This window comes from Pongo pygmaeus, chromosome 9, assembly GCF_028885625.2.
Source record: "Pongo pygmaeus isolate AG05252 chromosome 9, NHGRI_mPonPyg2-v2.0_pri, whole genome shotgun sequence".
Taxonomy (NCBI): Eukaryota; Metazoa; Chordata; class Mammalia; order Primates; family Hominidae; genus Pongo; species Pongo pygmaeus.
In genome coordinates, this window is record NC_072382.2 from 7,946,237 (window position 1) to 8,068,132 (window position 121,896).

A 121,896-nucleotide genomic window follows, 5' to 3' on the forward strand; every position below is an offset into this window, starting at 1 on the left:
GGCAAGCCACCTTTCTGACCTTTACTTGTGTAGCACGCTTGTTTACAATTTCAAGTCATAGACTCAGGTGAGGAAATATGTCATTTTCTTTATTTCTCAACTTAGTTCGTCAGCTCTCATTTCTACTGAAAGCTAAAAAAGAATTAACTTCACCAATCAAGATAACGCAATCTGACATTTTGAGCTGGATGATTAAAAAAAATAAATAATGCAATCGTTGCAAGTTTGGTTTTTTGTTTTTGTTTGTTTGTTTGAGACAGGGTCTCACTCTGTTGCTCAGACTGGAGTGCAGTGGCATGGTCATGGCTCACTGCAGCCTCGACCTCCCAGGCTCAAGCAATTCTCCCACCTCTGCCGCCCAAGTATCTGGGACCATAGGCATATACCGCCATGCCCAGATAATTTTTAAAGTTTTTGTAAAGATGGGGATCTCACTATTATTGCACAAGCTGGTCTTGAACTCCTGGCCTTAAGTAATCCTCTTGCCTCAGCCTCCCAAAGTGGTAGGGCTACAGGCGTGAGCCACCATGCCCAGCTGTCAATCGTTGCAAGTTTTAAACTCAGTCTCTCAGTCTCTTAGGATGCTCCTCCCAGCCCCCTTCTCCTGATTTTTTTTTTTTTTTTTTTTTTTGAGACAGAGTCTTGCTCTGTCACCCAGGATGGACTGTACTGGCGCGATCTCAGCTCACTGCAACTTCTGCCTCCCGGGTTCAAGCAATTCTCCTGCCTCAGCCTCCCAAGTAGCTGGAACTACAAGCATGCACCACCACACCTGGCTAATTTTTGTATTTTTAGTAGAGACAGGGTTTCACCATGTTGGCCAGGCTGGTCTCCCACTCCCGACCTCAGGTGATCCACCCGCTTCAGCCTCCCAAATTACTGGGATTGCAGGTGTGAGCCACTGCGCCCAGCTCTCTGCTATAGATTTTAAAGGGTCTAGTTAAGGGTTCCAAAGCGAAGAATTTAACTTTGATCTCTCTGTGTCATCCCTATGCAGAGGTCAGTGCATCTACAAAGCACTTGCTGTTGCCGTTGCTGCTGCTGCTGCTGCTGCTTAAGTGATGGAGATAGATTAGGAATAAAAGAAATGGGAAATACATCATTTGATATGAAAACATTTCGTTTCATCTACTTACAATAAGGACTCATCTTCTCTCCCAAGGTCTTTTCTTCCATTCATTAGTTTACTGCACAGATATCTATGTTTGCTCTGCTGGGGATACAACTGTGAAATAATTGTGTTCTCTTCCCTCATGGTGCTCATGCTCTAAGAGAGAACACAACCAATGGGCAGTGACAATCCAGTATGGAGTGCTCTCAGAATGCCCCTGTCCCAGACTTGGAGCTCAAGGAAGGCTTTCCAGAGGAAGTAACATCTAAATTGATACCTGAAGGATGAGTAAACATTGGGTGAATGGAAGAGGAAGAGTGATTCCAGCCAGAAGGAAGAGCATGCTCAAAATCCCATAAACATTGGGGAAACTCCAAGAGGTTCCTTATGGTGAGGACACAGAGTGCCAAGTGCAGAGTGGTGACAGACCAGGCTGGAGAGGTAAGCAGGGTGTGCAAACTTTGTTAAGAACTTTGGACTTTGTCCCAAGGGCAGTGGGGAGCCACTGAAGGGTTTCCAGAAGAGGAATGATCCGTCTGATGTATTAAAGAGACTACTCTAGCCCCACAGTAAATAAGATGGCCCAGGAAGAGTGCAGAGAATAAGAAAAGGCCTAGACAAAACACAACCATCAACAACAAAATTAAGCGACAAGCAGAAAAGGAACTCACAAAAGAAACAGAGAAGGGACCACAGGGGTTGAAGGAAAACCAAGAGAATGGCAACCCCATACCAAAAGAAGAAAATTTCAAGAAGCAGGGCATAATTAGAGTCAATTGCTGCCAAGAGGAGAAGTGAGACAGCAATTGGAAACTAACAGCTGGATTTTGCAATAGGATTATTGATAACCTTGTTGAAAGCAGCTTTAGAGTGGAAGTTCTATTGCATTGGATTAAGTCAATTGTATCAATGCTCATCTATCCCCTTCAATTACCATCTATTTCTACACTGGTGTATTCCAAATGGGTATCTTAAGTCCAGACCTCCCCTTTAAAGTCCACGCCAATATACAATTGACTACTCAATATCTCCACTTGATTGATTCAAAGATACCTCAAACCTAGATTCCAAAACCAACAATCTCTCCACCCAAACCTGGTTTTCCTGGAGTATTCCTCATCTCAGCAAATAGTAGCTCCATTATTCCAGTTGCACAACCCATCCTTGACTAACCCTTTTTCCTCACCACCACCCCTATATCTATCCCATCACCACATCTGGTCAATTCTTTCAACCTGTGCACTCCATCTCCACTGCCAGCAACTGAGTTCAAGCTACCATCTCCTCTGTCACCGTACCCACAGTGGTAGCCTCCTAACTGGTTTCTCACACCAGTCTTTGCACCCCCCCATAGCAGCTAGAGTAACCTATTCCCCCCATAGCAGCTACAGTAACCTTTTTAAAATACAAAGTTGATCCTATCACTTCCTTATTTCAACCTTTCAATAGTCTCTCAGGGCTCTAAAGGTGAAAATCAAAATTCTTTAAATAATGACATAAAAAGCTCTGCATGATCTAGCCCTTGCCTATCTCCCCAGTCACAATTCTCTACACATTCCCTCTTCCCCTCTGTTTTCCCTGCACCCTGGTCTTTTCTCCATTTCCTTTGTATTTTTTTTTTTTTTTTGGTTGGTTGTTTTGAAAAAGAGTCTCACTCTGTCCCCCAGGCTGGAGTGCAGTGGCAGAATCTCAGCTCACTGTAGCCTCCGTCTCCCAGGCTCAAGAGATTCTCCTGCCTCAGCCTCCCGAGTAGCTGGGATTACAGGCACTTGCCACCACGCCCGGCTAATTCTTGTATTTTTAGTAGAGATGAGGTTTCACCATGTTGGCCAGGCTAGTCTCGAACACCTGACCTCAGGTGATCCACCCGCCTCAGCCTCCCAAAATGCTGGGATTACAGGCGTGAGCCACCGCGCCCGGCCTCTTTTCTCCATTTTTTTTTTTTTTTTTTTTTTTTTTTTGAGAGACAGAGTCTTGCTCTGTCGCCCAGGCTGGAGTGCAGTGGAATGATCTCAGCTCACTGCAACCTCTGCCTCCCGGGTTCAAGCAATTCTCCTGCCTCAGCCTCCCGAGTAGCTGGGATTACAGGCGCGTGCCACCACACCCAGCTAATTTTTTTGTATTTTTAGTAGAAACGGGGTTTCACTGTGTTAGCCAGGATGGTCTCGATCTCCTGACCTTGTGATCTGCCTACTTCGGCCTCCCAAAGTGCTGGGATTACAAAGTCGTGAACCACTGCACCTGGCCTCTTTTCTCCATTTCCTATGTACACCATGTGTCCTGCAACATCAGGCCTGTTAGCCATACACTCTGTGGCTAAGAACATGGGTTCAAGGGTCAGACTGAGTTAAAATCCCAGCTCTACCCTTGCCTGGTTTGACGACCCTGAGTAAGATACTTAATCTCTCAGTGTCTCCATTTCATCATCTGTGAAATGGGGTTAATACTTACCTCTCAGAGTTGTTATAAAGGATTAAATGAAATGTTATGTGTAAAGTATTAGAAATACAGTTCCACGTTAATGTTAGTAACAGCTATTATTATTCCCCACTCTGTCTAGTTAATGTTTCTCATATTTCAGATCTCAGCTCAGGTGATCTGAGGTTATGAGTCTGTTCAGTTCTCTCTTAACATCCTGAACTTTTCATTCATAACACTCATTATACTTTGTGGTTATATATCTGATGGGTTATTTTATTAATGTCTGTCAATCCCACCACAGGCTCTTCCAAGAGAAAACAGACAGTATCCATTTTACTCATCATTATATCCCCAGATCCCAGCACAGTGCCTGGCATATAATTAGCCATATAGTTTTTGCATAAATATTTGATTGAACAGGGGAGAGGAAGTGAAGCCAATGAGTGCAAATGACTCAGGAAGACTGTGAACATAAAGAGCAAGGGGAATGCATGGAGGGAGATCAGGGCTTCTTGATTACTTTTTAAGCTGGCAAATGCTTGAGCATGTTTAAATGCTGATGGAAAGGAGCCAGCAGAGAGAGGAGTGAGGGCCGTGAGGCTGCAGAAGGGGCTGAGACTTAGCATAGGAGCCAGAAGAATCCGTCTTAGGTGGAAGGAGGGACACCTCTTCCCTGGTATTGAAACAAGAACTGAGAATTCAGCAATGTATGTATGTTTGGTGGGCAGAGCCAAGACCTTCCCATGAATCTTGGTAATGTAAGCAGCAAATGTGGATTCACTGAGAAGCTCAACAAACTTGGTGGACATCATTCCATTCGCTTTTGCAACTCAAATAAGAAGGAACCAGATGTTTTCTTCATCATTGACTGTACTGGTTCACTACAGAGCAAAATAACAAGTTTCCAAAGCAACCCTGTCACAGAGCTGAGATAGGCGATCTCAGTGTTCTCTTTATTCAACGTGCTTCCTCTCCAAATCGGGAAACAGTATGGGAAATAATATGGTAAAATCATAACGGCTGATACTGATTAAGTGCTTACTATGTGCTGGGCACTGTTCTCTTACTTTACCTGCAATAATTCATTTGATGTTCCCTACATTATGGTGCCGTTTTACATGTAAATAAACTGAATCCTAGGGAGGTAACTTGCCCAAGATTACACAGTGAGTGGGTGGCAGAACTACGTTTTAAAACCAAGGAGTCTGACTCCAAAATCAATGCTTTTAACCATTCTGCTATACTCCTTGTCTAGCAGAGAGGAAAGAACATATTAGGATTCAGAAGACCTGGAGTTTCTACCATGAACTAATTCTGTGAATTTGTACATTCACTTAGGTGTCTGAACATCAGTCTGTTCATCAATAGAATAAGAATGAGAATGTTTATCTTACAAGGTTTCTTGAAGGATTATGAAATGCTGAAAATAGGAAACAACTCTACAAAAGATATTATTTTGCTAATCATAAGACTTAATACCCTTGACTTCTAATTGGGTCACAATATTATAGGCTGTCATTGAGACCCTCAGTTCCCATAACCAGTACAGCAGCAGCAGCTTGGTGGTTCCAGTTCCTTTGGCAGGGCAGCTGATTCTCTATTTTTTTCTTTTTTTTTTTGGAGATGGAGTCTCGTTCTTGTTGCCCAGGCTGAAGTGCAGTGGCACAATCTCAGCTCACTGCAACCTCTGCCTCCCGGGTTCAAGCGATTCTCTTGCCTCAGCCTCCTGAGTAGCTGGGATTACATGCCCACCACCACGCGTGGCTAATTTCTGTATTTTTAGTAGAGAAGGGGTTTCACCATGTTGGCCAGGCTGGTCTCGAACTCCTGACCTCGTGATCCACTGCCTCGGCCTCCCAAAGTGCTGGGATTACAAGGGTGAGCCACTGCGCCTGGCCATGGGCAGCTGATTCTCATCCCATCGGCTTTAATGTCCCTGACCAAGTGTCCCTGATGACCGTCATGCACAGGTTGGTGCCTCCTTCCCCCGAACCAACCAACACATACTCCTACCTCTGGGAAGAGTTGCAGTTTATGCCCTTGTTTCTTTAATGCCATTGCCCGAAAGAGTGGCTATTAAAAATAATAATAATAAATAGCCTCAGGCCCGGCACAGCAGCTCACGTCTGTAATCCCAGCACTTTGGGAGGCTGAGGCAGGAAGATCACCTGAGGTCAGGAGTTCAAGCACAGCCTGGCCAACATGGCAAAACTCTGACTCTATTAAAGATACAAAAATTAGTCGGGCATGGTGGCATGCACCTATAATCCCAGCTACTCGGGAGGCTGAGGCAGGAAAATTGCTTGAACCCTGGAGGAGGAGGTTGCAGTGAGCCGAGATCATGCCGCTGCACTCCAGCCTGGGTGACAGAGCAAGACTCCATCTCAAAATAATAATAATAATAAATAGCCTCAAATGCAGCTAACTGTGAGGTACACACCAGAAAGCCAGTTCCAGTTTCACGGTAGAAGCACAGATATCAGAGGTAGGAGAGAATTTCAAAGTAATCTTTCAGTGGAACTCCCCAACCCTCCTCCCAGCCCATTTTATAGACTAGGAAAACCAAGGCGAGGTAGATGACACCACTAGTTAGGGCTGTCAAAACCATATCTGGAAAGTACTTCAATTGCACATATTTGTTTCAGTATGCATACCTTTTCAGAAAGGAGCAAAATCCTAAATTACCCATAAATCTATTATAAAACCTTAAATCCAATAATTCACTCAAAGCCCATTCTTTGAGTGCCCTTACTTGGCCATTTCAGGCATTCCCTGGATAGAAATGGGCCCGCATCTTCAGGGGCAGTACATAACCTAACGGCTCTGTACAAAACTCACCCTGTTACCACTGGTTCATCTCTGAGCTGAGTTTTCTAATCTGGAAGAACAGCACCTACTTCTCAGAGCTGGAGTGGGGGTGGGAGTGTCACATGAGATGATGCGCTTTTAGCACCCACCTGGCACTCTGTGAGTTTGTCATGATTTGGGCATAATTCCTTCTTCTCCTAAGCAGGCAGCAGTTCACCTTGGTTAAGGACCTTAGACCTCAGACCACTCAGACGCTAACAAACCAAGGAGAAACCCAGCCGTGTCAGGCCTAGAAATGTCTGCCCCCACCCCCACCCCCCTCAAGACGGTGACTAGGCCGGAATTCTCCTGGTTGATAAATGAGAGGAGCTGAGAAGCGCTGAGATGCCTGTTCCGAGCATCTGATCTGTAGAAGGCGAATCTTCACTGTGCCATGGAGATGTTCTGGGAGGGAGAGCCGGCCCAGCTGCCTGAAGGAGGACGCGAGAGCGAGGGGACGGGTGAGAGGAATGCTTAGCGGAGACGGCCTGGAGGTGCCCGGAGAGGAAAGGGGAACGGAGGCTGGATCTCGGGAAACCTCGTCGGCAGTGTCATTAGAGGAAGGATCGCGTGTCTCGGGGATACGGATTTTGGAGGAAAAGCAGAATAGGGACAAAGGTGAGGTGTCCGAACCGGGGAGATCAAGACCTGTAAGCTGTGGGGGACCCGGGGGCCAGCGAGGACGGGAAGGCGGGGTTTTGGGGGGAACCCGTACGGAAGGTGGCTGGGGGTCGGCAGCTGGCCTAGGAGCTGCCGCCGCGTTCGCCCCGGGGCAGGTCAACGACCCCGGGCGGGGAGCGGCGGGGAGCACCGAGAGGGGCCACGGTTGCCATGGCGCTGGGCGGGGAAGGGGCGACTTGGGCCCCGCCCCGAGCCCCGCGGGGCCGCCGGCTCCAGATGGTCCCGGGCCTCCCGCGGGAGCCGGCGGCCTGCGGCAGGGGGAGGCTATTGTCCTCCTTCCGCGGCGCCGCAGTCCCGCCGCTCGCGCCCGCGCGCCGCCGCCACGCGCCCCGCCGCCGCCCGCCCCGCGCGCCCCCCGCGCCGCCTGCGCCCCGTGACAGCGCCCGCCCGCCGCCCGCCGCCCGCCGCCCGCCGCGCGCCCGGCCGCTGCCTGCAACCGCCCGTCGCGGCCGGGCTGCGGGCGCGGCAACTACCGGTGCGCCCCCGCCCGCCGCGCCCCCGCCCGCCCGGCCGCCGCTCCGCGCCGAGGTAGGTGCCGGCGCCCCGCCCGCTTTGTCCGGGCCCGCGGGGCGGCGCGCTTTGTGCGGCCGCGTGCGGTCGGCGGGGTCGGGGTCGGGGTCGGGGTCGGGGTCGGGTCCCGGCGGCCGGGGTGAGCCGGGGCGGGAGCAGGCGGGGACGGGACGGAGAAGGTCCCGTGCCAGCCACACAGGTACCGGGATGAGGGCGGTGGGGGCCAAGGCCGGGGGGGGACTCGGGCCTCTCTGGAGCCGGGAGAAGAGTCTGGAACAGTTAGGGCTGACGGACACGTTCGCGGCGAGGCTGGGAGCGGGTCTGACAGCGCCGGCCCCTCGCGTCGCCGGGGCTGCGGGGCGGACGGGCCGGCGCCGGGCCAGGTGCTGGGGGCGCGCTCGGCCGCCTCTGCCCGGCGGACTGCGGGAGCCCGGCTCCCTCCTCCCGGGAGCCGCGTGGGCTCCTCCTCGCCTCTTTGGCAGCTGGCTCCACGCGCTCCCTTCTGTTCCCCCACAGTGTGTGGGAGAGGGGCACGCGGTTGGCTATGGTGGCCGGAACTGGCCCGGGGAGAACGCAGACGCTTCGGGCGGCGGGGAAGCGGCCGCGTGCGGCGTTTCTGTGGCCGGGACGCTGATAGGGCTGTGCGGTCCGCCCCGCACGGAACTACCCAGCAAGGCCTGCTCGCGGGGGTGTTCCAGCTCCGGGGCCACAGTCGTGATTTACCTTCCACTCGCTTGGAACTTTACCCCATTGGCCCCAGGACATTGCATGCTTGTGTGAGGTGCAGGTTTGCCCTGGTCTTAACCTGCTACACGTCGTCTGCCCTCCCCCTCTCGGAGCAGCCACAGTTCCAACGTTGGAGAGCCCCGGGGTTTCAGGCATGGGCAGAGGTAGCCACAAACCAGTTTTCCTTGAAGGTGAAGAGGGCAGAGTGAGTTCCAAATATGTGTCTTAGCTTGAGGTGTGGGGCAACCTCTTGGCTTATTCAGAAAGGCAAAGGATTGGCCGAGGAGAAGGTAGGATGGAGTTTACATTCTTCCCTTAGAGAAATTGATGTGACCCCTGGTTGGGGAAGGGAGGTAGCAAGGGAGTGAAGAAGCTGAGTATTTGAATAAATCTGCCATAACTGGAGGACTCTAGAAGACAAAATAAAATTTCAGTCCCCCTCTTCAGCCCAGTTCCTAACTTCCTCCGAGGGAATTGATCAGGAACACAGTCTGAGAGGTGGGTTGGGGTTTTGCTGTTCCTTCCTTCTGCCCTGGGCCCATCTTTCTCTTACCTTCCTGGGGGCTCTGAGCTGATTTGTGACTTCTTTTTCGTTTTATCTCTCTGCAGTCCACCCATTTATACTTAGAAGCAAATAAAATTTGAACTTTGCCAAAGTCCCCATTTCTTCTAATCTATTATTCATCTCACTGTCATTTGTTCAACTCTGCCTTCCCATGACTTCTCTAGCTCTGCCGTTCTCCTCCCGCATATCTGCGGTTCGCTGTTGGGGCGTCGGCACTGTTTCTTTCATTACCTCTGGTACCTACTCCATCTTCATCTTCCTCTCATCGCCTAAGCTCCTGAGGGGGAGTGATATTTGAGTTTAGTGTGGGGTAGGGCCTGAGCAGACCTAGAAGCCAACCCTGGGTCACACTCACCCCTGAAACTTTGTGTCTTCTCAGCACTCATGGCTCCTCTAACCAATTGCAGCTGCTTCTCATCTTTGGACAAGGGTGGCCCTCAAAGTGTGGTCCCCAGACCAGTAGCTTCAATATCACCTGGGAACAGGTTAGAAATGCACATTCCCAGGTACCACCCCAGAAGTACTGAATCAGAAACTGGGGGATGGGGGGAGTGACCTGTGATTTAACAGTCCTCCAGGTGGTTGCTGGGATTCATGGAAGTTTGAGAATCTCCAGTCCTGAGTTGTTGAGCTCAACCCTGAAAGTATTCCAGCCCAGGAGCAGGTCTTCTCCAATCCCATGTTCATTCTTTCCTTGAGCTTCTCTCTAGTCCTAAGAAAGACATTAATTCGATGGCCAAGAAAATGAATTATAGTCAAGTCATTCAATATCTCTTTATTAAATATCTATTGTACTGAGTCTGGAAAAAACACCAAAACAAGTAAGACAGCGCTTGTCCTCAATGAGTTAAATGTAGAGCAGGCAGAGAGACACATAAACAACTAACCGTAATGCGATGTGATAAGTACAATACTAGCTGCATGCCGAAGTGCCCTGGAAGCACAGAGGAGGGAATGATCAACTCTGAGGGAGGGAAAGAATTCATCAGGAGCAGGATGTGGTGAGAGGAAGAATTAGGGTACAAGGCAGCCTCTAGCCCAGGGTATAGGATTTCTACCTTAACATGTCAGCTGAAAGAGAGGAAAACTGCCCTGGAGGATCGGCACGGTGAGCCTAGTCTGCCTCCAGCAGTGCCTGGAGTACATTCCGGCAGGACACCAAGCCTGCAGCCGGCGGGGGTTGGCATTCTTCTAGCACTAACAGTGTAAGCTACTTGGGCCTGGCCTTGAGGTCAATTGCTAAGAATAAGGTATGATGAGACTGTAATCTGGATTAGCTACCGCACCACCCTATTGCCAGACTTCAGGAATCCGTGGAAGAGAGGACGATTGAGGATTCTCCGGCTTCAAGAGAGACGGGGTCATGAAGCCGGGGGGCTGCTGGCTGACTGAGGAAGTGTGAGCATGGTGACCCGGGTCATAGGTGAGGAATGATCTACGCAGTGGCAAGAAACCAGCGCTGGATATGTGTAGGAGAAAAGCAAATAGAAATCAGTGGGAATCTAAAGATGGCAGCAGTGGACACAAGCTGAGAAGACAGCATATTGTCCAAAAGGCCAGGGAGCTGCAGAGCTAGAATGCTTGGAAACCAAGACCTAGTGACACAAAGGTAGCGAGCCTCAGAGCCACATGCTGAACAATGCCAGAGAGCACCATTCACCTGGAAGGCTGTGGAGTTGCAACATGGTGGCCCTGTGGGGGTCTGTGATCTAAGGACACCAGTGCCAGCTTGGTTCCTTATCCATATCACAGCATTTCTGGAAACTCAGGACACACAGCATGCATGCTTCAAATTCAATTTGGGGAGAGGAGCATTTAAGTGGCTGAGGTTTTATTTGAGGGAAGAGGAGGTTCTAGCTCCATACTTTCTCCTGGTAATGGTAGGAATCCGCAGAGACCTTCTAACAGTTGGACTTCCCTGGAGGGTCTGGCTCCCGATTGGGCCCCTTTGTAACTTTAACAAAACCCCCAATTCTGCATTTCTCCTGAGCCCTACTTTCTGGGACCAGGGCTGTGGTCTTGGCAGTCTCTGGTTCTGGAAAGGAAGGAGGTCTGGAGAAGAGAGAAGTGATGGGTGGTGAGACTCGGGTAGGTAGGGAGGTGTGTGCCCATGGACACACAAAGGCAGAACCTGGCTTTCATCATTAACTGGTTCCATGAAGCTGAACCTGACCTGCTTGAAGGTTGCCTGCCCCTCCCCTTGGGAGGACCAAATTGGATCCCCAAAAATAAGCCAAAGCAGTCCATGTTTAGGTTCTGTGCAGCTTACGGGGGCCTCAGAGATACTGGAGTTTGGAGACAGGGTCAGATGGTTAGCTTCTTGGAGTTTCTGCTCTTTGTGGAGTGCAAAGATATGAGGCAGGGTTTGTAAACCTCAGCAGTTGGGGCCAGGCAGGTAACGTAGATATGTGAAGTGGCTGGGCCTGTAGACCCATCTAAAGGAATCCAAATCAGTCTTTTTTTTTTTTTTTTTTTGAGACAAATTTCACTCTGTCATCCAGGCTGGAGTGCAATGGCGCAATCGCGGCTCACTGCAACCTCCGCCTCCTGGGTTCAAGCAATTTGACAGCCTCAGCCTCCCGAGTAGCTGGAACTACAGGCACCTGCCACCACGCCCAGCTGATTTGTTGTATTTTTAGTAGAGATGGGGTTTCGCCTTGTTGGCCAGGCTGATGTCGAACTCCTGACCTCAGGTGATCCGCCCGCCTTGGCCTCCCAAAGTGCTGGGATTACAGGCGTGAGCCTCTGCACCCGGCCAAAAAATCAGTCATTTAAAAATAGCTTATTGGCCCAGCAAAACACTCCTGGGGGCTAGCCTTGGTAAGTTTGTGACTGCTATAAGGGGTCATGGAAACCGAAGCGGGGACAGGGTGGAACTTGGGTGTAGGCGTTTTTGTGGGCAGGTCTGTGCAGAGAGAGTTTGAGTGCTGGAGATGTCCATCCCAGAGCTGAGCTTAAGTGTGGCTGCTGGTTAGGAAGCCATAATCTGAGGGGCCGAGAGAAATGGAATTACACTTGGTCCTGAGGTGTGGACTACTTTCCTGTCTAGAAGCTGAGAGTATTAGGTGACGCTAGTTCAGGTCATGCCTTGCCCACAGCACTCTTTGCTCAGGGTGATTCAACTCTGCCCTAGAATATATTTTTATATAAATATTTACAGAAAAAAAATCTAGAGAATCTGTGGGGAGAAATGGTGGATTTTGAATGAGAAGAGTCCTAGGCCTAGTAGAAATTAAGCTCCCTTTCCTTCTACAGGGAATTAAAGCCCAAATCTACAAGCCTTAGACCTTAGCTCTCTTGCATGTCATTAATGCTCCTCCCAAGAAAAATCCTTGTGCACGTTTTCTCTTTAGGAGAAAGGGGAGGGGCAGACAACCCTGGCCTTCAAGTAGGTCAGGTTCAGCTTCATGGAATCAGTTAATGATGGAAGCCAGGTTCTGCCTTTGTGTGCCCATGAGTCTCACCACCTACCCGAGTCTCACCACCCAGCACTTCTCTCTTCTCCAGACCTCCTTCCTTCCAGAACCCGAGACTACCAAGACCACAGCCCTGGTCCTAGGAAGTAGGGCTAGGAGAAATGCAAAATCGGAGGTTTTGTTAAAGTTACAGACCCAGTCCCCTCCCCTCTCTCTTGAATGGCTGCTGAATGCTGAATTACACAAGAACTTTGGACAGTAGAGGTTTTTTTTTTTTTTATCCCCAGCAGATATTCTGAACCTCATTTGTTTGTTTTGAGGACAGAATGTGTTTGCGTAAGTTAGAGCCGTAAGTAGTGCTGGTGAGCAGACATGGTCCACATTTCCCCAGCTTGGGCCCTAGGCAGGAGCCACGGCTGCTCATCCCTCTGGGATGAGCCTCACAGGACGGTTAAGGAACCTGTGTATGTTCTATGTTCAAGAGGCTGCGATTAAGAGCGTGTCCCCCAGAGTCAGAAAGAACTTTTCAAAACCCAGCACTGTTTTTTCCAGCTGCGTGACCTTGAACCAGTAACTTAATGTCTTTTTTTTTTTTTTTTTTTTTTTTGAGGCGGAATCTCACTCTGTCTCGCCCAGGCTGGAGTGCAGTGGTGCAATCTCAGCTCACTGCAGCCTCCGCCTCCTGGTTTCAAGTGATTGTCCTGTCTCAGCCTCCCCAGTAGCTAGGACTACAGGCGCGTGCTACCACGCCCAGCTAATTTTGTATTTTTAGTAGAGATGGAGTTTTACCATGTTGGCCAGGCTAGTCTCAAACTCCTGACCTCAGGTGAGCCACCCGCCTTGGCCTCCCAAAAGTTCTGGGATTACAGGTGTGAGCTAATGCCCCCAGCCGACTTAATGTCTTTTTTTTTTTTTGAGACAGAGTCTTGTTCTGCCGCCCAGGCTGGAATGCAGTGGCGTGATCTCGGCTCACTGCAAGCTCTGTCTCCTGGGTTCACGCCATTCTCCTGCCTCAGCCTCCCGAGTAGCTGGGACTACAGGCGCCCACCACCACACCCAGCTAATTTTTTGTATTTTTTAGTAGAGATGGGGTTTCACCGTGTTAGCCAGGGATAGTCTCGATCTCCTGACCTTGTGATCCGCCCGCCTTGGCCTCCCAAAGTGCTGGGATTACAGGCGTGAGACACCGTGCCTGGCCAACTTAATATCTTTTGTGCAGCTTCCTCATCTATGAAATGGGGGCAACAGTGGGCCCTCACCCCACAGGGAGTTATGGTAAGGTGATGCATGTCAATGGCAGGGACATGTCACAGCCGACATTTATTGAGTACTTACTAACTTTCTCTGTGGCAAACCAAAGGAAACAAAGCGGAGAGAACCATACTGTATCCTCCTTTGAACTCCTGGGCACTTGCCAAACAGCGTATCAATCTTCCTGGTGTATCATAGCTTTTTCTTAGCTCAAGAGCAGAATCTAGGTCTTTTTTTTTTTTTTTTTTTTTTTTTTTTTTTTTTTTTTTTTTTGTACAAGTCTCGCTCTAAGGTGCGCCCAGGTTCAAGCAATAATCCTGCCTCAGCCTCCTGAGTAGCTGGGATTACAGGCGCGTGCCACTATGCCTAGCTAATTTTTTGTATTTTTAGTAGAGACAGGGTTTCACCATGTTGGTCAGGCTGGTCTTGAACTTCTGACCTCAGGTGATCCACCCACCTCGGCCTCCCAAAGTGCTGTGATTACAGGCGTGAGCCACCGCGCCCAACGAATCTGGGTCTTTTTCTCTCAACTTGCCTACAGGGTATAGGAGGCCATCTTGGGTTGATCATGGGCTCAAAACAGTTTGTAGAAGGAAAGAATGCCACTTTCTAGTCATTATTGCCCACGGGGCCCCATATGTGCTGTATGTGCTGCCTGCATTACCCTGGGCTGCACACTGCTGTCTGAAGCACTGAAGCCCATCACCCCTTTCCTTACCCCCTAAATCCGTCCCTCTCTGGCCCTAAGCCGTTGGAGCCTTTCCTGACCACCGCATTGCTCTGAGCTGCTGCTGCCTTCCTGCTTCATTTTCTGTGCTTCTGATGCATTCCCGTCCCCAGGCTTCCCAGGTGGCTTCCCCTCTCCCCCTGGGGGCTGATTTCCACTCAGCAGCCAACCGCAGCCTCTGGCCACAAGGAGAGCGGAGCACAGGTAGGGCGAGAAGACAGAAGGCCCTGGTGGTGAGTGGAGGGCTTGGTGGTCCCTGAACGCCCCTTACTGGCCACATTCTCCTTGCAGGAGCAGGAAGCCGCCTACCACCATGAGCAGCACTCTGTCACCCACAGACTTTGACAGCTTGGAGATCCAGGGCCAGTACAGTGACATCAACAACCGCTGGGACCTTCCTGACTCGGACTGGGACAATGACAGCAGCTCAGCCCGCCTCTTTGAGAGGTCTCGCATTAAGGCTCTGGCAGGTGAGGTCAGGGGAGGGTCGAGGTGGGGGGATGCTGGAGGAGGCTTTGTCAGCTGGTCATGAAGAGCCCTTTAACTTTATGGGAAGACTGACTTTTCTTTCTAAGTGGGAGACCCAGAGCACCCTGTCAATTCCCTGGTCCCCACATCCAGCCTCAAGAATAGGCTCCAGGCCATTCAGAACTTTCCCCAGCTCCTCCCCCCAAGCATAGCGACGCTTCACTGGCCCCTGGACTGGCTGAGCTGACTAAAACAGCTTCCCTCTCTGGCCTCAGCCCCAGGGTCATGTCCCTTCATCCTTCAGAGTTCTCGCTCTTGCCACTCCTGTCTCCGCCCACCTCTCCCTTACCTGTTGCCCTTGTTGTGTCTTCTTTGATTTCCACTGTCATTTCCCACACCTGTTCCCAGTCTATTATTCCCCTCTGCTCCCTCCCCACCTGTTCCTTCCACCTGCCGCCTGTTACTCCCATTATCTCATCTGCCTGTTCCCTGAAGCAGATTCCCTCCACCCGCTGCTGCTGGTTTCTGCAGCCGCCCATTCTCCCAGCTGTGCTCTCTGCCTGCCTTGGCCCCTACCCTTCCCTACGGCCCAGGGCCTGGGCTCTCCGCTCTGAGCGGAAACTCGTCCAACGGCCTCCCTGTCTTCCGGGGGAGGAGTTGTCATGGCAACAAGAGTGCGGCTGCCACCTGACACCACCAGTGGCTGGCATGGGGCTGACTCACCCACACACCCCAAGGCCACCCACCCCGTCTGGCTTCCTCCTCCATCCCACCCTTGTCATTGCCATTGACCTGCCGGCTGCCCAGCCCAGCCCAACCCAACCCAGTCTGAGAGGCCCCAGCTACTCTCACCAAGAGGTGGTGCTCCCAGTGGGGGTGGAGGTTGGCCCCTAGAAGAAGAGAGACTCCAAGGGGGAGGTTCCCAAACCTGGCCACATGTTTTACAGGATCACCCAGGGATGTTTTTTACAAATACAGGTTTCCAAGCCCCTCCCTAGACACAATAAGTTAGAATCTTGGTCCAGAACTCAGGATTTTTCAAAAGCTCCCCAAGTGATTCTTTTGAGCCAGCTCAGCACCAGTCTGAGGACCCCCTTGTGGCAGCCATGGCTTCCCAGGACTCCTTCTCATTTTCTCCTGGGCCTCTCTGTCCTTCTGGTTGGGTCTTCAGGCCGGCTGTGAAACACTCCTACCAGTGCGTCTATACATCAGAGAAGACAGAAGGTGTGGGTTATGGAGAATGTCATGTTTGGGGAAAATGTTCCTGGCACTCTGGTTTTGGATTCATGTAGCCTCTAGAACTGTCATGATGTCTATGTGTGTACAACATGTGACACCCACCATGTTTGCGCACATGACAAGTGCCATCCAGGACTGTCACCATGCCTGTGTACATAGGACACATGCCTCCCAGGACTGTCACCATGCCTGTGTACATAGGACACATGCCACCCAGGACTGTCACCATGTCTGGCTGCACATAACTCGGGCCACCCAGCACTGTCACCATGTCTGTGCACACATCTGTGCGACCTTGTGCTGTCATTGGGTGTTTATCTCCACCACTAAACTGGGCTCTCCTGAAGAGGCAGCTCTGCATGGGATTTGCCTAGCACTGTGTCTCCAGCCAGCAGGTGTCAAATAAACACTGAATGAATAAAGATGGGGAAGGGCAAGTGTAGGCTGCACGTGACAAACGCTGAAGCCCAGAGGAAGGGCGCCTGGTATATGTGCCCAGCAGCGGGGTGTCTGGGTGCAGGGATGGCCTGGTGGAGGACGGCCCTGGTGGGCCAGAGGGCAGGGAAGGGGCTGGCACTGGAGGTGGTGATAAGCAAGTGGAAAGGATGGTAACAGCCCCCGTTTCACAGATGAAGGAGTGAAGGAAAATGCCTCGCACAGCGCCTGGCTTTTCCTCTTCCAGGATTTCCTCGTTTCCAGATTTCTCTTTGTCTGTTTCTGAGCTGGGGCTCAAAGCCCACACGTCCTGGAGAAGGACCTCCCAGAGTCACCCAGAGAGGGGTCACCCTCGCTGTTCCTGCAAACTTCTGGGAAACAGGAGTTTGCATTGGGGGCCCCTCTCGTGGGTCCTGTGCATTGTTAGGTAACTTGGGGCCTGATGGGCGGGTCTCGAAGGCGCTGGCAGTGCCCTCCTCTGGCCCTGCCCCCGCCGGCCACACTCCGCCTCTCTCCCCTCCCCAACACTGTCCAACCTGTTTGTCTGGAGCCGCCTGTCTCCTCTCACCGCAGCCAGGCGTGCCCCCACTCTCTGTCTCAGGAGCTCGGGACACCTCGTAACTCTTTTTGCCACTCCTTGAAATTCCCACCATTCTTGAATCCCCCGACCCTGGACTCCAGCCTGAGGTTCCACTGGTGAACAGAAACTGGCCCCCTGCCGGCGGGGAGCATGGACTCTGGGCCCTGGGCACTGTAGCTAGCAGCTGGCAGCATGAGTGGGAACGGAGTGAGCAGGGTGCACGGGAACGGCCTGCACGAGGCTGGTGAGTTTTACTATGAGGCTGTGGAAGGGGCCCACAACCCTGGGGGCCTCCTGCTCTCACCAGCTGCCTTCATCAACCCTGCTCAGTATGCCAGCGTGCTGGAAGGACGGTTCAAACAGCTGCAAGGTGAGGCCCGGGGGCGCCCTGTGGGGACGACTACGCCTGGGCGAGAGGGACCTGGGTGTGGGGAGAGTGGCCGGAGCCGAGGACCTGGCACGGGACACGGTGTGACTCCAGTGTTTGTGTTGGGAGACAACGTGATGCAGCTTAGAGGGGATAATTATAAGAGGCTGGAAAATACACAGATGTCAACGGAATGGGGAAAGGCTTGGACCCGCTGGCAGGGACCATGTATGATGGCATGGGTGGGTGTGACTGCCGGGCCTCGGGGTGCTGCATGGAGCAAAGGCAACCAGCCACAGAGGGCGTGGGGGTGCCAGCACCTGGGGAGGCACCAGCAGTGCCTCTGAGGCGGATCCGGATCTGGCAGTGGAGCGCTCGCCAGGACAGTTAGGGGAGGCGGAGGGGTGAGCCAGGCCCAGGGACCTGGAGATTGTGTTTTCCGGGCCTCTGAGCGTGTGTCTGAATGTGTGCAAGGGGGCAGTGTGTGTGGAAGCAAAGGGAGTGTCTCAAAGGAGAGGATCTGTGCAAACAGGCCCAGGTAGATGTCTGCGCAGGTGTGTGTTCACTCTGGCACAAGTGCTTAGGTGTGTTTCTGGGAATCACTGTTGTATGTGTGTGTAAGGATCTAGGGATGCTGTGGGTGTCTTGTGACGTGACACTTGGTTTCTGGTGCTTGGCTTTGTCCATTTTCCTCCTAGTTGCCACTAATTCTGTGTCTTCTGCCTGTGTGCCAAAATGGCCTCACCCCAGGGTGCCCAGCAGTAGGGCAGTGCCCCTGGATCCAGCAATGGCCTGAGACCCAGGCTCCTTCTGGCTCAGATGGGGCCTGTAGACCTGCCGGGAGGTCCCAAGGCACCCTTGGTTTCACGGGTGCTGGAGAGCATGGGGCCGTCCTATGTTGTTATTAGGACCCAGGTTTGGTGCCGGTATAGTGGCTGGAGGTAAGAGATAGGGAGCAACGTGGGTGTGTTGCTGTGTCCTATGGGTGAGGTGCTTAGGAATGTGAGATTAAGGGATGAGTCTTTCCGGTTTCTGAGATGCTGGTGCTGAGACGGAAGCAAAAGTGACTCTTTAGACCCCAGCCACTTGGGTTGGGTCCTTGCACAGGGCTCTCTGTGGGGAAGTGGCAGAAATCCTTATCACCAGAGCAGTTTCTGATGCTTTCACTTTGTCACTTAGAACATTCTTAATTTTTATTTTCCTATGGAACCTAGTACTTACTTCCCCTCTTCAGTAGCTCCCCTCCCCTGTGGGCTGGGCAGCAGGACATTGCCTAACTTTTTTTTGAGATTGGTACCTAACTCTGCCTGGCTTTTTTTCCCCCCGTGTTTCCTGGCCTCACTGTTTTCCCAGTTCCCAACTCTCAACATCTTGTTCTTCTGAGCAATGGGGTGTTTATGTCCTGGAACTGGATCCCCTTGCAGCCAGCTGAATGTACCGTCCCCAACCCCCAGAAGCAGAGGAGCCTGCCTTTTCTTTAAGTTATCTAAGGACAGTAAGCTGACTCAGGAGGCCTGCAGCCTCTATACCATCAAGTCCTAATGAGCGCTTGGAAGAGCCGCTGCTATAATTTTAGCCCACACCCTCTCCTTTGTCCGTAACCGAAAGAGAACAGCCATACCTCCCACCGGCCTGGGCAGCTCTTGCTCTCCTTTAGGTCAGATCACACCACATTATAACAGCAGCTCACCAAGGAGCCATTTTGTGCCAGGCACCAACTAGTTGTTTTATATACTTTATCTCATTGAATCAACACAATGACCTGTTGAAGTAGAAAGTGATGTTCCCATTTTACAGATGAGACATTGGGGCTCTGATGAATGAAATCATTTGACCAGCATTCCACCGCTTCCACGACTGCCCCATCCCAGCCCCTACCTGCATGTCCCATGGTTTCCGAGGTCTTCATCCTTTCTTCTGAAAGCCTATTTTCTTTTCTTTTCTTTTTTTTTTTTTTTTTTTGAGACGGAGTCTCGCTCTGTCGCCCAGGCTGGAGTGCAGTGGCATGATCTCGGCTCACTGCAAGCTTCGCCTCCTGGGTTCACGCTACTCTCCTGCCTCAGCCTCCTGAGTAGCTGGGACTACAGGCGCCCGCCACCACACCTGGTTAATTTTTTGTAATTTTAGTAGAGACGGGGTTTCACCGTGTTAGCCAGGATGGTCTCGATCTCCTGACCTTGTTTTCTGCCCACCTCGGCCTCCCAAAGTGCTGGGATTACAGGCATGAGCCACCACACCCAGCCTTCAAAGCCTATTTTCTGTCTTTCATCCTTCTTCTTTACCTTGTTTATGAGCTCATTGCAAGTTACGGGCTTTCCTCCCGGTCATCTTCCTTCCCTTCCTCCTCCTTAAAGGACCCCGCTTCCCATCTCTCAGGCTCCTCCATCCCCCACCCCTGCCAACTGGTGTTTAGAAGCAGGCATACTGAACTCGAGGGACAGAAATAACCCCATGTTGCCTCCACAGATGAACGAGAAGCCGTGCAGAAGAAAACCTTCACCAAGTGGGTAAACTCGCACCTGGCCCGGGTCACGTGCCGGGTGGGGGACCTGTACAGCGACCTCCGGGACGGACGCAACCTGCTGAGGCTCCTCGAGGTGCTCTCGGGAGAGATACTGGTGAGCTGCGGATATGAAGGGAAGGTGGGGGCCTCAGAAAAGTGTCCCAGGGGACCAGCTGGAAGAACAGCCCTCAGAGAGAGTGACGGCACAGGGCGGGAAGCAGTGGCTCCCTCTGCTCAGAGGATGGGTTCATTTCGAGCGCCTTTGCCACTTGGATTACATAGGAGCATTGCTTCATGGAGACAGGAACAGTGGCCCCATTGAAAACATTTCTTTTCCCACCTACTCTGGGTGCAATTAATTCCCTTGGGAATCTTAATCTGCCCAAGCCTCATCTGTAACCTCAGCTTTGGCTCCAGCCCTGGGGCTGTGCCTGTGTTCCTGAGGTAGGTCATGGGGAAGGTGTGCAAAGCCGGGCCCTGCGAAGGCTGGGGAAGAAGGTGGAAGCCCACAGTCCCGTGCCATTTTGCCCCCGTCCCTCCACAGCCAAAGCCCACAAAGGGCCGCATGCGGATCCACTGCCTGGAGAATGTGGACAAGGCACTGCAGTTCCTCAAGGAGCAGAAAGTGCACTTGGAAAACATGGGCTCCCATGACATTGTGGACGGAAACCACCGACTGACCCTTGGGCTGGTCTGGACCATCATCCTTCGATTCCAGGTACCCCAGCACACTGTCACACAGGGTATGGTTCCTGCCCTGGCTCTGCACCGCAAACTGTTCCTGCTGGCCCATGACACGACAAACACAAAGATGGAGGATCTAGAACCTTATGTAGCAGTTGCCATGGAGGCGCTATCCAAGCACCAGATCAGTGGACTCCCCTCCTTCAGCAGGGTAGAAACCAGCTTGCCTGAATGTCAAACCCCTGTGGCAAGTTCCCTGTGTGCTGGTCTGTGTATTGGTCATGTGCAATAGGACCAGAACTACAGGTTGGTCCACAAGGGACTAGAAGTTTTACCAACTGGTCCTTCACCACAAGGGGTTTGGGAACTTCTAGAGGGTCTGGTCACTGGCACCAATCCCCTGCCATAAACTCTGCCTGCCTCCCCCAGTGGAACGTCACCCTCCTTCTTCCCATGCCCCAGTGTCCTCATGCCATCACAGCGTTCCTGATCACCCCCTTCCTTCTCGGGTTCTGTCGGCTTCACCTTGGAGAGCCAGCTTTTAGAGACCTTGGAGAGCCAGCTCTCAGAAAATGTTCACTCTTCCGCCTGCAGTTCCCCACCTGGAGGGACCAGCACCCTCCACTCAGAGACACACCCATTCTTCAGCATCCTACCCTAATCTGCTGCCTCAAATCCCTTGCACCCAGTGTTTTGTGGTCCCTGGCCTAGGTTGAAAGGACCTCAGGCTGTGCCTGTCCACCCCATTACCACAGTCTAAAGAGCGGTTTCCTGCCATTTATCTGAGCATCTCTGATAACACCAGGAGTTCCTGACCAGGGAGTGAGGGCCTTGCTTGCTTCCTTCCTAGATCCAAGACATCAGTGTGGAGACAGAAGACAACAAGGAGAAGAAGTCAGCCAAGGATGCCTTGCTTCTGTGGTGCCAGATGAAGACTGCAGGGTGAGGACACCCTGGGCGTGTGGCACTGGAGGGTCAGTGACCCCCAGGCTGTGCTGGGCTCCAGGAACCATGAGCTGGTGACTGCCCTGGAGTCATAGACCAGGGCTCAGCCCTACTCACCATTTTCTGAATCTCTGTTTATAGTTATCCCAATGTCAATGTACACAACTTCACCACCAGCTGGAGAGATGGACTAGCCTTCAACGCCATCGTGCATAAACACCGGTGAGAAGATGGGGTTAGCATGCAGCAGAGCTGCTGGGTCGGCTAATGACCTGGGGTGCACATGTGGAGACAGAGATGAGATGAGCTGCACAGCAGTCAGAAGGAAGGAATAGCACTCGGAGCAGAACCAGAACATGGGGGTGCAGGGCTGCACAGAGCACTTGTGATGGGAAGCAGGGGAGGCAGTATGGGGAGGGGCTGTGAGCAGCAGTGTGGGTTTGGGATGCCTACTTCTGGACAAAATTGGGTCGGTGACTTAGGGATAAAGATTGGTGTGGGTTTCCTCTTCCTCTTTAAGATCTCACATGTTTCTGATCCCTTCTGTCTTTCCTCCCCACCCAGGCCAGACCTGCTGGATTTTGAGTCTCTGAAGAAGTGTAATGCACACTATAATCTGCAGAATGCATTCAATCTGGCTGAAAAGGAACTGGGACTTACCAAGCTGCTGGATCCCGAAGGTGGGGCCAGAGCTATGTGAAAAAGAGGTGGTAGGGCAGAGACAGGAGGTGGACCAGTGGTTGCCGGGGGCTGCGGAGAGGGAAGACATGGAGTAACCACCAACCGATATAGGGGCTTCTTTGGTGGGGGAAGAGAATGTTCTGGAATTAGAAAGTGGTGATGGTTACACAACCTTGTAAATATACTGAAAAACGCGTGGTTGCTCACACCCAGCACTTTGGGAGGCCAAGGCAGGAGGATCACTTGAGCCTAGGAGTTTGGTACCAGCCTGGGCAACATAGTGAGACCCCATGACTACCCCTCCCCCCAAAAAAAATATATATCTTTACACTGAAAACCACAGAATTATATACATTAAAAGGGTGAATTTTATGGTATGACAATTATTTCTCAGTTTTTTTTTTTTTTAACAAAAGACTGTAGGTAGGAAGAAAGGCAGCCCAGTGACAGAAAGAGCCATGGGCTGTGGGTTATGTCCCAGACAGAGCACAGAGGAGCTCTGTGTCATACAGCCAGTGGCTGGCCTCTCTGTGGCTCAGTTTCCTCATGTCTTAAAAGAGAGAATTGGTCTCTAAGGGCCCTTCTAAAATTCTAGGATTCTAAATTAAGCTACATGTTGCTGGCCACGGTGGTACCTGCCTATAGTCCTAGCTGCTAGGGAGGCTGTGGTGAGAGGATCACTTGAGCCCAGGAGTTCTAGGCTGCAGTGGATTATGCTGATCGGGTATCCACACTAAGTTCAGCACTGGTGACCTCCTGGGAGCAGGGGACCACCAGGTTACCTAAGGAGGACTGAACCGGCCCAGGTCAGAATGGAGCAGGTCAAAACTCCCACACTGATCAGTAGTGGGATCACACCTGTCAGTAGCCACTGTACTCCAGCCTGGGCAACAGCGAGACCCGTCTCTATTTTTTTAAAACAAATTTTTAAGAAAAAAAATTAAGCTGCATGACCTTCCACTCTCACCCAGAACTGGCCTGTGGTCAGCTGACCTTGCTGATTGGTTCCTGTGGTTCTGGTCATAATGCCGATGAGATTGATGAGATCGATGAGATCAGTAACAGCGATTGGGCTCTTTTTTTTTTTTTTTTTTTTTTTTGAGACGGAGTCTCGCTCTGTTGCCCAGACTGGAGTGCAATGGCGCGATATCGGCTCACTGCAACCTCCGCCTCCTGGGTTCAAGCAATTCTCCTGCCTCAGCCTCCTGAGTAGCTGAGATTACAGGCGCATCCCACCATGCCTGGCTAATTTTTGTATTTTTAGTAGAGACGGGGTTTCACCATGTTGGTCAGGCTGGTCTCTAACTCCTGACCTTGTGATCCGCCCACCTTGGCCTCCCAATGCCCTGTGATAACAGGTGTGAGCCCCCGTGCCTGACTGCGATTGGGCTCTTATTTGGTACCTGGTTCTGCGCTTGACATGCTTTATCTTCACAACACCCCTTTGAAATCAGTACTGTTGTTATCCTCAGTTTATGGAAGGGAAGATGGGGGCCTATAATGGGTAAGCAACTTGCCCAGGTCCTCCGGCAGATGGAGCTGACATTGGCGTTCAGGCAGCCTGGCTCCAGAGCCTGTTTCCTCCGCTGCCTCTGGGAAAGTGGAGACCAATCTTGGTGCAGCCAGAACAGGGAGGAGAGAAAGGCTCCCCTGCTGGAGGTGCTCCTTAAGTTCACCGGGTGGATGTTGACTGGTCTTGGCCATTTTCTCCCTGTTTTCCATTCTACCTGTAGCCCTATCACCTGGGCCCTTTTACTGCAGAATGACAAGTGTCAGCGAGCTAGCAGCAGACATAGGCTTCATGCAGTGCTCCTTGGAGAGCCTCTGGGCAGCATGGCTGTAATTCAGAACCTGGAAATAAAGCTAAGCATTCTGTAACTTTCCGAGATGACTTCAGTGGCTCCTGCCTGCCCATGTGTTTCCAGAAATAGGCAAGAGGCTGCTTCTGGTCTCATAGTCTTACCTTTAGGATAAAATCTGGCCTATTTAAGAGAACCCACAGATTTCAAGTTATGGTCAGCCTCAGTTGTGCGCTGGAAGCCAATTCGGCTTGAAAGATACTCCCCTCCTTGGGCCCACAGCTGAGCTTTAGGATTGAGGTTAGAAACGGCGTGATCACACCTGGAGATGGTGCTGAGAGCTGGCCTCTGTCCCCAGTGAGCTGCAGGGATCACAGGGCCCATCGCTCTGAGCATCCTAGGTTCAGGAGGCTTAGTTCATACCTTCCATCCCGCTGCCCCTCAATCCATTGACTTCTTAAACATTATTCCAGCCTAAAAGTCCACGATCCATCCCCACATAGCAATGCTATTTCTTTTCTTGCTTTTCTTCCCCAAACAGCTGATTTTGGTTTCCACAGGGAACTCTGGGTAAAAGCCTCCTTGTGCTTCTGGGGTTTGTGCTCTGCTCGGAGGGCCCTTCTTGTTTCCAGGAGGAAGGGAAAAAAAGATGAGCTTTTTGGTGCCCTTTTCATTTGAATGGCTGAGTTGTCATTTTGCTCTAAAAGGAGATGGAGAGATGTCAGCCTTGGAGGACTGGGCAGGCCCAGGGTTTGGGGTAAGTGATGCAAGTTATGGATGAACTTCTGGGAGGCCTGACCCAAATGGTCCTCTCTTGCAGATGTGAATGTGGACCAGCCAGATGAGAAGTCAATCATTACCTATGTGGCTACTTACTACCATTACTTCTCCAAGATGAAGGCCCTGGCCGTGGAAGGCAAGAGAATTGGCAAGGTACTGTCCGTGGGCGGTAGGCATGAAGGCCAGAGGAGGCCCGGCTGAGGGGTCTTACTCCCCCAGTACAAGGGCAGGGTGGAGCTGCAGGACTGGGCCAGGGACCCTGTGGCTGGGACTGTCATGTCCCTGTCTTCTGCCTCCCAGGTGCTGGACCATGCCATGGAGGCAGAGCGCCTGGTGGAGAAGTACGAGTCCCTGGCCTCAGAGCTGCTGCAATGGATTGAGCAAACGATCGTGACCCTCAATGACCGGCAGTTGGCCAACTCCCTGAGTGGGGTCCAGAACCAGCTGCAGTCCTTCAACTCCTATCGCACCGTGGAGAAGCCGCCCAAGTAGGTGTCCCTGGGGCCCCACCCTTCCCTGAGCCGTGCTCCCACCAGAGGAAGCCTAAATTAGCACAGCCTTCAGGGAGGGAAATTTGGCAGTACATAAATGCAGTGGAGATTTCCCGCACCAGAAGCATCCAAACAACATAGTTGATACAAAATAAATTTTTTTAATGATTAGCCATTTTTAAAAATCATGCTGTGGGCCGGGCATGGTGGCTCACACCTGTAATCCCAGCACTTTGGGAGGCCAAGGTGGGCAGATCACTGAGACCAGTCTGGCCAACATGGTGAAACCCCATCTCTACTGAGGTCGGAAGTTTGAGACCAGCCTGGCCAACGGGGTGAAACCCTGTCTCTACTAAAAATACAAAAAAATTAGCTGGGCATGGTGGCACATGCCTGTCATCCCAGCTACTTGGGAGGCTGAGGCAGGAGAACCACCTGAACCCGGGAGGCAGAGGTTGCAGTGAGCCGAGATCACGCCACTGCACTCCAGGCTGGGTGACAGAGCAAGACTCCATCTCAAAAAACAAACAAACAAACAAACAAACATGCTGTGGAAACGATTGCTATGATGTGTTGAGTCAGTACAATCCATCAGATAAGATTACTGATCAGGTGTCATGGCAACCCAATCCCAGCATAGGATAGAGGGGACTGGACCTGACAGGCAGGTCACAACCGGCAACGTGGGTGTGGCTGGTAATGTGAGAATTGCAGAGGTCCTTATCATTTCAATATTTTAGCAATTAACTGTTCCAAGTATGTGATTGCTGTTAGGCAGTTCTGTTCAGTACCTGCCAAAACGTCTGTGTTTATGCTGTCGTGGAGTTCTTTTGGAGTTAATATATATCAGCTCTGAAACTAATATTAGTCCAGAAAACAATTGTTTCTATACATTCCAGGGAATGATTTAAGGTGTACCCTTTAACCTAGGAGGTCGTCTTCTGGACATTAAACAAAGATGTAGCTTCAAGGATGTTCATCAACACAACCACTAGAAAAGAAAAATAAGTCATGGGCAGCCATTGAAAATAATGTTAAAGAAATGCACTTATTGACATGGAAAGAAGTTCATGAAAAATAAGCGGGGAAATAGGTTATAAAAAAATTATTTCGGCTGAGCACGGTGGCTCACGCCTGTAATGCCAGCACTTTGGGAGGCTGAGGCAGGTGGGTCACTTGAGGTCAGGAGTTTGAGACCAGCCTGGCCAGCATGGTGAAACCCCGTCTCTACTAAAAATACATAAATTAGCCAGGTACGGTGGTGCACGCCTGTAATCCCAGCTACTCAGGAGGTTGAGGCAAGAGATTGGCTTGAACTCAGGAGGCAGAGGTTGCAGTGAGCCCAGATCGCACCACTGCACTCCAGCCTGGGTGACAAAGCAAGACTCTGTCTCAAAATAAAATAAAATGATGTTCTTTTGGTTAGCCCGTATTTTCTGGCTTCCACATAAAGAGTTTATATTGCTTTTGTAAGAAGAAAAGCAACACAGGACACCCATTTGGAAGAGTAAAGAGTCCTTGTGACCCTCGTGGGCTTTAATTCTGACCCCAACCCGGCCTCCTGCCTCAGGTTTACCGAGAAAGGGAACTTGGAAGTGCTGCTCTTCACCATCCAGAGCAAGCTTCGGGCCAACAACCAGAAGGTCTACACGCCCCGCGAGGGCCGGCTCATCTCAGACATCAACAAGGTCCGTGGCTGCCCATAGGCCACCCACCCTCAGGGCAGCCCCTGGCCCAGATGCCTTGCACACATCCCCAAACCCGGGGCCATCTCGACCTTCACCAAGTTCTACTATCTGCTGCCCCAACTTGAAACTCGAGCACTCTGCCCAGCTGCCCACACTGTGCCAGATGTGATTCTCCCATCCTCTCAGGCACACGGCTCCCTGTCCCTTTGTCTGACTTTCCATACGAGGTCACGTAAAGAAATTATGCCCCAAGTCCCTCAGCTTATTAAACCTGTCCCCGACTCACTATCCCTTCCTTTATTTTTTTCACAATATTGTAAGATTACTAAAAGTAAAAATAAGGTTCGCACACAGTCCTGCCAACACAAAGGAATCAGATGGTTTCCACTGTTCCTGCTCCCTCCAGTCCTTTTCCAGAAGCTTCTACATGGCTTCACAGACTCCCAGCGCTGCCCTGTTTCCTGTTTCCACGCCCAGGCGTCTCACCCACTGCATTCCACGGATCCACCAGACCGAGCTTCCATGGGACTTACCATGTGCCTCCAGCCCCACTGAGCCCTCCTCGCCCTGTCCCTTCCACTAACCCTGTCCCCAACCCATAGGCTTGGGAGCGGCTGGAGAAGGCAGAGCACGAGCGTGAGCTGGCCCTGCGCACCGAGCTCATCCGCCAGGAGAAGCTGGAGCAGCTGGCCGCCCGCTTCGACCGCAAGGCCGCTATGCGGGAGACCTGGCTCAGCGAGAACCAGCGCCTCGTGTCCCAGGTAGGACTTGAGGCTCCTAGGATGCTTAGACTGGTCAGAACTGGGAGAGAGACAGGGTGGATAAGAAGCCCCGCAGGGTGGAGAGACAATGAAACACAAAATCCGTCACCTGGGTAAAAAGGCCTAGAGGTCCAGGAGCCAGGGGCCAGAGGCTGGGACAGGAGACAGGGTTGGTGAGACAGGATGGGGGTGGAATAGAGAGGGAACTTAGAGCCACCGCATGGAGCTGGGATCTTGCAGGCCAAGTGCCCTGCAGGACAGAGGAGCAGGCAGAGGCATTGTCCCTTGGTCCCCACACCTCCTCTCCCTGCCCCCGACACAGGACAACTTTGGGCTGGAGCTGGCAGCTGTCGAGGCAGCAGTACGGAAGCACGAAGCCATTGAGACGGACATCGTGGCCTACAGCGGCCGGGTGCAGGCGGTGGATGCCGTGGCTGCGGAGCTGGCCGCCGAGCGCTACCACGACATCAAGCGCATTGCCGCTCGGCAGCACAACGTGGCACGGCTCTGGGACTTCTTGCGGCAGATGGTGGCCGCCCGGCGGGAGCGGCTCCTCCTCAACCTGGAGCTGCAGAAGGTGTTCCAGGACCTGCTCTACCTCATGGACTGGATGGAAGAGATGAAGGTACCAGTGAGGCGTGCTGGGTGGGGTAAGAGTGATCAAGAGTCAAGGGGGCCCCACAGTGGGTGCGTCTGCCCGTCTGCTCGGCCGATCTCTATGGAGTGTGAACCAGCACAGGGCCCTGTCCCCAGTTGCAGGGAACAAAGAAAACGGCCCTGTCCACATGGGGGTCGTGTTCTAGATGGAGAAGGCTGATGACAAAACCCACGGACCTTTCCGTAAACAAAAGAGCAGAGACCATAAAACCACTGATGAAACTGGAACAGGGTGGTGTGAGGGGCTGGTCAGACAAGGCCTTTGAGAAAATGCCATTTCAGCCGAGACCAGAATAGTGCCAAGAGCCAGCACAGAGAGCTCTCAGGAGAGAACTTTCGGGCAGAAGGAACAGCCGGCATAGGCCCTCGGCCTGGATCAGCATGGTGTGTTCAGGATCAGAAGGAAGGCCGGTGGGCTGTGAGCATGAGGAGTGGGGGCCGTGGACTGAGATTTGGGAGGGCACGGCCAGCCCACTAGGGCCTCACAGGCCTGGTCAGGGAGTTTGGATTTTATTCAAAGTAACAGGGATCCTTTAAAGTGATTTGAAGGGGCCAGGCGCAGTGGCTCACGCCTGTAATCCCAGCTCTTTGGGAGGCCAAGGCGGGCGAATCACTTGAGGTCAGGAGTTCAAGACCAGCCTGGCCAACATGGTGAAACCCCGTATCTATAAAAATAACCAGATGCAGTGGTGGGCACCTGTAGTCCCAGCTACGCAGGAGGCTGAGACAGCAGAATCGCTTGAACCCAGGAGGCGGAGGTTGCAGTGAGCCAAGATTGCACCACTGCACTCCAGCCTAGGTGATAGAGCAAGACTCAGTCAAAAAAAAAAAAAAAAAAAAGCAGCTAGGCAAGGTGGCTCATGCCTGTAATCCTAAGACTTTGGGAGGCCGAGGTGGGTGGATCACCTGAGGTCAGGAGTCCGAGACCAGCCTGGCCAACATGGCGAAACCCCATCTCTACTAAAAATACAAAAATTAGCTGCGCGTGGTGGCACACGCCTGTAATCCCAGCTACTCAGGAGGCTAAGGAAGGAGAATCACTTGGACCCGGAAGGTGGAGGTTGCAGTGAGCTGAGATTGTGCTACTGCACTCCAGCCTGCACTACAGGAGCGAGACTCCATCTCAAAATAAATAAATAAATAAATAAAGTGATTGGAATGTTTTGAGAGGGGGAGAGATTTGATTGTACCTTACGTTTGTAAAAAAGTCACTTTGGCTACTCTGAAGAAGGCCTGTGGGCAGGCAGCATGACAGCAAGACCTGTTAGAGGTTGCTGCCATCTTCCAGGCGGGCAGCAGCCAGGAGAGTGGACTGGGGAGAGATGTGGAAGGAAGGCTGCTGGGTGCTGGGGCGGAGCGGTGGCGGCAGGAGGGTGTCGATGATTCTGAGGCTGAGAAGATTAGTCACAGCAAAGCTTCCAAGAGCAGGAGTTAGTTAGAACACTGTTCCACAGCAGGGGAGTTCAGGACAAGGAGGTCGGGGTGCCAGGGCAGAACTGGGGTATCTCAGTGTGTGTGAGCAAGCAGGTTTCTCACCTGGGTGCAACACCTGGGGCCATGGAGAAGTTGGAAGGAAAACGCAGCCAGGTTAGCGCGTGCGTGCTCAGGCAGGCATCCGCGCTCCATGTGTGCCTGGCAGGGCCGGCTGCAGTCTCAGGACCTGGGCAAGCACCTAGCGGGAGTGGAGGACCTGCTGCAGCTGCACGAGCTGGTGGAGGCAGACATCGCCGTGCAGGCCGAGAGGGTGCGGGCCGTCAGCGCCTCTGCCCTGCGCTTCTGCAACCCAGGGAAAGGTGAAAAGTCAGCGAAGTCACTGGAGAGGGAGGGGCTGGGAAGGAAGGATTGGGAAACCTGGGGACGGGAAAGATGGTGGCCAAACAATGGTGACTGAGCTAAAGCCAGGGAGGGAAGTCCAAGAGAGTGTGGTGGCAGGGAGCAGCCGGAGGGCTGGGTTAAGGCTCTGACCCTCTCCTGTGACTTTCTCAGAGTATAGACCTTGCGACCCCCAGCTGGTGTCGGAGCGGGTGGCCAAGCTAGAGCAGAGCTACGAGGCGCTGTGCGAGTTGGCAGCGGCGCGGCGGGCCCGGCTGGAGGAATCACGGCGGCTCTGGCGTTTCCTCTGGGAGGTGGGCGAAGCTGAGGCCTGGGTGCGGGAGCAGCAGCACCTCCTGGCCTCAGCCGACACGGGCCGGGACCTGACTGGTGCCCTCCGCCTGCTCAACAAGCACACAGCCCTGCGCGGCGAGATGAGTGGCCGGCTGGGGCCCCTGAAGCTCACTCTGGAGCAGGGCCAGCAGTTGGTGGCCGAGGGTCACCCTGGGGCAAGCCAGGCCTCTGCCCGTGCAGCTGAGCTCCAAGCCCAGTGGGAGCGGCTAGAGGCCCTGGCCGAGGAGCGTGCCCAGCGGCTGGCCCAAGCCGCCAGCCTTTACCAGTTCCAGGCCGATGCAAACGACATGGAGGCCTGGTTGGTTGACGCACTGCGCCTGGTGTCCAGCCCCGAGCTGGGGCACGACGAGTTCTCCACGCAGGCTCTAGCCAGGCAGCATCGGGCCCTGGAGGAGGAGATCCGAAGCCACCGGCCAACCCTGGACGCCTTGAGGGAACAGGCAGCAGCCCTGCCCCCCGCACTGAGCCGCACGCCCGAGGTGCAGGGCCGGGTGCCCACCCTGGAGCGGCACTATGAGGAGCTGCAGGCCCGGGCAGGCGAGCGAGCGCGGGCCTTGGGGGCAGCCCTGGCGCTGTACACCATGCTCAGCGAGGCCGGGGCCTGCGGGCTCTGGGTGGAGGAGAAGGAGCAGTGGCTCAACGGCTTGGCCCTGCCTGAGCGCCTGGAGGACCTGGAGGTCGTGCAGCAGAGGTAGGCCCCTCAGGCTCCCAGTGGGACCAGCCTTGGGAGGCGGGGAGGTGGGGGGGCCAGGATGTGGGTGGTGAGTCCCTCCATAAACTGCCTGCCTCACCCCTTTGAGTCTTAATTGTTGTCCATTTCTAGTTTTAACAAAAAATGTTAACCATACTCACAAGTAGAGACATTTCACCACAAACCCCTCTGCACCCATCACCCCGATTCAGTCATTGCCAATATCTTGCTCTATTTGATTCTCTGCCCTTTTAAAAAGCAAATCCCCAAGATTAGCACGTCCCTCCTACCTTCTTCAGGGTGTGCCCTTTAAGAAATACGAGGAAGCGGCCAGGCGTGGTGGCTCACGCCTGTAATCCCAGCACTTTGGGAGGCCGAGGCGGGCGGATCACGAGGTCAGGAGATCGAGACCATCCTGGCTAACATGGTGAAACTCTGTCTCAACTAAAAATACAAAAAATTAGCCGGGCACGGTCGGGGGGCACCTGTAGTCCCAGCTACTTGGGAGGCTGAGGCAGGAGACTGGCGTGAACCTGGGAGGCGGAGCTTGCAGTGCGCCGACATTGCGCCACTGCACTCCAGCCTTGGCGACAGAGCAAGACTGTCTCAAAGAAAAAGAAAAGAAATACGAGGAAGCATTCTTACCTACAATATATTATTTTTAAATTGTCTGTGTGGACTTAAAATAGCTGAGGCTTTGAAGTTATAAACGTTTTAGACAGAGAAACTAAAATAGTTTTATTTACAGAATAAGTCTTCAAATCATTTATTCAGTAATAAATCTTAAAAAAATTTTTTATAGAATCACAATACCATTATCACATAGAACAAAATTAGGAATTTCTTTTTTTTTTTTTTTTTTGAGATGGAGTCTTGCTCTGTCACCCAGGCTGGAGTGCAGTGGTGCGATCTCAGCTCACTGCACGCTCTGCCTCCCGGGTTCCAGTGATTCTCCTGCCTCAGCCTCCCAAGTAGCTGGGACTACAGGCACCCACCACCACGCCCAGCTAATTTTTTGTATTTTTTTTTTTAGTAGAGACGGAGTTTCACCGTGTTAGCTGGGATGGTCTTGATCTCATGACCTCATGATCCACCCGTCTCGGCCTCCCAAAGTGCTGGGATTACAGGTGTGAGCCACTGCGCCGGGTCAGGAATTTCTTGATATGATCTATGATCAATGTGTAATCAAATTTCCTGGTGTTTAAAAAAATGTAATTAGGTCAGGCCTGGTGGCTCACACCTGTAATCCCAGGACTTTGGGAGGCCAAGGCAGGAGGATCACTTGAGTCCAAGAGTTCATAACCAGCCTGGGCAACATAGTGAGACTCCACCTCTACAAAATTTTTTTTTAATTAGCCAGGCATGGTGGCAGGCGCCTGTAGTCCCAGCTACTGGGGAGGCTGAGGCAGGAGGATTGCTTGAGCCCAGAGGTCGAGGCTGCAGTGAGCTGAGATCGTGCCACTGCATTCCAACCTGGGTGAAAGAGTAAGACCCTGTCTCAAAAAAATAAATAAATAAAAATTAAAATGTAATTAAAGATTTTTTTTAGTTTTCAAGGTATCCTAATGTAGAGGTTAACAAACTGCAACCCTTGGGCCAAATCCAGCCTGCTGCCTGTTTCTGTAAATAAAGTTTATTTGTTTGTTTTTTATTTTTTATTTTTTATTTTTTATTTTTTTTGAGACGGAGTCTTGCTCTTTCCCCCAGGCTGGAGTGCAGTGGCACGATCTTGGCTCACTGCAAGCTCTGCCTCCTGGGTTCACGCCATTCTCCTGCCTCAGCCTCCCGAGTAGCTGGGACTACAGGCGCCCGCCACCACGCCCGGCTAATTTTTTGTATTTTTAGTAGAGACAGGGTTTCACCGTGTTAGCCAGAATGGTCTCGATCTCCTGACCTCATGATCCACCCGTCTCGGCCTCCCAAAGTGTTGGGATTACAGGTGTGAGCCACTGCGCCCGGTCTGTAAATAAAGTTTTATTGGAACAGAGCTACACTCACCCTTTTGCGTATTGCCCATGGCTGCTTTCAGGCTACAGCAGCAGGGCTGAATAGTTGCGGCAGCAGCTGCATGGCTCACGAAGCCTATAATATTTACCATCAAGCCCTTCACAGAAAACATTTGCAGACCCTGCCCTATTAGAATATAAAATGTCGGCCAGGCGAGGTGGCTCACGCCTGTAATCCCAGCACTTTAGGAGGCCAAGGCGGATGGATCATGAGGTCAGGAGTTCAAGACCAGCCTGGCCAAGATAGTGAAACACCCATCTCTACTAAAAATACAAAAATTAGCTAGGCTTGGTGGCGGGCGCCTGTAATCCCAGTTACTTGGGAAGCTGAGGCAGAGAATTGCTTGAACCCAGGAGGCGGAGGTTGCAGTGAGTCAAGATCACACCACTACACTCCAGCCTGGGTGACAGAGTGAGAGTCCATCTCAAAAACAAAAGCAAAACATAAAATGTCCCTGGAAGAAGTTATCCTTCACATTTTCATCACCCAGACAAATAATTTTGGTTATTACTTCATTTTCTAACACATATTAGTGGGATGAGACCCAGATAGGCAACTAAGGGGGAAGTCCCAGGAGGCTGAGAGGATCTGATAAAGGGTTGGCCCCATGCCAGGGTCTAGTTTGACTTGTGTGTCTGTTCCTGACATTTACCTTTCACCATCTTTTGAGCATTTCTAGCAATGACAGGTATTCTGCTTGTTTTGGGGGAGTTGTGGGTTCCTCCCTTGACACACAGATACTATGAACCTCATAGGCTGAGAGGCAGAGAGACTCCTGCAGATAAGCCTCCTGGTGAAGGAGACACCCTCCTGGGTGTTTTAAGAGAGGTGGACTTAGGTGGACTGGGCACATCGCTGCCTCCCACAGTTCACGCCTGGCTCTTCCACACTCTCAGGTTCGAGACCCTGGAGCCTGAAATGAACACCCTTGCAGCACAAATCACCGCGGTGAATGACATTGCCGAGCAGTTACTGAAGGCCAACCCCCCAGGCAAGGACCGCATTGTCAACACCCAGGAGCAGCTCAACCACAGGTGGGTTTGGGAGGGCAGGACTGGGAAACTGACAGAAAAATGAAGCAATGGGGATGGCAGTGAGAGGCAGGTTTTGTAGGGCCTGGAAGGGTGGCTGCAAAGGAGGAAGCAAACCAGTCTGGAATATGTTGGGGAAGGAAAAAGGATGAAAGAGATGAGAGAGGGGGTCAAGGTAGTCTGAAGCGGTTGCTGGCCAGAAAGGGAGGAGTGAAGGGGAGCTACCAAGAGAGAGAAGCAGGGAAGAAGCTTCCAAACAGGCCTGGCCAGGGCAGGAAGCTGAACCTTCCCCCTGCTCTCAGGTGGCAGCAGTTTCGGTCCCTGGCAGACGGCAAGAAGGCAGCTCTCACCTCAGCCCTGAGCATCCAGAACTACCACTTAGAGTGCACGGAGACCCAGGCCTGGATGAGAGAGAAGACCAAAGTCATCGAGTCCACCCAGGGCCTAGGCAACGATCTGGCTGGGGTGCTGGCCCTGCAGCGCAAGCTGGCCGGCACGGAACGGGACCTGGAGGCCATCGCTGCCCGGGTAGGCGAACTGACTCGAGAGGCAAATGCCCTGGCTGCCGGCCATCCCGCCCAGGCAGCGGCCATCAACGCCCGGCTGAGAGAGGTGCAGACCGGCTGGGAGGACCTCAGGGCCACCATGCGGCGTCGAGAAGAGTCGCTGGGGGAGGCGCGGCGGCTGCAGGACTTCTTGCGCAGCTTGGATGACTTCCAGGCCTGGCTAGGCCGCACTCAGACTGCTGTGGCCTCTGAAGAAGGGCCGGCCACCCTGCCTGAGGCAGAGGCCCTCCTGGCCCAACACGCAGCCCTGAGGGGAGAGGTGGAGCGGGCCCAGAGCGAGTACAGCCGGCTGCGAGCCCTGGGCGAGGAGGTGACCCGGGACCAGGCTGACCCCCAGTGCCTCTTCCTACGACAGCGACTGGAGGCCCTGGGAACTGGCTGGGAGGAGCTGGGCCGAATGTGGGAGAGCCGGCAAGGTCGCCTGGCCCAGGCCCACGGCTTCCAGGGATTCCTGCGGGATGCTCGTCAGGCTGAGGGAGTGCTCAGCAGCCAGGTGAAAGTCCAGGGCAAAGTCCCAACCCAGAGGAAGAGCAAAGTAGGGACCCGGGGAAATGTGAAGGAGCAGGATAGGCAGGAAGGACATGTTAGCAAAACGGGGCCATGCAGTGGTTCACGCCTGAAATCCCAGCACTTTGGGAGGCCAAAGTGGGAGGATCACTTGAGGCTGAGAATATCCAGACCAACCTGGGCAACATGGCAAGAGCTTGTCTCTACATAAAAATTTTTTTAAGAAAATAGAAGAATTTTTTAAAAAGAAAAATGGGAGCCAGACAGGATGGCTCACACTTGTAATCCCAGTACTTTGGGAGGCTGTGGCAGGAGAATAACTTGAGCTCAGGAGTTTGAGACCAGCCTGGGCAACATAGTGAGACCCCCATCTCTACAAAAAAAAAAAATTAGCTGTGCATGGTGGTGTGTGCCTGTAGTCCCAGCTACTGGGGACACTGAGGCTGGTGGATCAGTTGAGCCAGGAGTTTGAGGGTGCAGTGAGCTATGATCATGCCACTGCACTCCAACCTGGGCCACGGAATGAGACCCTGTCTCAAAAAAAGAAAAGAAAAAAAGAAAAAAGAAAGAAAAATGAGAATGAAAAAAATGTGAATATAATTTACTAAAACTGACTTTAGAAGAAATAGAAAACCCAGTTTGTCATGTAACTGTTAAATGGAATCAGGAGCTAGAAGTGAGGTAGAACAGGATTTGGGCTGGGGAATGGAAGGACCTTCCCACCCAGCTTCCCTGTGACTTTCTGAGACTCCCACGCTGGCTGGCAGCCTCCCTGTCTTCAGAGCTCTTTGGGCTACCCTCCCTGTCCGCAGGGTGGCCCCTACCTCTCAGATTTGCCCCTGGGTGGGTCCCTCCTAAGAGGGTGAATCGTGCTGGGGAAAATGAGCTGAATGTCACCCCTCCCACACAGGAATATGTTCTGTCTCACACGGAGATGCCAGGGACACTCCAGGCTGCCGATGCTGCCATTAAAAAACTGGAAGACTTCATGAGCACCATGGACGCCAATGGGGAACGGATCCGCGGGCTCCTGGAGGCTGGGCGCCAGCTGGTATCTGAAGGCAACATCCACGCCGACAAGATTCGGGAAAAGGCAGACTCCATCGAGAGGAGGTCTGATGAGGACAGTCCATGAATTAGGGTTCCCAGGGGGGAATTGGAGAAACAGGGTGACCTCAAAGATAAATGTGGCACAGGAAACCCACAGATGGGGCAGGAGCTTGACAGAGAAGTAGAGGGGAAGAACCAAGTGGTTGGAGAGGGCTGGGAGGTTCCACCCCCAACCAGGGCCAAAAGGAAGTCAGGATTCCTGGGTAGCCTCATTGTGCTCCCGGAAGGCGTTATTCCCCTAGAAGAAATAGAGGCCCCTAGGTTAGCCAAAGGGTCACAATCCTTTCACAGCAAAGTCCAGAGTTTCACAAGAGGGTGTCGTTCCAGGCACAAGAAGAATCAAGACGCAGCGCAGCAGTTTCTGGGCCGTCTTCGGGACAACCGGGAGCAGCAGCATTTCCTGCAGGATTGTCACGAGGTGAGGCTCCCTGGGGCCCCGGGATATTCCCTAGCCATCCCTTTCTCACCTTGAGCCTAGAATAAGTCCAGCACAAGGTACCGGAGACCGTGAGCCCCTTCATGGCTTCTTCCCAAGGCACCCACTTCTCCTGGCTCACTGTGGCCCTGCTTTTATGCCCCCCTCTCCCCTCCCTTGGAAATGTCCCCTCTCCTTTGTCCCTGTTTTATGTTTGGTCCAGCTGAAGCTCTGGATCGACGAGAAGATGCTGACAGCTCAGGACGTGTCCTATGACGAGGCCCGCAACCTGCATACCAAGTGGCAGAAGCACCAGGCGTTCATGGCCGAGCTGGCTGCCAACAAAGACTGGCTGGACAAGGTGGACAAGGTGAGCAGTGCTGTGGGGGCTGCCTCTGGGCAGAGTCCCCCATGGTGCGGGGGAGGGCCTGGCTCCAGGACGTGGTTTTTGTCATGCTTAGAGATTGTGGGGCTTCTGGTGCCACAGCTCCACGGTGGAAAGTTATGGCCTCTGGGAAACAAATGTCTTTGTTGGAGACAAAGAGTGGGACAGTGAGTCCAGAACCTTGATAAAGTACAAATTAGTAGGTAGCCAAACTGCAGCTTGGATTTAACACCATAACTGTTCCTGAGTTCAAAGCAGGATGACGCTCTTCAGCAGGCTTTGCATACCTTGTCTGGAAAGGGCTTGGGCCGGATGGTCAATATTTGAGGCTTTGCAGTCCAAACAGTTTCTACTACAACTACTCATCTCTGTCGTTGTAGTGCAAAAGCAGCCTCAGAGAATAAGTGAATGAATGAACATGGCTATTTCCCAATAAAACTTTATTTGTAAAAACAGGCAGTGGGCCAGATTACCTCATGGGCTGTATGTAGTCTGCCAATCCTTATTTTCGAGTCTTGCCGTCCCTGGTTCTTGGTCTCCCACCCAGCTGTTCCTCAAGAGTCAAGGACAGATAAAGCTTTATATCTGCTCAGCAAGTATCCCTACAGAACATGGTATATGCTCAACAGTCTGCGAGGCACTGCAAGGTCTATGAAAAGACACTTTCCTTCCCTCAAGGGCATGATGGTTGGGACAAAAGGAGACCAGTGTGCTTTCAAGTGTTTCCATTCGTTCAGCAAATATTTACTTGGTGCTACTATATCCAAAGCATTGTATTAGGCCCTGCGTGGGGTCCGAAAGGGATCCCATGGTAGGCTCCACCCTGAAGGAACAACACTGTAGCCAGGATATGAGGCATATATGCAGGTAGCTAAATTGAATCCAGAGCAGAATCTGATGAGTGCTGTGAGAGTGGCCCCGCTGAAGCCTGGGGAATAAGGAGAGAGGAGATACGGAAATTCTAGAAGTAGCAACATCCAGGGAAGTCCATGGAGGATGAGTAGAATTTGGACAAGTAGAGATATTGAGGAAAAGATGTTTCCAGGTAGAGAAAACCAAACAAAACCAGTGGTAGGCAGTGCCTATTTGGGAGCAAGGGGGTGAGTGAGTCCAGCAGCAGCACACAGTGTATGTAGGGCCCCATGGAAGAAGAGGTGGGAGAGAAGCCCCGGAAAGCCCTTACCACCACATGCGTGTGCTTCCAAGTGTGGATTGTACTCAAGGTTGTGAAGCTACCCAGCCAGTGCTAGCCTTTGATGCTCTCCATCCTGACAGCCATAGCCACCTGCAAAAGGGCCTGAAGGCAGTGTCTGGGTTTGTGTTCCCCTAGAAGCAGACCCTGAAACAGTGATTCTAGGGAGGTGACCCCGGGAAGCATCAGTAGGGGGGTGGAGTCATGAAAGGGAACAGAAGTCATGCCAGTTACCCCCATGGGCAGCAGGAGCCCAACCCTCATGGGGCATTCTGCGGGGGTGTAGATGGAACACAGAACACAGCACTCTCACAGCCATGGCACAAGGATGCTGTGTATTTATCCATCAGCTCCCTGTCTGTCACTGGTTGAGGGCTGCTTCTGGGCTGGTTAACTCTCTGGCTTTTCCAGTTTGCCTTCCACACAGTTCAAGAGAGCACACTTCCCTCACCACACCAGACACAGAAATCCTCAAGCAGAAAAGCTGGAAGTGGGGAAACCAGGTGGGACTCACTTGCTATCACTGAAGTGAAGAGTAATGAGTTGAGAAATACAAAATGATGGCAAATAACTCAAGTCAATGTGCAGTGTGGCGCCAGAAACCACAGGCACCAAGGAACCCAAACTCAAGAGAGTGCAAGGGCTTCCTCATTGAAATGCTGTTTGAGCTGGGTCTTGAAGCGGGAGTGGGGTTCATCAGCAGTGAGGGAACAGAAGTTTAAAAGGGATTTTAAACCTCTGCGAAGAGTGTGTCATAAGAACACACAAGGACTTGGAATTATTGCCCACACTTCAGGTCTCTACTGCCCATAAGGCCCCTGGTCTGCTCGCAGCCTCTAAAGTTCAGGCTAATTTGGGCACTTTGACATTCTCTGTCCTGCCTTCCAGGAAGGGCGAGAGCTCACCCTTGAGAAGCCAGAGCTGAAAGCCCTGGTGTCGGAGAAGCTGGGGGACCTGCACAGGCGCTGGGACGAGCTGGAGACCACCACCCAAGCCAAGGCCCGCAGCCTCTTTGATGCCAACCGAGCTGAGCTGTTTGCCCAGAGCTGCTGTGCCCTGGAGAGCTGGCTGGAGAGCCTGCAGGCCCAGCTGCACTCAGATGACTACGGCAAGGACCTCACCAGCGTCAACATCCTGCTCAAGAAGCAGCAGGTGTGCTGTGGGCCTTTGATGGGGATGGTGAACAGCAGAAGAAAGGAGGGGGTCTACAGCTTTCAAGATTTGGGAGGCCAGCTGAGGCCTGGCAGATAACACTTTCACTAGCATTTCCCAGAGTCATTTCTCTGGGCAGCCAGTATCAGAATCTCTAGGGATATGTCGCAGTCAGGGTTAGAGTTAGGAGACAGACCCCCTAATAATTTGAAGATGAGAACTTCAGTAAAAAGAAATATTAATTAGGCCAGGCATGGTGGCTCACTCGTGTAATCTCAGCACTTTGGAGGCCAAGGCAGGCAGGTCACTTGAGGTCAGGAGTTCAAGACCAGCCTGGTCAACATGGTGAAACCCTGTCTCTACTAAAAATACAAAAATTAGCCAGGCGTGGTGGCGCACGCCTGTTATCCCAGCTACTTGGGAGGCTGAGGGCTGAGGCAGGAGAATGGCTTGAACCCAGGAGGCAGAGGTTGCAGTGAGCCATGATCATGCCATTGCACTCCAGCCTGGGCAATAGAGCAAGACTCTGTCTCAAAAAAAAAAAAAGAAGTATAAATTAGTAAAAGGTGGTAAAGAGAACTCTACAGCAGGGGTCAGAAAACTTTTTTCAGTAAAGCGCCAGATAGTAAATATTTGGGGCTTCATGGGTCATAAGGTCTATGTCACAGCCCTTCAACTCTGCCCTTGTAAGGTAAAAGCAGCTGCAGATTATATGTAAAATAAGGGGTATGGCCAGGTGTGGTGGCTCACACTTGTAATCCCAACACTTTGGGAGGCCGAGGTGGGCGGATCACTTGAGTCCAGGAGTTTGAGACCTGCCTGGGCAACATGGCAAAACCCCATCTCTACAAAAAAAATACAAAAATTAGCTGGGCGTGGTGGTGGTGTGTGCGTGTAGTCCCAGCTACTCAGGAGGCTGAAGTGAGAAGATTGTTTGAGCCTGGAAAGTCGAGGCTGCGGTGGGCTGTGATCGTGCCACTGCACTCCGGCCTGGGTGGCAGAGCGAGACTCGCCTCAAACATTTTTTTAAAAAGGGGTGCGGCTGTGGTCCAATAAAAACTTTATAAGGCTAGGCGGTGGGCTGGACTTGCTGGTCCCGCTCTAAAGAATGCAGAATGGGAAGTGTAGGGAGCAGCTGACACCTCTGGGGTCGAGGAGTCCCCCAGGCAGGAGCAAGATGGCTGAGTCTCAGACCTCCTTGGAGAGGGCACAGGCCCACTGAATGGCCTGGAAATTTGCTGGGGTATCACAGGCCAGAGCATGTCTGAAGCCAGCAAGCCAAGGCTGGCCAGCAGGAAGTGGCCACTGGAGTGCAGCAAAACTTGCCAGAGAGTAAGAGCCACCGGATCTCTTGCGCACTGTGGACAGTTTTGCTGTAGGAGGAGGAAAAGCACCTTGGAACCGTGGAATGCCCCTCATCTGCTAGGCATTGTGGTGTCCCTCCAGCGCCCTCTGCTGACAAGGCCTAGATTGTGCCCGGTGGCAAAGGAGGAATGTTTCCAGGGGCCAGTTCCAGTGTCTCGAAGCAGGGCCACGATGGATTGGGGATGGAGAGACAATGAATTGATAATGGGCACAGTTATCACACTACCCTGGATTTTTTAATTTCAATCTTTTAGATTCGCGGATGTGGGTGCAGGTTGGTTATAAGGTTATATTGTGTGATGCTGAAGTTTGGCGTATAATTGAACCCATCACCCATGTAGTGAGCACAGTACCCAATAGGGATTTTTTCAACCCCTGCCCTTGGATTCTTGTGCATATAAATTTCGAGATCCACTGATCCAGCCCGTGAGGGGATGCTCTCCCCGGGTGAGCTGTGGTGATGAGCAGCCACAGTGGGCTGGATAGAGACTGGTTGGTGTCTCTGCTGGGCGTGAAGGCGGAAATGCAGAGCTAACATGTCCTTCCTCCTGGCGGTTTGCAGATGCTGGAATGGGAGATGGCTGTGAGAGAGAAGGAGGTGGAGGCAATCCAGGCCCAGGCCAAAGCGCTGGCCCAGGAGGACCAGGGTGCAGGGGAGGTGGAGAGAACCTCGAGGGCTGTGGAGGAGAAGTTCAGGGCCTTGTGCCAGCCCATGCGGGAACGCTGCCGGCGCCTGCAGGCTTCTCGCGAGCAGCACCAGTTCCACCGGGATGTGGAAGATGAGATTGTGAGTCACTGGGGCCAAGGAGGGCAAGCTGCCCCCAACCACGTGGCTCTCCAGCCTCCCTCCTGGATGCCAGGGAGATGCCAGCAGGGCTCTGTTCCCTCTTCTCTTTGGCATTGACCATCTCCCCTATAGGGAGACTTGGAGATGCCTCCCAGAACCAGAGATGACCGTTCCCCACACACAAGGCAGTAGCCCCAGGTGTCCCCACTCCCAGTAATCAGTCCCTGGTGCTCGCCTTGCCCTCTGGGCCTCCACTGACCCCCTCTTCCTCTTCCAGTTGTGGGTGACAGAGCGGCTGCCCGTGGCCAGCTCCATGGAGCATGGCAAGGACCTGCCCAGTGTCCAGCTTCTCATGAAGAAAAACCAGGTGAGGCAGAGGCTGAAGGCAAAAGAGAAGTTCCCAGGAGGCTCCCCAGACTTGGACGTGTTTTTTCTTAAGACCAGGCCCCCCTCGATGTTGAGTGTAACCCTGGACTTCAGTGGCTGTCTTTCCTCACCTCGGGAGGGTGGGTCCTCTCAGTGGGAGATAGTGGGGGCTGGGGGGCTGACGGGTGTTACCATCGCACCCCCAGGCTAGGAGAGGGAGCAGAGGGCCCAGGAAGGAGAGAGGCACAGGGGTGAAGGGTGGTCTCCGGGAGCACGTGGGGCTGGGGCAGGCCTTTCAGCATTTGCTCTTCTGTGCTGTGGGCAGACCCTGCAGAAGGAGATTCAGGGCCATGAGCCCCGGATCGCGGACCTGAGGGAGCGGCAGCGTGCTCTAGGTGCAGCAGCAGCAGGCCCAGAGCTGGCTGAGCTGCAGGAAATGTGGAAACGCCTGGGCCATGAGCTGGAACTTCGAGGGAAGCGACTGGAGGAGGCCCTGCGAGCCCAGCAGTTCTACCGCGATGCCGCCGAAGCGGAGGCTTGGATGGGGGAGCAGGAGTTACACATGATGGGCCAGGAGAAGGCCAAGGTGAGGGCCGGGACAGAGCCCAGTGTATGTGGCCAGTTCTGCCTTCCCCCGACCTGCTGCTTGATGCCACTGTCCCCTCCCACCGTCCCTTCCCCCAGGATGAGCTGAGTGCCCAGGCAGAGGTGAAGAAGCACCAGGTGCTGGAGCAAGCCCTGGCCGACTACGCGCAGACCATCCACCAGCTGGCGGCCAGCAGCCAGGACATGATCGACCACGAGCACCCAGAGAGGTGGGTGCAGCGGCAGCCCGGCTCAGCCTGGGGGAGGAGCCGGCTGCAGGAACAGGAAGGTGCAGGGAATGTGGAGCCTTCAGTGCTGTGTGCACGGAGCCTTCTAGAAAGCTGGAACGCAGGGTGGGCAAGCTGTTGGGAGACTCAGAGGGACAGGGCTCCACAGAACAGGCCAGAGGTCAGAGCTACACCCCTAAGTCCCACAGTGCCTCCCCCACTCTTCCTGCAGCACTCGGATATCCATCCGCCAAGCCCAGGTGGACAAGCTGTATGCCGGCCTGAAGGAGCTGGCGGGAGAGCGGCGGGAGCGCCTGCAGGAGCACCTCCGGCTGTGCCAGCTCCGCCGCGAGCTGGATGACCTGGAGCAGTGGATCCAGGAGCGTGAGGTGGTGGCGGCCTCCCATGAGCTGGGCCAGGACTACGAGCATGTGACTGTGAGTGTAGGGAGGGCACCCAGCTCAGATCAGCCGTGGGAAGAGTGGAGGACCCACAGGGAGACTAGGACCTCGTCCCAGGCAGAGCACTGGGGAGCCAAGGGGCAAGACCAGGCTGAGCAGGCACCGTCCTCCTGGTTTTGAGGTATATGATTTGAAGAGGCCGGGCATAGGCTGACACCTGTAATCCTAGCACCTTGGGAGGTTGAGATGGGAAGATTGCTTGAGTCCAGGAGTTCAAGACCAGCCTGGGTGACATAGTGAGACCCTCATCTCTACAAAAAAAAATCTTTTATTTTATTAGCCAGGCACGGCAGTGCATGCCTGTAGGCCCAACTACTCAGGAGGCTGAGGTGGGAGGATCTCTTGAGCCTGGGAGGTCGACACTGCAGTGATTGCGCCAGTGCACTCCAGAGCAAGACCCCATCATCTCTAAATATATACACACACACACAATTTGAAGAATTGTGCAGAAAGGGGACATGACGCTGAGCTGAGACAAGGGCAAATAGGAAATTATCACTCATACTTTTCAACAGAATTCAACAAAATGGAGTATGATCCCCTCCACAGTTTGGGGGCTTGGACCCTCAGTTGTACAGAAATATGGACCATAGTTAGGGTATCCTTGCCTGAGGTCTAAGGGTCCCAAGCACCTCAAAATGCCTTTGCTGGGGGTGGAGGGAGTCTGTCAAATACAGGGTCAGTGGGAAGCGGCTGCACCTGCTCCTTAACCACGGGGAAGAAACCTGTCCCGGCCCCCATGGCCAGAGGGGAGAGGTGGGTTCTGAGTTTGGAGTGGAGGACTCACTCCATCAGGCAGGGACCACATCCCCCAGCGTCACGGCATGGTCTGTCCATCTGCTTCCTCTACCAGATGCTCCGAGACAAATTCCGAGAGTTCTCCCGGGACACAAGCACCATCGGTCAGGAGCGCGTAGATAGCGCCAACGTGCTGGCCAATGGGCTCATTGCTGGGGGCCATGCCGCACGGGCCACCGTGGCCGAGTGGAAGGACAGTCTCAACGAGGCCTGGGCTGACCTGCTTGAGCTGCTGGACACACGGGGTCAGGTGCTGGCCGCGGCGTACGAGCTGCAGCGCTTCCTGCACGGGGCACGCCAAGCCCTGGCACGGGTGCAGCACAAGCAGCAGCAGCTTCCAGACGGGACTGGCCGCGACCTCAACGCTGCCGAGGCCCTGCAGCGCCGACACTGTGCCTACGAGCACGACATTCAGGCCCTCAGCCCCCAGGTCTGACCCAAGCATCAGGAGGTGGGGGAGGCTCAGAGGAGGCTATGGGGGAAATGCCGGGGAGAGTTCCCAGGAGCTAGGGCAGAGCTCAGAAATGCTGGGAGGATGGCACCCTTTGGAGGGCCATTTCAAGATGAGAAAATTGCTCCAAGAAAACATCTCTGTTTGGCCGGGCGCAGTGGCTCTCGCCTATAATCCCAGCACTTTGGGAGGCTGAGGAGGGCAGATCACCTGAGATTGGAAGTTCAAGACCAGCCTGACCAACATGGAGAAACCTCTTCTCTACTAAAAATACAAAATTAGCCAGGTGTGGTGGCGCATGCCTGTAATCCTAGCTACTCAGGAGGCTGAGGCAGGAGAATCACTTGAACCCGGGAGCTGGAGGTTGCAGTGAGCTGAGATCATACCACTGCACTCCAGCCTGGGCAACAAGAGCGAAACTCCGTCTCAAAAAGAAAGAAAACATCTCTGGCAGGGGACATCTAGCCACTGCATTCACACTTTTGATGACAAGCCCCCTTGAGAGCCCATGATGTCTTCAGGGGTTCCCAGTGGCCAGGAGACTCTTCATGCTGAGCTAAATCTGCCTGTTGGTGCTTCCCAGGCTTGAGCTCTAGGCCCACACTCAATAAGCATGGATCCTTCCTTCAACCACTAAAACCCATCAGCCCCTGCCTGAATCCCCTTTTCAGGCTAAGTATCTCGTTCTAGCAATCTCCAAGGTCTATCACATCCTAGACAGGCCTCTCTGAAAGTTCAACTGGCCAATGGCTCTTTTCCACATCCTCCCCCAGTTAAGCCCAGGTGTCCAGATGAGACCCAACAGGGCAGAGTGTGGCCAGGTCCCTGCCTTCATCTTTCCCAGCACCCCGACTCCCTGGCTCCTCCCCCTGCTTCTTTGGCTGTGAGACAGGCAGGAGGTGAGAGTGGCAGCCAGGACTGAGGCAGGCTGCGGCTCCTTGGAGTCCCCCGCTCTGCCTGACTCTGACCCGGGGCCCCGCAGGTCCAGCAGGTGCAGGACGACGGCCACCGGCTCCAGAAGGCCTACGCTGGAGACAAGGCTGAGGAGATCGGCCGCCACATGCAGGCTGTGGCTGAGGCCTGGGCTCAGCTTCAGGGAAGCTCTGCCGCCCGCCGGCAGCTGCTGCTGGACACCACGGACAAGTTCCGCTTCTTCAAGGCTGTCCGGGAACTGATGCTCTGGATGGATGAGGTCAACCTGCAGATGGATGCCCAGGAACGTCCCCGGTGAGAATCTCAGGGCCCGGGGCTTCCACGGGTTGTATGACTGGGCTGTGATGGGGCTGTGGGCAGCAGGTGATGCTGTTTCTGCCTCCCCCCAGGGATGTGTCCTCCGCGGATCTAGTCATCAAGAACCAGCAAGGCATCAAGGCAGAGATAGAGGCCCGGGCAGACCGCTTCTCCTCGTGCGTCGACATGGGGAAGGAGCTGCTGGCCAGGAGCCACTATGCAGCCGAGGAGGTGGGTGAGGCCTGAGTGACCAGGCCATCCTCACTGTGCAGTGCTGAACGCTGACTTCTTGGCGGCTTTCTGCTTCCTCTCATTCTCTCTTTGCAAGAAACTTTTCATTCTCACCCCTCAATGCCATTCACAGGTTTCTCGCATTCTGGAAATCTCTCCCCAGAACTGTCTGCCTCTTGACATGAGAAATCACTGGTCCTGGGCCAGGCATGGTGGCTCATGCCTGTAATCCCAGCACTTTGGGAGGCCCAGGCGGGCAGATTACCTGAGGTCACAAGTTCAAGACCAGCCTGGCCTCCATGGGTTGTGTGGCTGGGCTGTGATGAAACATGGTGAAACCCCATTTCCACTAAAAACACAAAAATTAGCTGGGTGTGGTGGCGGGCACCTGTAATCCCAGCTACTTGGAGGCTGAGGCAGGAGAATTGCTTGAACCTGGGAGGTGGAGGTTGCAGTGAGCTGAGATTGCGCCACTGCACTCCAGCCTGGGCAATAAGAGCGAAACTCCGTCTCAAAAAAAAAAAAAAGAAAGAAAGAAATCACCTCTACCCCTGGGTGACTCCCCAGGGGTCCTGGAAAGACCTCACATCCTGGTGCTAACTCATATCTCTGCCTCCCGCCAGATCTCAGAGAAGATGTCTCAGCTGCAGGCACGGCGCCAGGAGACAGCTGAAAAGTGGCAGGAGAAGATGGACTGGCTTCAGCTGGGTGAGCTGCCAAGGGGGCTCCAGGCCCTGTGGGGAGTGGGGGGCATCCTGCACCCTGTGGTTTCCAGAGTAGGTGAGACTAGGAACCCTGGGTGTGAAACTCACGATGCCCAACCTTGGCGCTGCCCGGCACAGCTCTGGGGCAGTGGCTTTCTCTGTGTCCCCGTTCTTGAGGTTGCCATGGCCACTGTGCCCTGCCAGTAGCCACTCTGACCCACCATCTTCCTGCAACCCCCGATCCTGCCAGTTTTGGAGGTGCTCGTGTTTGGAAGAGATGCAGGGATGGCAGAGGCCTGGCTCTGCAGCCAGGAGCCGCTGGTGCGCAGCGCTGAGCTGGGTTGCACGGTCGACGAAGTTGAGAGTCTCATCAAGCGGCACGAGGCCTTCCAGAAGTCAGCAGTGGCCTGGGAGGAGCGATTCTGTGCGCTGGAGAAGCTTACTGCGGTGAGGGACACAGGACCCCAGATGCCCACCCCAACCTGCTCCCCCGACCTCTGCTTGCTTCTGCTTGGAGAAGACATGTCTTCTCTCTTCTCACTGCACCAGTGGCCCCCAGATGTGAGCTGAGAGTGCCGTTGTCACCACACCCTTAGGAGGTGTCAGTTCCCCTGGGTGATGCCGAGACACCTTCTCCCGCTTTGTTTCTTGTCCCCACCGTCTTCTCAAATTCTGTTCTCCTTTTATCATATTTCATCAAATTAGAGTTGAGACATTTCAGCTCTCCCTGTTTCCCTGGCCCTCTTACACGCGACCTTCTACACGCTGAATGCAGCATTTTTTGACAGCTAGAGGAGCGGGAGAAGGAGCGAAAGAGAAAGAGGGAGGAGGAGGAGCGGAGGAAACAGCCGCCTGCTCCCGAACCCACAGCCAGTGTGCCTCCAGGGGACCTGGTGGGCGGCCGGACAGCTTCTGACACCACCTGGGACGGGTGAGAGCCAGGACGCCTGGGGTAGGAGGAGGCTGAGCCCAGGCCACCCAGGGACTAATGATTCTGTGTTGCCTTTGGTCATCCCAGAACCCAGCCACGGCCACCACCATCCACACAAGCACCCAGTGTTAATGGAGTCTGCACAGATGGAGAGCCCTCACAGGTGACCCCACTGTCCCTCCGTGGCCCCATCGGAGTCATAGCCCCTCCACTCCCCGCACAGCCTTTTACAGATTCTTGTCCTTGCAGCCCCTGCTGGGACAACAGAGACTGGAGCACAGCAGCTTCCCCGAAGGGCCGGTGAGTTCCCCTGCAAGTGTGGGTGTTGATAACTGTGAGGCGAAGGGTCCAGAAGGGGTGGCGAGTGCGGGTGGGGGAGTACTGGGGATAGGATGGGAGAGGGCAGAGGCTCACAGGCAGCCTGGGGACAGGAAGACCAACTCCTGGACACGGAGCTTCCTGGCACCCAGGTTAGGGATCTCCCATCTCATCCTTTGACACTTGACACTGATTCCCCGCCAGGGACCTGGCTCAGGGGACGAAGCCAATGGGCCCCGGGGAGAGAGGCAGACCCGGACTCGGGGCCCGGCCCCATCTGCAATGCCCCAGAGCAGGTCCACCGAGTCAGCCCATGCTGCCACCCTGCCGCCTCGAGGCCCGGAGCCATCTGCCCAGGAGCAGATGGAGGGGATGCTGTGCCGCAAGCAGGAGATGGAGGCCTTCGGGAAGAAGGCTGCCAACAGGTACAGCCTCTCTGGAGCCTGCCCTCAGAGGGCACTTCCCCAGAGCCTGTGCCTAGATAGAGGGAGGGATGCCCTTTAGAGTACATCTTCTGGGCAAAGGGTAGGACTTGGGACCAGAGCGGGGCCTCAGGGGAGGACCAGAGGGTGTGAAGACCGTGGCCTAAAGATGGGAGCAGAACTGGAAGTCCTAGAACACCCAAGAGGGCTCCGGGTTGCAGGCGCCACTGAGGCCGGCCAGTCAGCACCTCGTCCCTCGCAGGTCCTGGCAGAACGTGTACTGTGTCCTGCGGCGTGGGAGCCTCGGCTTTTACAAGGATGCCAAGGCAGCCAGCGCGGGAGTGCCATACCATGGAGAAGTGCCTGTCAGCCTGGCCAGGGCCCAGGGCAGCGTCGCCTTTGATTACCGAAAGCGCAAACATGTCTTCAAGCTGGGGTAGGAACAGGGAACAGTGCTCTCGGGATGGGAGGAGAGTTGGGAGTGACACAGGTGAGCCATGAGTCAGGTCCAGAGGGAGGGGAGTTCCTGCAAAGAGCCTGAGTGGAGTAACCAGGCCAGCCACTTGGGGATAGTGTAGATGAGGGAGGCGGGGATTCTGGTTGTCTCCACACCAAGGGGAGCAGGAGAACCAAGACCCAGGCCTGATGGCTGCCAATGTGAAGGTGAAAAATTACCCAGGGTGGGAAATCCAAAGGCAGGGATCTGGCAACACCTCCAGGGGCCTGTCCCTGCCTGCCAGCAGGCAGCCGGAGCAGGAGGCCCGGGCTGGGGTGGAAGTGAGCTCCCCCTGCCTCTGCGGCCAGTCAGAAAGGATGTGCTTCTGCACAGTCTGGGGAGGCTGAAGAATGTGCAGAGCGTGTCTGGTCCGGCTCCGAGGGCTGCAGCCAGATGTCCCAGCCCGGTGTTGGGTCATGATTACGCTCTCACCAGCAGCTACCTGGCAGATCCGGATTCTCAGCTCTGCCCTGTGGCCTCTCTCTCCCAACAGCTTACAGGATGGAAAAGAATATTTATTCCAGGCCAAGGATGAGGTGAGCTGTCCTTCGTGTTCCTCTCTGTCCGTGCCATTCCAGAAGCTTCCAGCTGCAGACTCCCCTTCCTTCCCCGTCCTCCCTCTTTTTCCTGGTCTTGTCCTTTGTGGTAAGACTGGATGTGTGTGACGGCCGCACCAGGCCGCACTCCCTGTCTAAGCCGGCCGCATTCTCCCAATAGCATGAAACAGCTCACTTTCTGCCTCCTCCTCTTACACTTCCCTGCTGTCCACCGCGGCCACCCCAGCACAGTGTCCTTGAAGCTGACTGAGGGTCTTTCCATCCACAGGCAGAGATGAGCTCATGGCTACGGGTGGTGAATGCAGCCATTGCCACTGCGTCTTCTGCCTCTGGAGAGCCCGAAGAGCCGGTGGTGCCCAGCACCACCCGGGGCATGACCCGGGCCATGACCATGCCCCCAGTGTCACCCGTCGGGGCTGAGGGGCCTGTTGTGCTCCGCAGCAAAGACGGCAGAGAACGAGAGCGAGAAAAACGCTTCAGCTTCTTCAAGAAGAACAAGTAGTTGGGGGCAAGGTCCCAGGCCAATTCCCTCCCTCCGTTCAGGAAACCGCCAGGGACAGTCGACAGGGACCGCCCTCTTGTCAGGACAACTGCCTGCTGCTAGGGTCTGTTGCCAAGGTCAACCCATCACCAGGAACTGTCACTGGGGACAAGTCCGTGTTCCCAAGGGCAGCCCTTCTCTTCTGCTGTTTAATTCCAGACTGGTGGTGGGACCCAGGCAACCCCCTCTCCCACCCCCGCCGACTTCTCCCCTTTCCCCAGCCTCGTGCCTCTGTCCCTTACCACGGTGTGGACAGTGCTGCACCCTCAACAGAGGCCATGTGGGGAGTGGCTGCCCCTGCCTCAGGGTCATTCTCCTGCCACTTCGAGGGCACTCGCCTTCTGCCTTCTGGTTCCTCACCCCTCGGACCAGCCAGGAACCTCTCAGAGCTGAAGCAGGCCCTGGGGGCAGGAGTGCCAGATGACAGTCAGAGGCGCAGGAGCCCTCCCTCCCCACCCCCACCCTGTAACTCCAGCTGCCACTCCATCTCCAGCTGCTCTCAATGGCTTCCAAGGTGTGTTGTTCAGGGACAGCCACCGCCTTGAGTCTGGCCAAGGAGGTGATTAAACAGCTCAGCTTCTCTCACCGCCTCTGGGTGTCTTTGCTTTCCTGACCACAGCTTCTCTGTCCAAGCCTGTGTCCTCTCCTTTGGTTCTGGTCTCCTGCATCTCACGTTTCCCCAGCCTCCAAGCTCTTGAAGAGCCGTGTCACACTGAGAGCTTCCCTGACCCGGTCTCATTTCCCTGTGACAGTGACCTCCAGTGTGCTGGGTTGACCAATGCCAAGCCTCTTTTTAAACCAAAGTAGTTCACCATGGGTTGGGATGATGTCAACAAGCAGTATTCATGTTAAAAAGCAATGAGGGACTCCTTCCCTGGTGCAGAGTTTTCTTCACTTGTGATCTCTAAACCGTTTTCACATTGGAAGACTGGGAAGCATTGCTACAGCCCCAGCCAGTCGCAGCCACTGCTCAGCCCAGTGGTGGAAAGCTGAGCACACAGCGGGTGCTTACTGCCCCCACTTGCCATCTGCTCTCCAGTAGATCGAGGGACCTCAGACAGGGATCTGAGAAGTGGCAGGTTCCAATAAACTGACCAACAGAATGAAGTCACTCTGGGAAGCCATGAGGTGACTTTACAGCCCAAGCGTGTAAATACACACACAGAGGATAATATATATTCTTTTTTTTTTTTTTTTTTGAAACAGAGTCTCGCTCTGTCAGCCAAGCTGGACTGCAGTGGCGCAATCACAGCCCATTGCAACCTCCACCTCCCGGGTTCAAGCGATCCTCCCACCTCAGCCTCCCAACTAGCCTGAACCACAGGCACATGCCATCACACCCGACTAAGTCTGTTTGGTTTTTGTAGAGATGGGGTCTCACTATGTTGCCCAGGTCGGTCTCGAATTCCTGGGCCCAAGTGATTCTCTCATCTTGGCCTCTCAAACTGTTGGGATTACAGGCGTGAGCCACCATGCCCAGCTGAGACTACTTTCTGGATCTGACAAAGTATTAGAAAGGAGCGGGTGGCTTCTCCTTTGTCTCTGGTTTGGCAATCGGAGCTTTCAGGGCACAGTGTTTGTCTCCAGATGTTGATGGAAGTGGGTACTCCTTGGTGGCCTGCAACAGGAAAAGTGTGTTCTTTCATTGTTTTCTATACACATAGACAACCGTTTTTCCAGGAAGGCAGCCCCATCTTTAGTCACTGACTGAGGGCCTATCATCAGTCATGATGAAGACCGAGTCAGGTGTGTGCAGGCCCAGAACTAGCACATCACAGCCCCAGAGTGGGCTCCAAACCCGAGACCTGGTAGACCAGAGCCTGCAGGATAATTTCCCCCTTAAGATGGGTAGATTTACTGTTCCACAGCCAACAGGTGGATAGTGTAACTAGAACAATCTGTCATGGGACTAAGTGGAAGAATCCATCAGCACTACACAGGCATCTTTTCTTCAAATACAACTGTAAAATCTCCACTGAAGAGACAGTCATACCTTGGGGGTGCTCAGGGAATCTAGGTATTGGCACTCCAAGGTGGCAAGCCTGGGGGAATTGAAGGGAAACAATAATTGGAAATGTTAGAAGGAAATGTATATGGAGAAATTAATAGAGAAATGATTATTTTAATGCGACATGTAAGTGTAAATAGGACAGCCAATTGAAGCAGCCCCGCAGTAGGGGCAGGCATTGTGAACGGAGAGGTGAGACTGAAGGCTCCGAGCAGCATCTGCATATGCGTCAGCAGAAGGACTTCAGGGCACGATTCCTTAAGAACAGGACATAGAAGAGAGGAAGCATAGTGTCAGGAATTCAGTCAGAAAACACCTTCAGCTGTCAGTGGAAGAAAGAAAACATTCCAGGAAAGACAACAGGATGGAATGGGACGGTGAGGGCTATGAGACAAGTTAGACACAAAAATACAGTAAATGCAGGCACCACAAATCAATGGACAGAGATGGCAGATAAAAATGGATTACTTGGCCGGGCATGGTGGTTCATGCTTATAATCCCAGCACTTTGGGAAGCCGAGGTGAGTGTGTCACTTGAGCTCAGGAGTTCAAGACCAGCCTGGGCAACATGGTGAAACCCCATCTCTACAAAAATTAGCCAGGTGTAGTGGCACGTGCCTGTAGTCCCAGCTACTTGGAGGCTGAGGCAGGAGCATTGCTTGAACCTGGGAAGCAGAGGTTACAGTGAGCCGAGATCATGCCATTGCACTCCAGTCTGGGCAATAAAGTGAGACCCTGTCAAAAAAAAAAAAATAGGATTATGTAGAGAAAAATATATTTGCATTCTTAACATCACCTACAAGAGTGGACTTTAGGTCCATGCTGTCCACAGCAGCAGCCACCCAGCCATGTGTGGCTACTGAGATGTAGCCAAACCAAGTGTGTCATGACTCTGAAACACCAGGTATCAAGCATGGAAAAGGACAACTTTAAATACCTTAATTTTTATATTGATTATGTGTTGAAATAATATTTTAGATATATTGGGTTTCAAAAGTATCATTAAAGTGAATTTCAACTATTTTGATTACTTTTTTAATGTGTTTGCTGGAAATTTTTAAATTACATATGTAGCTAACATATTTTTATTGGCTAGCACTGCTGTAAATGGGCTCCAGATCTAAATGCAAAAGGTAAAAAATATAATGTTAATAGGCCGGGTACGGTGGCTCACGCCTGTGATCCCAGCACTTTGGGAGGCCAAGGCGGGCAGATCACCTGAGGTCAGCAGTTCAAGACCAGCCTGGCCAATATGGTGAAACCCCGTCTCTACTAAAAATACAAAAATTAGCCAGGCGTGGTGGCGCGCACCTGTAGTCCCAGCTACTCGGGAGGCTGAGGCAGGAGAATGGCATGAACCTGGGAGGCGGAGGTTGCAGTGAGACCAGATCACACCACTGCACTCCAGCCTGGACAACAAGAGTGAAACTCCATCCCCCCAAAAAACAAAAACAACAACATAACGTTAATAGAATAAAATGTAGGAGAATATCTTGAGACTAAGGAGGCTACAAAAGAACGTCTTATACAAAAGTTCAAAAGCAGGCCAGGTGCAGTGGCTCACCTGTAATCCCAGCACTTTGGGAGGCAAGATGGGAGGATCACTGGAACTCAGAAGTTCAAGACCAGCCTGGGCAACACAGCGAAACTCCATCTCTACAAAAAAAAAATTTTTCAATTAGCCGGGCATGGTGGCACGCACCTGTAGTCCTAGCTACTTGGGAGGCTGAGATGGAAGGATTGCTTGAGCCCAGGGTTGAGGCCGCAGTGAGCCATGATCACACCACTGCACTCTAGCCTGGGCAACAGGCTGTCTCAAAAAAAAAAAAAAAAAAAATTCAAAAGCATAGCTTTAAGATAAAAATTAATTTCATTGCACAAGAAATAAGGATTTCTGTTCGATGAAGGACACCATGGACAGACTTAATAATTAGTGGAATGAGAGATGGCATTTGAGACCAATAAGAGATTAGAATATATGAAAAAGCCTTACAAATCAACAACAAAAAAGGAGCCTACAACCTGAAAAGAACACAGTGAGACCCCCATCTCTACAAAAAAAATTTTTTCAATTAGCTGGATGGGGTGGTCCACACCTGTGGTCCCAGCTGCTCCAGAGGCTAAGATAGGAAGATCACTTGGGCCTGGGAGGTTGAGGCTACAGTGAGCCATAATGGTGCCACTGCACTCTAGCCTGGACAACAAAGTGACACCCTGACTCAAAAATAATAGTAGTAATAGTTAAAGGCCGGGCGAGGTGGCTCACGCCTGTAATCCCAACACTTTGGGATGCCAAGGCCAGCGGATCGCTTGAGGTCAGGAGTTTGACACCAGCCTGGCCAACACGGTGAAACCCCGTCTCTACTAAAAATACAAAAATTAGCTGGGGGTGGTAGCGCACGCCTGTAGTCCCAGCTACTGGGGAGGCTGAGGCAGGAAAATGGCTTAAAAGCAGGAGGTGGAGGTTGCAGTAAGCCGAGATCGCACCACTGCCCTCCAGCCTCGGCGACACAGTGAGACTCTGTCTTTAAAAAATTAAATAAAAAATAAAAATAAATAAAATTGGAAGGACAGTGCCTCTTCTGAAATGGCCGAGAAACAAAAAGAACTCAAGGAAAGAACATAACCAAGTAGCTGGGGTGGAAGAGGGCAGCCTGGGGAATGTGTCCCCGATGGTATCAGAGAAGCCATTATGGAGCCACTACAATGAGGAATGGTGGCTGACAACCTCCCTGGCAGGCTCTACTAGGAGATAAACCCAAACCATCAATCTCCATAAAAGGCTACTCTTTGTTGGACGGTGACAGCGGGGAATCAGCCTAAACTCTTTTTTTTTTGAGACCGAGTCTTGCTCTGTCACCCAGGCTGGAGTGCAGTGACACCATCTCGGCTCACTGCAACCTCCGCCTCCCGGGTTCCAACGATTCTCCTGCCTCAGCCTCCCGAGTAGTTGGGATTACAGGCGCCCGCCACCACGCCCGGGTATGTTTTGTATTTTTAGTAGACACGGGGTTTCACCATGTTGGCCAAGCTGGTGTGGAACTCCTGAACTCGTGATCCGCCCGCCTCGGCCTCCCAAAGTGCTGGGATTACAGGCGTGAGCCGCCGCACCCGGCCCGCCTAAGCTTGTTTTTACCGCCAGGAGGTGCCCTTGGACCACAGCTGAATTTTGAATACTAGACAGTCGGGAAACTCACAGTTGCCTAGACTTCCAGCTTGGTGTGTACGAGGAGACCCTGTCCCACCCCAAAACTAGGGACCTCGCTGGGCCTCTCCACCAAGTATTCCTTTGGTGTGCTCACCACAGACCAGGACTGTGATGGACACACAATGAGAGAGAGAGAACCAGACCACGGATACTCACGAGCAAACAAAACATGACTAAGCGGAGCCTGGGTAGCAATGCCTCTTAGGCCTGTCCCAGTTCTGCCAGGTTATCTTTCTGCCCCTTGGTTCTCAGTTTCCGTACCAATAAATAACACGTCTGCAATGACAAACTTTAAAATAATGTTTAAAGCTCTACAAAACAATGACTAGTTTTGCTTAAAATGTGGCGCACCTGTATTTTTGAAATGTTGGCCCAAGCTGCCACAGAAGCCGGCCAGCCCGCTACAAAAGCCCCTTTTTACGGCCCTCTGGGAGATTCCCCTTTGTCATTAGCTCCCCGCCCCACTGAGAGGGCCCAAGAGCAGGACCCATTGTGATGGTGAGTGACTCCCCGAGGCCTCCGCTTTTCTAGGCAGTGGTTGCGTTCAGAGCCCCTCTGACGCAGCAGCAGCGACCCTTTCCAGGGTGGTGACTGACTGGGGGGCTGGGGCTGGGGGTAGGCTGACCTCCGCGGCGCCGCGCCGCCACCAACAGGCCCCGCCCCCGTGCTGCGCGGTCATTTGTATGCAGCCTCGGGATTGGTCACTCGGCTCCCGCGAGGGGAAGGGGAGGGAAGCAGCGCGCACTCGCGCGTGCGTGAGCTGGCGCGCGAGAAAGGGCCCGGTCGCGTCGAGGCTCGAGCGGCCGTCGCCATTTTGTAGGGTTCTGTCTGACGCGGGAGCCGCCGCCGCTGCCGCCACCCGCAGGTGCGAGGGGGTCTTGTGTGTGTGATGTGGGGAGCTCGGGGGCGGGTCGGGCCGGGCCGGGCCGGGCCTCCGGCAGACGGCACGGCCCGGATTTGGGTTTCTCATTTTGCAGCGGGAGGTCCGGGAAGACAACGGGAGGAGGCGGGGCCGGGTCTCCGGAAGGAGGCGGGGCAGGGGTCGGGTCGAGTCTTTGTTGGGGCGAAGAAGCTGGAGGGCGGGCCGCTGTGGGGCGGGGTGGTTGGTCCCCGGTTTGGGGGAAAGGGGACTTTTTTCTTTTTAGAGTATCTTGAAAGGCGCTAGTGCGCGGAGGAGAGGTACACAGATTTCCCTCCAAAACCTTGTTACGAGGCGCACTGCGATTGATGCCCCTTGCCTTTGGGCTTTTCTCTTTCCTCATTTTAAGGCACGAAACAGCTAATTCTGGTATTTCATTGCGCTCCACTTCACGGAGATGATAGACTGTGCTATGCATGCTGACCCTCGACCTCCTATTTGCATGTCACACATAGCTCGCACTTCTCGAGAACCGCCCTTCTTCTATTGAGGAGGAATAATTAATGTCTATAGGAGGGTCTTGAAGGTGCAAGAACTTTGGAGGATTAGACGAAAATGCTGCAGTGCACCGAAATTTCCCACCACACCCCTGACTTTTGAAGTCTTGTTTTTCTCTCCCAGGCTCTTGTCAGGATGGTGAAGCTGTTCATCGGAAACCTTCCCCGGGAGGCCACAGAGCAGGAGATTCGCTCTCTTTTCGAACAGTATGGGAAGGTGCTGGAGTGTGACATAATTAAGAACTACGGCTTTGTGCACATAGAAGACAAGACGGCAGCTGAGGATGCCATACGCAACCTGCACCATTACAAGCTTCATGGGGTGAACATCAACGTGGAAGCCAGCAAGAATAAGAGCAAAGCTTCAACCAAGTTACACGTCGGTAACATCAGCCCCACTTGTACCAACCAAGAGCTTCGAGCCAAGTTTGAGGAGTATGGTCCGGTCATCGAATGTGACATCGTGAAAGATTATGCCTTCGTACACATGGAGCGGGCAGAGGATGCAGTGGAGGCCATCAGGGGCCTTGACAACACAGAGTTTCAAGGTGAACTGCTCTGGGCCTGGGTAGTAGCGCCGAGTGGGGTCTAGCTCAAGACAGGCAAGAACACAAGACTATAGAACTTGCTGGGTGGTCTCTTCCATTCTGTTTTAGCTGGAAATAATAGATTATGTTTACCGCTCTTAAGCATAATTTACCCCTGGGGAAGCAAACACTTCCCCTTTTCGGGTTTGCTAAGATGTTGCTCACCGACTGCATAGAATCACAAACTGTGGGTTACTTTATCCTGCGGGATTCTTGCATTGATTCGAGTGCTGTTGGAAGTGTAATCTGCTTGGGGAAACGAGTACCTCATGAGAGAGGGGAGGATAAAGGTCCATGGCTTACCTGCTTCTTTGGTGATGATCAGGAAGCCTTACATTTGAGGGTTTAAGTGCTTAAGATTTATATTCTTTACTGCTTTGGGTGGATACTGGTGGGAAAGAAGAAAAAAGACATCTAGAGGAAGCCCTGTATTATAAATCTGGGTAGCAAGTCTGGATCTGCGGGAGTATGTTTTGGTTGCTCAAAGTTGTGCAGTCTCTTCAAGCAGAGTCAAAAAACATGCCATGGAGTGTTCCGCTCCACCTGTTATTTCACCCTCAGAAAAGGAAATTTCTAAATATATCAGACTCAATGGGAATGATGGTCCGGCTTCTGAAGAAATTCCAGTACAAGCATCGTAGAGCATATCATACTATTTATACCGATAATAAAGGTACATATGTTGTCACTAATACCACAAGAGGTTGTCAGAAGACTCTAGAACTGTGCTAATATGGTAACCACATGCGGCTTAGTAAATTGAAATTAACTGAGATTAGATAAAATTTAAAATTCAATTTTTCAAGTGTATACCAGACATGTTTCAAGCACTCAGTAGTCATGAGGCCTGTGGCTACCGTATTAATAGAGACACAGAACATTTCCATCATCATAGAACATTCTTTTGGATAGCACTGTTCTACAAGTGTTTTGTTAACAGTATCGTCTTGGACCTCATGTTCATAGCCACTTTTGTGGTCCCTAAGTCAACACCTTTTTTGCCCTGAGTGTCATTAAAGGGGTTGTTAAGAAGTACTTTTGGGTCCTCTGTTAAAACTAAAAAACAGAATGAGAAAAATAATGGGAGAAGAGGAAAAGTTGACCAGAGAAGGGTAAGAAAGTTTGCATAGTGGAGATTGGTAGAGGAGCACCATCAAGTATCTCTAGCTTCAGCCGGTGATGCCTTGGCCTTTAGCTGCTCTTTAAAGCATAGGGCAAAGGTTGCAGATACTTGCTACCATTAACTAGTGTGTGACCTTGGACAAGTGTTTTAACATCTCTTTGCTTCATTTTCTTTACTAAAATTGTCCCCACTTATGGAGTTAATGATCCTTGCCGTACCTCCCTCACAGGACTGTAGTGGGGCTAAAATGAAGTAATAGATGTGACAGTGTTTTGACAGTAAAAGCGCTATATGATGACAGGTGATTGTTCTTTGCAACCATGAGTGTTTCTGTTGTGGTTAGAAAATTACTGAAAGTGTGATAGTGAAGCTTTCCTTATTTGTTTGTTTTTTTACATTTGTTTTTCCTTTTCTTATTTTGGAATGTTGTTGCATTTTCAGCTTTTAAAAGTATTCTTAATTATTTTCATTTGATGGGGGAGATCATCATGATGGACAGTGGAGACTGGGGAAGGGGGTTTTCTCCTGACAGGTGATGAGCAAAATGTAAAAGAATGTAAAGTTGGGTACAAACTGCAGAGATATTCTAGTAATGTCATACAGAATGCCCTTGCCTTTTAAATATATTTAATACAGGCAGGGTGCGATGTCTCACACCTGTAATCCCACCACTTTGGGAGGCCAAGGCGGGTGGATCACCTGAGGTCAGGAGTTCGAGACCAGCCTGGCCAACATGGTGAAATCTCGTCTCTACTGAAAATACAAGAAAACTAGCAAGGCATGGTAGTGTGTGCCTGTAATCCCAGCTACTTGGGAGGCTGAGACAGGAGAATCGCTTGAACCTGGGAGGTAGAGGTTGCAGTAAACTGAGATCGTGCCACTGTATTCCAGTCTGGGCAACAGCGAGACTCCTTCTCAAAAAAAAAAAAAGAAGGAAAAAAAAAACCATATATATATTTAATACAACTGAATAAAAGGAAAAGGACAGGCCAGGTGCCGTGGCGCGCGCCTGTAATCCCAGCACTTTGGGAGGCCGAGGCAGGGGGATCACAAGGTCAAGAGATTGAGTCCATCCTGGTCAACATGGTGAAACCCCATCTCTACTAAAAATACAAAAAAAAAATTAGCCGGGCATGGTGGCAGGCGCCTTGTAGTCCCAGCTACTCGGGAAGCTGAGGCAGGAGAATGGCGTGAACCTGGGAGGCGGAGCTTGCAGTGAGCTGAGATCACACCACTGTACTCCAGCCTGGGCTACAGAGCGAGACTCTGTCTCAAAAAAAAAAAAAAAGAAAAGCTACCTGAAGTTAATAAAGAAAAAAGAAAAGAAAAGAAAAAAAAATCAGTTAATTGGGGGGAGTTGGCTTAGGATGAATATGTGTTTTAATAAGGCAGGTATAATTACTTTAGGATGTGAGTATCTGAATAATGCAGTGGATCCATAAGATTTTTAAAAACATCACTTCCTTAGAAAGTGCAAACACTAAAATGAATTGGAAAAGAAAAATCCTGTATTTGGTTTTCATGTTCTTAACTTGGCTCCTCTGGAGAGAGCACTCTCCTCCTAGTTATAGAGAGAGACGTTTTTATAACCAGCTCTGGTTTTTTTCTCCCAGATGACAAGAGCAAGCTTAGCACTGGATAGTAAGTTGTAGTTTCACAGAAAATACAATCTGGATACCAGTTTGACACGTTTCAATTTAAGTTATTTTCAGTTGTCTACTAATGAAGGTGGCCTCTTAAAAGGGCCACTTGAGCCCAGGTGAGGTGGCTCACACCTGTAATCCCAGCACTCTGGGAGGCCGAGGCGGGGGTGGATCACCTAAGGTCAGGAGTTCAAGACTAGCCTGGTCAACATGGTGAAACCCTGTCTCTACTAAAAATACAAAAATTAGCTAGGTATGGTGGCACACACCTGTAATCCCAGCTACTCAGGAGGCTGAGGCAGGAGAATCACTTGAACCCAGAGGCAGAGGTTGCAGTGAGTCAAGACCGTGCCACCGCACTCTAGCCTGGGCAGCAGAGCAAGACTCAGTCTCAAAAATGAACAAATCAACAAAAAAGTGCCACTTGAACATCTTTTGAACCTTTATTTCTATATGTTAATGGCTGCCATTGAGGCTTTTTGCATTGTATGACTTCTAAAAGGAAGTAGCGGAATCTGAGTTTACCTTACTCTTTCAGGATCTGTTTCCTTTCTACAGCCAGCAGTGAACTCAATTTATTTCCCTAGCACACACAGTTTGTATTGGAAGACCTAAAGAAGCTATTCCCAAATAACAATCAGGCAGCTTAATTGGGAAGAATATGTGAGAGTTCAGGTGTCTTGTTTTTTTTTTTCCGTATATGTAAACAAGCATTAAGTCAGACTACTACTCTGTATTAGCTACCTCCCCAATCTTTTCTGGATCATGGCACTTGACAGGCGCTCAGAAATTAAGACCCCAAGTTTCCCACTTCTCAGCATTTTAATGCTCTTTTCTGTTACAGCTTTCAAAATAAAACACTTTTATTGGGCTGGTTTTCTGGAAAATGTTGGCAACAAACTTCAGTAACTTTTGGAAGTCTCAGGAAATCTTTTTAAGCTTTTGGCCTGTCCAAGTGTAGTAGAGTAGAAGAATTGATCTTTCATTTTTCTTTGCCCTGATTCCTTAAGGTATAATAATAGAGAGGCATAGTCTTTTTCAATTACTATAAAAACTTTAGGGTATTTAAATTAAAAGGCTAGGCTGGATGTGGTGGCTCATGCCTGTAATCCCAGCCCTTTGGGAGGCCGAGACAGGCGGATCACCTGAGGTCAGGAGTTCGAGACCAGCCTGGCCAACATGGTGAAACCTCGTCTTCACTAAAAATAGAAGAAATTAGCCAGGTGTGGTAGCGTGCGCCTGCAGTCCCAGCTACTCGGGAGGCTGAGGCAGGAGAATTGCTTGAGCCCAGGAGGCACAAGTTGCAGTGAGCCGACATTGCGCCACTGCACTCCAGCCTGGGCAACAGAGCAAGACTCTGTCCCAAAAAAAAAAAAATAAATAAATAATAAAAATAAATTAAAAGGCTAATTATAACCGTTGGAACGACTGGTTGTTTTGTTTTTTTTTTTTTTGGAGACAGTCTTGCTCTATTGCCTAGGCTGGAGTGCAGTGGCACGATCTCAGCCCACTGCAGCCTCCGCCTCCCGGGTTCAAGTGATTCTTGTGCCTCAGCTTCCCAAATAGCTGGGACTACAGGCATGTGCCACCATGCCCAGCTGATGTTTTGTATTTTTTTAGTAGAGAGGGGGTTTCGCCATGTTGGCGAGGCTGGTCTCGAACTTTTGGCCTCAGGTGATTGGCCCACCTCAGCCTCCCAAAGTGCTGGGATTACAGATATGAGCTACCACACTCAGCTTGGAGAAACTGTTTGAAAAAAATTTTTTAAACCTGTCATCCCTATTATAGATTTTTTTAGTTCTAGGTTAAAAAATTGGGCCGGGTGCAGTGGCTCACGCTTGTAATCCCAGCACTTTGGGGGTGCCGAGGCGGGTGGATCACGAAGTCAGGAGTTCAAGACCAGCCTGGCCAAGATGGTGAAACCCCATCTCTGCTAAAAATACAAAAATTGCTTTAAAACCACACCAATGGTGGCAGGTGCCTGTAATCTCAGCTACTCGGGAGGCTGAGGCAGGGAATTGCTTGAACCCGGGAGGTGGAGGTTGCAGTGAGCCGAGATTTCGCCACTGCACTCCAGCCTGGGCGACAGAGCAAAACTATGTCTCAAAAATCAAACAAACAAAACAAAAAAATTGATACCTGCATCCTTTTCACAACTACACAGAGGTAGATTTTGCCACAGATAAACTTGATTTCCCACCCTCTAAATAAAAGCAGGAATGAAGATTGGATTTAGTTAAAAAACATCAAGGTAAAATTGTTGGGTTTTGTTTCTCCAAAAAATGGACCCAGAATCTGTAAAAGTAAAGTGCAAATTTAATTGAATTTTTTTGTTAAAAATGTTACTTTTAGGTCTCCGGATTGGCTCTTTTTTAGACTGTCATGGTCACTCTGACTTCACAATTGGAGCATAGTTTGTGTCTGTCACATAGCTTAATGTCACCATGTATATTTGAAAGCCAAGACATCTATAATCTTTTAATCTAAATTATAGGGAACTATGCATTTGAGATATAAATTATGGCAGAAATCTGTGTTTCTGTTCAAAGCACAGTTAGCATTGTGGCCCCTAACATCTAACAAGAGTATTTAAATCTCTGAAAACAATGGGATGGCAAAATGCTTTTAGAGATTTAGTGCCATTTTGGGTATCTGCTGACTCTATTGGTGATAGTGGATGCTGCCTGTCTCCTAGCAGTTGGAGGTATAAAGCCTGAGCACTTTTGTTTCTGCTAGAAACTGGAGTGATAGGACTCTTTGACATTGGGCAAAAGGAATTTGACTAAAGTGATATTGCTGCACTAACCCGCTCCCCTCTCAGGGTCAGTGCATGGCACTGTTCTGGCTGCCGTCCTGAATAGGGCTATTTCCAACAGGATGGTGGAGCACAAGGCATCCTCTCGCATAGCTGCATCCAGAACAAGGCCTGTTAAAGAGAGAGCAACTTGCTGATTGCAGAGGGGGGATTTGTTCTCGGCAGTCCTTAAGAGTAATGAGAAGCCCCTGTTCTTTGTATCTGTACTGACTGCGTTTTCCTTTTTTTTTTTTTTTTTTTTTTTTTTGAGATGGAGTCTCACACTGTTGCCCAGACAGGAGTGCAGTGGTGTGATCTCCACTCACTGCAACCTCCACCTCCCAGGTTCAAGCAATTCTCCTGCCTCAGCTTCCCGTGCATTTTCTTTTGGCTACAATTTGGAAAGCACTGACTTGATCTCCAGGAGAGTCTTGTGCAACCTGGGACTAAATAATGCCAGGAATACTCCTTTTCTTTAACTGCTTTTAAAGACTTCAGATGCTTTCATCAGTAAGGGTCCGTGGGTTTGGTGGTTCACAATCCCTGGGCAAAGATTGTTTTCTTCTCTTAGCTGTTCCTCAGTGCTGGTCATTTCCTGGAAGCCGAAATGGATGTGGCCCATTTATGTGGGTTCCTAGAGGTCTCTAGGCAAATGCTGCATTTTTCTAACTAGTAGTTAATCCCTATAAAGAATTGTAAGTTACATGGCAGGATGAAATGCCAGTCATTTCATTACATGTCAAGACACTGTCCCTAAGAAACCAGTACTGTTTCAAGATCTAATTCTTGTTGTTGAGAAACCTTGGTCAGGTAGCTTTCCACAGTAGCCTTGGGGGGGTGGGGGGTGGGCTGAGTTGAAATCTGGAAGGTCTTATAACTCCCAGAGATACTAGAGATGAAGCAGATGACAAGCCAGGTATGGTTTGTGTACCCATCATTGGAGCCTTCTGGTGACATCTGCAAAAATAGCTGGAGGAAACAAGATGGATGGACGATTGATGTGGTTTTTAAGCAGCAGTAAATAGGCCTTAATCCTTAGTCAATCAGTGAGAGATGGGCAAGATGCCTTCCAAATCTGGCTTAACTGAGGTTTTGTTGGTTGATTTTGGAAGTATTGGCAGAATTTGAATCATTACAAGTAATAACAGTCTTAGCAGTGAGAAGTGGAAACTTTTCCAATTGTTGTGTATAAGGGGAAAAAGGAAAGTTGTGGAGACAGAACCAGGAGGGAGTCTGGTCTACTCCTGGCCTAAGTAGAAAGTATTGACTGGTCTCTGAGGAATCAAATTTTCTAGCTCTCATCTGTATTAAACTTCAACTACTGGCAGGGCGCAATGGCTCACGCCTGTAATCCCAACACTTTGGGAGACCAAGGCGGGCAGATCACCTGAGGTCGGGAGTTTGAGACCAGCCTGACCAACATGGAGAAACCCTGTCTGTACTAAAAATACAAAATTAGCCAGGCATGGCAGCGCATGCCTGTAATCCCGGCTACTCGGGAGGCTGAGGCAGGAGAATTGCTTGAATCCAGGAGATGGAGGTTGCGGTGAGCTGAGATTGCGCCACTGCACTCCAGCCTGGGCAACAGGAGGGAAACTCCATCTCAAAAAAAAACAAAACAAAACAAAAAAAAACTTCAACTACTTTTTAAAGGAGGTTGCTGAAATAGGGTCACAGGTGTGTGCGTCTGTGTGTCTTATGACAACTAATTTACTTTCATTTAGGGGAGGAGAGGAAAAAGAGTGTCAGTGAGTTAAAATAAATCTTCTTACATCTGTTCCCTCAAGGCAAAAGAATGCATGTGCAGTTGTCCACAAGCCGGCTTCGGACTGCCCCTGGTATGGGAGACCAGAGTGGCTGCTATCGGTGTGGGAAAGAAGGGCACTGGTCCAAAGAGTGCCCAGTAGATCGTACAGGTCGTGTGGCAGACTTTACTGAGCAGTATAATGAACAATATGGAGCAGTTCGCACACCTTACACCATGGGCTACGGGGAATCCATGTATTACAACGATGCATATGGAGCACTCGACTACTATAAGCGATACCGGGTCCGCTCTTATGAGGCAGTAGCAGCGGCGGCAGCGGCTTCTGCATACAACTACGCAGAGCAGACCATGTCCCATCTGCCTCAAGTCCAAAGCACAACTGTGACCAGCCACCTCAACTCTACTTCTGTTGATCCCTACGACAGACACCTATTGCCAAACTCTGGCGCTGCTGCCACTTCAGCTGCTATGGCTGCTGCTGCGGCCACCACTTCCTCCTACTATGGAAGGGACAGGAGCCCACTGCGTCGTGCTGCAGCCATGCTCCCCACAGTTGGAGAGGGCTACGGTTATGGGCCAGAGAGTGAGTTATCTCAGGCTTCTGCAGCTACACGGAATTCTCTGTATGACATGGCCCGGTATGAACGGGAGCAGTATGTGGACCGAGCCCGGTACTCAGCCTTTTAAAAACTGGAGGTGAGAGATGGGTGGGAATGGTTAAAAGATTCCATTTAGTTCCCTTGAAAGAGACCCATGCTTCATAAAAGAGGCTAGAGCCACCTGTTTGCTCTCTGGACAGTATCCAAAAGGTGCAAATTACAAGTTAGTCTTCAATATTTCTCTAGCTTAGGCCACAAGTTCCATTTGGCCTGTCAAGGTATTAGTGTATGACTCCAACCAACTTGTTCCTTCTGAGAGAACAACAAATTCAATTTGTTAGAACATTCTTTAATCAGTTGTAAGCATATTTGGGTTACAGAAAAACATTTGAGAGATCTAACATTTGTTATGTGCCCTCTGTATATCATCTATACGATAAGACTGAAATATTTTATTCTTTTACAGAGAAGAGAACTAAAGCTCAGAGAGGTTAAGTACTTTGCCCAAAGTCATTTGGTAAATGAAAGGTAGAATCAGAATTCAAACTCAGGCCTGTCTGATACCAAAACCCATGCTCTGCTCGCTCTACTACAGAAGTACTGTAGTGATAAGCTGAAGGGTACAGGTTCAGGGAGTAATGAATATCACAGTGAGAATTTTAACTATTACTTTAGGCTTACAGTTTGCTAATAAAACTGCTACTTGAAGGCAGAGGCAGTGGCTCACTCCTGTAATCCTAACACTGGGAGGCTGAGGTGGGAGGATCACTTGAGCCCAGGAGTTCAAGACCAGCCTAGGCAACATAGCAAGACCCTGTCTCTACAAAGAAAATTAAATTAGCAGGGTGTGATGGGGAGCACCTGTGATCCCAGCTACTCAGAATGCTGAGGTTGGAAGGATCGCTTGAGCCCAGGAGTGAAAAGAGGCTGCAGTGAGCTATGATCACACCACTGTATTCCAGCCTGGGCAACAGAGTGAGACCGTCTCTCCTTTAAAAAAAAAAAAACCTACTTCTTGGGTCACTGTCCTTTGTCAAAGGAGACTTCTAATATACCTACATGCCAGAGGAAGTCCTATAAATTTTAAATGTTTACTTCCAAGACATTTACTTGAAAGTTGAATGTTTTGATGTTCTGTCCCATGGAGTCCTTATTAGTAATCTAGACCATCTTGTTCTATATGGGCACTTAAGCCCTGTTTCTTCATAGCCTGTTATGCTGTCATTTAGACCTGGATGCTTCCTGTTTCTTCCAGCAATTTTTGTTTTGTGTTTTTTGTTGTTGAAGAGAGGAACATTTAAGGAGTTAGATAAACTGGTAATTTTCAGATGTGTAGAAAATTGCATAGGTGGTGAAAGCCAACGCCATAGGCTCTGAAATTTTACTGTTTCCTACATCAGGAAATGTGTACCAAAAGTGCTAAAATGCCAAGAATAATTTTGAGTATCTAAAGATAGATAAATCTTTTCATCTGAGTGGAAATGGCATTATGACAACTTTATATTCTCATGGTTTTCCTTGTACCTTGAAATTGAGCATCACTTGAATTGGAGCCCCAGAAGCAAGGTTAAAGTGAGTTACTACTGAGTTTCTGGTGTTCCTAACTTATCCCTTTGGTATATACGTAGAAGATAACAAAGCAGCTCTGTACAGTGGCTCGTGCCTGTAGTCCCAACTATTCAGGAAGCTGAGGCTGGAGGATCCCTTGAGCCCAGGAGTGAGAGACTGCAGTTAGCCATTGCACTCCAGCCTGGGCAAGAGTGGCTCCTCTCTCTCTTTAAAAAAAAAAAAAAAAAATTAAAAAGCAAAGCCATAGGAATTTGCTCTTTTATGTGAATTGAGAAGCAAATGTTATGAACCTGTAATAAGTTGTACCCTATATGCATGTCAGCAAGAATTGAGATCTCTTGAGACCACCATGCAGCTATGTGTGAAGCAAATGATCTTAAAATTTATAGTTTGCCATTAATTTTTACTTTTAATGCAGCTGGATCTAGCATGAGGTGGGATATGCTTCCGAAGTAAGCTGGTATAAATCTATCAGATAACCTGTCTCTCTTATGTTTCAAAGTTAAATATTAAATTCATATATTGTGGTCTTCAAAAGGTATTGCTAGGACATTTTAAAATGAATTTTGACTGCAAGCAGTGGTTGTTCAACTAACCTCTTTTTAGCGATGACTTTTAAAGAAACTTACCTTCCAGGTGTGAACCTCAAATGGACTGAATAACCCTGAGTTGGTTGCAGTCCCAGGAGCCTGATGTTAATGAGGCTGCCAGGATGAAATACTCCAGAACTGTTGGGGATCCAAATTCGGGTCTCACCCTAGCAGAACTGATCCAAGAACGTCACAACTTTTGAAGTCGATTGGCACAGATCAAGACCAAGATTTGGCCCTTTGTCTGTAATAAGTAGAGGAACTTGGTGTGAGTTAACTTTTTTTTTCCCCCAGCCATTGGTGTCTGGAGTTCCCATCATCAATAGAAGGATTAGAGAATTCTAGGAATGATTTCTTCTTTTGATTTGGCAAGGGAGATTTGGTCAATTAGGGGAACTACTGGAACTGTGGCTCTCACTCTGTGACAGTGTGACATGTAGGTGTGTTGGAATTGGGTGAATGACTGGCTGCTCCTTGATATCCTACCCCTTGTGACCATCATTTCTGAAAGCTTGTTTACTGTGAAAGATTAAAACGAAACACATTTAGAATAGTGTAATTCGCCATATATGACATCTCAGCATCTTCTGCTTTTCCTGGACCCCAAACTTAAATTGCAGTTCTTGAAAATGTATGTATGCCCTTTGTTACAGCAACAGTTACAGTTTGTTACAGCCTTCTGTCACAGGGGTTTTCTTGCCTAAAAGATGGATAAGAAAGATGTATTTATCACCAACACATTCTTCAGCTAGATTGCATCTTGTCCTATATATATAGCCATAAGTAGATTCCTATATATATAGCTGTTGATAGACTCCTAGGTAATTACATGGGATATGAGTTAGATCCAGTCTGACTTGGTTTTGTTTTGTTCTTTTTTTCCCCCCCCTGGAATACAGGACGGGACCCAGGGCGCTTGTACTCGGAGCCAGGCTGCTCTCCAGGCATTGTGTAAGCCTCTTGTGTTGTGCTCTCTTTCAGGTAGGATAATTGCGGACTGAACCCTCGGGCTGCGGTCATATATGAGAACTTGCTCCGCGCGGTCCCCTTTGCCGGGATGTTTCCATTGCTTCATGTTTCAGTAAACAAAAGGAGTTTGTGACCAACTATGTTTTCTTTCTTAATTCTTCTAAGTTGACTTTTCTTTCCTCCTGAAACTAGTCTCTGTAGCCTTTCACTCTGTTCCTTATATTCTCAGCCTCTGAGCAGCCCTAGGTAAGGATTATGCTGGCATCCCCTTTTTCCTGTGCAGTGGAACCCCTCTTATCTTGCTTTCCCTAGGAGTTGAATCCTCCCTGCCTACCTGCAGCATCTCCTTTCCCTTTAAAATGACCATGTAGTGGCAAGCAGCCTTTTACTCTTCTGTTAGCTCTGGACTCTTAACACTGAAGTTACTCTTCTGAAATTGCTAGGACCATTGGGGGTTTTGTTGTTTTGTTTTGTTTTTTTATGTCCAACCTGTGATCGTGGTACAGCATTAGCTGAAATTTACCCTTGTTTTACTCCACTCCTCCCTTTTTTTTTTAAAATTTTTTGACAAATAAACGTTTCTAACACTTAAATATCTTTTTATGTTTGTGTCTTTTTATTCTCTCCTAGTTCTTAAGCTACAAAGTTCAAACTAATAGATGTCAGAAATTTAGATATAGAAGGAAGGATTTAAGCCCAGGCATGGTGGCTCACACCTGTAATCTTAGCACTTCGGGAGGTTGAGGTGGGCAGGTCACTTAAGCCCGCTGAAGTTTAAGACCAGCCTGAGCAACATGTCGAAACCCTGTCTCTACCAAAAATAAAAAATTAGTTGGCCGGCTGGGCGTGGTGGCTCACGCCTGTAATCCCCAGCACTTTGCGAGGCCAAGGTGGGTGGATCACCTGAGGTCAGGTAGACCAGCCTGACCAATATCATGAAACCCCATCTCTACTAAAATATAAAAATTAGCTGGGCGTGGTGACAGGCGCCTGTAATCCCAGCTACTCAGGAGGCTGAGGCAGGAGAATCACTTGAACCCAGGAGGCAGAGGTTGCAGTTAGCCAAGACTGCGCCATTGCACTCCAGCCTGGGCAACAAGAGCGAAACTCCATCTCAAAAGAAACAAAAACAACAAAATTAGTTGGCCAGGTGCAATAGCTCACGCCTGTAATCTCAGCACTTTGGCCAAGAGACCGAGGCAGGCAGATCACCTGAGGTCAGGAGTTTCAGACCAGCCTGGCCAACATGGCAAAACCCTGTCCCTACTAAAAATACAAAAATTAGCCAGGCATGGTGGCGAGTGCCTGTAGTCCCAGCTACTTGGGAGGCTGAAGGAGGAGAATTGCTTGAACCCAGAAGGCAGAGGTTGCAGGGAACCGAGATGGCACCACTGTACTCCCATCTCAAAAAAAAAAAAAAAAAAAAATTAGCTGGGCTTGGTGGTGCATGCCTGTAATCTCAGCTACTCAAGAGGGTGAAGTAGGAGACTCTTGAGCCCAGAAGGTTGAGGCTGCAGTGAGCTGTGATCATGCCACTGCACTCCATTCTGGGCAACAGGAGGCCCTGTCTCCAAAACAACAAAAAAGGATTTAGGTTAGTGCTGTGGCTTCAGTAATAGGTGGTGGGAAGTTAGCCAGATTCTTGAGACATTGCTAAATTTGCTACAGCTGGTGGTGAGGCTACTTTTCTCTAAATAACCAGAGCTGCTCTGAAACCAGTTTAAAGGCTAACAGACTCAGATTAGTAGTGCTAGGAGTAAGCCCTGCATCAGAAAAAGGCTGAGCCAGATTCTCTCCAAGGACCTATCACATTAACTAAATTTGACTTCATAGTTTTCTGGCTCATATTTTAAAAAAAAAACCATATATATATATACACATTTTTGCCTAGTTACCACCCCTCTCCAGTGTTTCTCCTTTTTTAATTTTTAAAAAATAATTAGGCCAGGCACGGTGGCTCATGCCTGTAATCCCAGCACTTTGGGAGTCCAAGGCAGGCGAATCACGAGGTCAGGAGATCGACTAAAATACAAAAAATTAGCTAGGTGTGGTGGCGGGCGCCTGTAGTCCCAGCTACTCGGGAGGCTGAGGCAGGAGAATGGCATGAACCAAGGAGGCAGAGCCTGCACTGAGCCGAGATCATGCCACTGCACTCCAGCCTGGGCAACAGAGCGAGACTCCATCTCAAAAAAATAAAAAATTAAATTCACTTATGAGCTATTAAAAGAGGTCTCTCTTCCCAAGGTGCTAATATTCTGCTAGGATTAGGCTTTAGCTAAAATATTCATAAATAGTACTTTGAGCAGAAAAGCAAATCACATATTAATGATTAGCAGTGACATTTTGCAGTAAAGTATGTCTTCTAGATTATGGACATCTTATTTATCTTGTTTAGATCCCCATAGAACACATTTAATGATGGACTCAACCCTACTTAAGCTTTATTGTACTTTATATGGAAATGTTGATGTGTAAATTCTGACTACATGTGAAATTTTACCTACAATAATATAGCATTTACCTCACATATTTTATACTTAATCTTGACAGGTGAAGCAAAAAATTTCCCTTATTTCTTAGGGGAATGGTCTGACAAATCTACAGAAGTTAACCTGTCCATGCACACATTCCAACCAGTGATGTACATAAGGCTCATGTTAGCGTCAGTATTCCCCAGGGAAGCAAGACTGTCTCTGTTTTACAAAAGGCAAAATAAGGCAAAGATGCTGGGATTTTCTTGTGATCTGCAAGGCACTATGCAGAGCCAAGAAGAAAAATTTGCAGGTTTTGCTGGCCTCAGCAAAATCTCTGGTGGTTCTGTGCTAGGTTTCAACCAATTTAGCATAGGAAGTTTAACATATGCAGGGTGCGTGACTCACACCTGTAATCCTAGCATTTTGGGAGGCTGAGGCAGGTGGATTGCCTGAGCTCAAGAGTTTGAGACCAGCCTGGGCAACATGGCGAAACCCCATCTCTACTAAAAATACAAAACATTAGCCGGGCATGGTGGTGTGCACCTGTAATCCCAGCTACTGGGGAGGCTGAGGCACAAGAATCACTTGAACCCAGGAGGCAGAGGTTACAGTGAGCCAAGATCATGCCAGTGCACTCCAGCCTGGGTGACAGAGTGAGACTCTGTCTCTAAATAAATAAATAAATGTATCTTGATTTCTATGTCATTGGCAGAACAAGAAAAAAAAATTTCTGCAAAAGAGTTCTATATTATCACTGCCCAATAACACTCCTGGCAGTGACGGAAGTATTCCATATCTGTGCTGTCCAGTTTGTGGCTACTGTGGTTACTGAGTACCTGAAATGTGGTTTATTCCACTGAGAAACTGAGTTTTTTATTTAATTATAATTAGCTACATGTAGCTAGTGGCTACTCTATTGGACAGCAGTTTAGATAGTCAAATAAGCTGCTCATAGGTGGAGAAAAAGCCCTGCAGAATTGCATAATTTTTATTTTAGGAAACCTTTCACCCCAAAAGAGTACTGTTGAGTAGGACAAATGTATTTTTCTGTTTTGAGATGGAGTCTCGCTCTGTCACCGAGGCTGGAGTGCACTGGCATGATCTCGGCTCACTGCAACCTCTGCCTCCCAGGTTCAAGCAATTCTCCTGTCTCAACCTCCCCAGTAGCTGGGATCACAGTCGCGCGCCACCACGCCTGGTGAATTTTTGTATTTTTAGTAGAGATGGGGTTTCACCATATTGGTCAGGCTGGTCTTGAACACCTGGCCTCAGGTGATCCACCCACCTCGGCCTCCCAAAGTGCTGGGATTACAGGCGTGAGCCACCACACCTGGCCAATGTTTTTATTCCTAAACCTTACGTCTTATATGATAAATTGCATATTGTGAATACAAAATTCCTTTAGTTCACCAAGACCAAGTTTCTCACTATAGACCATTTCAGAGTCCCATGAGGCCTCTCAACGCTAAAAGCTCCTGAATTCATTTATCAACTGTTTGAATTCGTACTGTGAGCTAGGATGTGGGAACATGGTAATGAATGAGGCATATGTGGTTTCTGTAGCCTCAGATCTACCCCCTTCCTGAGGTTTCCAGATATATAGTGAAGCTGGCGTGGCACAGAAAGACACTAGGCCCTCAGGGTACTCAAGGTGCTGTTAGAAACTTGTCCTAAGGGCAGAAAAAGGTTGGCTGCCTGCAAGATGGACCAGAAAAGGGAAGCAACTTGCCCGATTGGTTTCATAGCTTGTCAGGATTTTGCTTACAAACCTGGTCCTCAGGAAGTCACGTGGCCTAGAACATTTGGGAAAAGGAAGGAGGGGAGAAATAAATATTCCTGGGAAGAGCTCTCAGTTTGTTGGAAGATCAATCTCGGCTTTCTTCAGACCAGAGCTAGGCTCTACTGCTGAGGAGAAATGAAATGCAAGAAATGATAGAATCAGCTCCAGGAACTTGCAAGGGAAGAATGAAAAATCTGACGAGATGAATTCAATCTGAAGTGCCTTAGGTTTGCAGGGCCTTTGAGAATCCAGGCCAAATTCAAACCGTGTATCTGTCACCCCTGCAAATCCACAAGAACCCAATGAGGTAGCATCACTGGCTCTCCCAGCAATTAAGGCTACTGAGATTTAGAAAGTTTAGGCCGGGCACAGCCGAGCGCAGTGGCTCACGCCTGTAATCCCAGCACTATGGGAGGCCGAGGCGGGCAGATCACGAGGTCAGGAGATCGAGACCATCCTGGCTAACACGGTGAAACCCCGCCTCTACTAAAAATACAAAAAAAATTAGCCGGGTATGGTGGCACATGCCTGTAGTCCCAGCTACTTGGGAGGCTGAGGCAGAAGAATGGCGTGAACCCAGGAGGTGGAGCTTGCAGTGAGCTGAGATCGCACCACTGCACTTCGGCCTGGGCGACAGAGCAAGACTCCATCTCAAAAAAAAAAAAAAAAAAATTTAGGCCAAGCGCAGTGGCCTACCTACACCTGTAATCCCAGCACTTTGGGAGGCTGAGGTAGAAGGATCACCTGAGGTCTGGAGTTTGAGACCAGCCTGGACAACATAGCGAAACCCTGTCTCTACTAAAACTACAAAAAAATTAGGCAGGAGCCTGTAATTCCAGCTATTCAGTAGGCTGAAGTAGGAGAATCACTTGAACCCAGGAGGCGGAGGTTGTAGTGAGCCAAGATCGCGCCACTGCACTCCAGCCTGGTTGACAGAGCAAGACTCTATCTCAAAAAAAAACAAAACAAAAAAAGAGACTCCCATCTCAAAAAAAAAGAAATTGTGATAAGTACCACAAATTACACAAAATGGGTCCAATGGCAGGGAATAATGGGAGGACATTATCTACTAAGCTACAGGTGGTTTGGGAGGGCATTCCAATACTTGATCCTGAAGCTAAGACCTGAAGGATAAGTTAGCTCTAAAGCAGTAAAGAGAAAGGTCCCTTCAGATTTAAAAAAAAAAAAAAAGAGGCCCTGAGGCAGGAAAGAGCTCAGTGTATACAAGGATCTGAAAGGAGAGTCAGTATGGTCAGGAAAGGATAGATAAGCAGGGAAAAGGGCCTCAGATAATAAAGTGTGACAGAGAAAAGGCACGTTCAAACTAAGGGATTGGGCATTTTACTTTAGATAAAATGGGAAGTTGCTGAAAGGTTCTAAGTAACAAAAGAAACATCTGATTTACATTTCACAAGATCATTCTGGCTACTAAATGAAGAATACTTTGAAGACCCAAGGGTAAGAAAAAGACGGACCTGGAGGTCACTGTAGTCATCTTGGTGGGAGAGGATAGCATGGTCTAGACTATGGCTGTGGCAAAGACATGGAGAAAAGATGCAACATGTGATATAAACTTGATCAAGAGCTGCTAATGGTTGGGGAGGGGCTAAGAATGACTACCAGGAATCTGGCTGGAAGAGTGAATGGGATAAGGAAGACTGAAGGACAAATGATTTTAGAGTGGGGAGTCTCAGGAGCTCTATCTCAGATATACCAAGTTTGAGGTGTATTAAGACAACCAGCCAGGTGCAGTAGCTCATGCCTGTAATCCCAGCACGTTGGGAGGCCGAGGCGGGCGGAACCTGAGGTCAGTAGTTCGAAACCAGCCTGGCCAATATGGTGAAATCCCGTCTCTAAATTTTGTATCTAAAGATACAAAAATTAGCCAGGTGTAGTGGCACGTGCCTGTAGTCCTAGCTACTTGGGAGACTGAGGCAGAAGAATCACTTGAATCCGGGAGGCGGAGCTTGCAGTGAGCCGAGATTGCGCCACTGCACTCCAGCTTGGGCAACAGAGTAAGACTCCATCTCAAAAAAAAAAAAAAAAAAAAAAGAACCAAGAAGAAATGTCAACTAGGTCTCCAGATCCCTGAATCTTGAGCACAGGAAAGAGGTTTCAAACTGGAAATACCAAGAGTCTTTAGCACCTGGATCAGTGTTACATAATAGAAATACAATGTGAGCCACAAATGCAAACCACACAGGGAACTGAAACAGGTGAAATTAAATTGTATTAGTTTTATTTTCCCCAGATAGTCTAGTGGTTAGGAAAAAAACAAAAACAATTTTAATGTATTTTTACCCAATACGTGCAAAAAAAGATCATTTCAACATATAATGAGCATTAAAAAATGAATATATTCTTTTTTTTTTTTTTTTTTTGATAGACTCTTGCTCTGTTGCCCAGGCTAGAGTGCCATGGCCCAATCTTGGCTCAATAGAACCTCCGCCTCCCAGGTTCAAACAATTCTCCTGTCTCAGCCTCCCAAGTAGCTGGGACTACAGGCACATGCCACCACGCCTGGCTAATTTTTGTATTTTTAGTAGACATGGGGTTTCACCATCTTGGCCAGGCTGGTCTCAAACTCCTGACATCAAGTGATCTGCCCGCCTTGGCCTCCCAAAGTGCTGGGATTACAGGCATGAGCTACTGTGCCTGGCTTATCATATTAATTTTTTAAATCCCATAGGTATTTGGTACTCACAGCACTGTATATGTCTCTGGCTACCACACTGAACAGCACAACTCCAGATGGTATACAAAGCCAAAGCAATGAAGGAAGTATTGAAGAGGATTTCAAACTTGGCACTAGTGATAACTGGGAAAGGTGCCCCTCCTGTGCACTGGAGGATGTTTAGCCACATCCCTGGTGGGAGAAACCCCCTAAATTGTGACAATTAACAATGATTTCAGGGAATCTCTGAGCCTATTCTAGTTGCCCATTTAAAACAAAACGAAAAAAAAAAAAACAAAAAAATGGTCAGGCTAGGCCAGGCACAGTGGCTCACGCCTGTAATCCCATCACTTTGGGAGGCTGAGGCAGGCGGATCACCTGAGGTCGGGAGTTCAAGACCAACCTGACCAGCACGGAGAAACCCCATCTCTACTAAAAATACAAAATTAGACGGGCGTGGTGGTGCGTGCCTGTAATCCCAGCTACTAGGGAGGCTGAGGCAGCAGAATCGGTTGAATCCAGGAGGCAGAGGTTGCACTGAGCTGAGACCGTGCCATTGCACTCCAGCAGCCTGGGCAACAAGAGCAAAACTCCATCTCAAAAAAAAAAAAAAAATTAAAAAAAGGGTCAGGCTAGGTGGCTCACGCCTGTAATCCCAGCACTTTGGGAGGCTGAGGCAGGCAAATGGCTAGAGCTCAGGAGTTCAAGACCAGCCTGGGCAACATGGCAAAACAACAACTACAAAATACAGAAATTAGTTGGGCATGCTGGCATGCACCTGTGGTCCCAGCTACTCGGGAGGCTGAGGTGGAAGAATTGCTTGAACCCGGGAGGAGGCAGAGGTTGAACACGGCACTCCAGCCTGGGTGACATAGGAAGACCCTGTCTCAAAAAAAGGGTGGGGGAGGGGGCAGGCGAGGTGGCTCATGCCTATAAATTTTTTTTTTTTTTTTTTTTTGAGATGGAATCTTGCTCTGTTGCCCAGGCTAGAGTGCAGTGGCGCTATCTCATCTCACTGCAACCTCTACCTCCCGGGTTCAAGTGATTCTCCTGCCTCAGCCTCCCAAGTAGCTGGGACTACAGGTGTGCACCATGACAACTGGCTAATATTTTATATTTTTAGTAGAGACGGGGTTTCACCATGTTGGCCAGGCTGCTCTCGAGCTCCTGACCTCAAGTGATCCACCCCCTCGGCCTCCCAAAGTGCCAGGATTACAGGTGTGAGCCACCACACCCGGCCTAATCTTAGTAGTTTGGAAGGCTGAGACAGGAGTATAGCTTGAGCCAGGAGTTCCTAACCAGCCTGGGCAACGTAGGGAGACCCCATCTCTACCAAAAGATAAAAATAAATTAGCCAGGTGCAATGGTGCATACCTGTGTAGTTCCAGCTACTTGGAAGGTTGAGATGGGAGGACCACTTCAGCTCAGAAGGTCGAGGCTGCATTGAGCCATACTCATACCACCGTACTCCAGCCTAGGCAACAGAGCAAGACCGCACCTAAAAAACAAAAAAAGAAAAAATACTAAAAAATTGATCAGGGGCTGAGGATTAACTACAAAGGGGCACAAGGGCTTTTTGGCTGGCAAAAATGTTCTGTATTTTGATTGCAACAATGGGAACAAGATTGTAACCATCAGTTATCAAAAGTACATTGTCAAACTGGGCATGGTGGCTCACGACTGTGCCTGTAATCCCAGCACTTTGGGCGGCCAAGGTGGTGGATCACCTAAGGTCAGGAGTTCGAGACCAGCCTGGCCAACATGGTGAAACTCCGTCTCTACTAAAAATATAAAAATTAGCCGGACATGGTGGCATGCATCTATAATCCCAGTTACTCAAAAGGCTGAGGCACAAAAATCGCTTGAACCCGGGAGGTAGAGACTGCAGTGAGCCGAGATCATGTCACTGCACTCCAGCCTAGGCAATAGAGTGGGACACCATCTTTTTAAAAAAAAAAAAAAAAAAAAAGGCCCCCCAAAAAAGTACATTGTCACAATGTGTCAAATTGTTTTCAAAATTGGTATATTTTATTGTTTGAAAATAATACTTCAGGCTGGGCATGGTGGCTCACGCCTGTAACCTCAGCATTTTGGGAGGCCAAGGTGAGCAGATCAACTGAGGCTGGGAGTTCGAGACCAGTCTGACTGACATGGAGAATCCCCATCACTACTAAAAAAAAATACAAAATTAGGCCAGGCATGGTGGCTCACACCTGTAATCCCAGCACTTTGGGAGGCTGAGGGGGGCGGATCACAAGGTCAGGAGATCGAGACCATCCTGGCTAACACGGTGAAACCCCGTCTCTACTAAAAATACAAAAACAAAATTAGCCAGGTGTGGTGGCAGGTGCCTGTAGTGCCAGCTACTTCAGAGGCTGAGGTGGGAGAATGGCGTGAACCCAGGAGATGGAGCTCGCAGTGAGCTGAGATTGTGCCACTGCACTCCAGCCTGGGCGACAGAGCCAGACTCCGCCTAAAAAAAAAAAAAAAAAAAATACAAAATTAGCTGGGCATGGTGGCGGGCACCTGTAATCCCAGCTACTCAGGAGGCTGAGGAAGGAGAATCACTTGAACCCGTGAGGCGGAGGTTGTGGTGAGCTGAGATTGCACCATTGTACTCTAGCCTGGGCAACAAAAGCAAAACTCCATCTAAAAAAAAAAAGAATACTTCAGGGCCGTCTCTTCCTGGTTCTTCCCAGAGTCAGGAAAAACTGGGTTGAAAGGGTGTTTAAAAAAAAAAAAAAAAACTCAGAAGAGCTGATTTTTTAAAAAAGTAATCACATTATGACACTGCTTAAAAACCTACAAGACTAGTTGACTCAGAGTGAAGGCCAGAAAGGCCCTAGAAGATTAACTACTAGATCTGCTAACTACCTGACTTCTTCTGCTCCTCTCTCCTCTCACTCACTCTTGCCACTGGCCTCCTTACTGTTAGAACACTCCCACCTTGAGACCCTTGCTCAAGATATTCTCTCTACCTGGCGTACTTTTCCCCCAGATACCTGTTGCTAACTTACATCTAATTCAACTCATTGCTCACATCTCACTTTTTTAAAAGAGGCCCAGGCCGGGTGCAATGGCTCATTCCTACAATCCCAGCACTTCGGGAGGCTGAGGTGAGAACTGCTTGAGCCCAGGAGTTCAAGAGCACCGTAGGCAACACAGCGAAACCCCGTATCTCCAAGAAATACAGCGAGTGGGATGTAGTGGCATGCCTGTAGTCTCAGCTACTGGGGAGGCTGGGGTAGGAGGATCAACTGAGACTGGGAGGTGGAGGTTGCAGTGAGCCAAGATCACCCCACTGCACTGCAGTCTGGGTGACAGAGTGAGATCCTGTCTCAAAAAAAAAGAAGAAGTGCCGGGTGCAGTGGCTCACGCCTGTCATCTCAACACTTTGGGAGGCCAAGGCGGGTGGATCACTTGAAGTCAGGAGTTCGAAACCAGCGGGGCCAACATTGTGAAACACCATCCCTACTAAAAATACAAAAATTAGCCAGGCGTGGTGGTGCATGCCTGTAATCCCAGCTACTGAGGAGGCTGAGGCAGGAGAATTGCTTGAACCTAGGAGGCAGAGGTTGCAGTGAGCCGAGATCACGCCACTGCACTCCAGCCTGGGCAACAAGAGCAAAACTCCACCTCAAAAAAAAAAATTTAGCTGGGCATGGTGGTATGCGCCTGTAATCCTAGCTACTCAGGAGGCTGAAGGAGAAGAATCGCTTGAACCCGGGAGGCGGACATTGTAGTGAGCTGAAATGGCACCACTGGACTCCAGCCTGGGCGACATAGAGAGACTCCATCTCAAAAAATAAAAAAAAGAAATTAACTGTAGGCCGAGCACAGTGGCTCACACCTGTAATCCCAGCACTTTGGTAGACTGAGGCAGGACGATCGCTTAAGCGCAGGAGTTCAAGACTAGGCTGGGCAAAATGGGAAAACCTTGTCTCTAAAAAAAAAAAAAAAATTTAATCAAAACTGAGCTGGGCGTGGTGGTGCGTGCCTGTAGTCCCAGCTACTCAGGAGACTAAGGCGAGAGGATAGCTTCAGCCTGGGAGATCAAGGTTGCAGTGAGACATGTTTGCACCACAGCACTCCAGCCTAGAGGACAAAGTGAGACCTTGTCTCAAAAATAAATTTTTTTTTTGAGACGGAGTCTCACTCTGTCACCCAGGCTGGACTACAGTGGCGCTATCTCGACTCACTGTAAGCTCTGCCTCCCGGGTTCACGCCATTCTCCTGCCTCAGCCTCCCGAGTAGCTGGGACTACAGGCACCCGCCACCACGCCCAGCTAATTTTTTTTTGTATTTTTAGTAGAGACAGGGTTTCACCATGTTAGCCAGGATGGTCTCGATTTCCTGACCTCGTGATCCGCCCGCCTCGGCCTCCCAAAGTGCTGGGATTACAGGCGTGAGCCACCGCACCCGGCCAAAAATAAAATTTTTTTAATAGTAGGGTTTGGTGGCATGTGCCTGTAGTCCTAAGTAGTACTTGGGAGGCTGAGATGGGAGGATCATTTGGGCCTGCGAGCTACAGCTGCAGTGAGATAGATAACACCATGGCACTCTAGCCTGGATGACAGAGCAAGACCTTGTCTCTAAAATAAGTAATATTTTTTAGAGAGTCTTGCTGTTGTCCATGCTGGACTTGAACTCCTGGGCTGCTCAAGCGATCCTTGCACCTTGGCCTTCCAAGTACCTGAGACTACAGGTGGATGCCATTGTGCCCTGCTTATTTTCTGCCTTTTTAATTGAGGCATATATTCAAAGTGTGATTCCCTATCCTGGATGACAGAGCAGGACTCTGTCTCAGAAAAAAAAAAAAAAAAAAAGAAAAAAAAAAGAGAAAAAAGAAAACCCACGTATAATTTTTGACTTCCCAAAACTTAGTAGCCTGCTGTTGACTGGAAGCCTTACAGGTCATAAGTCAATTAACATATTTTGTGTGTTATATATATACTGTATTCTTACAATAAAAGCTAAAGAAAAGGCTGGGCACAGTGGGTCACACCTGTAATCCCAACACTTTGGGAGGCCAAGGCGGGTGGATCACCTGAGGTCAACGGTTCGAGAACAGCCTCACCAATATGGTGAAACCCTGTCTCTACTAAAAATACAAAAGTTAGCTGGGTGTGGTGGCGTGTGCCTATAGTCCCAGCTACTCGGAAGGCTGAGACAGGAGATTTGCTTGGCCCCAAGAGGCAGAGGTTGCATCACTGCACTCCAGCCTGGGTGACAAAGCAAGACTCCCTCTCAAAAAAAAAAAAAAAAAAAAAAAAATCATTAAGTAGAAGTGAATCACCATAAAGGTGTTCATCCTGATAGTATTCATGTTGAGTAGGCTGAGGAAAAGTAGGAGGAGGGGTTGGTCTGGCTGTTTCAGGGGCGGCAGAGGCAGAAGAAAATCCATGTATTACTGAACCTGCACAGTTCAAACCCTTGTTGTTCAATGGTCAACTGTACAAAGGAAGCCCCAAACTCAGTTTGGTGTCAATCTTCCTTACTTTGTGAAACTGAGAAGTCCCATCTTGTTGCATATCTGAATACAAATAATTCTGATGTCGGACAGAGGAACTCAAAGAAACCAGCAGGTACACACAACCCTCAATGGAAGCACCAGCCCCCAGCGGACAGAGTACTCAGCCTCCCTGTTAGTTGTGACAACTTAAGACAAAAATGAGAGCAGTAATAAAATGCTCAATTCACTCATCACTAGCTAAGTACTTTCTCCTTTGGTGTCTTGTCTCCTTAAGGGTCAGGAAGCACCATCCCTGTTTTGGTGGGGGCGGGGGTGGGGGTTTATGTTTCGGACAGGTCAGGTCTCACTAGGTTGGCCAGGCTGGCCTTGGAACTCCTGTGCTCAATCTTTGCACCTCAGCCTCTGTAGTAGCTGAGACTACAGACATGCGCCACCACGCCCAAAATCATCCCAATTTTGTATCTGAAGGGTGCTATTTACCTGCCATAAAGTAACATTAAGTCCCTATTCCTGTCAGATTTGCATCTGGTGAGAAGCCGGGAAGGTTCACTCATGTTAAGCCATCATAATATGGCTTGACAAAATAGAGTTGTTAGCATGACAAAACTTAATAATGCAAGAACATGGTTTAACAAAGCAAATATTAAGGCTTCAAAAAGTCCCCTGCCCGACCTTCCCCAGAAGCCAACTGCTTTTGCCTTTTTAGCTGTTTTTTACCTTTATTTCTGAATAAGATGTTCATAATCCATTTGCCACTTTAAAAAATTTCCTCATTTCGGCCAGGTGTGGTGGCTCATGCCTGTAATCCCAGCACTTTGGGAGGCCAAGGCAGGCGGATCAAGAGGTCAGGAGATCGAGACCATCCTGGCTAACACGGTGAAACCCCGTCTCTACTAAAAATACAAAAAAATTAGCCGGGCGTGGTGGAGGGCGCCTGTAGTCCCAGCTACTCGGGAGGCTGAGGCAGGAGAATGGTGTGAACCCGGGAGGCGGAGGTTGCAGTGAGCTGAGATTGCGCCACTGCGCTCCAGCCTGGGTGACCAAAAAAAAAAAAAAAAATTTCCTCATTTCTATGAGTTTTGCTCTTATACATATTACCCGCCCATCCCCACTTCATCAGATTATTTTAATATTCAGAGCTGCTACGATCATAACTAGGCAAATATCACACACAGTTGAATCCTGCTGTAGTTTTGAGTGTTTATGTACTCCCAAAATTCATGTTAAAATCCGAATCCCCATGGTGAAAGTATTAGGTACACCTTTGAGAGGTGCTTATGCCACAGAACAGAGCCCTCATGAATGGGATTTGTGCCCTTATATAAAAGAAACTCCAGAGAAATCCCTCACCCTTCCTGCCTTGCAAACTCAAGAGAGAATCCAGACACCAAGTCATGCCATGATCTCGGCTTTCCCAGCCTCCAAAACTGTGAGAAATACAATTCTGTTGTGTATAAGCCATCCAGTTTATGGTCTTTTGTTACAGCAGCTCAAATGGACTAAAAAAATCCTCATGTTGGCGGGGCACGGTGGCTCACGCCTGTAATCCCAGCACTTTGGGAGGCCGAGGCAGGCGGATCAAGAGGTCAGGAGATTGAGACCATCCTGGCCAACACGGTGAAACCCTGTCTCTACTAAAAATACAAAATTAGCCAGGTGTGGTGGCGGGCACCTGTAGTCCCAGTTACTCGGGATGCTGAGGCAGAAGAATGGCGTGAACCCGGGAGGTGGAGCATGCAGTGAGCCGAGATCGCGCCACTACACTCCAACCTGGGTGACAGAGCAAGACTCTGCCTCCAAAAAAAAAAAAAAAAAAGTGTACTTTCTCTTGCTACAACCTGGACTACTGTTCTCCAAATCCACTGCAGAAAGGGAGTCCTGGGACTTCCCATCACCATCATCCTGGGAATTCCCTTTACCTCAGAAGATCATGTGTAAGAACACAAAAGTACTGAGAGCAAACTGACCTGGGTAATTTGAAACAGCACTTAATACTAGTGCCAATGATCAATGATTTCACTCTCACTACTCCATCCTCCCTGAGTCTACTTTAGTACTGATGTGTAGCTCTAGGGTAAGGAGCCTGGTTTAATTTAGCATTCACCCAAAACCACCCCAATTTTGAGGATGCCTGGAAAACTTTCGAGACAGGATCCCACTGTCACCCAGGATGGAGTCCAGTGATGCCATCTCTGCTCACTGCAACGTCTGCCCCTGGCATCAAGCAATCCTCCCATCTCAGCCTCCTGAGTAGCATGACCAGCTCATTTTTAAATTTATTATTATTTTACTTATTTTGAGACGGAGTCTAGCTTTGTTGCCCCGGCTGGAGTGCAGTGGCGCAATCTCAGCTCACTGCAAGCTCCACCTCCCGGTTTCATGCCATTCTCCTGCCTCAGCCTCCCAAGTAGCTGGGACTACAGGTGCCCACCACCACGCCCGGCTAACTTTTTATATTTTTAGTAGAGACGGGGTTTCACCTTGTTAGCCAGGGTGGTCTTGATCTCCTGATCTTGTGATCCGCCCACCTCGGCCTCCCAAAGCGCTGGGAAGACAGGTGTGAGCCACCACGCCCGGCCTATTATTATTAAGACAGACTTTCACTCTCATTGCCCAGGCTGGAGTTCAATGGCGGCTGGAGTTCAATGGCGCAATCTCGGCTCACTGCAACCTCCTCCCAGGTTCAAGCAATTCTTCTGCCTCAGCCTCCCAAGCAGATGGGGTTACAGGTGCCCACCACCATGCCCAGCTAATTTTTTGTGTTTTTAGTAGAGATGGGGTTTCTCCATGTTTGACAGGCTGGTCTTGAACTCCCGACCTCAGGTGATCTGCCCACCTTGGCCTCTCAAAGTGCTGGGATTACAGGCGTTGAGCCACCACGCCTGGCCGGAAAACTTTAAAGGCAAAGTTAACAGGGTTAACATCAAGTTAAACTCCAAGATCACCCTGAAAACTCTGCCCTCATAGGTCCTTTGACCCATGCAGAACCAGGCCAGGGCACATGTCATCAATACAAAATAGTATGACCATTCCCACCCCGACCTGACTTCCAAGGACATACCAATTATTTGTACACCCAAAGCCCAGACAAGCAGCAGCTTGTGGAGGCACAGTGAGGACAGGCACAATGCCCTATTCATCTTTGTATTCGCCACATGGTAACCTAATTGCAGGTAATCAGGGAGTACCTAGCGAAATACAAAGCCAGCTAGACGTTTACTAGACAGAATGAACAGTGAAATGCTATGGGGGAAAAAAATCAGTTTATTAAAGCATTACTCTTGAAAAACTACATTTTGGCCAGGCGCAGTGGCTCACATATAATCCCTGCAAAAACTCTGGGAGGCCAAGGCGGGAGGATCCCCGCCTTGAGCTCAAGAGTTCAAAGTTACGGTGAGCTACAATCATGCCACCACACTGCAGCTTGTGTGACAGAGCTAGATGTCTAAAAAACAAAAAGCAAGAAAAAGTACTTCATTACTCCTAAGGAGTGGCAGCATAACCTTGTCAATTACACAGAGCCAACTATGTGGCTTCAACTCAAACATAGACTTGATTGGAAGCATAAACAAAAACAACTTCATAATACATCGATGTTGAAAATCAGTGAGTTATAGTCAATCTTTTCAAATCACCTCTTAAAAATAATTCGTCTTGCTCTGTCACCTAGGCTGGAGTATAGTGACACAATCAGCTCACCACAGCCTGAAACTCTTGGGCTCAAACTATCCTCCTGCTTCAGCCTCTCTTAGTAGCTGGAACTTCAGCTGCATATCACCACACAGAGCTAACTTTAAAATTGTCTTAGAAATGGGATTCTGCTATGTTGCCTAGGCTGCCATTGTTCTTGATAAGGAGTTTTTCCTCTCAACAAGTCAATAAATAGTTTAAGGCTGGGTGTGATGGCTCATGACTGTAATTCCAGCACTTTAGGAGGCAGGCGGATCACTTGAGTCCAGGAGTTTCAGACCAGCTTGGCCATGGTGAAACTCCATCTCTACCAAAAATATAAAAATTAGCCAGGTGTGGTGGCAGGCGCCTGTAATCCCAGCTACGCAGCAGGCTGAGGCAGGATAATCACTTGAACACGGGAGGCAGAGGCTGCAGTGAGCCAGGATCATGCCACTGCACTCCAGTCTGGGCAACACAGAGATTCTGTCTCAAAAAAAAAAAACAAAACAAAACCAAAAACAAAAGCAATAAATGGTTTAAAAAAAAGAAAATGCAAAAGCATCTAGTATGAATATAGCATTAAGCCAGGCCAGATTCTGAGTCATGAAAAAACTACTCTTACATTGTCTGTTACAGGGAGATCAGGATCTCAAAGCAGAAAGCAAAAATGACTTGCTCTAATAGAATCAAGAAATTAAAAAAAAAAAATTTTTTTTTTTTTTTTTTAGAGAAGTCTCGCTCTTGTCCCCCAGGCTTGAGTCCAATGGCTCAATCTCAGCTTACTGCAACCTCCACCTCCCGGGTTCAAATGATTCTCCTGCCTCTGCCTCCTAAATAGCCGGGATTAAGGCGCCTGCCACCATGGCCGGCTAACTTTTAGTAGAGATGGGGTTTCACCAAGTTGGCCAGGCTGGTCTCGAACTCCTGACCTCAGATGCTTCACCTGCCTCAGACTCCCAAAGTGCTGAGATTACAGGTGTGAGCCACCGCGCCTGGCAAAAAATTTTTGAGACACCCAGGCTGTAGTGCAGTGGCCTGATCTTAGCTCACTGCAGCCTTGACTTCCTGGGTTCAAGTGATCCTCCCACCTCAGCCTCTGGAGTAGCTGGGACCACAAATGCACACCACTATGCCCAGCTAATTTTTAAATTTTTTGCAGAGACAGGGTTTCACCATGTTGCCCAGGCTGGTCTTGAACTCCTGAGCTCAAGCAACCTGCTTGCCTCAGCCTCCAAAAGTGCTGGGATTACTAGCGTTGAGTCACTGCACCTGGCCACGGAGTTAAAATTTTATTTTATAAAATAATTTTTTGAGAAGGAGTTTTGCTCTTGTTGCTCAGGCTGGAGTGCAATGGCGCAATCTTGGCTCACCGCAACCTCCACCTCCTGGGTTCAAGCAATTCTCCTACCTCAGCCTCCTGAGTAGCCGGGATTACAGATGCGTGCCACCGCACCCAGCTAATTTTTTGTATTTTTAGTAGAGACAGGGTTTCACCATGTTGGTCAGGATGGTCTTGAACTCCTGACCTCATGATCCACCGGCCCTGGCCTCCCAAAGTGCTGAGATTACAGGCGTGAGCCACCATGCCTGGCCGAAGTTAAAATTTTAACTAGTTTTGTAATGCAAAAATATATCATATGTATGTTTATCATGTCACTTCTGAAAATCCTTCATTGATCATACCCATCTAAACAGAATTCTCTACTTGACATTTCTGCATTTTCTCCTCCCTCAGAATAGAAACTCCAGAACCGTATGCATCTCCAACACTTACACCACCTTCCAGAGTATCACTCAATAAAATATTTGTTGAATCAATGAATACCGTTAGTCTCCAATGTTTGAAATTTGCCAACCCTACCCATCAGATCAAAGGGTATACTGACAAGAGTAAAAATGGCGTTCAGTGGTGGGTCTGTCCTTTAGAGAAAAAGAAACCAAAGTAGGTATGTACGACCCTCCAAGAGAAATGGCAGAGAACCAACCCAGCCAGGAAAGGAAAAACTAAAGGAAAAACATTTGCTGGGAAGATTAAATGAGAACACATGAAACACCCAGCACAGGCTTCACATACAAAAATATTCAATAAATTACATGTTGTATAGAGCTGTTCAAATCTTGGTCATCTATGATTAGAAAGAATCTAACAGGAGGAAGCAATTAAAAAAAAAATCTGAGAAACCATCTAAGTAAAGACCAGCTTCTTTATCTCCCCATCATCATAACCCGACTTCCCTGAAAAGGTAATGACTGGCATACAGTAGGTGCTCAGTATTTGTTGAATGATTCTGAGAAATGCTCTAACTAGACACAATCCTGTATCTGTAGAAACTGGAGCAAGAAGGTACAGACCAAACATATGGAAGACAAATAACTGTTTCAAGAAAAACGTGAGGCTAAGAGGCGGCAGTTCTTGCACTCAGCCCCATCATTCAACAAGGTATCTAAAGCCTCGTATGTTGGGTCATTTCTCCATGCCTATGATTTAAAGGCTGTAAACCCAAGTAATGAGGTGCTAGTGGGACCATTCAGGCATTCTTTGGATTTTGGCAGAGCTAAACAAATAGACATTGAAAGGCATCAACACATGTCACTGGCCTACAGTTAGCAAAGTACTCTTGGAGCCACAGCTTCATTTCTTCACATGGCACGAAGAGCGAAAACTGACTTCCTCTTTCCCCAAACCCCTCCTTTTCCCTGGAAATTAAATTAAGCTAGATACACTGACTGGGTGATTGGAATGGTAGTCTTAAGGGAAGGTGGTGACTGTTTTCTCTAGAAGAGAAGACCTACATCTCTAAACTAAAAGTAGTTGGTTTTATAACAAAGGTGGACCAGTGGGAAAAGTCTTCATTGGAATAAGGCTACCTGCCTGGGCTTCTGTATAACCTCTTTCCTCTGGCACCTACAAGTCCTATTTACAATAAATAAAATACAGTGATGTTCACCCAAAGCTGAGTATCTTAAAACTTTATACCCTCCCCTTCAAGGTACAAATGAACCCCCAAACAAGCCCAAGCAAGAAGTCTCTCAAAGCACACATACCCTAAGTTGAAAAACCATTTATTTCACCGGAAAGAAAAAAAGTGATCCAACTCTATAGGTCTAGCCTTTGGACCAAAAAGAGACCCTGGAGCAGTGAGACTCTCACCAAGGTCATTCCCAAATCCAACAGCCGCAGGAGGCAGGAGGCAGGGAGGAGACAGCACAGCCCCCACCACAGTTTCTGCACACAATGAGGCCTGCTGGGAGAACAGAACATGAATGGGAAGCTACAGAAGTATTGAAGGACAGAAAAACAGGAAAATGGGCAGGAGAGGAAAGGAAAGGAAGAGAAGGTCTGAACTTAGCAAGGTAAATTAAGGTCCACGGTTCCTGAGGGACTGAACGCACAGAGCCGAGAACGTCCCGGAGATGGGGTACCACGAAGGGTGTATTCTCATGCACAACCGCAGCTCGGAATTTCAGCCCACACACATCCCACCTGAAAGAGAGCACAATACAGCGGCTTTACAGCAAAGCTCAAAAGGGCTTTCCCATTTAAAACTTCAACATCTTTACAAAGTCTGGTAACTTGACACTCCTTTTAAGTTTACTTGTACCCTTCTTCCCCAGTATCACAGTAATCTCTAACAATGAAAACAGCTTGAAGGCCAGAGAGTCACTGGGGAGGCTAAACAATCTCAGACTAAGGTCTTAAATTAATAGCAAATCTTGTTTCATAAAAGTAGGCAAAGAGACATTCCTTGCTCTTGATGATGTTAACATTAGCATTCCTCAGAGAAGGTAATTCCACATCACAAGCTGTCAGCAGAGGACAGGAAAAATGGAAAGGTTCCAATTAGCTCCCTGAGGTTTTAAAAAAAAAAATTAACAGTATTTTCTATCTAGGAGTTACTGCCAAGGTCCAAGTTAAAAATCATTCAAAGTCTAGATAAAAGTAGCATCAACTGCACAAGTTTTAAGACCTGAGGACATCCAGTTCCAACTAGGGAAGAAACTAACTTTGGAAAGAAGGTGCGGAAGGGCATGTATAAGCTACACATCAAGTCACTGAAGTCTCTTTTCCAGCCCAATCAGTGACTGCCTACCCAATGACCCTGGGAAAGCCACGTACCTTCTGCCCTAACTGCAAAGATGACAGTTATCTATCACTCACACACTGTTACTATAATTAAGGATCAATGGTAATGTCTGGGACACACTGGGAGCTATTCAAAACTAAGGGCATTGAGATTTACCCTTAAGTACAACAATAATCTCAAACACCTAGAGCCCAAAGCTGGCAAGTATCAGAAGAGAATGTATTCAAGGAGAGCCAAATGGATCATGGGGCTCAAAATGTATGACAGTGGAAAAAGCCAGGGGACTCAGGGTAGAGCTGCTGGCTCAAGAGTATTAAATGCCCAAAACAGCTAATGAGAAGATGAAGAAGGGAGTGATTTGCTTATGGCAAAACTCCCAACCCTGGATTTCAACATTACCAAAGGAGTAAAATTAACAGGTGTGCCTGCATTCTTAAAACATATACCCTGAGAAAGTAGATGATGTCAAAACTAGAACTGTGGGAATAGTTACTTAAAAAAAAAAAAAAAAACCCTAAGTAAGTGACAGGCGGGGCTGTTATAGGACAGACTGAAAGATACAGCAATGGAGTGGGCACTCTATTCAGGGTATAAATCTGAGCTGGGCAGAGAAGGTGAGTGTTAGCATCTATGCCCAGACTTCCTTGTGGAACTTTATAAAAGATAAGTTTTGTATTTCTCTCTACCCCAACTTACCATCAAATAAGTTCTATAAAACTCATAAGGGCTGAACGGTTCAGGAATGTCAGAAATACGCTTCAAGATTAAGATGATGCCATTTTGGTAGTCTTCTTAGTAACTGGGACCTGAGCAGTGATGACCAGTTAACTACAGTTATGGACTTTATCATCAGGGGTCATATCAGAACTTTCACACAGCACAAAACAGAACAGGAAACTTGAAGACCTTAGGAATGTCGCACACCTAGGAAACTTAACAAAGGCTCTAAGAAACAAAACACCTGAGCCTGAACGTGTGGGTCCCCAGATAAGGTTCAATTATAGTATAGTACATAGGTGACCCAAGATTCACCAGCACATCATTCTTTATTTTTCTAGGCACAAATAGAATCAAATTGACTCCCACTACCAGAAGCCCTGAAAAATAGCCATGAGGGCCAAGGAACTCTATGTATTTTAAAGTTAAGCAGTTAGGACTTCTCTCTAGCCTGTGAGCCATCCTAGTAACCTTCCCCTAACCCTGCAAAAGCAAGCAAGCAGGGCAGCCTAATTGGAGCCCTTTAGGCTGCAGGAGGGATGGCAAAACCAGAAGAGGGAACACCCCACCCCTCTCACCTCAAGCTTTAAAAGGCTGAGTACCGCGCCCGATCCGCATACTGCTCCCGCTCATACCGGGCCATGTCGTACAGAGAATTCCGCGCGGCTGCTGAAGCTTGGGACAACTCACTCTCATGCCCGTAACCGTAGCCCTCTCCAACAGTGGGGACTGGGGCTGTAGCGCGACGCAGGGGGCTCCGATCCCGCCCGTAATATGAAGTGGAAGCTGCAGTAACAGCAGCAGCGGCTGCTGCTGCAGCAGCAGCTGTGGCAGCAGCTCCTGAGGTCGGCAACAGGTGTCTATCGTAGGGATCGAGAGAGGTGGAGGTGAGGTGACTGGCCATGGCTGTATTCTGGACTTGTGGCAGCTGGGACAGGGTCTGCTCTGCGTAATTATACACGGAGGCAGCTGCAGCTGCCACTGCCTCATAGGACCGGGCAGCACGGCAGCGCTTGTAGTAGGCATCGAGCGCTCCGTACGCGTTGTTGTAATACAATGAATCCCCATAGCTCATGGTGTAAGGCGTACGCACTGCTCCGTATTGCTCATTATATTGCTCGGTCAAGTCTGCCACGCGGCCTGAACGATCTATCGGACACTCTTTGGACCAGTGCCCCTCTTTCCCGCACCGATAGCAGCCGCTCTGGTCTCCCATCCCGGGCGCAGTCCTAAGCCGGCTGGTGGACAACTGCACGTGCATTCGTTTGCCTTGAAGAAACAGACGCAAGAAGGGTTGCTATCACTCTTAGTCATAGCCCCAGCCCCTACCCCAGACACTGGTCATAGCAATGGCTTTATCTAGACAATTCTAATGCAGGACTCATCTTTACGAAAAGATAAAAAGGAAAAAAAAAGACTCAACATATAGATTCAGTATAATGACCTAATTTCAGGAAAAGATCACTTAGATGAAGAAATATTCCAGCTATAACAACAGTTTAAATGCTTAAGAAATAAACTACTCTTGCTCAAATCATCTCCAAACAGGTAAAAATCATCTCCAAACAGCGGCTCAAAGTCAAAAGAAGTCAAAGAAAGAAAGAGTGCCCAAGTCTTTTCTGACACCTCCAATCCTTACTAGCAAGACGGATTTTCATTAAGCAAGGGAATGTAAGTAAAGGCCAGTTCTCCACCCTCCTCAAAAAATTTAAAAGAATCGAATAAAAGACTCCAATGATTACCACTATTAAAGATTAAAGAATGATCTAGACTCAATCCACGGCTGAATGTGGCAAGCAAATCCCAAAGTACATCTCTGGAAAAACCCTCATGAACTAGGGAGACAGAGGGGCACAACAAGTTGAAGGACAGCCTTCTCCCTTAACTGGGCCCTTTAAACTGCTGGTTCTGATTATTGCTTTAACGAGGATTCTTTACAATCTGACAGTTAATTTTAGTGACCCTCTACTAGGGTCAAAGGCAAACAGGGCAAAAACAGGACAGATTGTTCTCAAATGCCTGAAATTTTAGAATACTGTAAAAAACATGGAAGAAAAGGTGGCTGAGGAAAGTGGAGAATAACTAGTTATACTACTCAGTGGACCAAACTGCTCAGCAGTTTTAAAGTACTTTAAAGTACTTTAAGCAGAATCAAAGTACTTCTGAAACTACATATCTGAGAGCGTAACTAAGAACATACACCTAATATTTTTCCTGAAAATTAAAATTTGCATTCTGGAAATGAAAAGTATTACTTCTGAAAATGTGATAAAAGCAGAAACTTTTCTAGAAAAGTTAAAACTAAGTTTTAGTAAGTCTCTACAGAAGCCATTTCCACCTAACATGATCTGCCAGCTTATTGGTAAGCAAAATTCAGAAGAGATACAAATCCTGCAAAAACTTCCCAATGAAATTAGTTATGATTCACCTAAACATATACCTGTCAAAGGAGTAAATGGCCAAAAGCAAGGGAGAGTCAACAGATGGATCCTCTAACATTAGACAAAGTGGTAAACACACAATTTTCCTTGCAAAATTAATGTTAGATTCTGGGAGACCAGAAAACACAATAGAGAAACGGGGGTGGAAGGAACAAAATATCAAGGAGGTCTACACAGCTGGAAGTTTAGGTTGCAGGTTATTAAAAGAGAGTAGATACGCAATTATGCACTTAAGTGCCTTAAAGTGCTAGCTTGTCTCTGGCATTTGCCCAGGGGGCTACTTTGGCACCTAACAAAACCAGAGAAAACAAGTGCAACTAAGAAAGCAACTGTGTACATTCCAGACATAAAGATCATTAATAAACGCCTTAATCTAAGGATCTGTTGGTTCTAATGCCAGAAAAAAAAATTAAATTTTAAAAAATATCTAAAAGAGATTTTAAGTGGGCAAGCAATAGAGAAGATACCCAACACTGAGAAACGGAAAGGAAAAAAGACCACCCTGATAACTACTGCTCATCAATATACATCTATAACTCTACCAGAACAGTATTAAGAAATGAGAAACGCCAATATTACATAAAATAAGGTAAAAATAACTAAGCATAGGTTAGTGTCAGGTGACCTGGGGTTCAGACACCCAGAGTTTTACTTAAGGATAATTTGTCCTGAATCAAGACCACACTGTCCTCTCCTTAAACCTAACTGCTACAAGCAGACACCACCTCTTCTGACTGGGCTGAAGTGTGGGAAACAGTCCAAAGATTAGGTATCACACCACAAACCCTCCACAAGAGCAGCCTTTGCTCTCAATTAAGTTGACAAAATAATTCTCAACTTGCCAATTAAAAAAAAAAAAGCAAACTAGACCTGAGACACCTGTGTCACTTTTCTTTACTAACGCACAGCAATGCCCATGACACAGGGCACCCATTACTAGGGGAAATAATGATCAGACCCTCAGCTCTAAAAAAGCCCAAATTTAAGGGAAATGGATGCCAAAGGCAGCAGTAATGACTCTTAACAAGGGGAGTACCCAGAAAAAGAATCAGCAACTACACTGTCAGAACACAGGTCTGAAATATAGCAAGGAGTCACGGGAATACTCCATAATTTGGATAAGGCTTTTTTAAATTTATTATTTTTGTTCAGTCCTGCTTAATTAAGCTAAAAAAGGACACCACTCTTTTTGATACTGGGAACCCAAAGGAGGTGAGAGATGAGTTCAGATAGCAACTCACCATGATCACCACCCCTGAATTGCCACTGTTGCTTCAGACCTCAGATTTTGGAATATTTGCGTTATACGTACCATTTTAGCATCCCAAATCTGAAAATTCAAAATCCAAAATGCTCTAAAACAAGCATTTCCTTTGAGCAACATGTAGGCATTCAAAATGCTAGGGATTTGAGATGCTTCCAAATGAAGTGACAATCCACATCATCACCCATGCTGCCCTCCAGGCACAAAAAATTCATTTGGTTAAGACTCCAAGATAACACAAATCTAAATGCTCTATTCACCAAAATCTTATAAAGCCCCCCAAACCAAAGAAAAGACAGTCATTACTGCCCCTAAAACCCCAGTGCCTCCTCCCCAGGAAGTCCTAAAATCAGCCTTGTAATTGTAGAGTGGCCTTATACTCAAAATACAATCCCTTGGTACAGGTATAATATGAAAGCAACAAGAGCTGTAACCCTTTAAAGAGTTTGTGTAAGGTAAGACAGCTTAACAAGGATTCTGCTCCTATAAAAGTGTTGCTTGACATGTTTTTGCAAGGTTCTTCATGTAAAACGCAGAATTCTGATCCTGTGCTGAGGACAATAAATTCAGAGTGAGGAACTCTGAACTGTGTTCTACTACAAAAAACTAAAAAATAAAAAAAAAGGCCCAGTAACTCAGAAAGCCTTCAGAAAGGATTTCTGCACTGATGAGCACAAAAGCCATAGGGACTCCAAATAAAAGGCGAGTGGCTTTTCTCCAGGAGACATTTGCCTAAGGTAAAGCCCCTAAGTCCCATGCACCCTACATCTTAAGAAGTCCATCACCCATACTTATTTCTTCATCACCAGCCAGCCAACAACTGTTATCTTTACCAAACCTCTTCTTTTACTTATCCAACCATTTTCTGAACATAGCCTTGTGTTCGGCCCTCTACCCAAAGAGGGTGGTTCACCTTGAAACTCTGTGTTATCAAGGCCCCTGATGGCCTCCACTGCATCCTCTGCCCGTTCCATGTGTACGAAGGCATAATCTTTCACGATGTCACATTCGATGACCGGACCATACTCCTCAAACTTGGCTCGAAGCTCCTTATTGGTGCAGGTGGGACTGATGTTGCCCACATGCAACTTTGTTGAGGTTTTGCTCTTATTCTTGCTGGCTTCCACGTTGATGTTCACCCCATGAAGCTTGTAATGGTGCAGGTTGCGTATGGCATCCTCAGCTGCCGTCTTGTCTTCTATGTGCACAAAGCCGTAATTCTTAATGATGTCACATTCCAGCACCTTCCCATACTGCTCGAAGAGTGAGCGAATCTCCTGCTCTGTAGCCTCCCGGGGCAGGTTTCCGATGAACAGCTTCACCATCCTGACAAGAGCCTGGGAGAAAAAAACAAGACATCTGACAAAAGACCTCAGGCCCACATCCGTTCACAAAAAACGACTTTCACTCTAATGTATATTTCCAGTTTTCTCTCTCACACGCCTGCACACACACCTCCACACAATAATCAAAGGGAAGTGGGAGTGAACTAAGGCCTGCTATAGTAGCCGCCATGAACCTGTAAGAATAAGACGTCTGCAATAGGGAGGTCCTTAGTAGACAAAGGGTTTGATAACAACCGATACCTTCCAACAGAAATGGGCATGAAAGACAGTATATGAAGAAATGGGGGTACTGGGCTTTTCTATCCACTAGAACAACAGAAAACAAAACTCAACTAGGCTTGCTGACTGCCTGCCTGAAATTATCAACAGGCTTTTTCCTCACGTAGGAACCAAAGCAGCCATCATTTCCGGGAAAATGGGCCTTGTAATAGCTACATTTGAGTTTCCTTTGGAAGTAGTGAACGCGCGACTCGGATCAGACAGCGAGGAGTGGAAGATAAAGGAAGTACTGGAGTGGGGAACGCCTCTCTCGGGGCACCGTCCTAGCTCCTGCCGAACACTGAAATGCGTGGCCGCGGAAGAGAGCTTCAGATTCATTAACCAGACGATGTCTCACGGCCCGAGAAATTCCCGAAACGGGGATGTAACTGGCAGGTATAAGGGAAAGGGGGTTATCCCAGTGGAAATCTCGAGGCTTCCAAGAGCAGCCACGCCGGGCGCGGGACAGGGTGGGCGAAAAAAAGCAAGGTATTCTCAGGGGGCGGTGGGGGAAGGGCTGCTCCCGGCTTACCGCGCAATGCCGAGGACCGAGGTCGGCTCTCAGTGACGGGTGTGGAGGCTGCGAACCTACCAGGACACGCCCGAAGCCCAAGGGAGTGAGGTAAGATTTCACAGAGTACAAGAAAGGCAGTGGAAGGGCTCGGAGTCTCACCCGCACAGAAACCAGCAGGGCCTCCTCCTCGCGGCGCGGACGCTTCTGACAAAACGCTAAAATGGCGGCGGCCGCAGCAGTGGCTCTGGGTAGAGGGGGGAGGTGAGACTACAACCGGATTGGCCACTCAAGAAAGTAAAAGGCCGGCGTTCCCGCAGATCCTCTTCCTGATTGGTTACCACGGACGCCAATTACCTAAGAGGCCGGCAAGAGGTGGAAACGTCTGTAACCTCGGAGCTTTTATGCGAAAGCCAATGGACACCAACCTCGAACTCGCTGATTGGGCAAGAGATCAGCGTGAGGGCGGACCTACAAACGTGGGCTTCGCCGGCGGGGTGCGGCCCGCCATTAGGCGGAGCGAGGTAGAGCCCTGGGGTAGCAGTCTTTAGCTTCATGGCGCCAACTTCGTTAAGCTTCCACATTTCGCCACCTCCACGTGCACAGCCAGACGGTATTCTGTGCTCCATTTCGCCGTTCACTCTAGGTGTCTCCCTCTAACCTCCCAAGCACCACCCCCCTCGCGGCCAGGACTCTGTGGAAATAGCTTATGCAGGCACATGCCAGGGAAGAAAAACAACGAAGACCCCCACCACCCCACCCACCCACCACCACCTCAGGAAACCAACCTTCTCCTTGGGCCAGTAGTCCACACTGTAGCCTTGAGAGTCCCGGAGCTCCCCCAAAATCAAACCTCTCACAGGTGGTGAAATGACCTCTGTAATGGCCTTCCAGAAGTAGGCCCGGCAGGAGGTTGCACTGTCCAGGAGACGCTGAGGACAAGTTCCCTCTGGGAACCAGCCTCCCAGGGTCCGCGATGAAGAAACCTTTCTGTGACCATGGAGATTGAAAGTATACCCCGACCCCACCCTGAGAAAAAACTGGAGCAGCAAAGGTTTTTTTGTTTTATTTTATTGGGCGCCATCAGCCAGAGCTGTTTTAATCCCCTAGAACCGACTTTAGAGGAAAGAGCTTAGTCACAACCAGCTGTAAACAAAATACAAAGTAACATTCTCCAGAGGGTCCAGCTGCTGCCTCGTTTTCTCTAATCCTTAGGCTGCTTCATATTCATTAAGCAAGCAACTTTAGTCAAGACCCTTTGCAAAGCAGCTTTTGAAAAGGGTTAAAAGGTGGAGTGCAGGGACTGGATGGAAGAACTTATAACACGAACAAAACAGGCTAAAAGCAGTGCAGAGTTTATGAGGAAAGGGATCATCAGGAGTGAAGATGACACAAGTACCACACACCACCATCCAAAGCAGCTTCTTCACCACCACCCCCGCCCCAAAAAGAGAAAGGTTTCATAAAGAGAAAGGTGAAGTCAGAGTTTGAGGGGGGAAAAAAAAAAAAGTGGGTTTTAAAACCCAACACGAGGGCCGGGTGCGGTGGCTCACGCCTGTAATCCCAGCACTCTGGGAAGCCGAGGCGGGCGGATCACCTGAGGTCAGGAGTTCAAGACCAGCCTAGCCAACATGGTGAAACCCATCTCTACTAAAAATACAAAAATTAGCCGAACATGGTGGCAGGCCCCTGTAATCCCTGCTACTCAGGAGGCTGAGGCAGGAGAATCGCTTGAACCCGGGAGGCAGAGGTTGCAGTGAGGCAAGACTGTGCCAGTGCACTCTGGCCTGGACAAGAGTGAAACTAAAAAAAAAAAAACCCAACATGATTCAGGAATCTGACTGCAGAAAAGTGGTCAATAATTTATCCTAGGGTAGAAAAAGGTAGGGAACTAAAAAAAGAAAATATAACATTTACAGATGTGTTGGTCACTAATCTTGTCCACTTCATTGTGGATTCTGATGCACCTCTGAGCCTGTGTAAAGGCCACGGGATCAGTGATGAAGAAAATCAATTTCGTCTCAGCTGCCACGTGCCCTTCAGAGGTGGCCAGCATTAGAAGGTAACGCATATGGTATAGAAATCCTCTCATCTCCTTCAGTTAGATCTCTTGTCTCAACATGTTTGGGGATAAAACTTCCTTCCAAAATACCAAAGTATAACAAGGATCAACTCATTGTAAGTAATAATCTCTCCAGATTGAAGGAGACTGGGAACATAAATCTCAGGATCACAGTTCAAGCCCAGTGTGCAGACATCAAAACTACTAACCACCTCTGCATGCAGCCCAAAACCTAATTACTTGATTTGACCTCTGAAACCCAACTAGGTCTAGTTAGCTATGTAACATTTTACTACAAGCTCATCCTGAATGAACCACATTAAATAATCTCCCTGCCTTTGAGACAGTTCTTGCAATGTCACCCAGACTGGAGTACAGTGGCACTATCCATAGCTCATTGCAGCCTGGAACTCCTCAGCCTCCCAAGTAGCTGGGACTACAGGTGTCTGCCACCAGGCCTCGCTATTTTTTTAATTTATTATAGAGACAAACTCTTTGTTGCCCAGACTGGTCTGAAATGCCTGCGCTCAAAAGCAATCCTCTCGGCCGGGCACGGTGGCTCACGCCTGTAATCCCAGCACTTTGGGAGGCCGAGGTGGGCAGATCACCTGAGGTTAGGAGTTCGAAACCAGCCTGTCCAACATGGTGAAACCCTGTCTCTACTAAAAATACAAAAAAATTAACCAGGCATGGTGGCACGCGCCTGTAATCCCAGTTACCAGGAAGGCTGAGGCAGGAGAATTGCTTGAACCCTGGGGGCGGAGGTTGCAGTGAGCTGAGATCACGCCACTGCACTCCAGCCTGGGCAACAGAGTGAGACTCCGTCTCAAAAACAAACAAAACCCACAAAACTATGGCAATTGTAACATATAATAAGCAAGGATGATGAGAATAGTACTTGGGGTGGTTTAATTTAGAAAAAAGGCTGGATAATAGCCAATAAATTTCCTGCTTTTTTTTTTTTAAGAGACCAAGTCATGCTGTCACCCAGGCTGGAGTGCGGTGTCACAATCACAGGTCACTAAAGCCTTGATCTCCCGGGCTCAAGTGTTTCTCCTGTCTCTGCCTCCCAAGTAGCTGGGATTACAGGTGTGTGCTACCACACATGGCTAACTTTTTTTTAATTTTTGGGAGATGAGGTCTGTATGTTGCTCAGGCTGGTCTTGAACTCCTGGGCGCAAAAATAATCCTCCCACCTCAGCCTCTCAAAAGTGTTGAGATTACAGGCCTGAGATTACATGCCCAGACTTGGCTTTAATTTTTTTTTTTTTTGACATGGAGTCTCACTCTGTCGCCAAGGCTGGAGTGCAGTGGTGCAATCTCGGCCTCCCAGGTTCAAGCGATTCTTCTGCCTCGGCCTCCCAAGTAGCTGGAATTACAGGCGCAGACTTCCACAGCTGGCTAATTTTTGTATTTTTAGTAGAGACGGAGTTTCACCATGTTGGTCAGGCTGGTCTCCTGACCTCATGATCCGCCCACCTTGGCCTCCCAAAGTGTTGAGATTACAGGCGTGAGCCACCGCGTCTGGCCTCGTTTTTTTTTTTTTTTTTTTAAGGCAACTGAAATAAATTCAAGTGGCCAGGCTCACGCCTGTAATCCCAGCACTTTGGGAGGCTGAGGCAGGTGGATTACCTGAGGTCCAGAGTTCGATACCAGCCTGACCAACATGGAGAAACCCTGTCTCTACTAAAAATACAAAATTAGCCGGACGTGGTGGCGCATGCCTGTAATCCCAGCTACTCCGAAGCCTGAGGCCCAGGAAAATGGCTTGAACCCGGGAGGCGGAGGTTGCTGTGAGCCGAGATCGCCCCATTGCACTCCAGCCTGGGCTACAAATCGCGCCACTGCACTCCAGCCTGGGCTACAAGAGCGAAACTCCATCTCAAAAAAAAAAAAAAGAAAGAAATTCAAACTCCTCTCCTTGCACCGTAAGACCTTACCCCAATCTGGTTCTTGCCGGAATTTCCCAATATGTTTCTAACAACCACCGCCCTTGACCACCAACTGTGCTCCCTTCAGACATACTGGCCTTATCCCAAGCTCATTTAGACTAGAATATTCTTTATTCAGGTTCTTACACTGGCCACCAATCTAAAAACATCACCCACCCCAACCCTAACCTTGGAACTCTATCCTATGACTCCATGTTGTCTTTCTGAATACTTACTACCACTTGAAATCCTATACTTATTCTAAAAAAGCGTATTATTAATTCTATATTATATCCTCAGTGTTAGAACTGTACTTGGCACATGTTAAGACCCTCAAATATTTGTTGACTAAGTTAACAAGTAAATGAATGAATGTATGAGTTAACTTCTTGATAGCCAAAAGGAGGGAAATGACTTCGGATCTTCAGTCACTATCAGGTTAAAAACCTGGACACTTATCAGTACTGAAAACATACACCTTTACTCATCACCTAGTACATGTTCCAGTCTTCCTCAAACAGAAAAGCAGGTACCCAACAGCCAGAGGTAACCCAAGCTAACAGATTTTGATCACCACTTTGACAACTGGAACAAAATGAAGCTTTAGGTAGAGAAGTTTGTAGTTCAAGTGTCTTCATACTGATATACACCTACCTGTATTTTACTGAGTACTACAGGAACTTAATGCTTACCCCTTAAAAAAAATAAAATATTTTTAACTAAAAGGCCAATTAGTCTGGGCGCAGTGGCTCATGCCTGTAATCCCATCACTTTGGGAGGCCGAGATGGGCAGATCACCTGAGGTCGGGAGTTCGGGACCAGCCTGACCAACATGGAGAAACCTCGTCTCTACTAAAAAAAAAAAAAAAAAAAAAGGCCGGGTGTGGTGGCTCACACCTGTAATCCCAGCACTTTGGGAGGCCGAGGTGGGCGGATCACGAGGTCAGGAGATCGAGACTATCCTTGGCTAACATAGTGAAACCCCGTCTCTACTAAAAATACAAAAAATTAGCCGGGCGAGGTGGCGGGCGCCTGTAGTCCCAGCTACTCGGGAGGCTGAAGCAGGAGAATGGCGTGAACCCCGGGGGGCAGAGCCTGCAGCGAGCCGAGATCGCGCCACTGCATTCCAGCCTGGGCGACAGCGAGACTCCATCTCAAAAAAAAAAAACAAAATTAGCCGGGCGTGGTGGCGCATGCCTGTAATCCCAGCTACTAGGGAGTCTGAGTCAGGGAGAATCATTTGAACCCAGGAGGCGTAAGTTGCAGTGAGCCGAGATCACACCACTACACTCCAGCCTGGGCAACAAGAGCAAAACTCTGTCTCAAAAAAATAAATAAATAAATAAATAAAGGCCAATTAAAGAGATCTGATCCAAATCCTCTGCCTTACCAGCTCAACTACAAAGAATGACATCAAAAGAGATGTTTTATTTATTTATTTGAGAAGAAGTTTTGCACTTGTTGCCCAGGCTGGAGTGCAATGGCACTACCTCGGCTCACAGAAAACCTCTACCTCCGGGATTCAAGGGATTCTCCTGCCTCAGCCTCCTAAGTAGCTGAAATTACAGGCATGCGCCACCACGCCTGGCTAATTTTGTATATTTAGTAAAAGAGAGGTTTTGCCATGCTGGCCAGGCTGGTGTCGAACTCCAGACCTCTGGTGATCCACCCGCCTCAGCCTCCCAAAGTGCTGGAATTACAGGCGTTAGCCACCATACCTGGCAAAAGGGATGTTTTAAAACCATCTTGTTGGTAGGGCACGGTGTCTCATGCCTGTAATCCCGGCACTTTGGGACGTCAAGGTGGGTGGAGTTCAAGGCCAGCCTGGGCAACATGGAGAAACCGTCTCTATTAAAAATACAAAAAACTTAGCTGGGTGTGGTGGTGCACACCTGTAGTTCCAGCCACTTGGGAGGCTGAGGTGGGAAAATCACCTGAGCTCAGGAGGCAGAGGCTGCAGTGAGCCAAGATCATGCCACTGCACTCCATCCAGCCTCAGCAACCAGAGAGGCCATCTGAAAAAATTAAAATAAGTAAATAAAAGCACCTTGTCTGGAATACGTTAGATGCTATTTTGGTGATTCTTAATTTGCTGACTAGGCTACCAAGCTCCTCAGAGGTAAAGTGACTTGTCCAGTCATCTAGAAAGCTGACATTTTTTCAGAGCCAAGAATAAATATGTAATCTGGCTGCCAATCTTCAATAAAAAGGGCAGTGTACACAGAAATATAACTGAGAAATAAGAGATGAGACTCTTGGAAATGAGGGACAAATACAAATTTAGGGGTAAACACTGGTGACAGTGAAAACTACTTAGACATAAAAATGCAATCTGTATGAGTTTTTTTTTCTTTTTTTAAGATGCAGTCTCACTCTGCCGCCCAGGCTGGAGTACAGCGCCTCAATCTTGGCTCACTGCAACCTCTGCCTCCCAGGTTCAAGCGATTCTTATGCCTCAGCCTCCCGAGCAGCTGGGATTACAGGCACACGCCACCATGCCTGGCTAATTTTTTGTATTTTTAGTACAGATAGGGTTTCACCATGTTGGCCAGGCTGGTCTTGCACTCCTGACCTCAGGTGATCTGCCTGCCTCAGCCTCCCAAAGTGCTGGGATTACAGGCGTGAGCCACCATGCCCAGTCCAATCTGAGTTTTACAGGCTCAAGGACAAGTATGTAACTTAAACATCTTAATATAACTTATACATCTAATAAATAACTCTGGCTCCTGGTCCAGAAATGAGTTACAGTTCTGCTAAGGGTGCAAACTAAAAATCCAGTATTCTCCAAGGACGTTCAATGCGAATCAGGCAGAAGGCTTCCTAGGCCTCCAATCCTACAGCCAATGACAACCTCTTGGCCTTCCTTAATGTCTTTGAAAGTCCCCTACACTATGAATAACCTTTCTTCTCCCTATCCACAAGAATTGCTCCCAGGACACAAAATAGTATTGCTAGAGACTGGAGGTGGCCAAAATTGATGTGGTACAGTAGCCAAATCACTTCTAGGTACCGCTAATTAAAATATTCACTGCCTTCACTATTAAAAGTATGTGCTGCACTCACACCTATATCCAAAATCTTTGGATCAGCTGTGTGCTGCTCTACTAGGCCATCCCAGTGTCCCCAGAATGTTCTAACTCATTTATATGAGATGGCTAACATTTCATGAGAAGTGACTATATACACGTGTCACATGTTCTCATTTGGCTCTCCCAACAGACGTATAGCATAACGATTATAAACAAAGCCCTAGATGGTTCCAATGTCTGGTTCAGTTCCTTGAGCCACCAACTTTGTAGCCATTTGATCTTAAGAATGGCCAGGCATGGTGGCTCACACCCGTAATCCCAGCACTCTGAGAGGCTGAGTGGGAGGATCATTTGAGGTCAGGAGTTCGAGACCAGCCTGGCCAATATGGTAAAACCCCATCTCTACTAAAAAGAGAAAAATTAGCTGGGTGTAGTGGTGCATCCCTGTAGTCCTAGCTACTCAGGAGGCTGAGGCAGAATTGCTTGAACCCAGGAGGAGGTTGCAGTGAGCCAGTATCACACCACTGCACTCCTCCCTGAGTGATACAAGACTCCATATCAAAAAAAAAAAAAAAAAAGAATAGTCACTTAACCAACAGCCTCAACTCCCACATTTCCAACATAGGTTTAGAAATAGCTAATGTTGGCCGGGCGCAGTGGCTCACGCCTGTAATCCCAGCACTTTGGGAGGCCAAGGCGGGCGGATCACGAGGTCAGGAGATCGAGACCATCCTAGCTAACACGGTGAAACCCCATCTCTACCAAAAATACAAAAATTAGCCAGGCAAGGTGGCGGGCACCTGTAGTCCCAGCTACTCGGGAGGCTGAGGCAGGAGAATGGCATGAACCTGGGAGGCGGAGCTTGTAGTGAGCAGACATCGCACCACTGCACTCCAGCCTGGGCGACAGAGCAAGACTCCGTCTCAAAAAAAAAAAAAAGAAATAGCTAATGTTGGCAGAGCATGGTGGCTCACACCTGCAATCCCAGCACTTTGGGAGGCCAAGGCAAGTGGATCACCTGAGGTCAGGAGTTCAAGACCAGCCTGGCCAACATAGTGAAATCCTGTCTCTACTAAAAATACAAAAATTAGCTGGGCATGGTAGCGGGCGCCTGTAATCCCATCTACTCAAGAGGCTGAGGCAGGAGAATCACTTGAACCCAGGAGGCAGAGGCTGCAGTGAGCTGAAATCACGCCACTGTACTCCTGCCTGGGCGACAAGAGCAAGACTCCATCTTAAAAAAAGAAATAGCTAACGCATGTGAGTTGCTATGAAGATTAATATAATTGTGTTGGCTACACTAATATAAATTTAGTTTGTTGTATTAATATATTTAATTTATTGTAGTTAGTTATTATCCTCATTTTATAGGTAACAAAACAGAGGCAGCGTTCCTAGTATGTCCAAGATCACACAGCCAAGAAGAGGGAGAGCCAGGATTCAAATTCAGGAAACCTCCTGTAGTCCCAGCTACTTGGGAGCCTGAGGTAGGAAGATCACTTGAGCCATGTGTTCAAGTGTAGCCTAGGCAACATAGTGAGACCCTCTTTAAAAAAAAAAAAATTTAAAAAAAATTAAAAAAAACTTAAACTGATTAAAGAGACAACAGTCACTCTTGTCTATACCAAGTCAGTTTACTTTTTTGTTGTTGCTTTTATGTTTTTCTCAGACGGGGTTTCACTCTTGCCCAGGCTGGAGTGCAGTGGCATGATCTTAGCTCACTGCAAACTCCACCTCCCAGGCTCAAGAGATCCTCCAGCCTCAGCTGGACTACAGGCACTACTGGTATGTACCACCACGGCCGGCTAGTTTTTTATTTTTTGTAGAGATGAAGTTTACCCATGTAGCCCAGGCTGGTCTTGAACTCCTGGACTCAAAAGGATCCGAACACCCCAGCCTCCCAAAGTGCTAGGATTACAAACGTGAGCCATGACACCTGCCCCAAGTCGGTTTTTAAATCAAATCATTTCTCCAAAAAATTTAACTACCTGGGATTACTGCCACATCTTCTCCCTCCTTACCTACCATTTGCCTATCAATAATTATTCATATAAACTCGCTCACTGAGGTAGGTCCTGCCTCCCAGACAATAAATCCCTCAAGGTCAGCCCAAAGCCTGCCTCAGCTAGCTGAGCAAGGCATTTGTTTGTTTGTTTATTTATCTGAGACAGGGTCTTGCTGTGTCATACAGGCTGAAGTGCAGTGGCATGACCATAGTTCACTATAACCTCCAACTCCTGAGTTCAAGCAATCCTCTTGCTTCAGCCTCTCAAGTGGCTAGGACTACAGGTGCATGCCACCACAGCTGGCATTTTTTTTTTTTTTTTTTGGTAGAGACAAGGTCTCACTGTATTGCCAAAGCTGGTCTCAAAATCCTGGCCTCTAGCAATCCTCCTGCCTCAGCTTCCCAAAGCGCTGGGAATTACAGGTGTGAGCTATCACACCTGGCCACATTTGAAGCACTACAGACAGATACATATGATTTAAATCTAGACAAGAAACCCAGCTTTAAGAATTATTTTCTGGAAAACTATAGACTTTGACCCTTTATGACCTTCCAAAGGTACCTATAGATTGTAAAATTCAGTTTTCCATCTGTTACATAGTATACGAGGTCCATACATCCAGTAAATCTGTTTTCATGATGGCCTCATCCATCCCATGATGTCCACCTATTTGGCTTAGTAGGACAATATGCCTGGAGGACCAACCGTCTGTGCAGACTGTGGCAGAATTTAAGTGATGGGTATGACTAGAACGGTAGCCTACCTGGATAGGCTGAACCCCTCAGTGATAGTCCCATTACCTCCATTACGAGACGGTCTCAAGCCCATCATGCACACAATTTAAAACAAGGTCCAAACCTCAGAAGAGGGCAGGCTGACAAGGCTAAAAGCCTCTAGATGGTCTTGTTCCAGGAATAAGCCAACTAAAACTTCTCCAATGAAGGCCAAGTTGTAGACGTGATAGGTGGGGAAGTTGAATAATCTGAAGATAGAGAGTCCATTTTTCCAAAACACACATTCAATGTCTGTCCTCCCATTCACTCAACCCAACTTTCCCCAAGTTATAGAACTTGAAATCAGCAATCCACAAAGCAAAGAAGCAGGCTATAGGAGTAACACAGGTGGCATAATTAAAATAAAAGAGAGGAGGGAGATTTTAAAACAATCTGCAAGAGAAAAATGACAAATGATTTGGCTTTGTAGCTCCTTCTAGCTTGAGCAGTTAGGAGCCTGAGGGCTGAGGCAGCAGGGGCAGCAGGACCTAAAGATGACAAGCAGGCAGAGCTCATCTGGGCCAGGTCACTTTCAAGAGCTGGGGCTGCGACAGAGAACATCACCACTGGCCCTGAGAGCATATTTAGCTGTTTTTTGCAGGAACCAAGGGTTGAGACAGTGGCAGAACCCTCACTGGAGAAAAAGGAAGACGACAGAAAGCCACACTGACAAAGAAAAATTGCAAATACACAGGCCACAATCATAACCCTACCATCAACCCTCAATTTTCCAGGGTAATAACCAAAGGTAGGCTTATTAACTTGGCCCTCAGACCCCATCACCACGCAGAGAACAAGAAACTTATCAAAATCCTCCTCCCATTCTTTCCCAGTCCTGCAAAGAAATAAAAAGGAGCAGCTAAGCACCTGAAAGCAAAGCAGTGAGCAGAAAGAGAAGCAAGGGAAAGAGCCATGGCCCCAGTACTCCCTGAGATTACCCCAGTTAGCATCCACAAGTAAGAACTCACGGTCATAAGATCGAATGCTTTTGCACCATGGCAAAAGGGAAGAGGACATCTAGGGCAAGATATTCTGTCACAGGCAAGTTCACATGAAGCCAGTGAAGGAGGCAGAAGATAACCCACCTGACCTCCACTTGACTGACACGTACACCTCCCCAAAGTCGCCTTGCCCCAGTAGGCTCCCAAATCGAGTCTTTAAAGCCCCTTTTCCCAAAGGAGCATCAGTAAGTTCTCCCATTATCATCCCACTCAACCAGTCTTCCATTTACCCATCATTAAGCCCAAGCCTCCATTTTGTCCCTGGTTGGAAATGTCATATTTTTTGCCCAGATCCTCAATCCCCAGCCCTACAATAAAAGCATAGAAAGAGTCCTCAATTCCCCACCCAACCCTAGCATCCCTATTTGGTTAAGCTTGCACCCCACCCCTTCCCAGATTCTATACCTTCAAATATAAACCCAGCGAGAGGACATCTGAAAACCCTAACAGATAGGGATAGGCAAAGGAGTCTCCGGTGACTGTAATGGCAGGGGTTGGCAGGACACAGGAGGATGCTCCATGGTACAGCTCAACAGGCAAAATACGAGCTCTATGGCCAGAATGCCCCATACCTGCTTTAAGTTTTCTCTGCCCTTCCTTATTCCAACCATAGGGCAGTATCAGGCAATGCCATTACCCCCACTCCACTACTGGTTCCTTTCTGGGTCCCAGCCACAGCACTCATTCGAGCCTACTGCCTAAAGGATCTACTAGCCTGTAAATACCACGGCAGCCCCTTCCCCACTTCCTGAGAGGCCAAACCCCAGAACCACCCCATTGGAACACAGGTTATTCCTAAACTGGAGAAAAGTCAGTGACAATGGTCAAGCACAGGCAGAGGAAAATGGGCATTATTTACTGCATTTTGGTGTGACTAACTCAAGTTGAGGGCTGAGGACCAGGCCACCTGCCCTGGAAAGTCTGAAAGATGGCAGGCTAGCAGGACGACGATGAGCTAAATCCTTCTGGGCCACAGGGCAATCCTTCTAATTCCCACATTCAAACCCCTTTCCTCACCAGTCCTGGGTTCTCTGACTGCCTTCCCTTTAGCTATCATGTCTTCCTGGATGTCAAATTGGCTCCTTTGACACTGAATGCAATCAAGACAATGACAACCAGGTTTCCAAACTGCAAATTGCCCCAAGTTTTATTTGTAGTCCATACAAAAGGGAAAAAAAATTAAGGTTTTCTAACACCACCTACTTGGGGAGATGGGGAAGTGGGACTGTGCCGCTCACCATCAGCTAGAACATTAGTGGTCAGCAGGGACTTGGATGCATACCAACTGACTGTCCCAACAGGAACTCAGTCTCAACAGTCTACAGAGGGACAGTCAGGGTACCCTGGACTGCTGGCACAGCTTGGCGCATAGGAAATGGTTAAGCTAACCCCTTCCTGGCCTCCTTCCCATCTAAAAAGAAAAAGGCGCCGGCGACCTCAGCTGCAGGTTGCTTCCCCATCCAGACGACCTTAAATATCGCGCACAAAAATAAAAGGGAGCCAGGAAAAAAATAAAAACATAAAAGAAATTCCCATTCTGGGGAGACGGGAGGCAGGGTAGAGGGGAAACCGCAGATCTAGAGCCAGTAGCAAGATTTGCTGCTGAGGCGAAGGAACAAAGTAGGTTACTGCCGAACACTCAAAAGGATCATCTCCTGGGGAAGGCCCACATGGTAGAGGGGATGAAAAACCGCAACCAGGAAAGGTATGGGCCAGAGTAGTTATAACCTGGATCTGTAACCCTACCCACCTCTTTTCTCCCTCCCTCCCTGTGGTGCCCCATCCCAGGATGGCCCTACATGCGGCGCTGGTACCCAGAGTGCATCTGAGCCGCCCGCAGGTAATCATTATAGGAGCCCGAATAGCGTGCGTAATCGGAATGGGCATCGGGCAGGCGACGGTAATCCAGCGAGGACTTTGTCGGCGAGCGGCGGAACGAAAGCTGCGACTCTGATAAACGGCGGTAATCAGAGAGCTCGGCTAAACGCCGGTCGGAACCATACCTAGTCGAGAGAAGAAGACAGTTGGTGAATGAGACAATTGAGGGGAGGACTCCAGGTGGGCATTGGGGAGATGCCAATGGGGACAGGGAGGGTGTGATCACATTGGTCTCCAAGAGATTGGTCTCCTTTTGTCAGAAGACTCATCACCCTATCCAGGCCAAAAAAAATCAAGCCTGGCTTCAACTCAGTGGGAAATCAAACCCTCCACTGAAGTCCTCCCCTCTGAACTAGCCAAGGTGGATTTTGGTCTACATTCCCACACCACAACAAACTATCTCCGCCCCTGGGCCCTGCAGAGAAAGACCTTGGTTGTTTATCAACAGAACGGCGGATGAAAGCAAGGTCCCCAACTTCCCAAAGTGGACGCACCTCATAAACTTGCCTTTAGCCAGTGAATGCCAAAGGGACTACTCTTTAACCCACATCCCTGCCAAAGCCAGGACAACCACGTAATAGGCTTAAGGATCCTTGAGACAGTGGGAAAGGATATGGGCCACGGTCCTGCAGGCAGTAGCTCCAATGACACTTGGGCTAGCCTAGACAGGTGACACTGTGCCTGGCCTGACTAGCAGGTACCACCCCAGGCTGAGCACTATGCTCCACCTGAACCCTGGTGACCAGAAAAGTTCATAGACACTGCTCCCCTCGGCCTCTGGACATCCCACAGAAATAGAGAAGAGAAGACCGAGGGAGGGGCCGATGCCTCCAGTTTCCCTCCCATGCCAACCTCAGCCCCTTGCCCTAAGCCCCAGCTGGGGGCAGAGGCGGGCGGGCATACAGTACCTTTTCGACATGGCGACAGCCTTTTTGTAGGGATCGTCGTAGCTGGCCCGGGGTGGGGAGAGGCGGGTACGCTCATAGGGCGGCGGGGTGCTGTTGGCGTTGGCAACGGCCCCCTGGGACATGGACAGGTAGGCTGCAGACGGCTGACCTGCCCCATCGTAGGCATTGCCTGGCTGGCCGCGGTAGGAGGCAGCAGCCTGGGGATGCTGCTGGGCAGCATAGGAAGCAGCCAATGAGGCTGACGACTGAGTGCGGTAAGGAGCTGCCAGGGTGGCAGAAGGTTGGGCCCCGTAGGCTGCTGCGGCACCATAGGAGCCAGTGGCCGCAGCAGCCGACTGAGCCCCATAGGAGCCTGAGAGGCCCATTGATGCTTGGGCCCCGTAACTATTCAGCTGGGTCTGGACAACCGGCTGGGCCCCATAGGAGCCAGCCATTGGGGTAGTGGCTTGTGCGGCGTAGGCTGCTGGCTGGCTGGCATAGGCAGCAGCTGTGGCTGGCTGTGCCACATAGGCAGCAGGTTGGGAAGAGTAGGAAGCAGCCTGCTGTGCAGCATATGGGGCAGACTGAGCATTGTAAGAGGCCGAGGGCTGGGCATTATATGAAGCTGCCTGGGCTCCATAAGCTAGTGAGGAGGCTGCAGACTGGGCCCCATAGGAGGCTGCCTGAGCCCCGTAGGAGCCTAAGGAGGAAGCTGCTCCCTGGGTGTTGTAGGAAGAAGCAGCTGCACGAACCCCATAGGAAGAGGCAGCCTGGGCGCCGTAAGAGGATGGCTGGTTACCATAGGAGGCAAGGGAGGAACCCTGAGCCCCGTAGGAGTTGAGCGAAGAAGCCGCAGCTGCCTGACCCCCATAGGAGGAAAGGGCCGAGGCTGAGGGCTGGGCTCCACCATATGGGCCGAGTGAAGAAGCTGCAGCAGACTGGGAGCTAGGACTAGCCAGCTGGCCCCTGTATGGTGCCCCAAGGGAGACAGAGGGCTGAGCGCGGTAAGAGGCTGCCTGGGCTGTCATGGGCTGAGTCCGATAGCCAACACCCAAAGAGGCGGAAGGCTGGGCCCTGTAGGCAGCTCCCAGTGACACTGACGGCTGGGCCCGGTAGGTAGCTGGCTGGGCCGTCAGAGGAGCCACATAAGAGGCTCGGGGAGGTGAACGGCGCAGAGGGCTGCGGTCGCGACCAAAGAAGGGTGGTGTGGGCTGACGGGCTTGCCCATCAAAGCCACCAGTGCTGTTGCCAAAAGCCTGCTGGTAGTCGAAGGTGGCAGAGAAGCCACCAGTTCCAGGGAAGGCCGTATCCCCAGCCCCTGGTTTCTTGGTCTTGTCCCCAGACTGGACAGCCAGGCCAGGCCCCTTCTTCTGACCCTTGGTGGAGAGTTCCACGTTGATGCGCTTGCCCTTCACTTCTTTGCCGTTGAGCTGCGCGATTGCGGCTTTGGCATCTGCTTCCTTCTCCATGTGAACAAACGCGTAGTCTGATAAAGCAGCAGACAGAGGGTTAGCAATTAGGGGGGCAGGGCATGCTACCTGATGGGTCCCAAATTGGACACACAACAGCACCCAGCTGTTGCCAGCTACCTCCAAGGCCTCCAAACCCTCCTCTCCAGGAGTATGTCATAAAACGTAGCTCCCATATAACAAAGCTTCTGACTGTCCCAAGCAGTCATCTTTGCCTACAGCCTTCTTCCCATTCTCCCCTTTACAAACCCTGCCACCTCACCCAACTTCCTGGTAAGAGAAGAAGAAGCAAAGATGAACTGCAACACAGGATAAAAATCTTCACATCTCCTGTAAGTACAAACCAGCAGAACAAAATGCAGAAAGGGTTCCTAGATCACTCAGTTCTTCAGTGTTCTCAACCCAAGCTCACCAAACAGCTTTGAGGCCTAGCTCACTTTTGAGGCCTAACTCTCAAAAACTGGAAATGACCACTCATGTTTTGGTATGACCCATCTCTCAGCCCATGTCCAATTAAGGCAAGAGAGTCAGACTGCAACAAGCAAGCAGTTCACAACATTCCAATATGATCTCTCCGCTTTTTCACAGTACTTCCCAAGTTTTCAAGGCACTCTTAGGTACAGGAGGACCTCATTTGGGCCTCACAATCCTGTGAGGTAGGCAGGGCAAAGAATCATTACCTCCATTTAACAGGTGGACACACATACATGCTCAGAGTTTTTATATGGCTTGCCCTACTAGAAGTGTGTTAGAGTCAGGACCAGAATCGCAGCTCTTGCAATGCCCCCTTGCTACACAATCTATCCCTGAGAAGTCAAGGTATAAGGCAGGACTGTGTAATATGACTAAAAATTTAGGCTTAGAAGCAGAGAAGATGGACCCTGTGTAAGCCAATGAGGTATGGGAATAGAAACTAAGCCTACTGGCTGAGTTCATGCCCAATCCCCCTGTCCCAGACCACATTGCATCCTCCACTGTTTCCTCTTTAAGGGACAGAGGTATACCTTACACCTTGGGCTTCTGTTCACAGAGCAGACTGCTTACCAGAAAGATCTTGTTTCTCACCTATAAGGCATGAAGCTGCAATTACTGCAGCTAACAGACTTTGCTAAGCAGGTTACCCCTGCAGCTCTCATTATGATCTGAATAAGCTGTGGTAGGAGAAGACAGGTTGCTGGTCTCAAAGTTATCTACCACACAGTATCAAAGTATCTACCACACAGAAGGAGGAAACTTCAGGGAATGAAGGAATGGAAAGAAATTCTCATGTCCACACTCACAAAGCACAAGCAGAATCTGTAGGAGAGAATCCTGCCCCTAGGAAATAAGGCTCCAAGCTTAGCTCCATTCTCGACCTGTGGCTACTCTTAGACAGCATCCAAGTACCGGGATGCTATCTGTCACATCGGTTTAAGAAACAAAGAGCTACCTAGATGACAATACTAAGACAAGAAACATTCTTAGTAACCTCCAAACAAGGGTCCTCATTTTTAGAAACTTTCGTACTGGGATGCCTTATCTGGCTGCTCCTACAGAACAAGTCATTTCCCTGGATTTGAAGACAATGACACAAAACTTAGGATAATGGGGAAAAAAATACAATCAATAAGTACAAGTCAGAAGTGTGGCATAGCACAAAAGGGATCCTTAATTAGGAATTCAACGGTCTCAGTTCCAGACCCAGGTATCACTGACTTGTTATAAGATCTTAGGAAACTTACCATTTAGGCAGGTACAGGGGCTCATGCCAGGGCTTTGGGAGGCCAAGGCAGGCAGATCACCTGAGATCAGGAGTTCAAGATCAGCCTGACCAACATGGTGAAACCCTGTCTCTACTAAAAATACAAAAATTAGCTAGGTATGGTGGTGCACACCTATAATTCCAGCTACTCGGGAGGCTCTGGGGCAGGAGAATCACTTGAACCTGGGAGGTGGAGGTTGCAGTGAGCCAAAATGGCACCACCGTACTCCAGTCTGGGTGACACAGCAAGACTCCATTTCAAAAAAGAAAAAAGAAAAAAAGAAAAGAAACTGGCCAAGCACGGTGGCTCGCACATGTAATCCCAAAACTTTAGGAAGCCCAGGTAGGTGGATCACCTGAGGTCAGGAATTCGAGACCAGCCTGGCCAACATGGTGACACCACGTCTCTACTAAAAATACAAAAATTACCCGGGCGTGGTGGCTGGCACCTGTAATCCCAGCTACTCCAGAGGCTGAAGGAGGAGAATCACTTGAACCCGGAAGAAAAAGAAGGGAGGTTGCAGTGAGCCAAGATCATGCCACTGCACTCCAGCCTGGGTGACAAGCGCAAAACTCTGTCTCAAAAAAAATAAAAAGAAACTTACCATTTATTTCCTCCCACACATCTATCCTATCTACCTCAAAGTTAAGAGGTTCAAGAGAAAAGACAAAAGTGCCTTGTAAGATATGAACAGCTACAGAATAAGGAATTATGATTATTCAAACCTAGAAATAACCAGAGATTTATTTCCCTATAGAATATTATCTTTCATCTCAAGCAAAACACAATGCCATGCAAACTTAGAAGCTGGCACAGATGATAAAATAACACAATGAGACCAGGCGCAGTGGCTCACACCATAATCCCAGCACTTTGGGGAGGCCGAGGCAGGCGGACCACCTGAGGTCAGGAGTTCAAGACCAGCCTGACCAACAAGGTGAAACACCATCTTTACTAAAAATATTAAATTAGCCGGCCGTGGTGGCATGTGCCTGTAATCCCAGCTACTCAAGAGGCTGAGGCAGGAGAATCACTTTAACCTGGGAGGCGGAGGTTGCAGTGAGCCAAGATCGTGCCACTGTACTCCAGCCTGGGCAAAAAGGATGAAACTCTGTCTCAAAAAAAAAAAAAAAAAAAAAAAAAAAAAAAAAAAAAAAAAAAAGAACAAAATGAATTATCACAACTCTGTCCTCAACACTCCCATGGCCAGAACCTTATCTACCACCTGTGAAAAGCTACGTGTTTCCTTTGGCCTAGCCACAAGGCACTAAAGTTGTCCTGTGATCCTTCATCTCCACTTTAGATAGAGTAAGCTTAAAAAAAAAAAAAAACCAACCAGCATGTGGCCTAAGAGCTCTTTAAAAGCAGAGGCTGGGCCAGGCATGGTGGCTCCCTCCTGTAACCCTAATACTTAGGGAGACTGAGGTGGAAGGATGGCTTGAGCTCAGGAGGTCAACACTACAGTGAGCCACAATCACGCCACTGCACTCTGGCCTGAGCAACTAAGCGAGACCCTAAACAATGAATAAATATTTTTAAAAATGTTTAAATAAAAAATAAAAATAAAACCAGAGGCTGAGGTAATCCTCAGGAATGACAAAACCACCTGGAGATGGCAAGCAGAAAGGCCCAAAGTGAAGAGCAAGCAGAGTTGCTGGAGCTCATAGGCACTTGTTGCGGGGAGGGGCCTCCAGACATTCTGAGGGAATATTAAGGAACAATTCTAATAGTCCTGATTATTCTATCCACAAATTCCTGACACTAGAATGAGACAAAAACTTCCATGGGCTTACAAGAGCATCTGGATATCCCATTGTATCCCATTTCCCTCCTTAGCTGGGTTTTATTCAGACCAAGTGGTGAAATTTGAAAATTGAGATTTCACATGTACGATTCAAATGACTATCCAAATGAGTTTTATAACTGATCAAAAAATTTAAAAATCCAAGCCGGGCATGGTGGCTTACATCTGTAATCCCAACACTTTGGGAGGCCGAGGCAGGCAGATCACCTGAGGTCAGGAGTTCAAGACCAACCTGGCCAACATAGTGAAACCCTGTCTCTATTAAAAATTCAAAAATTAGCCAGGTGTGGTGGCCTGTAGACCCAGCTACTTGAGAGGCTGAGGCAGCAGAATTGCTTGAACCCAGGAGGCGGAGGTTGCAGTGAGCCAAGATCTCACCACTGCACTCCAGCCTGGGCAACAGAACGAGACTCTGTCTCAAAAAAAATAATAATAAATATATAAATAATATAAAAATAAATACAAAATTTAAAAATCCATCTGATACAATTATAACCAAATTATATCAGGAAGTTTCTAAGCCTGACATTGGAGGGGAAAGTGTGAATAGGTTGCCCAGGCTAACTCAACTGCATCCAGTAGTGATAAGCCCCATCACAGTAAGTGCAAAGCACAGACCTAGCTAGATTAAAGATGCCCTAACACCCAAGTACTCCTAAGACCATTAAAACCAGAGATCTGAAAAATTCCAGGAACCTTCTTGCCCACAGATCTAATTCAAGGAAACTCTGAAGGAAATCACTGCATTGGGACTATCAAGTAACGTTTTACAGAGATCTCCAAATGGTCTGGTGACATCACAAGTCCTCCAGCAACAAAGTTAAGTGAATCCAGAAAAACAAGTTCTCCTATCTTAAGACTAAAAATCTTAAACTTGAGGGCTAGGCAAGGTGGCTCGCGCCTGTAATCCCAGCACTTTGGGAGGCCGAGGCGGGCGGATCACAAGGTCAGGAGATCGAGACCATCTTGGCTAACACGGTGAAACCCCGTCTCTACTAAAAATACAAAAAAATAGCCAGGCATGGTGGCGGGCGCCTGTAGTCCCAGCTACTCGAGAGGCTGAGGCAGGAGAATGGCGTGAACCTGGGAGGCGGAGCTTGCAGTGAGCCGAGATCACGCCGCTGTACTCCAGCCTCAAAAAAAAAAAAAAAAGAAAAGAAAGAAAAAATCTTAAACTTGAAACTACAGAGCTCTGTATAGGAAGAAGAAACAGTCACTCACAAAAATGAAGAGAAGATATTTTCCTCTTTTGTCTTTCAGATCTCCCCACAAGTCTGTACACGTTTCCGGAAGCTGTTCATCTTTGAACACCCAATAGGAGGAAGCTGTGGAGTGGTTACAATCCACTGTTGCTATTGAGATTTCTGTTCTACAAATCCTATCTAAGCTCCTGGAGTAACCAAGCAACTATGTTGTTTTTTTTTCCTGTGAAATAAAACAGAGCTGGTTGTCTGGTGCACCACCAAGCTTCTGTGCTTTTCAAAGCCCTGTCAGCCAACACATGGAGACTCAATCAAATGACCATTCCCAGCACAAGAAATGAGTACACTCTTTAGAGAGCCAGTCGCTTCTACTACACTCCCAACTTCCAACCCTCACTTTCCGTCATCACAAACAGATAAAAAGACATCAGTGGAGGATATGATGTTCAAATCTTTCCCAGTCTCTTACATCGAAGTATGTCAGGAGCTCTGTTATACAACAATATGACTGCAAATAGTTGACCACCACTCCCGGAGTAAGTCAATGCATTTTTGCTAATCAAATGTTTACAAAGGAACAAAATGCACAAAACTCCCTCTAACTCTCACAAGGAGTCAGCCAGGAGTTCTAAAAATTCATGTGCAGTTATGCACTTCATCCGCATTGTCACTTGGTGTTGGGTCCCAAGCAAGTTCAGGCAAATTTTTGACTTTCTCTACCGCCTGAAAGCAAGCAAGAAGCTTGAGTTCCAGGGAGACTGTCCCTTCAGATGTTTGACTCTAGACTCTCAACCTAGTAGCCACTCTACCTAACAACCACAAAAGAAACTTGGTAAGTCAATTAAACACAAAACTCTCACAAATGAGACTCATATACCCCATCCTTTTGCTGGACAAGTACCCAATCTGAGACCCTCCCCCACTCTTTTACTCTAAACAAAGCAAAAATCCATGCACCATACAGCCTGCCTCAGAGCACCCAGCAGGAAAGCCCGATTCCGGATAGTCGTGGACTTGTATAACCTGAGTTGAGGAAAATAGAATGCAGTATTAATGTAGAACAAGGACTTGTTCCTAGTAGTGGACACTATGACCCTTTATATTTCCCCCACTTAAAGGACTAGGAATGGCCCCAAACATGTGCCTTTCCAGGACAGCAAATGAAATATCTTGGTGGGATAAATAAGCACTTGCACCCACATTTATTTCCTATCCCTGAAACTTCTCACACAGGGTATGAGCAGGTATGAACCCACCAGGAGTAGGGCATCAGATACTCCCAGGCTGCATCTTCCAAAATGACAGGGCAAAGTTAACTCTGATCTGTTCCCAAGTGGAGCAGAGACTGGCCACATACACAAGGGCTGTCCCACCAAACCTTGCCAATGTAAAAGATAAAGAGCTTAAGGGATAAAAACTCAGGCTATGAAAAAGTCAACTGGGTCCCTAGTCAGGCTTAATTATGGTGACACATTTTTCTCGAAGAAAAGGCACCGGGATCTGCCCTCAGGATTAGACTACTCAAGCAATGACTACTACTGATTCAGTAAATCGTGTTTAGCCACTGTTTAATGAAGACCTCTCATAAATCCCTCCCCAGGACCCCTTCAGCCAAAGTATGCCCCCCTGCAAAGTCACCAAGCTTATAAAAGAATGACACTGCCCTAAGGCACTGGCTTGGCACGTAAAGACTACGCAGAAGGGGACTTCATAAAACAAGCTTTCTTGCACACGCAAAAGGCTGGGGTTTCCAGTTGACAGATGTAAAATCGAGCCCAAAGAAAAACCCCAAGTTTGAGGGAGGAGGAAAGCACACAGCTGCCACGCCTAACCTACCTAATATTGAAAGGCCAAAGTGATTCGGAAGGGGCCCCTCTCGTACCCACGTGTAACTGTGCCCATGAGTAGACCCATGCCAGACAAGACTAAAAGACCCCAGCCCGAGAAACGTCCAAGGGCCCCGTTACCTTCCGCTTGAGCACATTCATCGGGAGGGAACAGGAGGGCGGCCTTGGGGCGTCAGCCCCCACCTTTTCCCTCTTCCCTTGCTCCGACCGACGTCTGGAGAGGAAGTGGGGAAGTGGAGAAATCTTCCCCGCTTCATGATCCGGCTTGTGCCCGTCACTTCCCAATTTCCGCTGGGTGCCAGGCCCAGGAGACCAGGAGAAGGCGCGCCCCCGGTACACTCGCAAGGCTTTCAGGCGCGTCCCCGGCCCCGCAGCTTGCCTCGCAGTGGCCGCCGCACCCACCCAGAGCCGCTTCCTCCTACTTGGTGGACGGTTCCTGGACCGCAGGGGAAGAGGGTGGCTCTACCCAACGCGCCCCCAACACCTCCGACCTGCTCCCGCGCACTTCCCCACCCCTCCCAACCGCGCAGTGACCGACCCCCGGGTAAGGGGCGTGGCTAACAGGCAGAGTGCCCCGAGCGCGCCCCCGCCCCCGAGCGCGCCTCCGCGTTACCTTTCACCACGTCACACTCGATGACGCGTCCGCGGCGCTCGAAGAGGCTGCGCAGTTCCTGGCTCGTGCATGCAGCCGACACATTGCCCACGAAAATCTTCCAAGTATTAAGAGGCCTTGGGCGCGACATCTCCACCACGAGCGCGCGCCCCGGCCGCAGCTCGTGTCCGTGCAGGGCTTCGATGGCGCGCAGCGCGCCCGCGTTCTCGCGCATGTGCACGAAGGCGAACTGTTTCATGACGGCGCAGCTCATGACCGTGCCGTAGGGCGCAAAGAGGGCTGCCAGCTCCTCCGGAGTCGTATCCGCCCCGTCGACGTTGCCCACGAATATCTTCATTTTGTCGCCGCAGCCACCTTCCTGGAGAGCCCGGACCTCTCCTCCAGCGACAGGCAAGACGTCCGAACGACCGGCAGTCCTCCTCAGGAATGGCTGGCGACCGAGAACCCCGCCGCGCAGGCGCCCTGGCCTAGCCAATGGGGACTCGCATCCCGCGCGTCCAGCGACCAATCAGAAACGCTGAGGGAAGATGTGCTCAGGCACAGCCAATCCCAGAGGGCCTAGAGCCCGCTCGTTAGCTGAGGGGGTGGGAAAGGGACGACCAACCGCCACAGCCCGTGGCGGGAGCGGGGGTTGGGAAGAAGAGGGAGGGCTGAAGAGAGGAGAACGCGCGCGAGCGGCGCCGGCGGCAGAGAGGCCTAGTCTGTAAGGCGGCCTCTGGCCCGGGTGGGGTTGGGACCGACGGGCTCCCTGGAAAACTTTGTTCAATTGGAAGTCAGGGCTCCTCCCATTCTGGAAGCCCTGTCCAAACCCGCGCCTGGAGGTGGCCGCGTGAGTGTACGGGGGAAGGCCGGGCCTGGCGGGAGAAACCGGGACAGGCGCCTTGAGTCGGCAAACGGCTCCCAGGACTGTGCTGAGCACCGCGAAGGGACTTGAGGCAGGCCCCGGAGAAGTCCTCGTGCCATTAATTCATTCTTTGGAAACATTCCCTGGGGTTGCTGAGGTCCTGGCAGACGGTGAAAAATCAAAGGCCTCTGCCCTGATGGAATTCCCAGTCAAGAAATAATGGAATGACGTTATTGTATGTTTGAAGGTTTTCATAATAAACAGTTTAATAAACGAGAAAATTAATTCTGCAGGAAGCAAAAGTTGAGCCTTACTAAAAAAAATTTTAGTCCGGGAGCGGTGGCTCACGCCTGTAATTCCAGCACTTTGGGAGACCAAGGCAGGCGGATCACCAGAGGTCAGGAGTTCAGGACCAATCTGGCCAACATGGTGAAACCCCGTCTCTACTAAAAATATAAAATTAGCCGGGCGTGGTGGTGCGCGCCTGTAATCCCAGCTGCTTGGGAGGCTGAGGCAGGAGAATCGCTTGAACCCGGAAGGCGGAGGTTGCAGTGAGCCAAGATCACGCCACTGCACTCCAGCCTGGGCGACAGAGTGAGACTCTGTCTCAAAATTTTTTTTAAGCAGATATGAGTATGTAAATAAGATTGTTGCATGGCAGACAACATCAAAAACAGACATGTGACAAACTCAGGGAAATATTTGCCTACGTGTTCAGTCAACAAATAGCACCTACCATGTGGACACCACCAAGAATATAGCAGTGAACAAAAAAAAATGACAGAAATCCCAACCTTCTTGGATCTTATGGTGGGGAGAGACAGGCAAGAAATAAGTAAAACGTAAGCGTGTTAGATGGTGATGAGGACTTGGAGTAAGCAAGGGAACTAAGCCATCCTCTGAGGGAAGATCATGCCGGCCAGAAAGTACAAGTCAAAGAGTGCTGGGGCAGAAGCAAATCTGGCTGGTTCAAGGAAGAGTCAAGAGCCAGTATGGGCCAGGCCCAGTGGCTCACACCTGTAATCCCAGCACTTTGGGAGGCTGAGGCGGGCAGATCACCTGAGGTCAAGAGTTCGAGACCAGCCTGACCAACAGGGTAAAACCCTGTCTCTACTAAAACTACAAAACATTAGCTTTGCACAGTGGCAGTATCATAGCCAATGAGGTTTATCCAAGGCGCAATTATTGCTAATTGAAAACAAAACATTAGCCGTGCGTGATGACTGGCACCTGTAATCCCAGCTACTCAGGAGGCTGAGGCACTAGAATCACTTGAACCCAGGAGATGGAGGTTGCAGTGAACTGAGATCACGCCACTGCACTCCATCCTGGCCAACAGAGCAGGACTCCGTCTCCAAAAAAAAAAAAAAAAAAGCCCAATATGGCCAGAGCCTGGAACAGAGAGAATAGGAGGGTGGGAGTTGTGTAGCACAAGGCCATTGAAATGGCATGTGCTTGGGCCAGGCAAGGTGGCTCACGCCTGTAATCCCAGCACTTTGGTTAGGCCTCGGCGGATCAGGAGGTCAGGAGATGGAGACCATCCTGGTTAACATGGTGAAACCCCGTCTCTACTAAAAATACAAAAAATTAGCCAGGCATGGTGGCGGGCGCCTGTAGTCCCAGCTACTAGGGAGGCTGAGGCAGGAGAATGGCGTGAACCCGGGAGTTGGAGCTTGCAGTGAGCCGAGATCGCGCCACTGCACTCCAGCCTGGGCGACAGAGCGAGACTCCCTCTCAAAAAAAAAAAAAAAAAAAAAAAAAAAGAAAAGGGGCAGTACTCTGGTATCTCCTGAAATCCAAACTGCTGGCAGTATTCCCAGAACAGCATATCAGCAAACCCCTAGCTACCCAGTAAGGATAGCCATTTTATTTATTTATTTATTGAGACAGAGTTTCACTCTTGTCACCCTGGCTGTAGTGCAGTCGTGCTGTCTCGGCTCACTGCAGCCTCCACCTCCTGGGTTCAAGCAATTTTCCCTGCCTCAGCCTCCCAAGTAGCTGTGACTACAGGCGCGCATGCCACCACGCCCGGCGTAATTTATGCATTTTTAGTAGGGGTTTCAGCATGTTGGCCAGGCTGGTCCCGAACTCCTGACCTCGTGATTCGCCTGCCTTGGCCTCCCAAAGTGCTGGGATTACAGGTGTGAGTCACCCCACCCGGTGGGTGGGGTCTTACGTTAACACAGTGAGACCCATAGGTGCTTTTAATTTTTCTAGTAGCCACATTTTTAAAAGGTGAAAAGAAACAGGTAAAACTAATTTTAGGCTGGGTGTGGTGGCTCATGCCTATAATCCCAGCACTTTGGGAGGCCGAGGCAGGTAGATCGCCTCAGCCCAGAAGGTTGGGGACAGCCTGGGCAACGACCAAAACCCATCTCTCAAAAAATTTTTTTTAAAATTAGCCGGCGGCCAGGCAGGGTGGCTCACACCTGTAATCCCAGCACTTTGGGAGGCCGAGGAAGGCAAATTACGAGGTCAGGAGTTCGAGACCAGCCTGGCCAACATGGTGAAACCCTGTCTCTACTAAAAATACAAAAAATTAGCTGGGCGTAGTGGTGTGCATCTGTAATCCCAGCTACTCAGGAGGCTGAAGCAGGAGAATTGCTTGAACCCAGGAGGCAGAGGTTGTGGTGAGCTGAGATTGTGGCCGCTGCACTCCAGCCTGGGTGACAGAGACTCCGTCTCAAAAAATACATACTTACATATTTGTGTGTGTGTGCGTGTGTATATATATATATATATATATATACACACGCACACACACATATATATATATATATCTGCGGGTGGTGGTGTACCTGTAGTCCTAGCTACTTGAGAGGCTGAGGGGGAAGGAATCGCTTGAGCCCAGGATTTTAAGATTATAGTGAGCTGTAATGGTGCCACTGCACTCTAACCTGGGCAAAAGAGTGAAACTCTGTTTCTAAATACATAAATTAATTAAATAGATGTAAAGAATCTTGCCAAATTTCACAGATCTGGCAAATCAGAATGCTGGGGCTTGAATAAGGATCTGACTCCTTGATCTAGAATAACGGAAAGAGCATTAAATTAGCGCTAGTTCAGTTTTATGGTCCAGGTGGGCAACCCTCTTGGCTCCTGCAGCCCTCACTGAGTTTCTCATCTGTAAAGTGTCTAGCTTGGCTTGGCTGATCTCAAAAGAAAAGTTTGCAGGTTTTTTCTTTGTTGTTGGTTTGTTTGTTTTGTTTTGTTTTTTTTGGAGACGGAGTCTTGCTCTGTCGCCCAGGCTGGAATACAGTGATGAAATCATGGCTCCCTGCAGCCTGGACCTTCCGGGCTGGTCTTGATCTCCTGACCTCGTGATCTGCCCAGCTCAGCCTCCCAAAGTGCTAGGATTACAGGCATTAACCACCATGCCCAGCCACCCCCAGATAATTTTTTAATTTTTACTTTGTAGAGACAGGGGTCAAGTTGTTGCCCTGGCTGCTCTCAAACTCCTAGCCTCAAGTGATCCTCCAGAATCAGCCTCCCAATGTGCTAGGATTACAGGCATGACCCACCATACCCAGCTAGATTCTTTACACGTATGAGTATCATCTTCCTTAACCTATAAAATATCTGGCTTTACCACATTTTTGTTTTTAGGTGTAAGAGTTTTTTAATTGTAAATTTGGGGATGGGTGTGGTGGCTCATCCCTGTAATCCTAGCACTTTGGGAGGCTGAGGCAGGAGGATCACTTGAGCTCAGGAGTTCAAGACCAGCCTGAGAAACATAGAACCCATCTAAACGAAAAGAATTTTAAAAATTAGCCAGGTGTGGTGGTGTGTGCCTGTAGTCCCAGCTACTCTGGAG

At 49.5% G+C, this 121,896-nt stretch overlaps 4 protein-coding genes, 1 long non-coding RNA gene and 1 pseudogene across 23 annotated transcripts; 3 read left to right on the forward strand and 3 right to left on the reverse strand.

Annotated features, from left to right (window-relative positions):
- The first annotated feature begins 6,510 nt into the window (after positions 1–6,510).
- On the forward strand, positions 6,511–50,611 carry SPTBN2 (spectrin beta, non-erythrocytic 2). Of its 6 annotated transcripts, none has more exons than XM_063671672.1 (38): positions 6,511–6,997; positions 14,369–14,459; positions 14,547–14,725; positions 19,811–19,962; positions 20,392–20,565; positions 21,382–21,473; positions 21,618–21,698; positions 22,041–22,156; positions 24,777–24,889; positions 25,037–25,224; positions 26,798–26,915; positions 27,518–27,676; positions 27,999–28,301; positions 29,973–30,126; positions 30,320–31,190; positions 34,094–34,231; positions 34,531–35,287; positions 36,212–36,414; positions 36,739–36,829; positions 37,050–37,196; positions 39,292–39,555; positions 41,483–41,707; positions 41,985–42,074; positions 42,399–42,659; positions 42,758–42,888; positions 43,118–43,322; positions 44,200–44,574; positions 45,578–45,822; positions 45,918–46,056; positions 46,680–46,764; positions 47,011–47,207; positions 47,549–47,691; positions 47,779–47,854; positions 47,941–47,991; positions 48,214–48,434; positions 48,694–48,867; positions 49,421–49,463; positions 49,753–50,611. In XM_063671672.1, the coding sequence occupies exons 3-38, from the start codon at positions 14,569–14,571 to the stop codon at positions 49,984–49,986; spliced, it is 7,173 nt and encodes a 2,390-aa protein (XP_063527742.1). In that variant the 5' UTR covers positions 6,511–6,997; positions 14,369–14,459; positions 14,547–14,568; the 3' UTR covers positions 49,987–50,611. The 6 variants fall into 6 exon arrangements, with proteins under 6 accessions (XP_063527742.1, XP_054296501.2, XP_054296502.2 ...); XM_054440527.2 differs by lacking the exon at positions 6,511–6,997 and adding an exon at positions 7,291–7,588; XM_054440526.2 differs by lacking the exon at positions 14,369–14,459.
- Positions 50,612–51,052: 441 nt separating this feature from the next.
- Positions 51,053–53,797, reverse strand: LOC134740307 (uncharacterized). Its single transcript, XR_010127680.1, has 3 exons — positions 53,598–53,797; positions 52,019–52,768; positions 51,053–51,643 (listed from the first exon to the last, which is right to left on the reverse strand). It is a non-coding gene; the product is annotated as an uncharacterized LOC134740307 (long non-coding RNA).
- A 1,965-nt stretch (positions 53,798–55,762) lies between these two features.
- Positions 55,763–68,892, forward strand: LOC129008364 (RNA-binding protein 4B). Of its 6 annotated transcripts, XR_008492535.2 has the most exons (5): positions 55,799–56,106; positions 56,782–57,205; positions 64,592–65,268; positions 67,377–67,598; positions 68,230–68,892. XR_008492535.2 is itself a non-coding variant. In XM_054440546.2 (4 exons), the coding sequence occupies exons 2-3, from the start codon at positions 56,794–56,796 to the stop codon at positions 65,257–65,259; spliced, it is 1,080 nt and encodes a 359-aa protein (XP_054296521.1). In that variant the 5' UTR covers positions 55,763–56,106; positions 56,782–56,793; the 3' UTR covers positions 65,260–65,268; positions 68,230–68,892. The 6 variants fall into 6 exon arrangements, 4 of the variants coding, with proteins under 4 accessions (XP_054296521.1, XP_054296524.1, XP_063527754.1 ...); XM_054440546.2 differs by lacking the exon at positions 67,377–67,598 and having other exon boundaries at positions 55,763–56,106; XR_008492536.2 differs by lacking the exon at positions 55,799–56,106 and having other exon boundaries at positions 56,794–57,205; positions 68,312–68,437.
- Positions 65,505–95,707, reverse strand: LOC129008362 (RNA-binding protein 4). Of its 8 annotated transcripts, none has more exons than XR_010127678.1 (4): positions 95,016–95,707; positions 93,793–94,216; positions 76,602–76,725; positions 72,543–72,678 (listed from the first exon to the last, which is right to left on the reverse strand). XR_010127678.1 is itself a non-coding variant. In XM_054440530.2 (4 exons), exons 2-3 carry the CDS (start codon positions 94,202–94,204, stop codon positions 89,761–89,763), a joined length of 1,095 nt encoding a protein of 364 aa, XP_054296505.1. In that variant the 5' UTR covers positions 94,205–94,216; positions 95,016–95,700; the 3' UTR covers positions 87,420–87,856; positions 89,753–89,760. The 8 variants fall into 8 exon arrangements, 7 of the variants coding, with proteins under 7 accessions (XP_054296511.1, XP_054296512.1, XP_063527753.1 ...); XM_054440530.2 differs by lacking the exons at positions 72,543–72,678; positions 76,602–76,725 and adding exons at positions 87,420–87,856; positions 89,753–90,443 and having other exon boundaries at positions 95,016–95,700; XM_054440531.2 differs by lacking the exons at positions 72,543–72,678; positions 76,602–76,725 and adding exons at positions 87,420–87,856; positions 89,753–90,443 and having other exon boundaries at positions 95,157–95,699.
- An 11,209-nt stretch (positions 95,708–106,916) lies between these two features.
- On the reverse strand, positions 106,917–119,648 carry LOC134737524 (RNA-binding protein 14). Of its 2 annotated transcripts, XM_054440529.1 has the most exons (3): positions 117,239–119,648; positions 108,583–110,047; positions 106,917–107,799 (listed from the first exon to the last, which is right to left on the reverse strand). In XM_054440529.1, exons 1-3 carry the CDS (start codon positions 117,573–117,575, stop codon positions 107,592–107,594), a joined length of 2,010 nt encoding a protein of 669 aa, XP_054296504.1. In that variant the 5' UTR covers positions 117,576–119,648; the 3' UTR covers positions 106,917–107,591. The 2 variants fall into 2 exon arrangements, 1 of the variants encoding a protein (XP_054296504.1); XR_010127677.1 differs by lacking the exons at positions 106,917–107,799; positions 108,583–110,047 and adding an exon at positions 114,824–115,801 and having other exon boundaries at positions 116,746–119,648.
- Positions 119,214–119,340, forward strand: LOC129009213 (U4 spliceosomal RNA; annotated as a pseudogene).
- Positions 119,649–121,896: the final 2,248 nt, after the last annotated feature.

Bases quoted from the DNA above. Each gene is read 5' to 3' on its own strand.
- SPTBN2 (XM_054440524.2), top strand. From the start codon at position 17,170: ATGAGTGGGAACGGAGTGAGCAGGGTGCACGGGAACGGCCTGCACGAG. The intron at 34,232-34,530 runs GTGGGTTTGGGA...CCCTGCTCTCAG, and splicing joins CAGGAGCAGCTCAACCACAG to GTGGCAGCAGTTTCGGTCCC. The intron at 47,992-48,213 runs GTGAGTTCCCCT...ATTCCCCGCCAG, and splicing joins GCAGCTTCCCCGAAGGGCCG to GGACCTGGCTCAGGGGACGA.
- LOC129008364 (XM_054440546.2), top strand. From the start codon at position 56,794: ATGGTGAAGCTGTTCATCGGAAACCTTCCCCGGGAGGCCACAGAGCAG. The intron at 57,206-64,591 runs GTGAACTGCTCT...TGTTCCCTCAAG, and splicing joins TGACAACACAGAGTTTCAAG to GCAAAAGAATGCATGTGCAG.
- LOC129008362 (XM_054440530.2), bottom strand. From the start codon at position 94,204: ATGGTGAAGCTGTTCATCGGAAACCTGCCCCGGGAGGCTACAGAGCAG. The intron at 90,444-93,792 runs GTGAACCACCCT...TGTTTCTTCAAG, and splicing joins TGATAACACAGAGTTTCAAG to GCAAACGAATGCACGTGCAG.
- LOC134737524 (XM_054440529.1), bottom strand. From the start codon at position 117,575: ATGAAGATATTCGTGGGCAACGTCGACGGGGCGGATACGACTCCGGAG. The intron at 110,048-117,238 runs GTAACGCGGAGG...CTGCTTTATCAG, and splicing joins CGAGTGTGACGTGGTGAAAG to ACTACGCGTTTGTTCACATG. The intron at 107,800-108,582 runs GTACTGTATGCC...TCTCTCGACTAG, and splicing joins GCTGTCGCCATGTCGAAAAG to GTATGGTTCCGACCGGCGTT.